The sequence below is a fragment of the Podarcis bocagei genome (genome assembly GCF_964188305.1).
Source record: "Podarcis bocagei genome assembly, chromosome: 3".
NCBI classification, from domain to species: domain Eukaryota; kingdom Metazoa; phylum Chordata; class Lepidosauria; order Squamata; family Lacertidae; genus Podarcis; species Podarcis bocagei.
Window position 1 is genome coordinate 97648195 of NC_138127.1, and position 144179 is coordinate 97792373.

At 43.6% G+C, this 144179-nt stretch overlaps 1 long non-coding RNA gene across 1 annotated transcript; it reads right to left on the bottom strand.

The window, feature by feature from the left end:
- Positions 1–33197: 33197 nt before the first annotated feature.
- LOC308584185 lies at positions 33198–85602 on the bottom strand. Its single transcript, XR_014006596.1, has 5 exons — positions 85449–85602; positions 80402–80472; positions 78527–79015; positions 38785–38925; positions 33198–33336 (listed from the first exon to the last, which is right to left on the bottom strand). It is a non-coding gene; the product is annotated as an uncharacterized lncRNA (long non-coding RNA).
- Positions 85603–144179: the final 58577 nt, after the last annotated feature.

Here is a 144179-nt window from a genome sequence, read left to right on the forward strand (position 1 = left end):
AGATTTTTAAGCAAAAACAAAGACAAAAACCCCTAGGTTTTTAAAAGCTGGGGGGACATACGGTGTGAAGCCAGTTTTCTTTATACTGAAAAACCTGATGTGATGCAACACTTCAGAAATATGATGGCTGGGTGCTGGATTTGACTGAATCCTGTAGTGAATCCAGTTGATTCAGGATGATTTGTGCTCTGGCCAGATTAGGTTGAGGAAGCTACAGAGCAGGTTGAGTCGCCTTAAATTGATTAATAGTGATTTGTGCTGATCTGTACCTCAAACAGTCTCCTATAAAGCCAGAAAGACTGTCTCCAAATTGTTGCAATTATTAATATAAGGAAAGTGCTAATAATCTGGATCTGGGATGGGCCCAATCAGCTCCAGATTGATCTAGGCCAGGGGTCAGCAAACTTTTTCAGCGGGGGGGCCGGTCCACTGTCCCTCAGACCTTGGGGGGGGACTATATTGGGGGGAATGAACAAATTCCTATGCCCCACAAATAACCCAGAGATGCATTTTAAATAAAAGAACACATTCTACTCATGTAAAAACACGATGATTCCCGGACCATCCACGGGCCAGATTTAGAAGTTGATTGGGCCAGATCCAGGCCCCAGGCCTTAGTTTGCCTACCCATGATCTAGGCTGAATCAAGTCTGATCTGGATTTACAAACTGGAACTGTAAATCAGATCAGAGGTCCATGAACAGCTCTAATAAATATAAATTATACATTCAGAAGTGTATGTGGGGAGGAATAAACCCTCACAACTTCCACTCTAAAGGAAATGACAAAGCTAACTTTGTTTTCTTTTAGTTAAACATGTGAAGAATTTCAGCAAGGTACTCTCATTTTCCTACTCATATTGAGATAGGCCAAACTTAGATCCACAAAATGTTTAGGGGTATGCGTACCCCTGCATCCCCCCAGAAAAAAAGCACTGGTTCTGCATACCTTGACACTGGAACTAATTAATGATTGATCTGAGAAATTTTGCAAGGTGAGTGTCAAGCTGTGACACCTCCATGCTCCAAACAGTGCACCTTTTGAGCCCACCCAGATCTTTCATGACCCTGACTCTGAACAACAGCCAGGAATCAAACGCAAAGAGGGAGGAACAAGCTGCATATGGAGAACCACCAACACAAGCCATAGAGATGAAGGAACCAGACTCTGGTCTCAACAGGGTCAACCAATCATTCATTGAACCTAGAGTTGAACCTAGAGAGCCAGTGTGGTGTAGTGGTTAAGAGCGGTAGTCTCGTAATCTGGGGAACTGGGTTTGCGTCTCCGCTCCTCCACATGCAGCTGCGGGGTGACCTTGGGCTAGTCACACTTCTCTGAAGTCTCTCAGCCCCACTCACCTCACAGAGTGTTTGTTGTGGGGGAGGAAGGGAAAGGAGAATGTTAGCCGCTTTGAGACTCCTTCGGGTAGTGATCATAGAATCATAGAGTTGGAAGAGACCACAAGGGCCATCGAGTCCAACCCCCTGCCAAGCAGGAAACACCATCAGTGATAAAGCGGGATATCAAATCCAAACTCTTCTTCTTCTTCTTAAGCAGGCCAATTTAAGACTATTGAACACAGAGACTCTCGAACAGGCTGTGTTGGCAGCCTGGCCACAATTTTGCACCTCCACAATGACCATTGTTCTGTGGCATTCTGGAAGAGGTGTCGGATGCAGGAGGGGTCATCACAAAAAAATGGTGAAAATTCTGTCAAGTGGCTTCTTAGTCTATGGAGGGGTAAGAAAATGCAAGAGCTCAAAGTTTTCTCAAAGGGGAAAAGGTCTTTTGAGATCTTTTAGCTTAGCTCTACATGAAATAGAGCAACCTCCATGTACACTATTCTCCCTTTGCTCTTTGGAATACTAATGTAATTGTCAAGAAGGTTTCTGTGCCACTTTAGCATGGCCTTTTAGCTCCTCTAAAATGTGACCATTCTCCCCAGGCAATGAAGTTTTGTCCTTTTGGGTATCTATGGAAATATCACACTGCTTAAATAAGTTATTCTAGAGATTCATTGAAAAAGATTTTTTTCATATATAGATTGTATGCTACTATGAGATTGTAGGACTCACAGTTATTTAACATCCAAACAGATACTGGAAAATCTTAATGAGGCAGTTTAAATACTTACGGCTTCTTGGTTATGTCCCTCTGGGACTATTTATCTGCTGATAACCATGTTTACAGCAATAAAATAGTGATTAAACATAGAGATTGCCAAGAGTTAGACTCTCATATTGACCGTTACTTTAACAATGTTGGAGAAGAAATGAAAGATACAGGAAGGGCGGGTGGAAGACAAGATAGTGAAGTGTGATGGATGGAGACTGGAGGGACTCCATCAAATCATCGGGAAAAGATTAGCATCTTAGGTGAATTACGACGAGGGTGGGCAGCTATGAAGTAAAAGCTTGGCAGCTGTGGGGGGGGGAGAGAGAGAAGGGGAGATAGGAAGAGAGGAGACATGGTGAGAACTGTATTAGTGCAAGGCTGCTTCTGTGGAATGACAACTCTAGATCATCTTCCTAAACAACACTAAATTTATCATCCACCTTTCACCAGCAGTTCCCAGGGTGGGAGTTATTGCTTTAACTGTTAGGGATAAAGGAGAGGGTCAGACATAAGAAAGTTGCTGTGCCTTCTGTCTAAACCAGTAGAAGGTAGTAGAAGGAAGTATTGTAATATACGAACATAGCTGCCCCTTTGCTCATAAATGGATAATAATAATAATAATAATTTTATTGTTTATACCCTGTCCACCTGGTTGGGTTTCCCCAGCTACTCTGGGGCGGCTTACAGCATCAAACATCAGATATTAAAAACTTCCCAATGCAGAGCTGGCTTCAGATGTCTTCTAAATGTTGTGTAGTTCTTTATCTCCTTGATATCTGATGGGAGGGAGTTCCACAGGGAGGGTGGAATAAATACTTGCCCTTTCTTCATATTTGGTGTGCCACCCCTCAATCGCTTGCTAGTTGAGGTTGTGCTACACTGGCCTTGCAACACCCAAATAAACATCCTGTTCGACTGACAATTGGAGTCTGGATCTTATTGGCCATCCAGACTAAACCAACAAAGTATTGGGTATTTAACTCCAATAACTCCCCATCACTACAGCACAGGTTTATTCGAAAGTATACCCCACAGTATTCAATGGAACTAGTCCCAGGAAGCCAGGACTGGGCTATAATTTGCCATTTTAAATAGAATCATAGAATTGTAGAGTCATATAGTCCTACCTACTGTAATGCAGGGATGCGGGTGGCACTGTGGGTTAAACCACAGAGCCTAGGACTTGCCGATCAAAAGGTCAGCTGTTCGAGTCCCCACAACGGGGTGAGCTCCCTTTGCTCGGTGCCTGCTCCTGCCAACCTAGCAGTTCGAAAGCACGTCAAAGTGCAAGTAGATAAGTAGGTACCACTCTGGCGGGAAGGTAAACGGCGTTTCCATGCACTGCTCTGGTTCGCCAGAAGCGGCTTAGTCATGCTGGCCACAAGACCCAGAAGCTGTACGCCGGCTCCCTCAGCCAGTAAAGCGAGATGAGCGCCGCAGCCCTGGAGTTGGCCACGACTGGACCTAATGGTCAGGGGTCCCTTTACCTTTACCTTACTGTAATGCAGGAATCACAGCTAAAGAAACCTTGACAGATGGCCTTCCAGCCTCCAATGAAGGATGGTCCACCGCCTTGCCTTACCTTGGACAGAAGTCCCATAGGCATCAATGGGGCTTACTTCTGAGTCAACCCAGTCAGGAATGGGCCACAAAAAAATTAAAATGTAGGCCAAAACTGCAACGTAGCAGAAATGATTCTATACTAAGTAAAGATTAATTTATTTATTTATTAACTCACTTATTCAATTAAATTTACTTTATTAATTTATATTTGAAAACTTGGGGTGGGGATGAAGAAATAAAACATTTCCAAATTAGGCAGCACAGATGTGGGGGTGGCGAATAGCAGCTGCACTTGGAATACTGAGAACAGAATTGGACGCATTCTCACAAAAAAGAAGAAGAAGAAAACGAATGAAAAACTTTCCTTTGCAGGTTTGCCTCGGAGCCAAACCAGAAAAGCAATTGACAGGTGATAATGAGAACAGCAGGTTGGTTTTCATCTGGCTACATCTTGTGCATGGAATGCTCCCCGTTCAATGAATCGACAGGCAGCTGCATCTCACAGCAACTTAGGAACACTGATGTTTCATCGCCAACTCTGGAGTATACCAAGTGAGAAGAATGCGCCCTTTTTAGTTAGTGATGGAGTCTAACACTTCCTGAAACTGGGAGGGTGGGGGGGGGGGAAGTGGTCTTAAAAAACACAAGCTAAGAAATGCTTTTGAATTCAAGACAGCTGGTCTGCTGATATGGCTCTTCATTTATCAGAGCTGAGTGCTGGCACATCAGCACCAAAAGCATGCATGCTCTTGAGACTTGAAATCATCGCTTTCCTCCTTGCAGATCTGAGAATCCTATTATCTCCCCAGGTAATGAGGCTTGCTTATGTAAAGTGTGGACAAGTAAATTCTTCAGCACTCACGACTGGAAATATATCTTGGGCCAGACAGCTGGTGTTAATTTGTCCCAATATAGGTGTGCTTTTCTTTTGAATTATGGTGCTGGAGGAGACTCTTGAGAGTCCCATGGACTGCAAGAAGATCAAACCTATCCATTCTGAAGGAAATCAGCCCTGAGTGCTCACTGGAAGGACAGATCCTGAAGCTGAGGCTCCAAGACTTTGGCCACCTCATGAGAAGAGAAGACTCCCTGGAAAAGACCCTGATGTTGGGAAAGATGAAGGGCACAAGGAGAAGGGGATACGGAGGACGAGATGGTTGGACAGTGTTCTCAAAGCTACTAACATGAATTTGACCAAACTGCGGGAGGCAGTGGAAGACAGGAGTGCCTGGCGTGCTCTGGTCCATGGGGTCACGAAGAGTCGGACACGACTAAACGACTAAACAACAACAACAAAGGTGTGCTTTTTCCTATAAAACCCATGCCACTCCACCCATCTACTTAAAAACATCAAGTCCTACATCAGAAATGGGGATTCTGCAGAGCTTTTCCTCCCCTTTCAGCTCCAGCTCTCCAGAACTCAGTTCCAGTACCTCTCAGGTGGGTGCCATTGCCATTCTAAGAGAACAAGGGAGGTGTTCATGGTGTGTTCCTGCTCCTATTTTTCTAGAAAAATAGCAGCAGGGCCATCTTAACCATATCTGGCGCCATGGTGCAAAGATCCCTCCAGCGCCGCCCCCCCTTTCCCCAGAGTTACCTACCTTTTTTAGGGAGGATGGCGCTGCCGGCAATGTGCCCAGCTTTGCAGGGCTGGAGGAGGTGGGCAGAGGCTGGAGGGCAGCTCCTCTGGCAGGGAAGAGTCGGAGGCTGGACCGCTTTGTGCCGTGGTGGCCACGGCAGGCAGAGGCTCCAGGCGCGGCACTCCTTTGGTGCAGCATGGCAGAGGCGGGCGAGGGTGGTGAGCTGATGCCAGGAAGCGCCGCGTCCAGCCTGCATCTCTTCCCTGGCGCCCTCCAGAACTTGGCGCCCTGCGCCGCTAGCATCTATGGGTAAGACGCCCCTGAATAGCAGTGGGAATCTATAACCCTCCAGATATTTGGCATAACACTAAATGGTATGCTGGCTGCAGGGGGTCCGGGAAATGCTATTATCCCCAAGGCCACCAACAAATGCCAGGGAATTACGGAACCCTGATCAGCACCTAGTTTCATGGTCACTTTGGGAAAGGCATAAAGGTTGATAAAGATAAAGGTAAAGGGGCCCCTGACCATTAGGTCCAGTCATGACCAACTCTGGGGTTGCGGCGCTCATCTTGCTTTATTGGCCAAGGGAGCCGGCGTACAGCTTCCGGGTCATGTGGCCAGCATGACTAAGCCACTTCTGGCAAACCAGAGCAGCGCACGGAAACACCGTTTACCTTCCCGCCGGAGCGGTACCTATTTATCTACATGCACTTTGACGTGCTTTCGAACTGCTAGGTGGGCAGGAGCATGGACCGAGCAACGGGAGCTCACCCTGTTGCGGGGATTCGAACCGCCAACCTTCTGATCAGCAAACCCTAGGCTCTGTGGTTTAACCCACAGCGCCAACCGTGTTCCTTCATAAAGGGTGATAGACTAAGGCTAAACCCAGTCCTCTCTCAAGCGTTATTCTACCAGCTCCGGTTGCTATAGATGTTTCTAATTCATACTCCTTGGTTGTCTGCTATTGAAATGATTATTATTTATAATAATATCAGGGTGTGGGAGCACTAGCATTTCCAAGATGTGGCCAAGGACGCCTAGTCACTGATTCCTCATATAGAACAATTCATCTTAACATCATAAAGAACGTTGCTTTTAATAGTGTGAAAGTTGTAATGCATCAAACTGCAACATTACTACAGTTGGGCTGGATTTTTTACAGCCAGCATATGCAGGGCATCTAGTCAGGCATGATAATGAGCAGAGAGTGCAAAACCTTGAGCTGATGAGTTTTAACTGGCCCGTAATTGTGTCACCTCCATATGTGTTTGCAGTCAGATATTTCCCTGAAATAGCAGCTTATCAGTGAGATATGATAGTAACACCACCACAACCATCATTAACGTTTCCAAACAGCTGCTCAACCCAAAGGCTTCCAGAGTGATGCACAACATTCCCCTAAAATGCAACCTATCAAAACATAATTAAAAACTACGGAATTGCTACTAAAGTTGCAGAATTTCAGTCGAGTGGACTCTAACCTAGAACTATGGCCATTGTTCCATCAGTGCAAGCATTTCAGCTTGCCAGATAAAACAATCCCTCTTCTCCTCTGCTTGCATTCTGTCCTGAGGGTTCTCCCGACCCACCTCCAGAACAAATTTGGAGAGAGGAGAGTGGGGGAAAGTCCTATTATGCCACAGAGCTCCATAGAGCAGGATAGGGCACAGATCTTTCAAGCACTGAAACAAGAGGCCATCATTTCTCCCTGCTAAAGCATTGAGAGCTCGGGATTTCTTCTCCTGTTGGGCCCATGAATGCAGAATCTCCTTCTCTAAAGAACTTTTAGGGTGTTATGATTAGCAGAGGGGTCCCTCTTGGTGGTTCCTGCACTCTCAGATAGTGGCAGCCCCTGAATTTGGGAAATCCCTCTTCACAAAGGTGCATTTGGCACCTTTGCTGTGTAGCTTTTGTCACATGCTGAAGTCACATGGCTTCATCTTGATTTTTGATTCTTCTCCACCTCTGTCTCTCTATACCCACTGACCATTTGGATTTTAAATTGATTTTCCTATTGTGTTGTATTTCATAACAGGTTACAGGGAACCAGGCAGAGGGCCTTCTCAGTGGTGGCACCCACCCTGTGGAACGCCTCCCTTGACATCTGTCAAGGAGATAAGTATACAACCCCTTTCAGGGGTGGGTATCCTTCTGTTAATCCAACATCCATCTATGGCCCTTTGGAACTGTTGTGACACTCTTCATAATTACATGGTATTTGAATCCATCATTCTTGCTTAGAGCTGTATGCATGAAAACATTACACTCATCATTAATGCACCCCCTTATAAATTTGGGGAGAAAATAATGCCTTTTGAACAGACTAAGTGAACTAAGCCTTCAGGATTTTTATTTAATTGTTTGTTTATATTGGAGAGGGGTGGTGTTTTAATCACAAAGGCCTGATAGAAGACAGAGAAAGAATCATGATTGCCTTGTTTGTCGTAATGAGTTGTTTTTTTAAAAAAAATAAGATCCATGACTACATTTGCATCCAAGCAAGATGTGGAAGATGGAAAGTCAATAGGGAATAATCTGAGCATCGATGACACAGGCCAAGATCCCTCAAGAGTTCCTTTGTGTATGAGCAAGAATTTCAGGGAGCTAAATGGGATTTGCTGACTCCCTTCTCCTCTTTGAACAGATGGTCAGATCAGAAACTGTCAGATCAGAAACTGCTTCAGATACGGCCCCCAGTCTCAAAATCAGCTTACCATGTGGCATGACGTCCGTGGCTAATCAAGGGCCAGAAACTCAAATCCAAAGCTCCCTTGAGGACATGGAGTTAACTGCACAGTTCTTTGGCTATTTAAAATGTAATTCTGTATACGTCTTCTAAAAATGCATACGTCTTCCATCAACTCCCATAGGCCTTACAGTCACGTATTTGGCACAGGATTGCAGTATTAAAGGTGCAAAGGGGAAAGGTATTTTAAAAATACTAATAATGTCAATACTATGAACAAAATCAGTCCTACAGAGAAGTCACTTGAGAATGTGCATCTTACAGGGTTGACCCCTCCTGCTGGGATGAGGGAGGAGGAGGAACTGTAAAATCTCTTTTTTATATAATATTTTTATTGATTTTCCCATTTTTAACATTCATATAACATCTTATTTTCTTTTACAAATTTTTAGCTCCACTGAGCTATTCGACTTCCCTCCATCCCGTCATCTGGTTTTTTTATATATAACTACCTCAAATTTCCACACATTTATGCCATCACATTTCTACATTTTTCTTAATGTTGTATAAGTCTTTAAGCCTGTTTGTAGAAAAGTTCCTTCTAATAAACGCCCCAAGATTTCACACAATCCTGCTAGTGTCTTTATGTGTTTACAGTGATTGTCTATATATTGAATAAATGTACTCCACTCTCTCTGGAATAATAATAATAATAATAATAATAATAATAATAATAATAATAATAATAAAAAATTTATTTATTTATACCCCGCCCATCTGGCTGGGTTTCCCCAGCCACTCTGGGCGGCTTCCAACAAAATATTAAAATACAATAGTACATCAAACATGAAAAGCTTCCCTAAACAGGGCTGCCTTCAGATGTCTTCTAAAAGTCTGGTAGTTGTTTTTCTCTTTGACATCTGGTGGGAGGGAGTTCCACAGGGCGGGTGCCTCTGGTACGCTTGATCGCTCTGGTTTCGGATTTTTCCCATCAGCTTTGCAAGTTCTGCATAGTCCATCATCTTCGTCTGCCATTCTTCTACTGTCGGTAATACTTGTTGTTTCCACCTTGGGGCTAATAAAGTTCCAGCTGCCGTAGTAGCAAACCTAAACAATTTCTGGCAGCTTCTGATACTTCCTCTCTTACCATACCTAATAAGAACGCTGTAAAATTTCCTTCCTCATCCCCTCTCAGCCATATGTTGAATTAGATTTTTTTTTTTTTGCCATAATTAAACATTAGCCACACCCCTAACTATTTTGGAACTGGATTCAGTTTGGGGTGGCATGCAACTGGCTTGAAGGTTGGCCTGACTGGGGCACTGCCGAGGGGCAGATACAGAGGGGCCAAACACAGCCCTGTGAACTCCAGCAAAATCCTTTTGGCAGCAGCACTGCCAGTGCACTTTTAATGCTTTATTTTCTCTCTGTCTTGCAAAGCTATGCCTTAGGGTATTTCTACTGGGGGTGGGTGGGTGGGAAATTTGTCAGTTTTTATTTTCCTTTCATTAGGATATGATGACCCTGAGAAGGGTGAATGGATCTTTATGATAGTGGCATAACCCTCGCATCAAAAGCATCTGACTGCTCGGGATTCTTTGATCTGTGCAGAAAGCGCATTCCGCAATCAGCCTCAATTTGAAAACATGATACAAATGTCTAACAACTACTGATTTTACTGCAACAACGATCACTTACATCAGCGAACTTCATTTTATGGCCTTACCCTTGACAAACATATTTATCATCTGTAGGCTTGTTTAAAAAAGAGAGTTTGGGTTATGCTCTTTGAATCAATATCCTCATTACTTTTAATTAAAAGGGAATGAAGACACATGGGAACTAATTTGAATAGCATCTCCATCTTGCATTAAAGTTTCACAAGCAGTTCACAGTGCACGCCGTAGAAGGAAACATAGGCAGTGTTTTCTAATGAGATACTAGCATGTACGTGGGTGTGCAAAAAATATAGAAAGGTGGTGTGGTTAAGAAAAGTGTTCTTAACAATGCATAATTAAAAATAGTTCTGAAGGGTTTACATGACCACAGCTTATTACATGATAACTGCATCTGTCACTTGATGGCTCGGTTGAGTTGAGGCACATATGGTGTCAGCTCAAACTCTTTGCAGAGTACATTGTGATTTAGAAGGATTTGGCAATGCTTTCCCTTGAGAAGACATTTGTTTGGTAATTTAATAATCTCAGTATTTCTTCCTTGGCATCTACTTGAAGTTCACCAAAGTATGTTTGGCGGTGCTCTCCTTTTCTCTCTCTTTAGATAAAGTTGCCATACATCTTGAATTTCCTGGACATATCCAGAATACTGCAACCGCAAGCAGTGTCCTAGCCGAAAGTGATGAAATTGAATGAATGAATCTTTATTTGCGTCAGCCATAGCAACAAAACAACAATGCGATATGCAAAGAACAGAAATAAAAAGTTGATTATATAAAACACGCTTTAGGGTCCTGAATCAGCAGTCAAATAATGGACCTTATTCTGATTGCCCCAGCTAAAAACCTTTCAACCTTTGCTGTCATCTGCTCATCTTGACCTGCCAAGAGAAAGGACACTGTGGCAGTGGTTGGGCGACCCAGAATGGACAATACAAGAGGGATGATAATCTCATTCCTCAAGTCTTTATACATAGTGCAAGCCAGAAGGGCATGCACCACTGATTCAGTACTGCCATCTCCACAGTGACATAAGCATTTTTCGTATGGAAAAATTAACTAAATGTCTGGGGAAATCTGGACATGTGGCAGTCCATGTCGTTTTTACTGATTTTCCTCAGAAATATCTCAAAAATATCCAATTTCTTTGCTAACAACTTTGGCTAAAAAAAAGCAGCTCAAAACTTTTCTGTCCAGATTTTCAGTTTTTGAAATATGGCAACCCTACTTTAGATTAATTGGTACTAACAAAAGCTGTGTACTGGATTCGGCTGAGGCCCATGCCAAATGGACCAAATTCAGAGGCAGAGGCAGATTTCTGCTCAGGAGAAGCTGAGAAATTTTGGCTGAATCACAAAATTCTAACTAAGTCCCTTAGGAAAAGAATTGTCCAGTAGCACCTTAGAGACCAACTAAGTATGTTCTGGGTATAAGCTTTCATGTGCATGCACACTTCTTCAGATACACACGAAAGCTTATACCCAGAACAAACTTAGTTGGTCTCTAAGGTGCTACTGGACAATTCTTTAATTTTTTAATTTAATTTGACTGCATCAGACCAAAACGGCTACCTACCTGAATCTAAGTCCCTTAGGAGTTCCTCACAGTCCCGTCTTAACATGGCGATGGGGAACCTGAGATCCTCCCATCATCCCTGACCATTGGCTATATTAGATGGGGTTAATGGGAATTGGGAGTCGCACAACATTTGGTGAGGCACAGGTGTTCACTCCTTCCTAAACAGCTTGGACCATTAACCAACCTATCTGTATTATGCAGAGATACCTGCCAAGGTGGTCATCTTTTTTGTACCATCTGCACCACAGAATCAGGTGGGGAAAGTTGTTTGTTGGTTTCCCTATAATTATGGAATTTTCTTCTTTAGAGACTCAGTAGATCTGGACTCTGAAAAACAGTTTGCATGATGAAGTTATCACCTGAGAAATACGTTTGCTGGCAGAATTTCTACAGACATGCTGGGCATTGCATGCCGCGATAGCTGTTGGATGTTGGGTACCAACTAGGGCTGCGCATAGCATCTCAAATCTGCCCTGTGCCCCCAATCAGTGACCCCCCCCAGATCAATCCAATTCATCTGGTGCTGCCCCCGGTGGCTACCTGCTCCCCCAAAAAAAACAATTCAGGGGTAGGGTTAAGAAAGGTTGGGCTGAAGGCAAACTGCAGCTGAATGGAGACAGTGCTGCAAATGACAGATACAGGGCATAATCGAAAACGATGCCTTATTACATCCCTGCATCCAGTTCATGAGAATCATAAAATTGTAGAATTGTAGGGTTGGAAGAAATCCCAAGAATCATCTTGTCCAACCCCTTGCAGTGCAGGAATCACAGCTAAATAATCCTTGACAGCTGGCCATCCAAACTCCATTTAAAAACCTCCAATGAAGTCCATCACTTTCTGATACTTATTGCCACACGTTCCCCTCCCCCTTTGAATGCAATCTCCCTCCTCATTAATTTATGGAGAAGAGTTGGGGTGAGATGGGAGAAATTTTCAGCACAGTTCTATTCCCTTTTCCATCCCAAGGCCAACTTCAATCTTAGTTCAGCTTCAATTAACATCAATCTTCGCTGAATTTCAATTGACTTGCCTGCCAATTCTCCTGAATTATTCCCCCCACCTCCAACACACACACACACACACACACACACTTTCTGTTAAATAGTCCTGGAAGTCATCCTAAAGCTGGATGGGGGGAGGAAGGAGTTGAAATAATGTGCTAGTCAAACTATTAGTATTGATCTCAACACTTCCTGCAGTTTAGCACCATACGACCAGCATCCTCACACGTTTTCTTTGACCGAAGAGTTGAGTGTGACAGCACTAAGTATTGCTACCTCACCTCCTCTCCCCCCTTCTTCTTCTTCCCCAACCCCATTCTGTATACAACACTAATGTTTCACTTGAAATGTTAAAAGAAGGCTCTACAACCTGAAAAAGAGGCGATGCGTGTGCTTTTGTAAACCAAGAAAATCTTTAATAAAAAAATCAAAAGAAAAAGAATGAGTACAGGGGAGGGGAAGGTATGGGAAGGTAAGAGAAACTGGTCTGTAGAGAGATGGGAAGCACCACGAAGAAGTCGAGTCACAGGCACCAAATGTCATCTAAGAAACGCAGCTTCTGTGGCAGGGCCATATTGCATAACGGAATCTTTCCTTCACGTTGCGTAGCTGTGAGGCAGCCTCTGCACAGAAGACAGTAAGCAGAAATGACAGAAAGGCCAAAACGGCGTCACAATAGGGGTAGTTCATCACAACTTGTCAAGAGAAGCATTTGTCCTTGGTCAAAGACAGCAGATGAAGACACAGACGGGCGGAGGCACTCACCCTGCGTGACCATTTTAGCTTGCTGGTTTAAAAAGGCCCAAAGTGCTAAAAACTTTTATCTTGAATTCGCTCACAGAATTTATTTACATCTTCCTTCCTTCCTTCCTTCCTTCCTTCCTTCCTTCCTTCCTTCCTTCCTTCCTTCCTTCCTTCCTTCTCTCTGTGTTTTGTAGTTTGTTTCCTCAGTTCCACATCAAAATATTTGTTTCCTCGCAATCCACTTGTCAGCTGTGAACCTTTGGCGCCTAGTTTGTGGCCAGTCAGGTGAACCCACATTATGCTTTTGGCTGAAAGTTGTTCTAAAGTGTTTTCAAAATGGATTCAATTATTGTAATCCACCCAGGGACCTTAGGATGAAGGATGCTTTAACAACAAAAACAACATGTACACCACAGCAACACAGACTGGACCTGATTTAACAGTCCTTCCTTCTCTGTAGGAAAGCGTGGGGATGATAGTTTTGTGAGGGGGCTGGGAACTGAAATTGACCCGAAAGGAATTTTTATGTATTATGTACTGAGGTCAGAACCAAATCATGTGGTTGGTGCACAGCGGCAGCAAAAAAATATTGTTAATAAATAAAGTTAGAATGAGTAACAAATGCAGGTAATGAAACAAATGGACTGTCAATGAATGGCTAAGGAAATCAATGCGATTTGTGCAAATAAATAATGAAATGAGTGTGCTCTTTAAAATAAAAATAACTAAAGGAGAAATGAAATGAAAAATATTTTATATCTCACCCCTTTTGGAAAGTTTCTGGTTCTTATCTTGCTTTAGGATCATCCCATGTTCCATCATACTTTGCCTCACTTTTCCACAATTCAAAGTGTTGGTGCTGACCTTTAAAGCCCTAAACGGCCTCGGTCCTGTACACCTGAAGGAGCGTCTCCACCCACATCATTCAGCCTGGACACTGAGGTCCAACACTGAGGGCCTTCTGGCAGTTCCCTCGTTGAAAGAAGTGAGGTTACAGGGAACCAGACAGAGGGCCTTCTCGGTAGTGGCACCCACCCTGTGGAACACCCTCCCTTCAGATGTGAAGGAAATAAGCAGCTATCCTATCTTTTTAATGTTTAACACTGTACTGTTTTTAACACTTGATTGGAAGCCGCCCAGAGTGACTGGGGAAACTCAGCCAGATGGGCGGGGTATAAATAATAAATTATTATTATTATTATTATTATTATTATTATTATTATTATTATTATTCCAATGCCCCAGCCTCCTTTGTCCATGATTAACTGTCCATGACTTTGTCCATGACTAATTTGTTTGGCTCTCTCACCTTGTTGTGTGCCATACTTTAATCATTGTCTCTGAACTTAATATGCAGGAAAGCAGTGTAGCTCTCTGGTACGGCATCTGCCTTGCATGCCAAAGGCTCCAGGTCCAATCCCTGGTATCTCCGTGTAGCGCTAGAAGATATCACTTCTCTGAAATTCTGGAAAGCCTCTGCCAGTCCGTGTAGACAGTACTGAGCTGGGTGGATCAATGGTCTGACTCAGTATATGGCAGCTTCCTATACAATGTTACCTCTGGTTACATACTTAATTCGTTCTGGAGGTCCGTTCTTAACCTGAAACTGTTCTTAACCTGAAGCACCACTTTAGCTAATGGGGCCTCCTCCTGCTGCTGCTGCACCGCCAGAGCACGATTTCTGTTCTCATCCTGAAGCAAAGTTCTTAGGTAAAGGTAAAGGGACCACTGACCATTAGGTCCAGTCATGGCCGACTCTGGGGCTGTGGCGCTCATCTCACTTTATTGGCTGAGGGAGCCGGCGTACAGCTTCCGGGTCATGTAGTCAGCATGACTAAGCCGCTCCTGGCGAACCAGAGCAGCGCACGGAAACGCCGTTTACCTTCCCGCCGGAGTGGTACCTATTTATCTACTTGCACATTGAAGTGCTTTCGAACTGCTAGGTTGGCAGGAGCAGGGACCGAGCAATGGGAGCTCACCCCGTCGTGGGGATTCGAACTGCTACCTTCTGATCAGCAAGTCCTAGGCTCTGTGGTTTAACCCACAGCGCCAAGCCGAGGTAATATTTCTGGGTTAGTGGAGTCTGTAACTTGAAGCGTATGTAGCCTGAGGTACCACTGTATCCCTAATTTTTAGACTGGAACCTGTAGGGTTCATGCTGTTTTAGGTGCTGCTGGCTGTTTGGACATTTACAGAAAGTCATTGGTTAAGAATGGAAACCACCATTTTACTAACAAGCTGCAGTTAAAGAGGGGAATGGCCAAAACATCAGAGTGAAACAATTTATCCGTCTGATTTCTGCCTCCTGACAACCTGAGCAGGTTTTAACGAACAGTTCCCAATCTCCGTTAATTTGAATAAGATTAAGAGTCTGCTTGCTCTCTTGGTAATGGCATATTGGACGTACTGTGCAATGTGCTAGCAAGATGCCTTTTTAAAAACAGCTTCATTATGCTCCCTTCAGGTAGAGGGGATGGCCAGAGGCAAAATCTTGCCCGAGATGGATCACTGGGCTGATCTGATATGGCAATTCCTGCGATTTCTGTGTTCACAACGAAGATAAGGTTTTAACCAAGCAGAAAGGTTTCACAGCTGGCTGGAACAAATCCATTTTGTTGTTATGGAAAAGGGAAGAAGGGGAAAAATACATTTTTAATCAGAGTTTACCGACATTAGTCAACCAGTTGTCTGCCTGTGTGGAGTGGTGCTGGCAGGAAGATTGTTGGCAGATCGATGGGAAGAAACAAAATTTCTTTGCATTATTGCACCGGGAAGCCATGTTGGCTGAACAGGCTGGGCACAGAAAATGGAAAACGTTCAGAACAAGAGTGGAGCCAGAGTATAATTTGTCAAGGGAAGGGTGCTGCCAGGGCAGAGACTGATGGGTCATTGGTAGCACTTGTGGAGAATTTGAAAAATTATGGGTGGAGTCAAAAGAACATGGGAAAGCGTGTTCTCCTTCATGGAGAGCACGTGTTGCATGGGGGTCGACAAGACAATCCAAAGTTGTGGTGTGGGCTAATTGATCATTGGCCACTGTTGTGATTGGGCTTCCCTTGTTGTTGGGAAGAAGTTAATGTTGCCATTCTGTAACTGACAGCCTGAAATGTTAAAACTCCCTGCACAAAGCATAGAGCTTCCTCTTTTTGCTCCTTGCATTGGATTGCCCGTCCCCCCTCCCCATAATTAGGGTTGTTCGCTTGACTTTGCTAGGCAGGGGCCTGGTAGGAATTTTGTCCATCTGGCTGATTGACTGTTGCCATTTGGGTTTTGCCTGCTGCGTAGCAAATCGTCACAACTTGTAAGGTTGCGGTTAGGCATTGGTTTATGGTTTGGTTGGTTGAGGGGCATGGATTGGCTGTGCCTGCCCCTCTAATGCTGCTGCTGCAGGGTATTCCGTTAAAGGAATACAGAGGCTCACCATTGCTTTTGTCCACCCTGTCAAGGGTCTAGGGCCACGCAAGAGCCCCTGGTTGCATTTGGAGAGGGCTGAGGGCAGGTTCCCTGCTCCGTCGCTATCCCCAAAATGTATTCCCCTTTTCTGGCTTTCACAGTCACATCCTGTGCCTAAGCAACAACTCACATTTTTTTTTGTATTTTAATAAAGTTGTGGCCAAAATTATGCCAAAAACCTTAAACAAAAATTCTGTGTGATGTGTGAGTTATTTGGGGTGGCCCTGGGGACCTCAACATACAAGAACCTGCTGCATTGGGCCAATGGCTCATCTTGTCCAGCCTGCTGTTTTTGCAGGGTCCAACTAGATGCCTGTAGGAAACCCATTGGCAGGACCTGGGCACAAGCGCACCATCCCCTTTTCAGATAACCTTTTAACTCTTGAAAGGGAGAGCTTCCTGTTTCCATTTTAACAACCTAGATTACTTATATGTTTTGTTGCTTATACTGGTTGCAAGCCACTTTGGGATGGATTAAAAAAAAAGGAAACCAGGTTAAAAATTAATCAGATTAATTTATCTGAGCAGTTCAACAATGAAGCCAATGAACCTACAGAGTCCCTTCACCTAGACCTTCCAGCAGAGGCTGAACAACCATCCATTTGGGATGTCCCAGCTTCCGACCGCCTGCTTATAAATTCCCCTTCAACATTCTGATTCTCTGTGTCCATTCATGTTACTCTTTCTTCAATTTGGGGAAGGTTTTGAGTAGCATGCAGGTCGTGGATGTCAGGTGGTTGCCTAGCAACCTCGCCCTTTGATTCGGTTTGCCAAGACCAGAAGCCACGACGCTGATGGTAAAGCAAAGTGGTAGGAAAGCTGTTGAACCACATGGGGAACAGTGGTAGTGGGAGAGATGAAGGGACATTTTGGATTGCTCTAGGTTTGTCTGAACATCTAGGATTGGCTCTGGTAAATTATGTGTATGTATAAAGTCAAAAAATGTAAATGCACAATTTCTACTTTTGCTAATTAAATGGGATCGGGGGGAAATGTGCATATACTATAAAGGATAATCAGTTGATGTGTCCCCTGTAATTTAGTGGAGGGAGATTTAATGGCTGAATGTAGCATTAGTAAAGAAAGAACACCCCGGAGAGAGCTGACTTGGGCTTTTCCTTTCATTGCACAGCTGCAATGTTTCGTCAATTTCCTTTGGATGCAGATCAAATTGTAAATTGCCACCATCATCGTCTGCTAAAGCTACTGTGCATTGCGTAGTAGAGTCACAACGAAAATAAGATGTCATTTTATAAAAGCGGACTCATGTTGGTTTGTTTTAAAAAAACTTATAACAATACAGAAAATGGTGGGCTCCTTATCTGACAGATAGTCCAGTTAAGAACAATAAGTTCACCGCTATCTGGCTTGCCTTTATTGGATATTTAATTTTTTTAAGAGAACAGAGCTGCTAACACAATATGTATTAGTAGGGTAGACATACACTGGTAAAGGTAAAGGGACCCCTGACTGTTAGGGCCAGTCACATATGACTCTGGGGTTGCAGCGCTCATCTCGCTTTATTGGCCGAGGGAGCCGGCATACAGCTTCCAGGTTATGTGGCCAGCATGACTAAGCCGCTTCTAGCGAACCAGAGCAGCACACGGAAACACCGTTTACCTTCCCGCCAAAGCAGTACCTATTTATCTACTTGCACTTGACGTGCTTTCGAACGCTAGGTTGGCAGGAGCAGGGACTGAGCAATGGGAGCTCACCCTGTCACGGGGATTCAAACTGCTGACTTTCCGATTGGCAAGCCCTAGGCTCTGTGGTTTAGAACACAGCGCCACTCATGTCCCAGACATACAGTGGTACCTCAGGTTAAGAACTTAATTCGTTCCAGAGGTCCCTTCTTAACCTGAGGCTTGCTTTCGCTAATGGGGCCTCCTGCTGCTGCTGTGCTGCTGGCACACGATTTCCGTTCTTATCCTGGGGCAAAGTTCTTAACCTGGAGCAACCAATTCCTGGTTAGCGGAGTTTGTAACCCAAAGCTTCTGTAACCCGAGGTACCACTGTACTGAACCACTCATGGATCATTCCACTTTATCCTACAATGTTTCCTCCATAATGCAATGTTGTCCGAGGGAAACTCTTGCCCTCTAGTTCAACAAAATTGGGACAATCCCTCTCCTCCCAAAAATGTCTTATGAACAATTACAGGATTTCTGCAGGAATCTAGGGGGTATGTAACAACTGGAAACAAAGCAGGATGCCTGCTCTGAAACTTTCGGGAAAGAATGAACAGTGCTGAAAGCCGTATAAACCACTCCAACGATATCATGAATGCAAAACTGAAAGGTCATTTTGAGGCACCTCCATAGGAAGGCATGGAATGAGGGAAGGAGGGAGAGGGAGGAAGAAGGATCTGGTAGGGAAGTGTCTGCTGCGTCATCCGCTCTCCTCCATGATGAGTAAGGGAGTACAGCTGTCCTAAGCCCGGAGTGATCTGGGGTCCTGTGACACTGAAGAAACCTATGAAGGTAGGCAAACTAAGGCCCGGGGGCCGGATCCAGCCCAATCGCCTTCTAAATCCAGCCCACGGACAGTCCGGAATCAGCATGTTTTTACATGAGTAGAATGTGTCCTTTTATTTAAAATGCATCTCTGGGTTATTTGTGGGGCCTGCGTGGTGTTTTTACACGAGCAGAATGTGTGTTTTTATTTAAAATGCACCTCTGGCTTATTTCACTGTAAACAAGTGGTTCTATACCATTTCTATACCAGCAGGCTCTTCTTATGTTCTTATGACATCATCAAATAATCAGCGCCAGGGGAGGGAGAGAATGAAAAAGAAAATGAAGGTCAATAAAGAGAATTCAACTCTTAAGAACCTCCAAGAGCAGACCAGTAGGTAACTCCCAACATCTAAAGGAGAATGGCAGAGTGTGAGACAATTCCTGCAAGACATTTCTGAGATAAAATAGCCACAACTTACAGCGTTGATCCACAGCAGTTGAATTTGGTTCAAGACTCAGGAGCTAGAAAATTTCCCAGCGTCGGTCTAAATGAAAGGTTTCATCAACAAAATGGTTAGGATGCCTTTTGTCCTTACACAAATAAGTCATTTTTCTTTGCAGGAAAGTGAAAATGGAAGAGACAAAGTATTAACAAGCTTAATCAAAATAAGACCACGGAGCCAAAAGGTGTGCAGAGAGCAAAAGAGACTAAAGGGAGAGCTGAAATAATAAGATGTTGTGACAGTGTTGGTGATCTTAATGGCTTAATAAGAAGAGCACAATGTAGAGGATGTGGAGATCAGAGCACATGGCAGCTGAGTGGATTACAGGAGAGGGGTGCCATGATTCAGGAACACAATATCCGGAAATCTCCTGAGCGGATCAAAAAACACCCTTCTGGGAAGATAGTTTTGCCCAAATCAATGGAACTTCCATCTAACCTATAGTGCTCAGGATCATGGCCTCAATGGGTTTAGATTTCACAGGCTAAGGGAGCTGGGCATGTTTAGCCTGGAGAAGAGGAGGTTAAGGGGTGATATGATAGCCATGTTCAAATATATAAAAGGATGTCACATAGAGGAGGGAGAAAGGTTGTTTTCTGCTGCTCCAGAGAAGCGGACACGGAGCAATGGATCCAAACTACAAGAAAGAAGATTCCACCTAAACATTAGGAAGAACTTCCTGACAGTAACAGGTAGGTAGCCGTGTTGGTCTGCCATAGTCAAAATAAAAAAATTCCTTCCAGTAGCACCTTAAAGACCTTAAGTTGGTCTTTAAGGTGCTACTGGAAGGAATTTTTTTATTCCTGACAGTAAGAGCTGTTTGACAGTGGAATTTGCTGCCAAGGAGTGTGGTGGAGTCTCCTTCTTTGGAGGTCTTTAAGCAGAGGCTTGACAACCATATGTCAGGAGTGCTCTGATAGTGTTTCCTGCTTGGCAGGGGGTTGGACTCGATGGCCCTAGTGGTCTCTTCCAACTCTATGATTCTATGAGGTGCTACATGAAAGACAGTTGTCAGCAGAGCAGAGATGCCGTCTTGCGAGGGTCACATCATATGTGTGATGTTGTGTGTGACATCAGGATGTTGGGAGGAGCCAGGGGCGGAGCCAAATGCAGCAAGTGAATGGCTTCAATGGCTAGTGGCTCCTCCTCTGCCTCCTTCTGGTACCACCACTGGCAGGAGGCTGCTTTTTCCTGGTGCTATGTCTTGAAGTACTCACCCTGGCCACCAGGGGTATTGTGTATATAGTTTTCACTCAGGTCCACGTAAGCTAGTTTAGGCGGGAAACCCTGGGTTGTTGTTACAGTGTTGACAGCCGGCTGCCTATAAAGGCAGGCTGGCTGAGCTGTTTGAGTTCAGTTCCAGATTACTATAAAGAACCACTTGGAGAAATCTCTGTGTCGTCTGCTATGTCCACCCACAACTTAATACCTTCCCCTCCACAATAGGAGAAGAAGTCACTGGAAAAGCGCCACACTTGGCTCCGTGCTTTGCCTCCACACTTTTTGGACATGGGATTGGCCCCTACCTCAAAAATATTGGAAGAGCAAGGGACTCAGCCCCCAGGAACTGGCGACCCTGCAACAGAGTGGGGGTCTCCTGGCCTGGAACAGGCAGCACAGAACACCAAGATCCAATGTGATTGCACCCTCCAAGCAGCCTATTGGCTCCTTACTTGACCTAGCTTGGCTATAGGAATAGGGAATAAATGCAATTCAGTTCACATTTACAGTGGTACCTTGGGTTATGAACAGTCCTGCTTATGAACACTTTGGGTTATGAACTCCACAAACTAGGAAGTAGGTGTCCCAGGTTGTGAACTTTACCCCGGGATATGAACACAATCTGCTTGTGGGGCCGCGGGAGGCCTATGTAGGGAATGCGTGCCTCAGGTTAATAACATTTCAGGTTAAGAACGGACTTCCGGAACGAATTACGTTTGTACCACTGTAAAGGCAGACCTGTGTAATCTGCACTTTCCAAAATGATACCTGAACTGAAACATCTCCAGCCTTGAAAATTTGAACTTCTCTGAGGTTTGCAATTCAGTTTTCACATACAGCCTGAACGACAAAATTTAGTTTCATAAATGCACATGCAAGGATCATGAAGAAGGATTAGTTAAAATTATGCACAGAAACAAATAAAGGAAAATAAAACTAAATATAAGTGTCCGACTACATTTTCAAATTAATATATTGGAAGATATTTGTACCCAAAAGGCATATGGGTATTTTGAGGTCTACTAGCAAGGTACACAAAATTTCTCTTGTCAGGTTACGAAGAAGGAGAGACTTTTACCTAGTATTTTAAGGTAGGTTTGCAAGGAGAAGATGTTAAACTATGCAAGCAGGTAGTGATCCATAAGAATGAAGAATGAACCAGGTAAAAAGTCCAGTCAAGCACAACTCCTCACACCACTGATGTTCAAAGCCTTCTAATTCATCAGCGACATGTGGATCAAAGTCTTAAGATCACCTTGAGAAGTTCAAAACATTTTTAATAAGTTCTCTTTTATAGTTGGCAGACATTCTATACAAGGAAAAAGAACAGTTGCTGAGAATATATTAACTTGGCATGAAACCAGCCTAATGCACACCAAAGATGATTCCACCCATAAATCGTTTGATTTTATGGTCACGTTAAACCAAGGATAGCTAACATGTTGCCCTCAAAATGCTGCTAGACTACAACTCCCATCACCTTTGACCATTGGCAATGTTGGCTGCGGCTGATGGGAGTTGTAGTCCAACAACATCATCAACAACATCATGACAATCCCTGCTTTAAACTCATGGAAGCCTTTTAGATGGCAAAACATCATCCATGCACAAACTAAACCTTTAACAGGAGCTTAGTGACAATTTTTATTTTTGTTCCCATTGTAAGAGGGTGATGTTATGGCGTTAATGAAGCCAATTAAATTCAGCAGAGACCAACAAGGCGGAGAGAGTGACCCAGCAAAAACAAATGCCTGTTGGGCTCCAATTCACTAGCAAAACCACACTTGCCCATCAAGAAGAGACCTGTCAGCTCAGTTTATGCTGATAAGGTCAGACAGATTTCATAGCTGGGTCTTGCTGGGTCTTGCTTTATTTTCTTTCTGTAGTCTTTGAATTGGGGAAGCTTTCAAGTCATTATATAAGCAACTGCTGCAAACAATCACTTTGAGAAGAAAGAAAGAAAGAAAGAAAGAAAGAAAGAAAGAAAGAAAGAAAGAAAGAAAGAAAGAAAATGTTGTAAACAAAAATTGCCCTTTTCCCTTATGGGGTATCCAAGAGCCCATATAGAGTCCTTACATAGGTTCCCTATTGGTAGGAGAGAATAACAGGCCAACCAGAGAATATTGAGAAGCAAAGCAGCTAGTAAGCTTGATCTTTATTGATCTGTTGCAACAGAGTGCTCCCCTCACCCTCAGGAGAGAGAAGGAACCCAGAAAAATGGCCTGCAAGGCCTTATAAAGACTTTTGAAATTGCCACCCTGTAGATCAAGACCACCCCCAGAAACATCATACATACATCACAGAAGAAGCGGTCTAAACAGAAATTTGAATGTTCTTTTTCTCCTGTCCTTGTTTATCTCCTGACTGGCAGGTTACTTGATAGGATTGCCTGGGGAGCCTGGCCAGTCTTTTGTAATGATAAATACTTAGTTCCTGGGCCAGGTCACAGGCTCACACCCTATTCAAACACAGACATACCCTTAAGACAGGATTTGTGAAGGAAAAGACAATGGGGAGGCTTTTCCATTTTCTTTTGACCTCGCAGAGAAAACATTTGGTCAGTTTGGGAATTAAGATGGTTCCAGGTCTGTCTTCCTGTGCTGATCTATGTATGTGCTTGGTTGGTACACTTATGAACATTTAACATATATCTAAGACCTCATTCTCTGTCGTCCCCTTCTCCTTGTGCCCTCCATCTTTCCCAACATCAGGGTCTTTTTCATGAGAAGAGAAGACTCCCTGGAAAAGACCCTGATGTTGGGAAAGATGGAGGGCACAAGGAGAAGGGGACGACAGAGAATGAGATGGTTGGATGGTGTTCTTGAAGCTACCAGCATGAGTTTGATCAAACTGCGGGAGGCAGTGGAGGACAGGAGTGCCTGGCGTGCTCTGGTCCATGGGGTCACGAAGAGTCGGACACGACTAAACGACTAAACAACAACAACAAGACCTCAAAATTCCTATCACAAAAGAAAGATTCATATTTGGAGGAGGTTGTTTTGTATCGCATAGGTCAAAGCTCAGGGTGCAGATTTATGGATTCTCTGTGGCCCCATGTGCAGTGAAGCTTCGAAGGGATGAGTGGGGAATAAAGGCCACGAGGTTGTGGTAAAATAAAGCCACAACTTTATTGATTGAACTAGAATAGGTTTGGCATAATCACAGGGCATGGTTCTGTTGACTGGCCAGCCAGAATGTTTGTCAATATGCTCAGTGCTTTTTTCTCTTTTTTTCTAAAAAGCTTAGGGGGACTCTCATTTTGTCTCAAGAAAATCACTATTTCATAGTTTAAATCGGGAAAAAGAAATACAGTAAATGGACAAAAGTACAAAGATTCACAAAATGTTTAGGCCTGCGCACATACCCACACCCAGAAAAAAGCACTGGATATGCTCCTAAGGAATTATTATTATATATTTATTTATACCCTGCCTTTTCCACTGAAAGGGACTCCAGGTGGCATACAGATAAAAATAAGAACAGTTGAATACAGAAGGCGTGAAACAATCGTTAAAGGCACACAGAGAGAAATATTGAAACCATACAAATAAATGCCTACAAAGAACATCAAACACAGAATTCCACTGACTCTGTACCCACATCTACTAACACCTCCAATCAACCTACGTCTGCACACATTCACCCACCCACACATCATCATGGTGGCACACCACACTGACCTGTTCATGTGTTAAGACCCGTGAGAGATGCTCTTCTCTGTTTCCTCCTAAGTCTGGATGTGTGTTTCATGGGAACACAGAACAGGGCCTTCTCAATGGCTGCACCCAGGTTTTGGAACTCATCTCCCAACCTGCTGCAGAAATGCCCTTCTAGACACTTCATTAGAGGACTTCTGCTGAGTAATCAAGACCTTCCTTTCTGCCAGGTTCGTGTCCTGACAGATTGGCTATTATTCTGCCTTGATGTATCGTATCATTTATGGTTCTTTATTTTAGGGACCTGCCATTTTTAAATTCTTTCCTTGTTAACTTTGAAATATTTATTGTGTTTTGTTCGGTAATTTTGCAGGGTTTTTTAAGTTGCCTTTGACATTAAATATGGAAGGCATTCTAGCTTTCCATATTCAATACTGTATATCTGTTTGGGTTTTGTTTTTGTTTTTTGCTATCTATCATCACCAGTAGTGATGTATGGAAGTGAAAGCTGGACCATAAAGAAGGCTGATCACCGAAGAATCGATGCTTTTGAATTATGGTGCTGGAGGAGACTCTTGAGAGTCCCGTGGACTGCAAGAAGATCAAACCTCTCCATTCTGAAGGAAATCAGCCCTGAGTGCTCATTGGAAGGACAGATCCTGAAGCTGAGGCTCCAATACTTTGGCCACCTCCATAGGCGCCGACTCCATGGGGCTTGAGGGGGCCCGAGCCCCCTCAAAAATTCGTTTGGGGGGGCTCAGCCCCCCCAATAATCTCGGGCGGCGGTGGGCGCGTCCGCGGCTTTTATAGGGCGCCCGGCGCGCACCAGCTCGATAACGGGCACCGGCGCGGCGGGGGGCGCCGGGCCGGGGGAGGGGGGCGGCCGGCCTGTCTCCTTGGCAACCCCATTGAGCAGCGCCGGCTCCCCCGGGAGGGCCATCCCCCCGCGCCGCCGATCGCCAACACCGCCGACGCTGTGGCTGCCCGAGCCCGAGCCTGAGCCTGAGCCCGACCCGCAGCCCGAGCCCGAGCCCGAGCCCGAGCCCAAGCCCGTCAGTCAGTCAGTCAGTCAGTCAGGAAGGAAGGAAGGAGAAATGAGGAGGGAGACGAGGGAGGAAAATTGCGCGCAGGGTGAAGAAAGGAGAAGGGCGAACGAGACGAGCTTCCAACCCAAAAAAGGGCTGGAAGACTGGGAGGATGCAGGATCGGGAAAGAAAGCGACGCCTTCCCCGCCCGCGACGTCGCCCGCTTGTCATTGGCAGCGCAGCGGGCGCCCAGAGGGGCTGGGCACCGGCGCAGGGCCGCTCCGCAGCCGCGGAGGACAGCTGCGCGGCTAGCAAGGTGTGCCGCGTAGACCGCGGCCCTTGTGTGGCCCGGTGGCCAGGCAAGCTCGGGCGGGGACCCCCATGCGAATCTAAGACGGGAGAAGAGGGCAGAGCAAAGGGGGTCCCTTCCCCAACCTCCGGCTCTGAGACTTCCCTGCGCCCCAGAAAAGCGAAAGGATTTTCTCTCTCTTTTTTTTATATATAAATATTTTATTAAGTTTTCAAATACAAAGTTAGAAACATACACTGAAGAAAAAAGTAAAAGAACAAGAAAAAGAAAAAAAGAAAAAGAAGAAAAGAAAACCAACCATTCAACACATTTTTTATATAACTAACTGGACTTCCTCGCATCTCCCTTACCCTGCATTCTTTATAATAAAGATATCAGCAAATTATTACCTTGTTTCGTACCTTATTTTGTACTTTTCAAATACTATACCTCTAAATTTAACATACTTTTCATCAGTTACTTATATCTTAAATTAAACATAGTATTACCTTAGATTTTGACCTTTTCTTACTTAAAATATAATTTCCTGTTTCCCAAATCTAATTGCTGAAGCTATAGTTTCCGAATCGTGTAAATTTTTAACATTCATACAACTTATATTGTTTTTGTAAATAGTCCTTAAATTTTTTCCAGTCCTCTTCCGTTGTTTCTTCTCCCAAGTCTCGGATTCTGCCAGTCATTTCAGCCAGTTCCATATAGTCCATCAATTGCGTCTGCCACTCTTCCAGTGTGGGCAAATCTTGTGTCTTCCAATATTTTGCGATAAGTATTCTTGCTGCTGTAGTTGCATACATAAAGAAAGTTCTATCCTTCTTTAACACTTTCTGGCCAACAATGCCCAAGAGGAAGGCCTCTGGTTTCTTGGGAAAGGTATACTTAAATACCTTTTTTAACTCATTATAGATCATTTCCCAGAAGGTCTTCACTTTTGGACAAGTCCACCAGAGGTGAAAGAATGTCCCTTCAGCCTCCTTACATTTTCAACATTTATTATCAGACAGGTGATATATTTTTGCAAGCTTGACTGGGGTCATGTACCACCTATAAATCATTTTCATAATATTTTCCTTCAAGGCATTACATGCCGTGAATTTCATTCCGGTGGTCCATAACCTTTCCCAGTCCTCAAACATGATGTTATACCCAATATCCTGAGCCCATTTTATCATGGCTGATTTGACTGTCTCATCCTGAGTGATTTTCTCTTCAACCTGCCCTCCATCCTCTTGCAGAAAACTCTTTGCCTGCCCTGCCCGTATCTCGTTTTTGCTTTTTAATTCCACACACGCACCCTTCGGACTTCGTGGCAATCGGGCGCGCGGGTGCGTTTCCTAAGAGAGTGAGGACCCCTGCCTCCTCCCCACCTGCTCCCTCGCCAGCCAGCCAGCCGCGCGCCCTAGCCGGAGAGCCCTGGCCGTCCCCGTCGCGCAATCGGCTGGATCTCCCTTCAGCAGGCCGTGCTCACAACTCGGCCCAGGGACCCCCAGCAGCGGATCTCCGGCTCAGCTGAAGAATCCGGCAACAAGCCCCCTCCTCCCCAATCGCTCCGCCGAAATACGCTCCAAAACCCCCCAGATAGGCCGCCGGCCGCCAAGTCTAGTGGCGCCCTGAGCGAGGGTCTCTCCCCAACACCGCCACCTCGAACTGCGTTCTCCCGGCTACCCGAGCGAACCAGCGGCAGGACCCCGATATGGGCCCCCTCAATATTTTTTATAAGTCGGCGCCCCTGGCCACCTCATGAGAAGAGAAGACTCCCTGGAAAAGACCCTGATGTTGGGAAAGATGGAGGGCACAAGGAGAAGGGGACGACAGAGGACGAGATAGTTGGACAGTGTTCGCGAAGCTACCAGCATGAGTTTGGCCAAACTACGGGAGGCAGTGGAAGACAGAAGTGCCTGGCGTGCTCTGGTCCATGGGGTCACGAAGAGTCGGACACGACTAAACGACAACAACATCTATCAACTATCAACTATCTATCTATCATCTATCATCTATCATCTATCTATCTATCTATCTATCTATCTATCTATCATCTATCATCTATCTATCTATCATCTATCTATCTATCTATCTATCTATCTATCTATCTATCTATCTATCATCTATCTATCTATCTATCATCTATCTATCTATCTATCTATCTATCTATCATCTATCTATCTATCTATCTATCTATCTATCTAATCTATCTATCTCAGGGGTTGGCAAGGCTTACCGGACATGGGGCGAATCACTCTTGCAGAGATCCTCCGTGGGCCAGACTGGCGCAGCGCGATGCCGGAAACCGTGTCTGCGCATGTCTGCGGTGCCGGAAATCACTTCTGCACAGGCCCAGATGCCAAAAATCTCTCCTGTGCGGAAGCGATTTTTGGCGTCTGGGCATTCACAGAAACTATTTCCGGCACTGTGAACATGCACAGATGCGATTTCCGGTGTCTGGCCATGTGCAGAAGCCATTTCCAGAGCCACAGAAGAGAATCCCTGCGCAGCGCTGAGCCAGTTTAGCACAGAGCGCGGGGACTCACCGAGCGGGTGACTCGGTTCAGGGGCAGCTCATGGGCTGGTTAAGCAACCCTCATGGGCCACTTCTGGCCCATGGGCCTTAGGTTGCTGACCTCTGATCTATACCATGTGCAGATGTGTGCATGTGGTTTCATCTGTGATCTTGCTATTCTGATAGTATTCCATTGATTTTACTCTATTTATCTCTCTCAAACTATTTTATGCATCTTTTGTGGCTTTGTTTCTTTGTTTAATATTTGTGTGCTGGCTCTTGTTGCTATTTTGTGTTGTCTTCCAGCAGAGAATGAAGCTCGCTAATACGTGCATTAATAAGAACGAAAGAAAGATTTAATTTATGGTGCACATTTGCACACTGGCTCAGAGCTGTCTCCTTTCAATCTCTGGCTACCAATCTATAGAAGCCGAATGCACATGCCGAAAATGCATGGCAGCAATCAATAGTGAGAAATCAAGTAATATATTCAGGAGGCTGCCAATGCTTTCTGTAGTGCTGTTCTCCCTACTGAAGAGGCAGAGAGAGAGAGTCGAGGCTTTCACCTATTTGAAACTGCAGGATGATGAACAAGGCTTTGATTCAGTGTTTGGATTGGTTTCAGTCTGCGGAATCCATCGGCCTTTTTCTTGAGCTGACACTTCAGGTCCATGCTCTAGAAGGAGTGGCTCAACTTCCCAATCAATGGCAAAATAAAGATATGATGCGATGAACTCTTTGTAAATATATATATATTGAAAAATGGGAGGTCATAAATCTGGGAAGGATATTGCAGATATTAATACTGTGCAGTTTAAAGTGACTGGATGCATTGTCCAGACCCATAACAAATATTATTCAAATTTTACTAGTAGAACTCTTCAGAAACAAAACAGAATACAGTAAACGATACATCCAAAACATCCATGGAATGTCTTGTGCGGTTCAGCACAGGCTCAGCATCTTAGAAAATATGAAATAATCCAAACAGACCTAGAAGCAAAGGCCTCTCATTCTTTAACAGCATCAATTGCCTTTGAGCTGTTTTCCTAAAGAGCTTCAGTTACATCTTCTGTTCCTTACGGCCTTCAGAGAAAGACTAACAGCCACCACCCTTGCAAAGATGGCGAATTTTCAGCTCTGTAGCTTTGTCCCATGATCAAAGATTCACTCTCAGCAAAGAGCAGAAAACAATCAACGGGTAATCATTAACCCACTTAGGAGCTTAGGGTCCCTGAGAAAATTACTGTGGAAAAAACCCCAATGTTAGCAATACACATTTAGCCATTTTCCATTTTAAACATTCATTAATACACAAGCGTTTTCCATTTCTGTGCCAGTTAGATCAATTATACTTAGCAGACCCTGCCACTTTTGTGTTCTGTATCATGCCTAGTATTCTGTTGCTGCTGCATCAATGGGTTGAATCCAAATGTAGGGGGGGGCACTTGTGTCTAAAAAGAGAAATCATAGAATTGTAGAGTTGGAAAGCACCCAAGGTTCATCTAGTCCAACAGTGCAGGTATCTCAGCTAAAACATCCATGACAGATGGCCATCCAACCTCTGCTTAAAAACCTCCAAGGAAGGAGAGTCCACCACCTGTCGTGGGAGTATGTTCCACTGTCAGAATCTCCTTTCTTGTAACTTGAAGCCATTGGTTTGAGTCCGACCCTCCAGAGCAGGAGAAAACAAGCTTGCTTCATCTTCCATGTGACACTGTGTCTAAAAAGAGGACACTGATTTGCATAAGATTTGCATATGCTAATTTTAAGTATAGGTGTCAGTTCGGTGCAGTGGTACCTCGGGTTACAAATGCTTCGGGTTACAGACGCTTCAGGTTACAGACTCTGCTAACCCAGAAATAGTACCTCGGGTTAAGAAATTTACCTCAGCATGAGAACAGAAATCACGCAGCAGAAGCAGGAGGCCCCATTATCTAAAGTGGTACCTCAGGTGGGGTACTAAATTGGGGGACGCGGGTGGCGCTGTGGGTTAAACCACAGAGCCTAGGACTTGCCGATCAGAAGGTCGGCAGTTCGAATCCCATTGCTCAGTCCCTGCTCCTGCCAACCTAGCAGTTCGAAAGCACGTCAAAGTGCAAGTAGATAAATAGGTACTGCTCCAGCGGGAAGGCAAACGGTGTTTCTGTGTGCTGCTCTGGTTCACCAGAAGCGGCTTAGTCATCCTGGCCACATGACCCGGAAGCTGTACGCCGGCTCCCTCGGCCAGTAAAGCGAGATGAGTGCCACAACCCCAGAGTCGGCCACGACTGGACCTAATGGTCAAGGGTCCCTTTACCTTTACCTTTATGCATGGAAACGTGTGTTTTCTTGTCTGTGCATTTGGGTTGTGTAGCCTGATAGGAGGAATTGTGATGCAAAGGTGGTGGATAAAAAACGGCTTTTTGAAAACGTGGGCAAATCACAGTGGATCTCAGTGTGATAAGGAAAGCCACTGAGAGAGAAAGGTGCAAAGAAGAACTACAGTATGCGAGAGAAAGTGAGATTCAGCAGTAGAGTAAATACTGAGAGAAGAGGGAAAGGTGATTGCATTTTAATCTACTTTATTTTGCTCTGCTGGGGAATATATGGGTTTTCTGTAACTTTTCCTTGTAATATACTTCTGCTTAAAATGCCATATTATTTCCTTCTTAGTATTTCCCCCCACTTTTTCATACACCTGTGAGTTCTCAGCTTATTGTAAACACCCTCAAACCTGGAAGACATAACCTGTACTACCCTACCTTGAGAGGCGTCAGGGAGACCATAGGGAAGCATTTAGGCTGATTAATAAAGGCAGGCAAGTAAAAATATCCCCCATTCTTTATCTGGTGGCAGTAAGATCTTTAAGTGGGAAAGGGGGGGGTGTTGAAGTCAGAGGGGTACACTCTGTTGTGGCTTGATTTCCCTTCCCCGGATAGTACCAGACCCCCAGCTGGATGGGTGGCCATCCCATAGGACCCTCGGGGTGACCATGCCTGATTTATGGAATGCCTTCTTTAGTGAGGGGCATCTTCCTCCCTCAATATTAGCATTCGGGAGGCATTCTAAAAATACCTGTTTACCCAGGGATTTGATGGCTGAAATCTGTGGCTCGTGTTAACCTTGAAATTATTAGCTGTGTGGGTGATGTGACTGTTTTTAAATGTGTTTAATGCTTTATTGGAGGTGAGAGCTGGACCATTAAGAAGGCTAAAGAAGGCTGATCACCGAAGAATTGATGCTTTTGAAATATGGTGCTGGAGGAGACTCTTGAGAGTCCCATGGACTGCAAGAAGATCAAACCTATCCATTCTGAAGGAAATCAGCCCTGAGTACTCACTGGAAGGACAGATCCTGAAGCTGAGGCTCCAGTACTTTGGCCACCTTATGAGAAGAGAAGACTCCTTGGAAAAGACCCTGATGTTGGGAAAGATGGAGGGCACAAGGAGAAGGGGACGACAGAGGACGAGGTGGTTGGACAGTGTTCTTGAAGCTACCAGCATGAGTTTGACCAAACTGCGGGAGGCAGTGGAAGACAGGAGTGCCTGGCGTGCTCTAGTCCATGGGGTCACGAAGAGTCGGACACGACTAAACAACTAAACAACAACAGCAACAAAATGCTTTATTTCTTTATTTTTTAATTGCATTCTTCTGTTATTTGCTGCCCTGGGATATGAATTATTATCATCACCACCCTTAACAAAAGTGTGCAGGGAAATGAGCTTGTTTGCCCTTAGGAGTATGTGTAATTAGGAATACAACCATTTCAAGATGTTTTATGTCCATCATTGTCAGAATAAAAAGAAATCCCATCTGAACCATTAGCCAACCACCCATGCCCCCCCCACAAAAAAATGTTTTTCTTATCTGCACAGACACTGTTCAATGTTTTATCTTTTTCTAGGATGGTAAGGATAAGATGTGATACATTTTTCATTTTATTCCAAATGGCCAGTTTTCCACCCAGTTCTCCAGCTTATAACACCCAAAGCCCTGTTATCCGCTACTTTTTCCTTAAGAGTGCTTAATGATATGGATCACCATGTTTAAAAACTCTCTTCTGAGCTGATGTTGAAACATTCCAATTAGCCCTGCAATGGAAGGGCTTGTTACAGCAGGTCAAAATTTCTGGTGGCATTATTTCCCCATGGGAAATGCTGAGAGTAGATCGTGGCATTTTCTGGTTTTTTGAATTAAAGCAAGGGGAGAACTAGAGAAACAGGGAGGCCCGTGAGCTTCAGAAATGTGTGTGCATGTTTTGGATTTCTCTCTCTCTCTCCTGTTCAGAAATGCTGAAGCAATTATAAGTTGAGCCAAACTCCCTTCCAAAGTTGAGCTTGGCTCATAATCAGTTCCTTAAAAGAGCCATGCAATTACTGCTCTAGCATAGGTGTTTTGCTTAGGAAAACAGGAAGCTGCCATAGATTGACTCATGGCATTGGTCTACCTAGCTCAGTGTTAGGTAGAGGTTCTCCATGGTTTCAGAGCCTCCAAGTCCTACTTGGATATGCAAGGGTTTGAACCTGGATCCTTTGCCATTGACGGGCTCTCCTTTACTCACACCAGCTGAAATAGGAGGATGAAGGGAAAGGGAAGTGGCTGATCCCAGACACACCTCTTTAGATGGATGATTAATACAAGGAGATGAGAGAAACTTGTAGGAGAGAGAGAGACAGACGCTCTTCTTCCTTTCTCTTCCTAGAAGCCAGGGTCATTCAATGAGACTGAAGAGTGGGAGAGTCAGGAAATATCCGTCCAATAGTGCATCATTTTATGATGAAATTAATGTTAAGTATATTTGGTTTAATTGACAAGGAAATGAAAATTTGTGTGTATTAATGAAGGTTTAAAATGAGAAATGGCTAAATGTCTATTGCTAACACTGGAGCTTTTCCACAGTAGTTTTTATAACAGACTTTGAGCGCATAATAATAATAATAATAATAATAATAATAATAATAATAATAATAATAATTTATTATTTATACCCAGCCCATCTGGCTGAGTTTCCCCAGCTACTCTGGGTGGCTCCCAATCGAGTGTTAAAAACAATACAGCATTAAATATTAAAAACTTCCCTAAACTTAATGGGTTAATGAATAAATGCTGATTATTTTCTACTCTGTGCTGGGGGTGAATCTTTGATCATGTGGTGAAGGTATTGAGTTGCAAATCTCCAAAGTATCATTTAGTCCTTTGTCTCCCATATTCCATGGAGTAAGGATGTAAATGAAGTTCTCCTGAAGGAAGAGTAAACAGCCTAAGCCCAATGGAAGCTGAAATGCAGGCTTTGGAGAGAGAGAGAGAGAGAGAGAGAGAGAGAGAGAGAGAGAGAGAGAGAGAGAGAGAGACCTTTGGTTTTAGGTCTGTTTGGATTTTCTAAGATGCTAAGGCTGTGCTGGACAGCACAAGACATTGTATGGATATTTTGGCTGTATCTTTGATGCTTATGTTTTGCTTTGAAGAGTTATGCCAGCCAAAGTTTGAATAATATTTTTATGGGCCTGGTCTGACTCCAAAAGGAGTCTGTTCTTATGCTTCCAGTCACTTCAAACTGCACAATATTAATATCTGCAACAATTGATACCTTTCTGCAACATGCAGTGATGGCTAACAACTTGGACAGCTTTAAAGGGGGGTTAAATAAATTCCTGGAAGAGCAGGATATCAGTGGCTAGCTTTTGCTATATATTATGCCCAGCATATATATATATATATATATATATATATATATATATATATATATATATATATATATATAGACAAGGTTGGTGGTTTGAATCCCTGCGACGGGGTGAGCTCCTGTTGCTCGGTCCCTGCTCCTGCCAACCTAGCAGTTCGAAAGCATGTCAAAGTGCAAGTAGATAAATAGGTACCGCTCCGGTGGGAAGGTAAGCGGCGTTTCCGTGCGCTGCTCTGGTTTGCCAGAAGCGGCTTAGTCATGCTGGCCACATGACCTGGAAGCTGTACGCCGGCTCCCTCGGCCAATAAAGCGAGATGAGCGCCGCAACCCCAGAGTCGGTCACGACTGGACCTAATGGTCAGGGGTCCCTTTACCTTTACCTTTATGCCCAGCTTCAGAGGCAGTATGTCTCTGAGCACCAGACACTGGGAAATATGAGCAAAGAGTGCTATTGCTCTCAAGTTCTGCTTGCAGGCGTCCTGGTGACATTTGGCTGGTCACTGTAAGAACAGAATACCAGAATAGATGGGCCTTTGGTCTGATCCAAACATTGGTTTGAGAACATCATTGGGGATCAACCAATGGAATTTTTCGGAAGTTCAAAGCAGATAAAAAGAAGTACTTATTAATGTGCAATTAAGTAATTAGGTTCACCACCATAATATGTGGTGATGGACTCCAATTTATTTATCTTTTGAAAGTACAGCTATACCTCAGAAGTCAAACAGAATCCGTTCCGGAAGTCTGTTCAACTTCCAAAACATTTGACTTCTAAAGCACAGCTTCTGATTGGCTGCAGGAAGCGCCTGCAGCCAATTGGAAGCCCCGTCAGACGTTTGGCTTCCAAAAGCATGTCTGAAAACTGAAACAACCACTTCCGGTTTTCAATCGTTCAGGAGCTAGAACGTTTGACTCTCAAGGCATTTGGGAGCCGAGGTACGACTGTACTGGACAAATTCATATGGTAGTAGAAGATAGTCATAGCAGCAAAATGAATCTTCTATGAGCAGAGATAGCTCATGTCCAAGTCCCATAGGAAGGCTCTTGTCTCTAGGCGTAAGATCCAAAATTTAAAAATAAGGATTTCACCACTGTTAGCTCTAACAATTTCATAGGTTCCCATTTCCTCCTGTTGCCATTTGGGAAATCCAGCCAATTAGGACACAAGAATTAGCATACACTCCTAGCTGTATCATAGTTATGTGTTTTGAGCATGCCCAGAGTTGTTTCCTTGAAGGCCACACCACCTCACCAGGATAATCCAAACGCTGTGTTTCCTACCTTGAGGAACTTTTTTGTTTTGTTTAGTATTTGTTTGGTGACCTAGAGAGAGCATGCAAGCAAACAAGCAATGGTTGACTAAGTGTGTGTCTTTCTATAATAATACTTAACTTTTTTTCTTTGCTTAATAATTTTATAATAATAATAATAATAAATTTTATTTATATCCCGCCCTCCCCAGCCGAAGCCGGGCTCAGGGCGGCTAACAACAATAAAACAGTACAAAAGTACAACATAAACAACATTCTAAAATCATTCATTATAAAAATTAATTACAACTATTTTTGTCAACTGGATAGAAAGGAGAAATGGTGGATTGCTTGTGATGCATTGAGACAAGCTATGCATTAACCATTTACCTATTAAAAGCTACATAATCGACTGGATAGGGGAGGGCAGATTTATTTGAGCTCCATGCAGTACCAGAGTATTTTCCAGAACATTTCCTGAAAAGGAGGGTTGGGTGTTGGTGTATGCATACATAGAGATCTGCTTCCAATATTTCATGCTTTCCATATAGAGAAATTAGTGTTTTGGATGGTAAAGTTTAACTGATATTTTAGGGAGGAAAACAGCATTCAACTAGAAACAAATGTTTCTCACATTTTAAAAGTTTTTGTGTGTTTGATTACTTTTTTGGCAGTGGAAGTTTAGCTGTAAACAATACATAAATTGAAAAATATATGTCTTGTGTTATGGCTTAATTTTTAAATAAGACATATGGAGTTAATATCGTCTGAAAATCATAATTGGGCCTTCTTACATAGAAGCTCTCCCCCTATCTGTAAATGTGCAGATAATAAATTGTTATTATTATTATTATTAAGGCAATGGTGACATTCTGCTGATTATGACACAATTTCATAAATAAGCGCTGTACAAGTTGTATTGCAAGGAAAACAGCAAGGTTAAAAATTGCATCCCTACCAAGTCAAAATTTTAACAGCTTCCACCATCCAAAATCTGGGGAAATTTTGGATAAGAGCATGGGGGTGGGGGGGAGAGAATCCTTAAATGAACACTTTCCAAATGTTTACTTTTCCTGCAGAGATATTTTCACTCTTTTGCCTTCTCCTTCAACTCTCTAGAGTTTCGAATAAACCTCTTTTTAAAAGTTTTATCTCCAAGTAAAATAGCTTACCCTACAGAACCTAGGATCTCCGAGCATTGATCATTTTTCAAACTGTTCTTTGACATTTCATATATTCCAGGGAGAAATCTGTGTTGCACCAGCAAAAAATCTGGTGTAATTCAACTTGACCTTTCCAGGAGATACACAACATTTAACATTAGCTAAGGCGCACCTATGATTTTTAATTAATTTGAAGCCTCCCTCCTTCCAATGTTCTTGTCTCTCCCTAGTCCCTTGATACAGAAAAGCTGTCAAGTTGGAGGGCGGGGGAGAATCAGATTAATGGATTAATTTGGGAAATGCAAAGCAAGTTGAGTGATAACATAATACTCAATCATCAGCCACTTCCTTTCTCCTTCTTTTTCCTCACAAGGGTGGACAGGCTTCCGGGCAATTATCTGAGCCAACAAAAAATTGCCATGTGCATTTGCTAGATTTGGAGGATCCATTCCGTTTTGTTTTTTTATTAATTTCAAAACATCTCAGTGCAATACTTAGACATGAAAATGGACCTCGATCACTTAAGACTATTCTCATACTCAATGAGGTATGCCTCTCTCAGAATGGTTGATATCAACCTCAACTGTCCCCAGGAAAAACAAAATAAAAAAATTCCTTCCAGTAGCACCTTAGAGACCAACTAAGTTTGTTATTGGTATGAGCTTTCGTGTGCATGCACACTTCTAAGTATCTGAAGAAGTGTACATGCACACGAAAGCTCATATCAATAACAAACTTGACATCTTTCCGCAGGGCCTGCAAGACAGACCTGTTCCACCAAGCCTTTGGCCAAGGCGCAGTCTGACCCCCTTCCTTCTGTAATCCTCATAGCATTCTAGCCCAATGATTGCCATTAATTTGACTCTGAATTGATTTTAGAATGAATTGATTTTAGAATGTATTCCAATTAATTGATTGTGATTTTATGTAAACTGTGTTATTTTTATTGTTGTTTGCCGCTCTGAGCCCGGTTTCAGCTGGGGAGGGTGGGATATAAATAAAATATTATTATTATTATTGGTATTATTATTATTAGTTGGTCTCTAAGGTGGCGCTGTGAGTTAAACCACAGAGCCTAGGACTTGCCAATCAGAAGGTCGACAGTTTGAATCCCCGTGACGGGGTGAGCTCCCGTTGCTTGGTCCCTGCTCCTGCCAACCTAGCAGTTTGAAAGCACATCAAAGTGCAAGTAGATAAATAGGTACTGCTCCGGCGGGAAGGTAAACGGCGTTTCCATGCGCTGCTCTGGTTCGCCAGAAGCAGTTTGTCATGCTGGCCACATGACCCGGAAGCTGTATGCTGGTTCCCTCTTCCAATAAAGCGAGATGAGCGCCGCAACCCCAGAGTTGGCCACAACTGGACCTAATGGTCAGGGCTCCCTTTACCTTTAAGGTGCTACTGGAAGGAATTTTTTTATTTTGTTTCAATTGCGGCAGACCAACATGGCTACCTAACTGTAACTGTCCGCAGGAAGACATCTTGACATAAGAAAGACAGTAATGTAAGAAAAGTCCTGAAAGACCACACCAATGGCCCATCTATTCCAGCACGTTGTTCTCACAGTGGCCAAACAGATGCCCATCGAATGCCTGAGAGCAGGACCTGAGCACAACTGAACTTGTGATTCCCAGGAACTGGGATTCATAGGCCTGCTGCCTCCAAGTGTGGTGGGAGAACATTATGGCTTGTAGCGTTTGTTAGCCTTATCCTCCATGAAACTGCAATCTTGGCTTGATTTAATAAATTAATTTAATAAAAAGGTAAAGGTAAAGGGACCACTGACCATTAGGTCCAGTCGTGGCCGACTCTGGGGTTGAGGCACTCATCTCGCTTTATTGGCCAAGGGAGCTGGCGTACAGCTTCCGGGTCATGTCGCCGTTTACCTTCCTGCTGGAGCGGTACCTATTGATCTACTTGTACTTTGACGTACTTTCGAACTGCTAGGTTCGCAGGAGCTGGGTCTGAGCAACGGGAGCTCACCCCGTCGCAGGGATTTGAACCGCCGACCTTCTGATCAGCAAGTCCTAGGATCTGTGGTTTAACCCACAGAGCCACCCGCGTCCCCCAATTAATTTAATACCTCGTTCCATTTCTAGCACAATTTTCCCCTAAGGAGCTCAAGATGGCTGAAGGAGCCCCTCCCTCTTTTATTTTCAGAGCAACCCGATGAGGTAGGTTGGGCTGAGAGACTGTGACTAGGCCAAGGTCATCTAATGAGCTTCATGGATTAGCGAATTAGAACCCCTGTCTCCCAGTCCCAGGCCGTGTCCAACACTATACTACACTGCTAACAGTTATGCTATTAGGCATCTGAATTGGCTGAGGAGCCAACTAGCAGCTTCTTCCTGCTTCCTTTTGTCCATGGAAGCTCAAATGGCTTCAAGGCAGCCTTCATTCCTAGCAGGGTACCACTGCAGAGTATTTTTCCCATCTCTTATAATAATCTAGCTTTGTGGGATAACATGGTTATTTGAAATGACCAGGTGTTGCAAGCAAGGACCATCAATGGGGTTGGTTAATGGCATTGCCCCTCTATCAACCAATGGATGGTTGACTGGTGGATAATCCCATCCACTTGTCAAAGTTGGCTTGGGGGTGGGAGTTAAAGACCTAGTCTGCTGGGCCAAAAAGATCCCTCACCCTGATCTGCATTGAATATCTCTCCATGGTTTCAGGCAGAGGACTTCTCCAGTTCTCCTTGGAGTTGCTGGTGATCAAAGCTGGGGTCTTCTGTACATAAAGCAGATGCTCTACCATCAAGCTACAGGCCTTCCCTGAAACCTGGTGAGGGGGGAAGAAAATCAAGTTTCAATCATTCAAATTTTGTAGCTCGTATTTTGTCTCATCTCCAGCTTTCCTGACCTCAGACAGATGTGCTGCTGATGCTGTGGCAACACCTTCAAGAATTTTAGCTGTGAAATATCTGCAGGAAGAAGTGAAGTCACCTGCAGGCTAAATGCACACCATGTGAAAACAGCAGCTAAAATTTCATATGGTTGTGATTTTAACATATTAATCAAGATCCTCGTTTGATCTAAAAGCAAAGAGACCTACACAACCTGACACTCCTACCTGATTTTTCTCCCCCCATTCCTTGGAAGATAGGGGGAGGAAACAGGATGCTGAGTGATCCTCCTGTGGGTCACCCTCTAACAAACAGCCTTTTCTGCTGTAAATGACTGGCCCCTTTCCTGATCAGTAAAGACTTATACTTTGATGTATCATAGTATTTTAATATTCTTTTGGAAGCCGCCCAGAGTGGCTGGGGAAACCCAGCCAGATGGGCGGGGTATAAATAATAAATTATTATTATTATTATTATTATTATTATTATTATTATTATTATTATTACTTTTTCCAGAGTCCTTTTTTGGGAGGGGGTGACAACAGAGGCTATTTGCACCCCCTGATTCTTCCATTTTGCATATTTAAATGGTGATTTTGTTATTTGATTATTTGGAATGACTGCTTTATTGCTGTTTTGTGTGTGTGTGTTGTTGTTTTTTTAAAAAAATCCTATTGCTATTCTAATACATTGTTTACCACTCACGGGGGTTCTGAAGACAAAAAGGCTGTACTGATAAAAGATTTAATAATCCTAATAAAATAACATGGGCAAGTAGTTTGCATCCAGCTTGGTGGCTCTCGTGTCATACAGACCTGATGCAATGTTCAAAAAATAATAGTTGGTGATCTGCCAAGATCTATAAAGCTGCTTGAAGAGGCTAAAAAGAATAGTTAAATTTATGGGCTGACTTTCCCTCTCTCTCTCTCTTTTAAAAGGGTTTTTGCATTGTCTCTTTCCTAAATCCAGCAAATGCAGATGGGTAAAAAAATAAAAAAAATAAATGTCAGAGCAGGTTATAAATAAAGAACCAGTGTTGGGACAGCTGATAAAATATGAATACTATTCCAAAGAGCTTAATGTGTCAGCTCCTCGTAATAGAAAAGGGGATGAAGTGCGTATGTGCTCCTGCTGCTTAACAGTAGGTTTGAAAGAGGCTGTCGCAGTAGCACAAGTGGAAAATTTCCCCCTGTCTTTTGGCAGGTTTCCAAGGCGTCGATTCAACTTATGAAAAATGTGATGTTTCATTTGATTCCAAATTGCACGGATTGCATCCTGCGCATGGGATTTCCGTTAGGCAGAAACGCAAGGTGGCTTGGATGGCTTCAAAAGAGGACTAGACAAACCCCTGGAGGAGAAGGCTACCAGCTGTCAAGGCATCAGGGAATCCGATCCCACCCACCCCACCCCCCGGCGGTAGGCTGCCAGGAATAGATGAGACAAGGAAAGTTCTTACCCATGTCTTTTATTCTATATTCACAGAGAGAGGCTTAGAAATGCAGTCTCTTGGAGTAATGGTGTTGCTACGAGTACATTTCCACCCCACCCCCTTTTCTCCCACTTCCTCATTCATCAAGAGCACCACCCGACTTACAGTGGCCGCTTAGGGCCATTTGTCTCTGGGCCCTTTGCTCTCCTACTTTCAATGCTTGCCGGGTTCTGGGAGATGGTGGGTCTGGAATGCTTTCTACTGATAATGTGTCAGCCAGCTGCTCCAGCTCTGCCTCCTCCTCCTCCTCCTGCTCTCCCATTATTTCCTAACTTTGCCCTTCATCATAGCTGTCAACTTTTCCCTTTTCTTGTGAGGAATCCTATTCGGAATAAATAAGGGAATGTCCCTTAAAAAAAGGGGAAAGTTGATAGCTATGCCCTTCATCTGCCTCTGAGTTGTGACCTCCTGCAAACCACTGTTGCAAATCTATACTGTCTTCCTCCTCTCTGGAAGGTTCAGGCTTGGGAGGCAGTCTCCGCCACTCCTTCTCGGTCCAGTCCCTGACACTAGTACTGTCTGCCTCTAAGGTTGCAGGCAATAATGTGTCTGAATATCACTTTCTGGAAGCAGGGGCGAACAAAGGCATGACACCCGGGGCAGGGTGTCGCTACATAGGGCACATGTGCAGCGTCGCTGCGTACAACACATTGAGGGGTTGCTTGGATGAATCAGGCCACCTTTCCATTGTCTTGGGACATCACATTCTGCTCTGAGTGGAGATGGCAAGGGCCGAACCTGAAACTTTCCGTACGCAACACATGGTGGTACAGCCCATAGTAGTACAGCCCTGCCTTGAGTTCATGGGCCTCCAGTGTGAAATATAGCTTCATAAGCAAAGACAGAAATTGGGATGCACTCTGCAGCTGATAATCAGGCCAATTTCCACCTCCAAGAGAATTGGTGTATTAAATTTACTTTCAAGGACTGACATTGGGGTCACATTAGCATTTGCACTCCGGTCATTGTAACATTTCCAGACCATTAACATTATTCCAGTACTCTATTGTTGGGAATTAAACATTTATGAGATATTTAGCAAGAGTCTGTCTGAAAGGAGGAGAGGCCAGGAGGTACCGCGAGGTACAATTGTAATACTTATACTTGGATCTAAGGAAGATATCATTCATGAAACATTCTCTTTTGCCATGGAAATGTGTGTGCGGAAGCTATACAAGATCAAGGTGTTAACATCCTTGTTGTGAAATTTGACCAGTCTAATGCAGGGATTCTAAATTGGCATTGAAATTACAAGTGGATGTGGTGGTCCCTCCTCTAGCTAGTGAAGATGTTTGAGGCCTTGGGGGCTTGGTATGGCCCAATGTCTTCGTAAAATAAAACCCAAAGTGAATCCGCAGGGTTATAAAAATGCATTAAGAGCACTGCTGGATCTGAACAAAGGCCCGTCTAGTCTATGTCCCAGGAACTCATAAGAAAGACATGGATACAATGGTACTCTCCCTCTCCCAGCAACATGTTTTCAGAGGAATGCTGTCTTTGAACCTGAAAGAAGTAGCTGTTGATAGCTGTATCCCCATGAGTGTATCCATTTTAAGGCCATCCAAGTTTGCGGCCATCACTACATCCTGTCATATTGAGTTCCATAGATTACTATGTGCTTCCTTTTGTATGTCTTGAATTTTCCAACATTCACCTTGATTGGATAACCCTGGGCTCTACTTACAAGAAAGGGAGACAATTTTACACACCTCTATCATTTCCTTTTCCCAGTAGTGATGTATGGAAGTGAGAACTGGACCATAAAGAAGGCTGATGGCCAAAGAATTGATGCTTTTGAATTATGGTGCTGGAGGAGACTCTTCAAAGTCCCATGGACCCCAAGAAGATCAAACCTATCCATTCTTAAGGAAATCAGCCCTGAATGCTCACTAGAAGGACAGATCCTGAAGCTGAGGCTCCAACTTTGGCCACCTCATGAGAAGAGAAGACTCCCTGGAAAAGACCCTGATGTTGGGAAAGATGGAGGGCACAAGAAGAAGGGGACGACAGAGGACAAGATGGTTGGACAGTGTTCTCGAAGCTACCAGCATGAGTTTGACCAAACTGTGGGAGGCAGTGGAAGACAGGAGTGCCTGGCGTGCTCTGGTCCATGGGGTCACGAAGAGTCGGACACGACTAAACAACTAAACAACAACAACATCATTTCCTAGCTTACACACATTTTTTAAATTAAAACAATTGTTGGAGAAGGTGCCAGATTAGGGGAGGAAGTCTCTATTTGCTGGAATAGGACCAAGAGGCAACACTAGGACATGTCTGAATAAGAAGTGGTCAACCTAATTCAGCTTCCTGTAAACTGGAAGTAGAAAACTAAAACACCATCTGGAGCAAAAGTATGACACATGCACAGCTTTGATTCAAAGCTTACCACTTTGTAGCAGCCAATGATCTTTTATTGAAATGATTTCCACGCCATGACTAAGGAACCAACAAGTTGGGAGATGGGAAACCTTGTGGTTTTGTGGGCGATGATTTTAGTATTGCAATGGCATATGGTGGAGAGGTGCCCCTAGGAAAGCAAGCTATAAAACATCTTCTTAGTGGTAAAATATTATCTGGTTTTAGAATAGCCCTGCCCTCCCAAGCTAGCTATAGGGCCCTTGTGGATAGGATGGGCTGTAAAGCACTTCCTGACTGAGCCTTCTTCTTTTCTTATTTTGCGATCACTCATAGCCGAGTAAGATTGTCTTTCATGAACATGGATTTAATAGTGAGTCCGTAAGTGACTGTGGAGGCCAACTCTGGATCCACATGTCCTTCCACAGTGGAGACATAGGTTTCCGGGCAGGAGTTGATCATGGTGAGGGTTTGCCAAGCGTGCCTTCCTCTTAGCATGTTTCTCCCTTTCGTCCTGAGTTTGAGCATCTTCAAAGCCCATAACACCTTTGGTAAAGGCTGTTCTCCAATTGGAGCACTCGCAGGCCAGTGTTTCCCAATTGTCAGTGTTTATACTATTTTTTTTATTTGCCTTTAGAGAGTCTTTAAACCTCTTTTGTTGACCACCAGCATTATGCTTTCCATTTTCAAGTTTGGAATAGAATCGTTGCTTTGGAAGACAATAATCAGGCAATGAAGAACCATTGCTTCGGCACTGGTGATCTTTGCTTCTTCCAGTACACTGGCATTAGTTCGCCTGTCTTCTCAAGTGATGCATAAAAAATTTCAGAGACGCCATTGATGGAATCTTTCAAGGTCTTCCTGACTCTAGAGTTTGTCCCTTGGTCTGGTTTTTCTCCCCACCACTTTGAAGAATGAGTGTACCTCAGTAACAGAACATCTGCCTTGCATGCAGGAGGTCCCAGGTTGCATCTCCAAGTAGGGCTATGAGAGTCCCCTGCCTAGGACCCTGGGGCTCTGCTGACAGTCAATGTAGATAGATCTGAACTAGTAGACCAGGGGTCGCCAAACTAAGGTCCTCGGGCCAGATCAGGCCCAATTGCCTTCAGGATCTGGCCTGCGGACTGTCCGTGGATCGGCATGGGGATTCTGTTCATTCAGGCTGCACCATTTTTTCCCCTGTGCCATTCTATTTCCCCCCCCCTCCCTCACACACACCGTGGTGGCGCCTCCTCCCTCCCTCCTGGTTTCTCCCAGCCCTGCCTAGAGGAGGAAGGGGGCTGGGCTGAGCTGGCTGGGCGCCATTTTAAGCTGCCCCTTTCCGGAGCCAGCCCTTTCGCGCTGCTCATCTTCCCTCCTCCACCGTCGCCCTGGTGCTCCTGTGGGCCAGAGAGTGGAGTGGACGAGCTCGCTCTGCCTACCCACCAGAAGCAGCAGCAGTGGTGTTGGCAGCGGCAGCAGCCCCAGAGAAGGTAAGCGCTCGGGCTGGGGCTGGGGGATGGGGAGGAGGACTACTTGCCCCCCTCGCCTCTTCTTCCAGCTCCCCCCCCCCCCGATGCGGCTTCTCCAGCCTGCCACAAGGTCTGAGGGACAGTGGAGCGGCCCACAGTTAAACAAATTGGCCGATCCCTGCAGTAGACAGTACAGTGGTACCTTGGGTTAAGTACTTAATTTGTTCCGGAGGTCCATTCTTAACCTAAAACTGTTCTTAACCTGAAGCACCACTTTAGCTAATGGGGCCTCCTGCTGCCGCCGCGCCACCGGAGCCCAATTTCTGTTCTTATCCTGAAGCAAAGTTCTTAACCTGAAGCACTATTTCTGGGTTAGCGGAGTGTGTAACCTGAAGCGTATGTAGCCTGAAGCATATGTAACCTGAGGTACCACTGTACTGAACTAGTGAGGTGGCCGGACTATAAGGTCACTTCCTATGTTGCAAAAACTACAGGTGGAAACTTGTTCCAAACTTTTCATCCATATAGGGGTGCAACAATTTTATTTACTGTTTTTCCCTTGTAGTGCTGCATTGCTACACACTATAATAGAATTATGTAGCACTTTGACCTGTTGAGCTTGAGCTTGAAGCCTTTCCTTGCTTCCTTCCAACCCCTATCAGCCATTCTGTCACACGATCTGGATAAAGATATCTGCTTCTTGACCAAGTTCTTGATCCGTGTCCGAAAGCATTCACTTAACTCAGAGCTCTGCTTCCCCTGAGGGTCAAAGTTCAAGTTTTCTTCTGTGTGAACCAGCAGGAAGTATCTCAAATCAAGCCAGAGACTCAGATCAACTGGGCTTATGGAAGGAATTGTGTTGGCTATTTTACACAGTGGGAAGATAAATGAACTACCCATCCAAGCTAAGATCACTTGGAACCTGCCGTGAGTGTACTTTTTAAGGCTTCCTTGAAGTGCAGAGCTCTGACACATGAGGAGAAATTTGATAGCTCCAGTAATAACCAGGTCTATGACAATCTCCTGCACAATTGAGGCTCCCCACAGTAAGAAGGGGAAATTAATCAGGAGTCGTTTATCTTACAGAGATACGGAGCCTAAGGGACTACAACAATTGTTGGACCCCGACTCCCATCATCCATGTTCAGAGACTGCAGAGATGAGATAGGCCAAATATTCAAGAACTCTAATACGCACTTGTTTGAAGTCTGCCTCAAAGTTGCATGCCACCTTGGCAATATTCAGTAAGAATTGTGCATGAATAATGTGATTTCTGTCCATTTCAGTGTGAACGGTCATGATCTGCACCTCCTGGATTAAAGTGTGGATTAGGAATTAGAATTTGTCAGTTTCAACTCCCTTGGCTTCTGGTTTTCTAATATTAAATTTAGTTTTCCACCTTTCTGCAGAAATTTGCATTTTTAAAAAATAAAAATAAAGCAGAGGCTCACATTGGACAGTCATCTCTTGTGGCTGCTTTAGCTCTCTATTATCCTAGGTATCCTCCCAATTAAGAATTTTTATTCTCTCAGTTCCCCGTTTTTCCAGTCTTAAATTCAGTTCTCTACATTTTGCAGCAATTAGTGATTTTTTAAAAATAAAAATCCTCATGAAAATTCTCCAGTGTTTTAGTGCAAATCTATTCTAATACACACATTTTTGTACGCAGTTTTCACTAATGTACATATTTTTGCAAGCAGTTTCTTTTGTATGTTTTTTTCACTAGTATATTCATTTTTTTGCCTGATAAATTCAATTTTATAAGCATTGCTTGGTTGGGTTAACTGCATTTGGAAGGATGGCTGAGTTTTAGTTCCCATATTGTTTCAGAAATTGCAAATTATTTAATGCAATCTGAATTGAATTTCTCCTTCACCCCTAACTGGAACAGAAATATCCTTTAGAAGTCACACTTCTCTTAATTTTATAGTGGCGTTCTCAGCTCCAAAAATGTGTTTGAAATATATATTTCAGGACAAAGTATATTTAGAAACATGTTCATTGAGATAATGTGTGTGTGTGTGTGTGTGTGTGTGTGTGTGTGTGTGTGTGATGAGATATGTATTTAAATTAAATAAAATTTAAATGCAAAATTTCATATGCATTTTTCTAATGTCATATTAATGCAGAAAAGGGACAGAACAGATTTATGAATCAACACATCTGAAATAAACAAGGAGCAGATGCACAATGACTATATTAGATGTCTTGCCTGTATAATATATGTCAGTAGATTAAAGCTTCTACTGATCTGTACATTTTATTTTGAATGATTTTACAAATTTGGATGTAATTGTTTTTCTTGTAACTCACCTTGTGGTTGTTTATGATGAAGATATATATGTTTATGATGACGATATATATGGCAGCTTTTGATTTTCACCCAAGTTGCAACCATGTTGTCTTGAGTTTTTCCCTTATAGCGTACAGAGGGAGAAAAAGAAATCATTTGAAATAGTTAATCCAGTGCATCTCCTTACAAACTGGTGCTAGCATGCAACTTGCTTTGCCCAGGGCAAACTGTCTTGCTTTGTAATAAGCAAGGAGTCTGGGCAGAGGGAAGAGAATGACTGAAAGAGCCTATAATTTCCTTTTTCTTGTCCTTGGAGGCATTGATCTCCACTGAAGAATGGTTCTGTCTTATGCATCAGATACCTCAATTAGAACAGCATCACGCCTGCCTAGGAGCAACATTTCATTTGGTCTGAATTAGGGCTGTGTCAATGTTCACCCATTTTTGATGTTCAAGGGGAAAGTGCTGCTTTTGAGGCAACTGATTTCCAGGGAGGGGGTGGCCGTAATGTTGAGAGATGTAGGAGGGTTTTTTTTTAGCCTATTAATTACTGTTGTTTTCTCTCTGCTGCAGCTGCTTTGGTATCATTGATGTTCTTCAGAGTTCAAGAGACCCAGCCAATCAGGGATTGCATAATGTCTGGGATGATGTCACAATGCCAGTCATATCTGGTTTCATGAGAACATCACTGGGAGCAAGTGGTACCCATGAAGGGAAAGGGTGATGCAGCCTGAACTAGTCACATAGGTGATCTCAAGCAATCACAACATAATACATGGGATGTCAATACACTTGTAGTCTGTAAGATACGACAACATGCCGGTGTCATTGAAAGAAGGCAAGGCAGCCTTCAGAAAGTATAGACAGATCTCATTCTCAATGGGCAAACACATTTGCCCCTTTAAAATGCAATCTCTGAAAAGTACCAGAAAAGGGAGTGTATTTTTTATGCTACTGAAAATGTTAGTGGAAAGCAATTTACTTTTAGTTCATCCCTACTCAGAAGGCAAGATATGTCCTAAGTATGGTTGGCATTTCCTTCAAGATTAGCATAACCCTAATTTAAATTATCCTTGACCCTCTATAGGGGTTTCTGTTGTTGTTGTTGTTAATCATGTCATGTTTGCTGGAAGGAGGGTGTGGGAAATTGCAATCAAACATAATTATGCATGAGTGCTAGTTAGTGCATGATGGGGTTAAGACAAGTGAGCTGCGTTCCTAGACTTGGGAGAGGAAGTGAAACCTTCTATTTTCTTTCCCCACTCTGTGCCATGTAACTGACCAAGAAAGACATGACTAAGCAAGCACCAAGCTCACAGCATGTGTCTGAAGCTATTTTTCTGTATTCTCTACCCAGTAATATTCTGCCTGTGTTCTCCTTGATACTGCTTGGATAAATGCTTGAATCTGACCTTTGGAACGTTTTGTAAGTAAAGCATTTTAAAATTACTTAACAGTGTGCGGTCTGTTCATTTCAAGAGGGGTAGCAAGAAAGTAGCACTGTTTGTAAGCGGACTAAATGGAATAAAACAATCTAAGAACCTATATTCATAATATTATACTACTGCTTGACTTGTGAGTTTAAACTCTGCTCTGTTTGGTTGCAGAGTGAGTTTAGCCCTCTTTTTAGAATCCAGGCACCCAGCCAATTCTTCACTGGATTTGGTTTTACATGTGTTGGTTTTAACCTCTGATTTTGTAAAGTACATTATGTAAATCACCTTGAGGCCATTTGTATAAGGCAACCAATAAGGCTAATAAATTAGTAGTAATAGTGTTTACTATATCACTTAACAACTGTAACAACTTCCGTAGAATTTCCCTGCTGAGCACTGTGGGGAAAGCCTTTGCCCGCTTAAGTCTCGACAGATTACAGCCACTCGCTGACAGGGTCAACATGGTTTTAGAGCTCAGAGGTCAACAGTTGACATGATTTTCTCACTGTGTCAGCTGCAGGAGAAATGCCAAGGGCAGAGACGTGAGCAACTTACACCCTCCAGGAGCAATGCCTCAATGTCTTTTACATGCACTATGTCAGGAAGATTTTGGGCAGGACAGCATTTCAAACAAAGATGTGCTCTCCCAAGCCCCCATTCCCAGCATGCTCGCACTCCTGTCTCAGCGACATCTACGCTGACTTGGTCATGTCCACAGAACGGAAGATGGCAGAATCAACAAGGATGTCTTCAGGCACCAGGACCATTGGTAGACCAACTCTGTGTTACAAAGATGTCTTAAAATGTGAAATGAAGGCAGGCAACATTGACCCTGCTGTATGGGAATTATTATTATTATTATTATTATTATTATTATTATTATTATTATTATTATTATTAATTTATTTATATCCCGCCCTTCCCAGCCGAAGCCAGGCTCAGAGCAGCTAACAACAGTAAAATAATACAGCATTCTAAAACCAATTCATTATAAAATCAGTTTAAATCAAATTAATGGCAACCATTGGGCTAGAGTTCTGTGAAGAATTGCCAAAGGAGGGGGTCAGGCTGTGCCTTGGCCAAAGGCCTGGTGGAACAGCTCTGTCTTGCAGGCCCTGCGGAAAGATGTCAAGTCCCGCAGGGCCCTAGTCTCTTGTGACAGAGTGTTCCACCAGATCGGGGCCACGGCCAAAAAAGCCCTGGCTCTGGTTGATGCCAGCCTAACCTCCCTGTGGCCCAGGACCTCCAAGATGTTTTAAGACTGTAAGGTCCTCCATGGGACATACCAGGAGAGGCGGTCCCGTAGGTATGAGGGTCCTAGGCCTTATGCAGACGACCGCAGCACCTGGAGACAAACAGACAGGTTGTGCACCAACAGCAGTATCCAGAAAAAGAATGACCGCTGGGAAGAGGGTAGAAAGGAGAGATGTTGTGGTGCATCTATATCAGCACAACAGGATGCCTTCATCTGCCCCAGCTGCAACAAAACAGCTCTCTACAGCCATGGCAGGCATTGTAGCTCACCAACTGTTTGACTTCACCCCCAAAGGTTCTCTCTTCCATTGCCTCCCAAGACAGATGGAAGCCAGCCATATCGCTTACTACATAAAACGTCTCAAAGTGTAAACAACAACACACAAATGCAAAGATTGCAGACAATGTCAAAATAATGCAACATTATTTACTTATTTTCTAAAGGTGCTCATCCTGCAATACCATTAAAGGGCGGGTCCTGCCCCACCTTATTATACAGCCTAGGACCCTCATACCTACAGGACCGCTTCTCCTGGTATGTCCCACGGAGGACCTTACGGTCTTCAAATAAAAACATATTGGAGATCCAGGGCCACAGGGAGGTTAGGCTGACCCAGTGGCGTAGCGTGGGTTGTCAGCACCCGGGGCAAGGCAAGTAATTTGCGTCCCCTAACCCGTGGATTTGCACCCCCTAACCCGTGGATTTGCGCCCCCTAACTCTAACCCCCAGATGTTTGCGCCCCCTAACTCTAACCCCCGGTGCGGCCAGCCCCCCCTGCACCCCCCCACGCTACGCCACTGGGCTGACCTCAACCAGAGCCAGGGCTTTTTCAGGCGTGGCCCCGATCTGGTGGAATGCTCTGTCACAGGAGACTAGGGCCCTGCGGGACTTGACATCTTTCTGCAGGGCCTGCAAGACAGAGCTGTTCCACCAGGCCTTTGGCCAAGGCACAGTCTGACAGTCCTTTGCTAATCCTTATAGAACTCTAGCCCAATGGTTGCCATTAATTTGATTCTGAACTGATTTTAGAATGTATTTCAATTAATTGACTGTGATTTTATGTAAACTGTGCTATTTTTACTGTTGTTAGCCGCTCTGAGCCCGGCTTTGGCTTGGGAGGGCAGGATATAAATAAAATTTTACTATTATTATTAATTAAAAAGATGAACACCAAAGTAGGCAAGGGTATATCATCCCAACAATATACATACATACAATTTTCTTTCTTTACCAACAAACTAGAACAATGATTGTAAAGTGAAATTTCACTCCATACCTATTCTGACCTATGAAACAATTACCAAAATGAAGGGGAGGGTGTATTCCTAAGCAGAGAGGACTGGAAACTCCCTGCTTCTATAACATAGTTGTTGTTTTTAATTTGAGTATATAGTACTTTTATTTCTGGTAGGTTTTGTCTTCTTGGAACAATGGTTCCCTCGTTTATCCTATAAGCTTGCACGGCTTCCCCAAGAAACGGCAACTAAACTTTCACCTGCTAAGTCTGTACTGAACAATGTCTCCTGGTTTTTTCTGCTCAGAACACGAGATTAGACACAAGAAATGATGAGGCACAGAGGGGGAAGGAGTGAATCACAGGTAGGAAGGCAGGGGGTAATAACATGATAGGCAGCCACACAGCAAAAAAAAAGGGGGGGGGAGGACTTCAACATAATAGCCGAGGGAGAGCTGAACATGACTCAGCTAAAGTGAGCTGAAGTTCAGATGGGCAGGCTTATTCTGAGACAAGGAAACAGAACTTTCACAGCAGGGCTTGATGGAAACACTCTCTAGCCAAGGCACTTGAAATGTGAGTCAGGACTTCCCATAGAGACAAGGTCAGCTCATTTTTGACCCTCATTATACCAAATTCATATATAACCACACCACTCAGGCAAACTATGAATCAGCTTGTTGAATGACAAGCCATAGGGTCAATGCACTCCGGCTAGAACTGAATGTACAGTTTCAGGAGAGAGGGTGGCAGTCATGGTTCTCAGCACCGAGGCAGCTGTGAATCTTCATTCTTCTGCGGCACTTGAAAACGACTCCTGCTCCCCCCACACACACACACCTCACAAAAAAAGCACAAGATGACAGAGATCTTGAAATAATATCGCTGTATTTTCCTTTTCCATACAATGGCTCTCACAGATTTGCTTCTCATCACTTCACAGCTCGGCTCCCATTCTTGGAGGAAAGGGATTAAGAAGCTTGATCCAGGGTAGATAACCACAATGGGGCGACTGATACAATTTTGCAATGGGGGATGCTTGAGGAATTTTGATGTTTGCCAAGTCCCATATGGCTCTGATCTGCACCTCTCATATTAATGTGAGCAGTGGAATGAGCCTAGCTACTGGAATTCATACTTTTTCACATAGTTCACAGCAGTATAAATTGAGTGCCATTTGCTAGACTCCAATTACCATCAGCCCCAGCCAATATGGCCAATGATCGGGTGGTGGGAGGTTCTTGTTGTTTTCTTCTATATACAGTGGTACATTGGGTTACAGATGCTTCAGGTTACAGACGCTTCAGGTTACAGACTCTGCTAACCCAGAAATAGTACCTCGGGTTAAGAACTTTGCTTCAGGATGAAAACAGAAATTGCATGTACCACTCTGAGGAGACAGTCTGCAGGCAGATAGGGTCTCAGCCTGTGTACCAGAAGGGGCTGGTAGACACCTGCCCTGGACACAGAATTGACTTGCGCCTCCATAGACATCTGTGAGTCCAAAATGACTCCTAGGCTCTGCACCTGGTCCTTCAGGGGCACTGTTACCCCATTCAGGACCAGGGAAACAACAACAACAACTGTTGCATCTTTTTCCACATCTGTAACGTGCTGATTTCCCCTGCCAAGGCAAGAGCAAGAGGCTGCTTGTGCACGTTGACTATTGTTCCACAGTTTTGCCTGATTTTGCCGGATAGAAAAATGCTGGGAAAATTTGTCCCAAATTCACGTTGCACTCGAATGGTTTTTGCTAATGAGACACTACTGGGGAAGGCGTGGAGAGAAAAACCCATCCTTTTCATACCTTGCATGAACAGGCAGAACTACTTAATGCACCGCGGAGCCAGAGAAGCGTTTAAAATAACAGCACCTGTCATCTGGCTGGGATGACTGTACAATTTAGCAAAACTCTCTCACTACTATCCAGGCAAGGTTTACAAAGTCCATCCAACCCTCTGCCATTCCCGCCCCCTCCCTTTAGATTATTCTGGAAATGTTGCACCTGCTGAAGCCCTTAAGGAGACAAAGGAATCTTTAAAAAGATTGTAGTGAAAAATGTCTAAGTGAATGGAGATTTTGTGTGTGTGTGTGTGTGTGTGTGAATTGCAGGGAAATATCACAGCTAAAGTTTCATCCCTGTATAAATGATTCATATAAGCATGAACAATGTGTGTTAAATCACTTTTGCCTGCTGTGTGGATAATGTTCAATGGGATGGGGCAACTCCTCTATGAGGAAAGGTTACAAGATCTAGGCTTTTTTAGAAGAAAAAAGAGGAGCAAGAGGAAACATGATACAGGTGTATGAAATTAGGCATGGTGCCGAGAAATTGGACAAAGATAGGTTTTTCTCCCTCTCTCATTACTAGAACTTCATGGACATGAATCTGACTGCTGACAGACCAAACAAAGTTCTTCTTTGTGAAGTGCAGAGTTAAACAATGGAATTTGCTCCCACAGCTAGCTGCCGACTTGGAAGGTTTTAAAACAGGATTAGACAAATTAGTGGAGGAAAAGGCTATTGGAATCAGAGGTTTGGTAATGCTGTGCCATGGATTTCCACCAGAGTGCTGGACTGGAGATTCACTCTTTTTGGCCATAGGTACAGCTAGCCAGAGCAGGGTGGACATAGCACTTTGGTAGGGAAAGTTGAGAACTTGAGTTCCTGGCGTTCTGCTGGATAGGAGGATAGCCTCTGAGCTGTGTGTGCAAAATTTGCCCTGAGGAAACCCATCTACAACAGCCAGAGAAAGAAGTCTCTGAACTTAGATAGAAAGACAGTGGTTAGTGTATTTTGAGAATGCACAGATGAGCAAGACCTGGGAAGCTGAAGCTGAGAACGAGTAGTGAGGGAACTCTCTCCTTGGGTCTCCATTTGGATTGATCTTCCGAAGAGAGAAGATCCGGAACGGATCCCGGATGCAAAAGGAGGTACGACTGTAACTACGACTGTGCCTCTGTGAAGAGTCCGATAGCTGCTATGAGCACTCTGTGTATGCTCTTTAACTATGCTGTTTATGAGCAACTTTATTTTCCTCAAGTAAAAGTTTTATTCTGTTTATGAAGAAGACTCTGCTTTGATTCATTTACCTCTGCGCAACAATTAGGTCCATAAATTACCATCTAGCATATATCCAACACAAAAAAACAGCGGCAATTTGTTGTTGACGAAGGACAGCTGGACATATAAAAGGCCTCATTCAGTAGCTTAGGGCCTCATCAGACCTAAATCTGGCCCTGCCCTGAATTCCAGTTGCTGGGAATCAAAAGTGGGTAGAATTCTGCTGCGCTCAGACCCTGCTTTCAGGGTTCCCACAGGCATCTTGTTGGCCACAATGAGAGAAGGATGCTGGACTTGATGGGCCATTGGCCTAATCCAGCACTCGTCTTATGCCCTTATCTGTTGCCCAGTTTATAGATGTTCATGGATTCATGGGATCATAGAATTGTGGAGGTGGAAGGGACTCCGAGGGTCATGTAGTCCAAGGAAGGAATCTCAACAGAAAGCATCCATAGCAGATGACTCTCCAAACTCACATAAGGTTTTTTTCCTTGCATTTTAGTAATTAGTGAACTTTTTTGGCCCCGCTGAAGTTTGGCCATAGTGTGCTGCTCTGCCAGGAAGAAAATCTTCCATCAGTAATTTCCTGATGCCATTCCATATGAATTTTCAGGGCTCTTCCGTGCATATATTTCTCATTGCCTCTGATTATTATTCTTTAGATAATAGAACTTTATAGAGAAGGATAGTGAAATTTCCTGACACCGCTTCTCGAGTATTCTGCTGAGGTAGAAAGTAAAATTACAGTCTTCTCTTTCTTTGCCAAAGACATTCAAATTTCTTCTCTTTTTTATTTTTTATTTTTTTAACACAAATCCTCCCCTCCCTCCATTTTTGGAAACATGCCATCATTTCAAGTGCTTCTGGTATCCAGTGAGAAAATGATACCATTATATGACAAAAGTGAGTAGTAATTTGCAATGCTGGAGACTGAGGGCTGATTGGTAGGTTGAATTTAGAGGTGTGCAAATTGGAGAGCTTTTCATGAATCAGTATGCAAAGATAAAAAGCACAAGTTCTTTTTTTAAAAGAAGCAGTAATTAAAAATGCCAGCTATAAACAAAGCAAATCCACAAACAGTAAAAAAACAAAAACAAAATAACAACGTTAAGAAATTCACATACATCTAGAGGTGCCAGATTTCAAAAAGCAAAATTCCTGACACCCACAAAGTTGTCGAGCTGTTTTTGGGAACAAACCCAAATTGTTGAGCTATTTGGGGGGGGGGGGCTAACCCTAAAATAGTGGTTTTAAGCTTTCTGAGCTGCTTCCACTACTCTTCTCATCGCCTTGCCATACACTTCGGTTTTCCCTGACATTTTGCGGATTCAGCAAAGTCCCCCCCCCACGCCATTTTTACACCTGACAACCAGGACATACCGGGAATTTTCCTGCAATATGGCAAGCCTATATACACCATGAGGAAGAAAGATGGGGAAGGATTCAGCTAACTATGTCCACTAGCAGAAGACCAAACAAGGACATCTGTTAGCACAATATTGTGTTCATTCTGCAACCTTGGAAATTCATGGGGGGGGGGGGGAAACCCAGAACAAGACATGGATATTAGGAGGCCTGTATTACCCTCACAGAGCTACAATTCCCAGAGTGGAAATCCCTCTTTTTTCTTTCTTTTTCTTTATTATTATTTTTTCTTTTTCTTTTATTTTGACAAAGCAAGCAATCACTCATCCCGGAGGGCTCTAGAAATTGTAGCTCTATGGGAAGAAAGTGGGGTCTCCTAATAACTCTCTCAGCACACTTAACATGCTACAGTTCCCATAATTCTTTGAGGGAAGCCATGACTGCTGAGGCTCCAATACTTTGGCCACCTCATGAGAAGAGAAGATTCCTTGGAAAAGACCCTGATGTTGGGAAAGATGGAGGGCACAAGGAGAAGGGGGCGACAGAGGACGACATGGTTGGACAGTGTTCTCAAAGCTACAAACATGAGTCTGACCAAACTGCGGGAGGCAGTGGAAGACAGGAGTGCCTGGCGTGCTCTGGTCCATGGGGTCACGAAGAGTCGGACATGACTAAATGACTAAACAACAACAACATGACTGCTTGAAGTAGTATTGTCATGCTTTGAATGGGTGACTGACTCCAGCTACGAAAGCTGAGACTGCTGAAGAGACTCTTGGGCTGTGAAATTTTGATGGGTTATTTTGCTGCTGTTACTGATATTAATTTTCTGTCTCTTCATTTTCAGAGCTTATGGTTTTGTTTTGTTTTGTTTTAAACTTTTATATGTAATTATTGTTTATTGCTACTTTTGTAATCATGCAAATCCTTTCTTGTTGTAAGCCTCCTTGAACGTGATTTAAAATACGGAAAGGTGGCATCCAAATAAAATGGTGATGATAATGAAATGTATGGTGCAAATGTGGTCCATTCCAGGTATTCTGGGACATTGTGGGGAATTTAAAATGGCAGCCAGTTATTGATGCCACTCATTGGGAGCCCAACGATGTACAGCGGTACCTCGGGTTAAGTACTTAATTCGTTCTGGAGGTCTGTTCTTAACCTGAAACTGTTCTTAACCTGAAGCACCACTTTAGCTAATGGGGCCTCCCGCTGCCGCTGCGCCGCCACCACACGATTTCTGTTCTCATCCTGAAGCAAAGTTCTTAACCCAAGGTACTATTTCTGGGTTAGTGGAGTCTGTAACCTGAAGCGTATGTAACCCGAGGTACCACTGCACAAGTGGAGTTTGTCCTCACTTGCAGCTTCAACCGCATCAGAGCCCAGTTCCAAGGATAAGGGATGGGATCGATGGAGTTTCCTATTCTGGTCAGCCCATGAGCTGTGTTTCTGCACTGAATTGCAGCCACTTTATAATGATCCAATTATTAGAGTCCCCAAATTCTCTCAGAATTCAGAGAGCCCTGAAGCTCTCCGCATAATAATATTTGTATTTGTCTAATCATTCCTTTTAATTTGGAAGTTCATAAATTAATATACAATGGCTGTGTTATGATTTCGGCAAGACGTTCTGCCGCAAGTGGTGTGTCTTTCCATCCAGTATGCTGGTGCAGGCCATCTTAATGAAGCAATTAAATTAATTAAGGTGATGAATGCACTGGGTCCACATTTCTTTTCATCTGTAATCAGCAGGTCAGTTAGCTTGCAAGGAACAGACATGACAATTTTTGCATTTTGAAAAGTCGAAATTAGTGTCGGATCTCTGAGGGCAAACTAAACAGGAACTTATTAAGGGAAGGTTTCGAGAAACTCATTAACTGGGGGTGGGTAGACTACTAGAGGAGAGAACAAAGTGCAAAAAATAAGATTGCCAACTTCAAATACATTGCATCTTTGTAATTAAAGTACTGCTAATTGCCTGCTGGAGAACCATACAATCAATGCACTTGTAGCTGAGCAAGTACTTCCAATGAGCATGTGAAAATAAGAGTTCATATTCAGAACTGTGTATCTGTATTCATTGGCCAGGGCTCAACGATGAATGCAAGATCCTCAAGATACAGTGAATCCTCTGTGAGGATGAACCAAAATGTCACAGAGATGTCAGAAAGCTTTCACACTTCCAAGACCCTTCATCAGACTAGACATTATGCAAACCAGAGGGAGTGGGGAGATATACAGTTGGCTTGGTGCTGGTGCCATAAAACCGAGATGGGTAACCCTCAGCCCTCCCAGCAAAATTTTCTGCCCACTCCAAGGCCCCACCAGACACAGTAGCAAAAATTAAGAGGGCATTGAACAGGGTGGGCAGAGATGTTTAAACACAGATAGCCAAGCACAGTGTTCTGATGGGAATAATTATAATTATAACCCCGCCCCCATCTCCCTCATAAGTTGGTACCTCTGAACAGGGCAATAGCCTTTATTCTCAGGGGCCCGGAGTGCCTTCCATCAGCTTCGGCTGGTGGACCAGCTATGCCCCTATCTGGACAGGGATAGCCAAACTACCGTTGTCTATGCTCTGGTAACCTCAAGGCTGGATTAGTTCAATGCGCTATACAAAGGGCTGCCTCTGAAGACTGTTCAGAAACTTCAGCTGGTGCAGAATTCAGAGGCCAGGTTGCTCACCGGAGCAAGAACGTTTGAGCTTATTACACCGATCCTGGTCCGACGTCACTGGCTACCAATTAGTTTCTGGGCCCAATTCAAATAATAATAATAATAATAATAATAATAATAATAATAATAATAATTTATTTATACCCCGCCCATCTGGCTGAGTTTCCCCAGCCACTCTGGGCGGCTTCCAATCAAGTGTTAAAAACAATACAGCATTAAATATTAAAAACTTCCCTAAACAGGGCTGCCTTCTGATGTCTTTTAAAGATAGGATAGCTGCTTATTTTCTTCACATCTGAAGGGAGGGCGTTCCACAGGGCCACTACTGAGAAGGCCGTCTGCCTCGTTCCCTGTTAACCTCAGTTCTCGCAATGAGGGAGAAATCCTTCTTCTCAATGGTGGAAAACTGCAATTTGACAGACATTTGGCGCCTCAGACATCCGCTAGACAAACAATTCACCTTTCATTCCGAACCTAACCAGTCGATGTCACGGATAGATCAGGTATGGGTCTCGAGTGAATTATGCCCAAGAGTAAAATTAATAGAAATAAGACCGAAAGTAATCTCGGACCACAGTCCGATAGAGCTAGAAATGGAAAGCTTGGAGACAAGAACCTTCAGATGGAGACTAAAAGATTATCTCTTGGACGATCAGAAAATTGTTGAAAATGCACAAAAGAAGTTGACAGATTACTTTGCGGACAATTGCGACAAAGGAACAAAGGCTAATGTAGTATGGGACGCAAGTAAGGCAGTAATAAGAGGATATTTTATCCAACAGAATGCAATTAAAAATAAGAATAGAGAGAAAGGTAAAGAAGAAATTCTAAAGCAGATAATGGTAAATGAACAAAAATTATCTCAGAAACCTAACTGTCAGAAAGCAAAAGAAAGTATCAAAATTTTACAAGCCCAATTTGCCACAATAATAAACAGAGAGGTGGAGTGGAACATCAAAAAACTAAGACAAAAGAATTTTGAATTTTCAAATAAATCAGGCAAATGGCTTGCTTGGCAAATTAAAAAAAGAAAAGAACAGGGTATAATAAATAGAATAACAGTGGGGAGTGAAGAAATAACCGACCCAAAAGGAATTAGGAGGGAGTTTCTGGACTACTATAGAAGTCTGTATAAAAACAAAGAGAGAAACAACTTAAGGAGAATAGAGAGATTTTTGAAGGAAAAAAGGGTGCAGAAAATTTCAACAGAGGAAAAACAACGATTGAACACGCCAATTGAAAATGAGGAGATAGAGGAAGTAATTAAAGATTTAAAGAGGGGAAAGGCTCCAGGCCCTGATGGATTCACTGCAGGCTGTTATAAAGAGATGAAACCCATTTTGGTGAAACCTCTGAAAGAGACTATGAATAATATTTTAAGGAAAGGAGAAATCCCAGAGACCTGGAAAGAGGCATACATCACGTTCATTCCCAAACAAGATGCGGACCCAACTCAAGTTAAAAACTACAGGCCGATCTCACTGCTAAATACAGACTATAAAATATTTGCAAGAATCCTTGCAAGAAGGATGAAGACTCTACTATCAGAAATTATCCATAAGGACCAGGCGGGATTCCTTCCAGGCCGGCAGATGAGAGATAATACAAGAAACATAATCAACATGTTAGAATACCTATCCGTTAGGATTGATAAACAAGTTATAATGATGTTCGTGGACGCTGAGAAGGCTTTCGACAACGTGACATGGGACTTTATGTTGAAAAATTTGGAACATATGGATGTGGGTAAAGATTTAAAGCAATTTACACAGAGCAGAAAGCCAAACTAATTATAAATAATATTGTGACAGAAGAGATAAAGATACAGAAAGGAACAAGACAGGGTTGTCCACTCTCCCCGCTATTATTTATAACAGTATTGGAAGTGCTCCTGAATTCAATAAGGCAAAATGGGAAAATAAAAGGAGTGATAATTGGACAAAATGTATATAAGATCAAAGCTTTTTGCAGATGATCTAGTAATAATGACGGAAGAACCAACAACGGCAACAGAAGAAATTCTAAAGGAAATAGACCAATTTGGAGAGGTTGCAGGTTTCAAACTAAATAAGATGAAAACGAAAATGATAGGTAAAAATGTGGATCAAAAGATAATAGAAGCAATTCAACATCAATCGCAGATAGAGGTGGTCAAAAAAGTGAAATACCTCGGTATTTGGTTAACACCTAAAAATATAGATTTATTTAAAAATAACTACGAGCCGATGTGGAGGAAAATAAGAAAGGACCTGGAAGTATGGGGAGGGTTGAAATTGTCATTCTGGGGAAGGATCAATACAATTAAGATGAATGTACTACCAAGGTTGATGTTCCTATTCCAGACCATCCCTATAATTAAGGGGAGCCGAATCTTTAAAGAGTGGCAAAGAGTGCTTTCAAGATACATCTGGCAGGGCAAAAAACCTAGAATTCAGTTCAAATTATTAACAGATATAAAGGAAAGGGGAGGCTTTGCCCTGCCAGACTTGAAACTATATTATGAGGCATCATGTCTTTGCTGGGTAAAAGATTGGGTAAAGTTGGTGAATAAGGAGCTGCTCGATTTGGAGGGCTTCGACAATAGATTCGGCTGGCATGCCTATTTATGGCAGAACAAAAGGAAAGTACATAAGGGATTTGAAAACCACATTTTTAGAGGGCCACTAATTGAAATATGGGAAAAGTACAAAAATTTGCTAGAATCTAAAACACCACATTGGCTATCACCTCTTGAAGTAATGAGTGTGAAGACTATTAATATGAGAAGTAATTGGGCTACATATAGTCAACTACTAATTAAGGAAGATGGGAAATGGAAACTAAAACCATACGAGCAAGTTAAGGAGCATGTATATGATTGGCTACATCATTTTCAGGTTAATGAGATGTTTAGAAAAGATATCAAAGAAAGTGGCTATGCAGACAAAGATTCCAAATTTCAGATGGAGATTATAAACAACGAAGTGAAAATAATATCTAAAATGTATAGGATGCTGTTAGACTGGAATTTAGGGGATGAGGAAGTCAAATCGGTAATGATTCGCTGGGCTAGGGACGTAGGTCATAGTATACAATTCGAGGACTGGGAGAAACTTTGGAAGGATGGGCTAAACTTTACGGCGTGCATAACGATAAAGGAAAATGTCATGAAGATGTTCTACAGGTGGTATTTAACACCTGTGAAATTATCGAAAATGTATAAGGTGGATAATAAGTGCTGGAAATGCAAGGACAAAGAGGGATCCTTTTACCACATGTGGTGGTAGTGTGGAAAAGTGAAACAGTTTTGGGGAAAAATATACATTGAACTAAAGAAGATCCTAAAATATACGTTCATAAAGAAACCAGAAATTTTCTATTAGGGATATTAGGGCACGAGATAAAAAAGATGGATCGTAGATTAGTATACTATGCAGTCACAGCAGCAAGGGTAATATTAGCCCAGAAGTGGAAACAGCAGGAAATACCAACGGTGGAGGAGTGGAGATCAAAGTTGCTGGACTACGCGGAGCTGGATAAATTGACAGGAAAAGTCAGGTATATAAGAGACCAAAAATTCATCAAGGATTGGGGAAAGTATGTAGACTATCTGGAACACATTAGTGAGGGACAAACAACGCTAATGGGATTCAGAGACGCACTGTGAAAGATTAAGAGTTATTGTGCAAAGAAAATAGGAGACAGAGAAATGTATAATGACAATATAAGCTAGGAAATGCGTAACTTTAATTATTACTACGAATGATTGATGGACAAGCTGAAGGAAGTCTTGAAAGGGATGGTTATGTAAATTGTTGATGTAAAAACTACAATTTTATGTATTCTCTTTTTTTCTTTTCTTCGCTATTATTTTCTTTGTGCGCTATTTTCTTTCGTTTATTTGTGTGCTAGCTTGCTTTTATTTTCTTATGGAACAAATCAATAAAAAAAATGGAAGAAAAAAAAAAGCCTTAAATGGCTCAGAACCACAATACCTCAAGGACTGCCACTTTCCATATGAATCTACCTGGACCCTGAGGTCATCTTCTGAGGCCCTCCTTCGTATGCTTCCTCCTCAAGAGGTCTGGAGGGTGGCAAAACGAGAACGGGGTCTTCTCTGCAGTGGCTCCCCATCTGTGGAATGCTCTCCCCAGGGAAGTTCACCTGGTGCCTTCATTATATACCTTTAGGTGCCAGGCAAAAACATTCCTTTTTAACCAGGCCTTTGGTTGATCTATACATTCTATGCCCTTTTAAAATGTGTTTTCAGGGGTGTCGGCTATTGGGTTTTTGTTTTTATTTTTACTATGCATTTGTGGTTTTATATCTTGATTTCATTCTGTGAACCGCCCTGGGAGCTATTTTAATGTATAGCTATTTTAATGTATAGCAAACTGACAAACAACTTTTCAAAATATGAAGTAGAAAAAGAAGCCGCAGAGGAGACACTGTCTATTTCCTTCCTAATTAGCTATCATATTCTCAGAATGACAGCCAAGAGGGGCAATCTAACCCAATGAAGGCTAGTTACCAAAATGAAAAATAATCCTCCTAGGGTGCTATAAAATTTCTACTCTACGCCACAGTCACTAACTTACTGAAAGCCACATGCGCTTGGCATTTTCCATGTCTCAGCTTCTCCCCAGAACACTGGTCTTGTGCAGGCTTGAGCCAGAAATGGAGAAAACCTTGTTTTCTGTTCCTTTTCATGTGTGTTGGAAATAGCTTCCTGTTCACTGCTATTTTCAGTAGTTTTGTGCCAGCTGGCCCAGCTCATGCAGATGAGTGTGCCTTGCTTCAAACACAGAGATTTGGTTCAGTTGGCATTCAAGGAGAACCAACATAATTTGCACTTCCCCAAGCAACATGCAAACGGAAACACAGCCAACCCTCTTGATTTTACAATACAGTTTTCCAGCAAAGTAATCCATGCCCCCTCACAAAAAAGATCTTTATTTTTTTTAATGGGGACTAAATTATAAGACTAATAATTGCAAATGGATGTGGGCATGTAGAGAACTGAACTTCACACTGGGAAAAGGAGAAACCGGAAGGACTCAGCTACACAGGTCAATTTATAACGTTAAAAATGTGTTATAAAAATGTGGCAGCAGATGGCACTGTATAGCAGAATCCAAAAATGATTTATTTTATTTATTCATTCATCTTATACACCACCCTACACCCAGAGGTCTCAGGGCAGTTCACAACAAGACCATAACGTATAAAATCAAACCAAAAGCAGTAACCCAATACCCCCCCCCCCACAAGCCATATTCTAAAAGGGTGTTGGATGTCAATAAGATCTACCAAAGGCCTGGTTAAAAAGGAATGTTTTTGACTGGTGCCTAAAGGTGTGTAATGAAGGCACCAGGCGAACTTCCCTGGGGAGAGCATTCCACAGGCAGGGAGCCACTGCAGAGAAGGCCCCGTTCTCGTGTTGCCACCCTCCGGACCTCTTGAGGAGGAGGCACACGAAGGAGGGCCTCAGAAATCAATGGGAGCTTCCCCCACCCCCATAATGGTTTTTTCCCCCATAGCATTTTTTGTATCTGTTATATCTGTTAACTAATACAGAATGACCGCTCCCCGCTTAAAACGGGGGGCGCCCTTTGCGTGGACGCGCGCAGCCCTGGATCTGGAGCGGCCCCATCAGCATAGGCTTGGCTTTGCCTTCCCTCAGGTGGGATACCTGGAGGTCCCCGCCTACCTCAGTCAGTTGTCCAATCCCACCTGGGGGAAGCGTTGCCAAGGAGACCAGGCCAGGTAGGGGGAGGGATTACCTGCCCACACAATAGAGGGAGGATCTTACCTAGGAATCACCCTTGGCTCCCACCCTATCCACCCTCAGTTAATGTCTTCCTTTACAGGTTAACTTTTCTTCATAGGTTTTGCAGGTTAACTTTTCTTCACGGGTATGTGGGCGCTGCTACAATAAGGTCGCAGTTAAAGGGCCGGAAAGGAATTTCCCTGCATTGGCAGGTTTCGCCTTTCCCGTAGCAAAACGTCACAACTTTGGCGGTATCAGGCCTTGGGCAGAATCCTTTAGTCCATCTTCCTCTTTGCGGCGGTGATACCAGGGTTCCCCGTTAAAGGGGTTTCTGAAGGGAGGCTTTGACCGTACGCCGAAAGGTCGTCAGTGCTCTCCCCTGCGGTGGCAGCGTAATGGGGGTGGCTATCTCTGCTTGAACATATGTTCTCCAGAGCCGGCCCATCCCCCCTCACACACACACTGGATAACCCTGAAGCTCCCTAGGTCCCCGGCTGGGGACTGGGGAGGGAGAACGCCCAATGCCTGATCCAAGGTCTACCCACATTTGAAATTTAATAAAGTTGTGGCCAATTTAATCCCATAGCACGTTGTCTTGAGTCGTTATTACACATGACCGGGGGGGGGGGACCGCTCGGGATCTGGGGACTCCGCCTGTCCACGCAAATGCTCACTGCTACAGTTGTGTGGTCCCAGCCTATTTCAGAACTTGAAATGGTGTTTCTGAGCATTCACTGAACTCTAATTTAGATTGCACAGTGCAACACACAGTGTTTTGGAAGTGCCACGGTGGAGCACAGAGCTTCAAATCTCATGAACTAGAAAATGTGCATCATTACCTGACATTGGAAACTTCAACTGGTCCAAAATGCAGCTGTGGTTGCCTTTAGAACTATTATAACCCCTTTTTCTAAAACAGCTGAATTGGGCGCCAATTTAATTTCAGGGCCCAATTAAATGTGCTCATCATTTCTCGATAAAGACATTATGTCTTTTTTATAATGTACGGGAGTAATAAGGTACAAGATGATGTAAACCTTGTGTCTGTGTTTACTTGGAGTCCTGTGATGTTAATTTATCATGTTCAGTATGAAAATTTGTTCCTGTATTTTTAGTTCTAGATCTCCCTTTCTACTTTTAATTTTGTTTGCTTTATTTGGCATCCGTTAATATACTTTATTATGTTAGAAATATATATATGCCAATAAGAGTTTTTAAAGGTGCTCATGTTACTGTTTAAAGTCCTGGAGAAATCTTTGCCTATAAGGCAGATGCTCTAACCACTGAACTTTAGCCCTTCACTCAAGGCTCAGTTTCTAGGTCATGTAAGGTGTACCACTAGATCATATGGAATATTTCACAACATCTCCTTCGAGGTGACAGCCAGGGGTGGGGGGTGGGGACAGAGCAGTCTCTTAGCTAACCTTACCTTGGGTTATAATATACAGTGGTACCTTGGTTTATGGGGGACGCGGGTGGCGCTGTGGGTTAAACCACAGAGCCTAGGACTTGCCAATCAGAAGGTCGGCGGTTTGAATCCCCGCGACGGGGTGAGCTCCCGTTGCTCGGTCCCTGCTCCTGCCAACCTAGCAGTTTGAAAGCACGTCAAAGTGCAAGTAGATAAATAGGTACCACTCCGGCGGGAAGGTAAACGGCATTTCCATGCGCTGATCTGGTTTGCCAGAAGCGGCTTAGTCATGCTGGCCACATGACCCGGAAGCTGTACGCCGGCACCCTCGGCCAATAAAGCGAGATGAGTGCCGCAACCCCAGAGTCGGTCACGACTGGACTGGTCAGGGGTCCCTTTACCTTACCTACCTTGGTTTATGAACTTAATCTGTTCTGGAAGTCCATTCTTAAACCAAAGCCTTCTTAAACCAAGGCGTGCTTTCCCATAGCAGTGGGGGACTCAATTTACAAATGGAACACACTCCACAGAAAGCGGAACATGTTCTGCTTCCAAGGCAAAGTTCACAAACCAAAACACCTACTTCCAGGTTTGCAGCGTTCTTAATCCAAGTTGTTCTTAAACTAAGCTGTTCTTAAACCAAGGTATCACTGAATACACATCACTTCACACATCCATCCATCTCCCAAAGTGAGTTACAATAGCAGAAGACCTAAGAAATTCAATATATCAATAAAAAAATAGACTCCTCAAAGTCTGAGTCCAAAACAAATGTCATCAAAAACACCATAAAATATATACCATGCAGGATAAACTCCATCAAAAACCCAGACAGACACCAATTGCCTAGGTATAACCTGACTAAAGTTAAAAGATGTGTTGCTTGATGTGAGCTGTTTTATTTCTCCCGCAAAAGAGCCTTCAGATAAAAATAATAATTGCAGAGGTCCAGAAAGAAAAGTTGACACACACACACACACATATTCTTGCACCTGTCAGGAGACTGCAAATCATAAGCTCCAGGCACCCATCTTTGTAAACAAATGGTGCTGGGATAAATATTGTCAGATCTGTCTTGTAATCTGAAGGAAAGGAAAGCAACCATCCAAAGGGAAATCATAGTGGGGTGAAAATCTGTCGAAGTCAGGCTTTTTTGTGGTGGTGGAATTTTGCCTTTCACTGGAAACCAAGGAGCTTTGTTAAAAACCTCCCTTCCGCTCCATTCCCAGGTGAACCACAAGGTAGAATTAATCACAGCCCCGCAGATAGCAGAACCATTCAGCCTAATAAATGCGCTCTGTTAAAGGGGGAGGGGGAGGGGGAGAGAAAAAAAACAGGAAGTTGGAAAGATGGTAAACCTAAAGGAGAAAATGCATGCAAGAACTGGGCACAATTTGCAGCCATCTGTCTGGAGGTAACAAGACAGCAGATGATGAGCTGAATATGAGTCAGCATTATGCTCTCATTGCAAAAGAATGCCAACGCCATGCTGGGCTCCATTAATGGGATCTTATTATGAGTTAGCCATGGGAGGTCATTTGGCCTTCCTGCCAGAGACGTTAGTGAGAACTTTTTTTTCTTGGAGAATAGCATTCAGCTCTGGTAAAGGCGTCTCAAGAAGCACAGTATATATTTGATATGGAAACCTTTACTCCAACAATAGTCATGTGCATTTATTTATTTATTTATTTATTTATACCCCACCCATCTGGCTGGGTCGCCCCAGTCACTCTGGGTGGCCTCCAACAATTCTGAAAGGCCAAAACCCCACCATCTTGATTCAAAATGGCATCCAAACATAGACCAAAAAGCCTGCTCCTTGATCTCAGGAACAATTACTCAAAATTTGGTTGAAATTAACGCAGATTTGAAAGGTTCTGTCTGCCATCGTGATTCAAAACAGTTTCCAATTGCATCCAAATACAGATGAAAATTTGCTCCTTGATCCCAGGAGCCATCATCAAAAGTAATAATAATAATAATAATTTATTATTTGTACCCCGCCCATCTGGCTGGGTTCCCCCAGCCACTCTGGGCGGCTTCCAACAAAGATTAAAAATACATTAAAACATCAGTCATTAAAAACGTCCCTAAACAGGGCTGCCTTCATATGTCTTCTAAACGTCATATAGTTGTTTTCCTCTTTGACATTGATGGGAGGGTGTTCCACAGGGCGGGTGCCACTACCAAGAAGCCCCTCAACCTGGTTCCCTGTAACTTGGCTTCTCGCAGTGAGGGAACCGCCAGAAGGCCCTCGGCGCTGGACCTCAGTGTCCAGGCACAATGATGGGGGTGGAGACGCTCCTTCAGATATACTGGACTGAGGCCATTTAGGGCTTTAAAGGTCAGCACCAACACTTTGAATTGTGCTCGGAAACATACTGGGATGAAAATTGTTCATCTAGAGCATGGATTCTACTACTGAGCCATGGTCCTTCTGTGTGGTCATTGTTATGCAGTAGGCAGCCCTCCCTAGAAACTTTCTCTAGGCACCAAACTATCACACTCCTTTGTTCTGCTAAACTAGAAAAGGCCACAGCTCAGTGGTAGAGTATCTGATTTGCAAGCAGAAATGCCTAGATACAATTCTTCATGTCTCCCTGGAGAACCACTGATAGCCAGTGTAGAAAATATTGAATGAGGTGGACCAATGGTATAAGCTCCTTCTAGTTATCTCTCGCTTGGATTACTGCAATGCGCTCTATGTGGGGCTACTTTTGAAGGTGACCCAGAAACTACAACTAATCCAGAATGCGGCAGCTAGACTGGTGACTGGGAGCGGCTGCCGAGATCACATAACACCAGTCTTGAAAGACCTACATTGGCTCCCAGCACGTTTCCGAGCACAATTCAAAGTGTTGGTGCTGACCTTTAAAACCCTAAACGGCCTCGGTCCAGTATATCTGAAGGAGCGTCTCCACCCCCATCGTTCTGCCCGGACACTGAGGTCCAGCGCCAAGGGCCTTCTGGCGGTTCCCTCACTGCGAGAAGCCAAGTTACAGGGAACCAGGCAGAGGGCCTTCTCGGTAGTGGCACCCGCCCTGAGGAACGCCCTCCCACCAGATGTCAAAGAGAAAAATAACTACCAGAGTTTTAGAAGACATCTGAAGGCAGCCCTGTTCAGGGAAGCTTTTAATGTTTAACAGACCACTGTATTTTAATACTTTGTTGGAAGCCGCCCTGGGTGGCTGGGGAGACCCATCCAGATGGGCAGGGTATAAATAATAAATTATTGTTGTTATTATTATTACTATTATTATTATTAAGCTGCCTTTATAAAGCACAAAACATGGATCCAGCACCTCAAACTCACGGGCATCGTTGCATTGTACAGTAGTACCTCGGGTTACATACGCTTCAAGTTACATACGTTTCAGGTTACAGACTCCACTAACCCAGAAATAGTACCTTGGGTTAAGAACTTTGCTTCAGGATGAGAACAGAAATTGCGCGGTGGTGGCATGGCGGCAGCAGGAGGCCCCATCAGCTAAAGTGGTACCTCAGGTTAAGAACAGTTTCAGGTTAAGAACAGACCTCCAGAACGAATTAAGTTCTTAACCTGAGGTACATTGTTGGGCTCCCAATGAGTGGCATCAATAACTGGCTGCCATTTTAAATTCCCCACAATGTCCCCGAATAGCTAGAATGGACCACATTTGCGGACCTCCGGAACAAATTAAGTACTTAACCCGAGGTACCACTGTATCTACCACACTGCATGCACAGCAGGAAGTATACTGCAGTCCCTGAGATGCTATGTGGCAATGAGCTTGCGGTGCAAGGAAGCCCCAGGGGATGTTAATTAACTAGTGAGCACCGGGATGTGCAATGGCATTCCAATTATTGCAATCTCTCCTAGAGAGAAATATGAAATGGAACGCGGATTCTAATGCAAATGCCTCTGCCTCACACTGTGAGGGGCTGTTAGCTGATCTCTTCTGGGCCAGAGATGCACACAGATGCAGCAAATTACAAAGCTGAGGTTTACTTTGTATTTAATCAATCGCTATGAGAGAGAACATTTTAATCACTTCAGAACTCACTAGAATCATGTTCCATTTCAGTCAATTTCATAGAGAATGTGAGAGAGGCATTCATTTCCAACACGCCTTTTAGGCAGCAAATCACAAAGCCAAAGCGCTGAGGTTTTTACTTTTCATTTAATCCCCCAAACTTTTTAATCACTTCACTTTGCTTAGTCGTATTGTATTTTACAGCTGCATCGCCAACTGCGGATAGGCAACCAATCACAAGGTTGGGCTGACAACATTGTGAAACTTCCTGATTAGCTGCGCTGCCGCCAATGCTCTACAGTAACTGAGCCACTGGAATCCTCAAGCTGTTACATCATATTTGTGTAATATGTGTGCCTAAGGCTTCATCCTCAGCGCTCATCCCACAACCCACGGATATAGCTTGGAAATGCAAAATGGCCTTGTAGTTCCTGTCGTTGGAAGCTCAGGGGTGCCTAGTGGCTAGCAGTGCCTTTTTACCAGTTGGTTCTCCAACTATGAGCCCTTTGGGGTCAGACATGACTTGGCCACTGTACTCCATGTTCTGGTGATTTCCAGACTTGATTACTACAATGTGTTCTATGTGGGGCCAGCGGTGGAGCCTGTATTCTGCTCTGGTCAGACCTCACCTGGAGTACTGTGTCCAGTTCTGGGCACCACAGTTCAAGAAGGACACTGACAAACTGGAATGTGTCCAGAGGAGGGCAACCAAAATGGTCAAAGGCCTGGAAACGATGCCTTATGAGGAACGGCTAAGGGAGCTGGGCATGTTTAGCCTGGAGAAGAGGAGGTTAAGGGGTGATATGATAGCCATGTTCCAATATATAAAAGGATGTCACATAGAGGAGGGAGAAAGGTTGTTTTCTGCTGCTCCAGAGAAGCGGACATGGAGCAATGGATCCAAACTACAAGAAAGAAGATTCCACCTAAACATTAGGAAGAACTTCCTGACAGTAAGAGCTGTTCGACAGTGGAATTTGCTGCCAAGGAGTGTGGTGGAGTCTCCTACTTTGGAGGTCTTTAAGCAGAGGCTTGACAGCCATATGTCAGGAGTGCTCTGATGGTGTTTCCTGCTTGGCAGGGGGTTGGACTCGATGGCCCTTGTGGCCTCTTCCAACTCTATGATTCTATGATTCTAAGCCAATCAGGCACCTGGGGCGGTGCGTGTGCCCTGTGCTGGTCCCATGGGTTACCTGAGAGGTGAGGTCCAAGTCTGTTCCATGGTCGAAGGTGCAATGTGGAGGCAGTCCGTAGTAGCTGAAGCTGGGTGCAGGGCAGGGAGTCGGGTGAAGTCAGGAACAGGCTTGCAAGCAGGGAGCCAGGGCGGGTCAGGAACTCAGGCAGGAAAGCAGGGCAGGGTTCAGGCAGGAATTAGCAACCAACAATATTGCACCCGCAACCTGGGACTGGGGCTGGCTGGCTTTTACCTGCCCCAAGGCATGGGGCGGCCCCGATCCTCTGGTGACTCGCCTCTCCTGCCCTGGAGGCGAGCAGTCCTCCTGCAGGAACTTAGTTCCCTCCGCCTCTCTGCCCTGAGCCTCTGCAGCTCAGGAGAGGCTGGAGGGTTACCGGACCCAGAGGCAACATTAGCTTCCTCTGACAGGGCTGAGAGTGGAGCACCTGCAGGCAATGGGTCCTCCATCACCTCAGGAGCCAGAGCAGACTCAGCTGGTGCCTGCACCTGAGGATCCAGCACAGGTGAGGACCCTTCAGGCTCAAGCCCCAGCCCCAACTCAGCTGGTTCTGGAGGCGGGGAATCCTGTGCAGGCTGGGATCCCTCAGGTTCAGCATCCGAGTCTGAATCCCAGGCAATCACATGCCCAGAGGAGGGGCCAGCCACCTGCGGGGCAGGGCAAGCGGGGGTAGGACGCTCTATTGGGCCTCTGAGGAGTCTGCCTGCCTCCTCCCTCTCAGCCGCCCTACAGCTGAGGGGGAGGTGGTGGACAGACAATCTGGGGCAGCGTGGAACCTGTGGGTGCCCAAGCTACCACGTCACTCCCAGGAGAAACGTGTGGCTTGGGCACACTGCAGGCCCCATGGTGAGTGCCACCCAACATTTTGTCACCCCCCTCAGTAGTGACACCCAGAGTGGACACCCCCCCTACTGCACCCCCCTTCCTCCTCCCCTGTGTGGCACTACCCTTGAAAATGACACAGAAACTTCAGTTGGTCCAAACTCCAGCAGCCATTTTACTGGCTGAGGTTCCATTTAGATCTGATATAACCCCTGTTTTAAAACAGCAACACACATTGCCAGTTTGTTTCTGGGCCTCATTGAAGGTGCTCACATTGGTGTTTAAAGCCCAAATGACTCAGACCCCAAATATGTGAAATGTCACCTTCTTCACAACACACCCTCTTGGGTAATGAGATTGGTAGAAGAAGGCCCTCTTGGTAGTTACTCCACCCTCAGAGGTTTGGGGCATGACAACCTGGAAGAGGGCATTCATTGTGGCAGCCCCTAGGCTGTGGAATGGCCTCTGCAAAGATATGTGTCTGGAACCTTCATTATATAGCTTTCAGAGAAGGCTGAAGACATTCCTCTTTACCCTGGTTTTTGACAATTGATGTGTATGTTTTTAGGACCCGCCTTATTTTAAATTGCTTATTATATTATTATCATTATCATTATCATTATCATTATCATTATCATTATCATTATCATTATTTACTTATATCCCGCTCATCTGGCCAGGCCTCCCCAACCACTCTGGGTGGCTTCCAACAGGATATTAAAAACACAACAAAACATCAAACATTAAAAACTTTCCTAAACAGGGCTGCCTTCAGATGTCTTCTAAAAGTCAGATAGTTATTTATTTCCTTGACATCTGGTGGGAGGGCATTCCACAGGGTGGACACCACTACAAAGAAGGCCATCTGCCTGGTTCCCTGTAACCTCACTTCTCTCAGTGAGGGAACCGCCAGAAGGCCCTCAGAGCTGGACCTCAGTGTCTGGGCTGAACGATGGGAGTAGAGATACTCCTTCAGCTATAGGGCAGTGTATAAATTGAATGAAGAAGAAGAAGAAGAAGAAGAAGAAGAAGGAAGAAAGAAGATAAGAATAAGAATATATTGCGGTCTAATGCTGTAATCCATCCTGGAACCTTAAGGTGAAGGGCAGAAAATAAATAAATAAATAAATAAATAAATAAATAAATAAATAAATAAAAGCTGTGTTCCAACATGTTCCATTACCTAGAGTCACCAACCTCCCCTACTTACTGCCAGGGACCAGCTGGACACTGAGAAGTGGTGGGTCAACTGATGAGTGGGCACCAGAAGAAGCAGGGTTGGAGAATGACTTGGAATAAGGGATCAGTGAATTGGAGGAGTCTGTAACAGCCAAGAGACTGAGAGGAAGAGGGACTCAGATGGACCCCCTGCCAGTTTGGGCATCTTACAGAGCACTCTGGATTGAGGCAGATTCTGTTTCAAAGTGCTGAACCCATGTTCAATCTGAATCTTGTGTTTGGTGCACACCGCTAATTTTGCAGCTCCGCACAAACCCATACGTACAGGCCTATTTCCATTTCTTCTGTAAAATAAGCCAAAGTGCACGGATTGGTCTAGGAGACTCAGCCGATCACACATTGCATAAGCCTCCAATGATTCCTACAATCTCCTTCCTCGTCCCTTAGAGTGACTATAGTCACCAAGAGTAGAATAGCACATTCATTTCCTTTGTGGAATTTGTATCTGTCTATCATTGTATTTCCCGGGCAGAGTTATTCATAGTGCAGATACACTCCCTACAAATATGCCCTAGAATAATTTTCTTTTCTGATTCCCAGCTGATTAGCAAAGTTCACTGCACATTATTTATCTTCTTCTGCCTACTCAGCATACATCATCCTCTGTCACTCATCTTCAGTTGCTCATTTCTGTTCAATTATCATCACCTGAAATGGCTCATCTCGTTTACCTCCCATGCATTCCATAGTCATCACCTGACATCATTTTTCAATACGGGATTCAGACAGCCATTTCCTTTCCCAATTATGACTGATGGCAATTAACTGGAATTAGAATATTCATGCCAGCCTACCCAGGGAATTTGCCACCCGATGCTGATCACAGCGATCATTACCGCTAATAGGAGCCCTGTTCATATGCTCACCTAGGTCCTTCTCCTTAAACCTCAGACCTTCAATGGACAGATGAAGGCCTGGTCATCTAAGAATTAGGTCCTCTGGGTTGGAAGAAACATAGACCCTATTGGGACAGAGCTTCTCCGAGATTCGACATCCAACATAAAGGACTACCAACAAAACCGGCAGAGAGGGACTGAGAGAGATTTGACGGCCTCGGACGTGAGAGCTCCAGGCTGATCATTGATAGACTGATAGATATTTTTTGGGGATCGAAACTGGGAAAGGGGGGGTGTGAGTTTTGGGTATCCAAAGGGTGTATAATTATATGCTGTTTCTTGTTATTTTGTTTTGCAATTAATATAAAAATTGGGAAATTCGTGGAAGGGAATTTGGGTCGACCTTAGAAAAGGGTGTAAATGATGAGTATTGTGGTTTAACTGAGGTTTATAAGTTAAATTTGGTTAATTAAGATGAATTAAGTAAAATACTAAATAAGGTAAAAGTTGGGGATAAGAACTTGCTGAGTTAACTATTGGAATTGGGATGCAAGAAGGGGAGGTGTGGGGAAGTCAGGGAAAGTGGTTAAGAAATTAAGGATTTAAAATTATATTTGTTATTTGTGTTGTGTTTGTCTGTGGTTGTTTATGTCTTTGTGTTTGTCTTAAAAATATGTGAAAACTTTAATAAAAAAATTTATTAAAAAAAAGAATTAGGTCGTCTGAAAAGGTCCTCAGCACATGATGGCTATTGAAATAGTAGACTTGAACATCTGGTTCTGAATGGTTCCATATAAAACAGATTGATATGGAGGATGCACCCCACCACCAGGTATTTGGAATTCATACACTTCCAAAATGACATTTGAAATTAATCTGCTTTCAAACTGGACTCAGTCTGAGTAAGTGGAACATCACATCCCCAATGGTGTCATTGGGCTACAGACTTGAAAAGCATCACCTTCAACAGCAGATGCATCCGAAGTGGATCACCAGGTGGGATGGAGCCACTACACTATCTTCTTGGAATGTGGGTTGTTGTAGCTTACAGGAAGGGGCAAGCCAGCAGGGATGTCAGCGCAGTGCAAAGCTACCAATGGAGCCAATCCAGAGCTTCTGCTGGTGCGTTTGCACCATGGAGACCTCCTCACAAATTAATACCGATGTCTAGGACTAAAAATGCTAAAGGCAGACTCAAACTTGACGTTAAAATATTATTTCAAATCACCATAACAAGAGAATAGAATGAATCACAATAGCAGGTCTCATTTCTCCCCAGTTCAAAACAAATCAGCAAATTTTAAATCCAGATTTCCTACCAGAATTGAAGGGGAGCAAAACCAACAGTATGTCTGAATTAGAGAACTGTTCCCCTCCGCTCTTCATCAGTGGTGGCTTATTGGCCAAAAGAGAATGCTGTTGTATAGCCAATCTCCTTTTAAATATCACCAGACTCTGTAGTAGTTGGTGCTGCATATCAGCAAGATATCCTTTTCCTTAAAAGAGATTTAAATGTAATAGGGCTGCAGGGAGGGAACAGATTAAATTGCTTCATGGGTCACTTCTGGCCTACAGGCTGCCTGTTGCAGGAAGATGGACCAGTTGATGTCATTGATCTTCTCCTCTTTATCATCATCAGGAATGTTCCTGGCTTGAAGACATAGCTGGATGAATTTTATACTCATTGATCTAAGCCAGCCTATTTTCTAATTTGAACATAGTCAGGAAATAATTGAATGACAATTAATCACTGCAGCTTTTGGAAAACTGCTTTTTTTTTTCCAGCTGCTGCACAGGGAAAAAAAAATAAGGTTCCATAACTCATTTCTGCCAAAACAAAAAATAAAAATGGAATATGCAGCCGATTGGTTTTAATAACAAGAAGTTAATGAAAACAGTGATTTGTATTTTAAAAAACATTAATCAATTACAAAAAGGCGTGTATTTTAAACCAAATCCTTTCCATTCTGTGCACAGTTTGTGAAGGTCTTCAACCCTAGGAAGTGAAGACTGACTATGAATGAAATAATAGACCCATAATAGATGAATCCCGGGGGACATCTAGTCCAACCGCCTGCAATGCAGGAATCTCAGCTAAAGCATCCATGACAGATGGCCACCCAACCTCTGCTTAAAATCTTCCAGGGAAGGAGAGTCCACAACCTCCTGAACGTGACTGTTCCAACATCAAACAGCTCCTAGTTCTTCCTGATGTTGAGTCGGAATCATTGGAGAGGAAGAAAGAGCACAGAAACTTCTGCTGTCTTGCATGGAGTCGGATGTAGCTTGCTGTACAAACCTAAGAGTCACGTCCGTTGCACCACCTGGGCTTTCAAATGGCCCCTCGACTGTGACAGCCTGTTCCCAGCAAAGTGGTGAGCAGAGAATGATACCTGCAGTCTGCAGGTGATACCTGAAGTCTGCACAGCCCTAGGAACGAATCACATTATCTCAGCGTTTAGGGGGTCCTAAGAATTCCGATCAGGGAGAAGAGGCGGTGGAAGAGGACTGGAAGAAATTTAAAGACTACTTGCAGAAATACTGTAAAATTAATGAATGTTAAAGGGATGTTGGATTGAAAATAAGCGGTATTGGTAAAAAGATTAACAAGAATATGTGAATTCGGATTGATAATGGTTTAAAATATATAGTTATAATAGGTTAAGATATTGAGTAAAGATAAATGATAGAGGGTAAGGATTTGCTGAATTAACTATGTGAACTGGAATACAAAAAAGGGGGTTAGAGGAGGTCAGGAAACAAGTAAATGAAATATAAGACATGAAAATATTGATTTCTTTTTAATTTTTTCTTACTTTTTATATGTTTTGTTTTTTGTATTTTTTATCTCTTTTTCTTTCATTATTGTTATTCTTTTTTTAATTTCTTATTTTTAATTTTGTAACCTTTTATTGTCTGTAAAATTTCAATAAATATCATTAAAAAAAATTAAAGAATTCCTGGGCAACACCGGGTACAGAATGTAATGCTTACTTTGTTTTAGATAAGTGGTGATAAGCTCTTTCTTACACATGTGCATCGATGAATGGGCACAAATTATTATATATACAAAAGCTACCCAATTTGATGGGTCTGGTTCGCCATGCTGCATCTTCTTTGGCCTTCCCCAACCTCCAGATGTTGTTAGACTACAACCCCACCCCACCCCCAATCTGTGATCACAGAATGTGCATATGCATTGTCTTGGAAAAGGCTGAAACACCTTATTTTCTGTGCATGGAAACAGCCAATCAACCAATCAAGAGGCTTGGAATATTCCTTATGAAAAGACCCTTGGCGCAAAGGCTTCTGATGAGACCCAAGTAGCTGTTCGCTCCTTTATAAGAGAAGATCATTTGAACAATGTCTGTCTCTCTGACTTTGCTGCTGTACCAGTTCATAATGGGTCAGGAGGTGGCTTGTTCTAGACTGTGACCTTGCTCTAAAGCAGCCTTTCTCAACCTGTGGGTCCCCAGATGTTGTTGAACTACAAATCCCATCATCCCAGCAAGCAAGGCCAGAGCTCAGGGATGATGGGAGTTGTAGTCCAACAACATCTGGGGACCCACAGGTTGAGAACCGCTGCATCTAAAGGGTTTAGTTTCATCTGGCTGAGCCTTACGTTGCATCCAAATATTTATATTTTTTGCCATGCTACAATAACAAAAACGTATGGTTTCAGACAGATACTGTACATAAGAAACCCCCATGGGTTTTAGAGCTCTCTGCGATTTGAACGGTTCGTCACCCCAACGGCCAAGTTAAAAGCAAGGGCCGTAGTTGTGGAAATATGAAAATGCTCCACTTAGACCAGCACAAGCACATTGATAGAGATTTAGTGCGGCTAATCATAATGGTGCTCAGGCATATGGAGGTGTTGGGGAAGAAGTCGTTTTATCAAAGTGACAGCTTGATGGTGCATAGATACGGCTCTGTTATGACTCCCATGTCATGTTTGCTCAGTTTAATCAGGCAGGCAGCATTCTTGTTATCATCCACCTTTTGGGGCGGAACAAGCTGTGCATTGGGGGCAATCTGAATTTAGTCTCACATGTTCATGTTACATTGCTGGTGACAAGCTTCTCAAAGGCAGAGTTAGCACTGGTCAAAGACTGATATGGAAGTCAATCCCCATTACCACCAGCACCCACCCACTTTCCTGGCCTTTGCTCTTGTCGGCTTTTTAATACATCAGTGGTAGTCAGAAGGTAGATCAGAATTAACTGGTAGATCTAGGGGTGAAAACTCACCCGCCAGCAAATTAGAGGAGGCAGATTGCGGGGAGACACTTCACAACATTTGCCATTTACTCCTCTGGAATAGGAGGGCATTGGCAGAAAGTACAGCATTGCACTTGGAGCTATGAGCTCTTTTCAGGTGGTCAGCCTGATCATGTGTTAAGAGCCAAGGGGTGCATGTGCGGGCTTCACCCACAATGTCCCCTGCATCACCTGAGCTGAACAACTTCAGAAGCCTCTGCACAATAGTAAAGGTAAAGGGACCCCTAACCATTAGGTCCAGTCATGGCCGACTCTGGGGTTGCAGCGCTCATCTCGCTTTATTGGCTGAGGGAGCTGGCGTACAGCTTCTGGGTCATGTGGCCAGCATGACTAAGCCGCTTCTGGAGAACCTTCCCGCCGGAGTGGTACCTATTTATCTACTTGCACTTTGACGTGCTTTCGAACTGCTTGGTTGGCAGGAGCAGGGGGGACCAAGCAATGGGAGCTCACCCCTTCGCGGGGATTCGAACCACCGACCTTCTGATCAGCAAGTCCTAGGCTCTGTGGTTTAACTCACAGCACCACCCACACAATAGGAACCCTGAAAATGAAGAACTTCCAGTGGCAAGAAGACATCAAAGGCCATTTAGCTGAACGTTTCAGCCTTTTTCACCCAGGTCCAAAGAGGCAAAAGCAGGTCCTGTGATGTCAAGTGACTGACAAGTGACAATCTCCACCCATTTGTAGAACCTGACCCATGTGGGTGATTGGGATCCTGCTCACTGGCTATATGAAGTTCCCCTCACCTGCACTAAATGCATAAAGATCAGAGTGAAGTAGGGAGTGTGGGGCCAGCACATGAAAACCATGCCTCAAGCGCATATTGGGTTTGTTGAATGCTTGAGATGATGACAGCAAATCTGCCCCCTGAGCGACTTTGAGCATATGCAGTGGTACCTTGGGTTAAGAACTTAATTAGTTCCGGAGGTCCGTTCTTAACCTGAAACTGTACTTAACCTGAAGCACCACTTTAGCTAATGGGGCCTCCCGCTGCTGCCGCACCGCAGGAGCACAATTTCTGTTCTCATCCTGAAGCAAAGTTCTTAACCCAAGGTACTATTTCTGGGTTAGCAGAGTCTGTAACCTGAAGCGTCTGTAACCCGAGGTACCACTGTATATCAAAATAGAAAGGAATGTGACAAAGCAGCATTGCTTTATCCCCACACCCCCGAAAAGAGCATGATCAGATTAGAGGGAGACCAGATGCACATTGCTCCTCCTTTGCACCACGGCACCGAAGGGTCCCCACTAATTGCTTCACAGCGGGCCTTTGCAAAAAGACGCCGAAAATTGAGCTGTGTAATCTGGAAGTCCTCTATCAACTCTGATCAGTACAGCAGGAATTCAGCTTTCATTCAATTACTGCGCACTTACTCAATAGGAGCTTTGCCTGAAGAAAGATGGGAAGTTTTGGCCATGAATTCCTGCATTATCAACTTCAAGGTGCACCTCGCTCGAAGCTTTTCTCCTGCCTCCTGTCCAAGTCATCCCTGAATGCCTTCCACATCACAAAGAAAAGGGTGCCAAACGGCAATGTAGCTAGTACAATTAATAGACCTTTGCTCTTACTCTCCCAGACACCCCCTGCTTTACTGGGGCTTTAAAAAAATTTAATTGGGATCCCCACACAGTAAAACCAATATATCAGTTCCACTGTCTTCTGTACAATAGCTCAGGGTTTGCAGAGACAAAGCAGAAGGGGTGCATGGCCATTCAGAATGATGTGATTGCACCATGGAGGCGTTGAGCAAGTCTGAAGGGGCAATCATAGGCAGGGAAGATGTGAGATTTGTTTGGACTCAACTCAGAATAGGATTTGCTCCTCTCTGTCTGCAGCTACCCCGGTCTTCCTGCCAGTCTCTCCTGCAAAAAGAAAAAAAAAGGGAGGGGAGAGCCTTGCATTGGAGCTGGTCATGGACATGACATGAGAAGACATGTAAGCACTTTCCACAGCTGGAAATGGTCCTTGAAAAATGTCATATCTTATCAGGGATCATGACACTTGCATGGCTGGAAACAGCTTTCCTTAACCATCTTGCTTTGTTTCTCTCAAGCTGGAATGCAACAGATGTCCATTGTGCTGTAAGCTCAACACAATCTCCTCACCATTAAGCTGGAGTGCTCCTTAATTGTCTACAATGCTTCTCCTACCCTCTCTTCTCAGGTATACACACACACACACACACACACACACACACACTCCCTTTATGAGTAAGTCATGCCAGATGAATCTCATTTTTTAACAGTTACAAGCTTGGTAGATCATAGGAATGCTTTGAATGTAGTGTATCTTGATCTGGATTTGTAGCTGGTGGACTGAGCAAGGCCCCAAAGTGCTTACTAATGATTACTCATCATCCTGGGGGAAAGTGACAAGTAGGGTGTCACAGGGTTCTGTTGTTGTTAATGTCTTTATAAATGACTTGGATAAAAGTATTGAGGGGATATCAAATTTGCAGATAACACCAAATTAGGAGGGTTAGCTAACGTGGCTGAAGACAGAATCAGGATTCAAGATTACCTTAACAGATTGGAGAATTGGCCAAAACTAACAAAACAGATTTCAGTGGGGACAAATGTAAGGTTCTACACTTCGACAGGAAGAAATAGCTGCACAAATATAAGATGGGAAACAACCAGATTGCCAGTAGTACATGTGAAAAGGATCTAGGGGTCTTAGCAAGTCTGCTGTCCCGTTCAAGGGAAGTCATAGCACCTCTCCATTCTGCCTTGGCCAGACTACACCTGGAATACTGTGTCCAGTTCTGGGCAACACAATTTATCAAGGATATTGATAAACTGGAATGTGTGAAGAGGAGTGCAACCAAGATGATTAAGGGTCTGGAAACCAAGCCTTATGAGGAATGTTTGAAGGAGTTGGGTATGTTTAGTCTGGTAAAGAGGAAACTGAGAGGAGTTATGATAGCCATCTTCAAATATCTTAAGGGCTGTCACATGGAGGATGGAGCAAGCTTGTTTTCTTTTTCTCCAGAGGGTAGGATCCAAAGCAATGTCTTCAAGCTATAAGAAAGGAGATTCCAACCAAACATCAGGAAGATGGCCCTCTGCAATTCAATGATTCTATGAAATGCATTTGCTTATAAACATACAAAGCCACTTTGCTAAATCATCGGCTTTGCTGTTTTGACAGAACTGTGAAGAATGCTTGAAAGGGAAAAGATACATTCTAGTGAGTTAATTTTTTCAATACATAATTGATGTTGATAGACTGAAGTTCCAGAAACACACCTGCTTTGTTTATTCCGTTCTGTTGAGCCTCCCTTTTCGAAACTTGCTCTGTGGCTGTTCCACCTAAGAGGCTAATAAGCACATGAAGCATTAAATGAAAAACGGGAACCTGAAGCAGAGGAAAGATATTTCCAGAGTTTGCATAAGTTTCTGTTGCTAGGGAAACAATTTATTCATCTCTGAAGAGCACGGGGTGTCTTGAACATCTGCCTCATTTGCAAGCCTGGTTTTGTAGCATATAGGTGGCATCGATGCAACCAGAAACACAATGCAAACAAATTAATTTCTCCTTTATTCAAAGAAATACGTGCCTTTTCTTATGCACAGTGATCCTCTTATCTGGAGAGAGAAAACTTCCTTAGCTGTGAAGTCCTGACTTTTGCATGCACAAAAAGCACAAATCCATGATCTTGATAAAACATCATCATTATGAGTCCCGTGTGGTTCTCCCAAAGAAGGAAGATATTATCTCCTGTGCCCTGGCCTCAGTCCAAGTTGGGTAATTGCATTCTGCCTAATGTACCTAGAATCCCCTGCTGCTTTGATAGGATAAGGAAGCCGCTTCTCCTCCCTGTTTAGAAGTGTTGAGTAGCTTAGCTCATAGAGTAATAATGACTGTTGTGTTGCGCCCAAAAGCCCCAAACAAATGGCATCGTCTCACCCTAGAGCCAACAGTACAAATTAATGTGCTGTTTGATTGCTGTCAGTTGCCTAAACTGCTGAAGTGCAACTTAAAAAAAACCAGCATTTTAATATGTAGTGTATAGTAATCATCTTTGGAAATTAGCATCTGATCTTAAATATCCAAAATAATAAATCATGCACTCCCCCTCCCCCGAAGCTGGTTTTTGAGTCCATTCGCTTGTATGGTAAGGCCATCTCAGTGACATTTGAAATCTGTCTGAAATCCTGGAGAGGTGCAGTCAGTCAGCTTGGAAAGTAGAGTTTCGTATGAGTTCATGACAGCTAGCTAGAATCATCACTTCTTCTAGAAAGGCCAGGTGAATGGAGAAATGATATAATAATAATAATAATAATAATAATAATAATAATAATAATAATAATAATAATAATAATTTTTATTTATACCCCGCCCTCCCCGGCCAGAGCCGGGCTTAGGGTGGCTAACACCAGTAAAATTGCAATAAAAACAATTAAAATACAGGTTAAAACATTATTAAAATACAGGTTAAAATACAATTTAAAATGTACCCTCATTTTAATACAGTGGTACCCCGCAAGACGAACGCCTCGCGAGACGAAAAACTCGCAAAACGAAAGGTTTTTTCATTTTCGAGTTGCCTCGCAAGACGAATTTCCCTATGGGCTTGCTTCGCAAAACGAAGCTTGCCCCGGGGACAGCGGGTCTTCTCTTTTGAAGCAAGGGGCGGCGGGGAGATCGCTTCTCCCCACCGCCCCTTGCTTCAAAAGAGGTCCGGGGGCAGCGGAAGTGCTTCCCGCTGCCCCCGGACCTCTTTTGAAGCAAGCGGCTGCGCTTCTCCCCGCAACCGCTTGCTTCAAAAGAGGTCCCGGACCACTTTTGAAGCAAGCGGCTGCGGGGAGATCGCTTATCTCCGCAGCCGCTTGCTTCAAAAGAGGTCCCGGACCTCTTTTGAAGCAAGCGGCTGTGGGGAGATCGCTTCTCCCGGTGCTCCGAAGCCGGGCGGGGGGGCAGGAACACCTGCCCCAGCCGCCGGGCTCCGGAGCGCTGCTGCGAAGCCGGGCGGGGGGGCGGGAACACCTGCCCCAGCCGCCGGGCTCCGGAGCGCTGCTGCGAAGCCGGGCGGGGGGGTGGGAACACCTGCCCCAGCCACCCCGCTTCGGAACGCTGCTCCGAAGTGGGACGGGGGGCGGGAACACCTGCCCCAGCCACCCTGCTTCGGAACGCTGCTCCGAAGCGGGACGGGGGGCGGGAACACCTGCCCCAGCCGCCGGGCTCCAGAGCGCTGCTGCGAAGCCGGGTGGGGGGGGCGGGAACACCTGCCCCAGCCACCCCGCTTCGGAACGCTGCTCCGAAGCGGGGCGGGGGGCGGGAACACCTTCTGAAGGCGGGCGGGGGGCGAAAGTCTTTGTCCCCCCTGCCTGCCTTCCCAGGGGCTTTTAAATCGCCCCGGACAGCGGAGAAGTCCTCCGCTGTCCCAGGGTTTTTTAAAATGCTGGGGGTGGGAAGAAAAGCCCTTGTCCCCCCCCCCAGCCTTCAGAAGAGGTCCGGGGACAGACTGTCCCCGGACCTGGTCTGAAGGCGGTTTCCCTAGGAACGCATTAATTGATTTTCAATGCATTCCTATGGGAAACCGTGCATCGCAAGACGAAAAAACCGCAAGACGAAGAGACTTGCGGAACGAATTAATTTCGTCTTGCGAGGCACCACTGTAGTAGCCCATAGATCAAAACCATAAGGGGAGAGAAAACATAAGGGTCAGACTGAGTCCAAAACAAAGGCCAGGCAGAACAGCTCTGTCTTGCAGGCCCTGCGGAAAGATGTCAAATCGCTCAGGGCCCTGGTCTCTTGTGACAGGGCATTCCACCAAGCCGGGGCCAGTACTGAAAAGGCCCTGGCCCTAGTTGAGACCGATCTAACCACCTTGTGACATGGGACCTCCAAAATGTTGTCGTTTGTGGACCTTAAGGCCCACCAGGAGAGGCGGTCCCGTAGGTACGAGGGTCCTAGGCCGCATAGGGCTTTAAAGGTCAAAACCAACACATTAAACCTGACCCTGTACTCCACCGGGAGCCAGTGCAGTTGGTATGAGGGGTCATGTGCCCTTTAAAGATAAGGACAACTTGGTCCCCATGTTAGCCACAAGACACTGGCTCAGCACGGGAGGACTTCCGGTCGGTGCCAGCGCTTAATGGCGGTCCTACCTCCGAGCTCCGGAGAAGGACTGCTTCGCAAGTTCGGGTCTTACCCGCTACGGCAAGCGGGGGACCCCTAAAATCCCAGGCGCTGAAGCCTGAGAACAAGGAGACTCGGTGGGCACCTTCGCGCCCCCCGGTACCGTGAAAGAGCCTTTTTAAAGGCTACGGATCGACATCGGGAGTGAGCGCGGTGCTGAGAGTCGCTACCCAGCCTGCGAAGTGAAGCCGCGTCGCCATAAGCGGAGAGCGCCGATTCCTTCCTGAAAAGAAATTCGGACTGATTCCCCGTGAGTAAGAACTGAAAAATAACTGGGACTTTTCTTTTAATCTTAAAAATTGGGCTAAAAACGGGGGAGATCTAAACAAAGGAAGTCTGCCTCCCCCCGACCGCATGAAAGTGAAAGCAACGGAGCTCTAAACCTGCATCCGTTTAAATTCGTCCTTTGATCAGCTAAACCGGACATTTAAACCTTTGATCTCCCCTCTAGCAAGCAGGGCAGAGGGGAGGCGAATCTGAACATTAACTGCATGACTTATTTGAAGGAAAAAACCTCTGCTATCTTATCTACTTGAAAGTCTGAAACGGTCTGCCTTCTTAGTACACTGAGTTGACTTTTCCCTGTGAAGTGACACCTTGATACAAAGTAATAATGCTTTTGGTTGGCATGCATATCTTTGGTATGATAAGGTTAACAGTATCTTTAAAAATCACATTGTTAGAAAAGCATTATTTAATGTCTGGATAAGATACAAAGACTTATTGGAAAATAAAACCCCTAGATGGGTGTCACCAGTGGAGGCTAAAGCAGTGAAGAAACTCAATATGGAGGTCGGATGGCCGAAGTATTGGGAAATTTTAGAACAGGATGGAGACAAGGTTAAACTACAAAGTCAGGAGAAATTGAAGCACAAAGTAGAAAATTGGTTTCAATATCGTCAAATAATGGAAATTTTTAAACAGGATAGGAAAATCGGTTTCCAAGTGGAGAAATCAAAACTAGAGACCGAATTGTTAGAACCCAATACTAAGAATTTATCTAGAATGTATAACTTGCTGTTGAAATGGAACACACAGGATGAAACAGTTAAATCTGCTATGATTAAGTGGGCGCAGGATGTTGGACACAACATTATGTCAGATGACTGGGAATGGTTATGGAACACCGGTATCAAATTTACGGCATGTAATGCCTTAAAGGAAAACATTATGAAAATGGTATACAGGTGGTACATGACCCCAGTCAAGCTGGCAAAAATCTACCATTTGCCCGATAATAAATGTTGGAAATGTAAAGAGACTGAAGGCACTTTTTACCACCTTTGGTGGACATGCCCGAAGATAAAGGTCTTCTGGGAAATGATCTATAATGAAATGAAAAAGGTACTTAAATGTACATTTTCTAAAAAACCAGAGGCCTTTCTCTTGGGCATTGTCGGCCAATTGGTGACAAAGAAAGATAGAAATTTCTTTATGTATGCCACAACAGCAGCAAGAATACTCATCGCAAAGTATTGGAAGACACAAGATTTACCTACTCTGGAAGAATGGCAGATGAAAGTGATGGACTATATGACACTGGCTGAGATGACAGGCAGAATCCGTGACCAACGCAAAGAGATGGTGGAAGAAGAATGGAAAAAATTTAAGAGCTATCTTAAGGACTACTACAAACTTAACGAATGTTAAAATGTTGTGGTTGCTAGAAGTAACAGGGTACAGGGATACAAGGCTAGATAATAAAGGAGGACTAAGATGACAGAGATTAGAAAGTAACAATTGGAAGTTGCTAGTTCAAATATGGACACTGGGATGCAGAGAGGGGGGGTATGGGGAAGTCCAAGAAAAGAGGTTTATGAAAATATCTTTGAAAGTATTTTGTATGTTTGTTTTGTTTTGTGTTTGTTTGTTTTTCTTAAAAATGCTGTAAAACCAATAAAAATTTATTAAAAAAAAAAAAAGACACTGGCTCAGCACGGGAAGATCTTAGCCACCACACCCTTTGCAATCCACCACTTGTTATGACTGCTCCCCTGACCTTGCCAGACATAGACAAGGTCATGGGAAGGTGACCCTAAGCCCAAGTGGTCAAGTGTCGCCAGCACTCCCAGATCAAAGATCAAGCCCACCTACGACAAGCAGGAATCTCAGTGCAGATCTTGCTGTTGACACCAGTGCTGTACCTCTCACCTGTCAGAAGTTCGACCCTTTGCCTGCCCAGGAAGGGAAGACGATTCTCTGGCAACATATGGGATGATAAGACGTTGTCCATTTCTTCTTTTTTTCCCTCATCCTTTAAATAAAACCTGTTAAAACTTTGGTGGTTTCCATAGTCTAGCTGAATTCTAAGAACTATTGCTTTAGGCTTCCAGAACCTTTGGCAGAACACCCAGCCAACACGATCAATGGGCATGTGATGATGGGAGTAGTAGTTTAATAACGCACCAGGTTGTGGGAAGCAGTGATGCTCCTATTGTTTCCCTACGTGGGAAATAAATGAAAAGGAGGAGAATGCTGTTTGGGGGGAGGGTGAGCTTGTAGAACATCACCTTGCCAACAAAGGTCCGTATAGTTAAAGCTATGGTTTTCCCAGTAGTGATGTATGGAAGTGAGAGCTGGACCATTAAGAAGGCTGATCGCCAAAGAATTGATGCTTTTGAATTATGGTGCTGGAGGAGACTTTTGAGAGTCCCATGGACTGCAAGAAGATCAAACCTATCCATTCTTAAGGAAATCAGCCCTGAGTGCTCACTGGAAGGACAGGTCGTGAAGCTGAAGCTCCAATACTTTGGCTACCTCGTGAGAAGAGAAGACTCCCTGGAAAAGACCCTGATGTTGGGAAAGATGGAGGGCACAAGGAGAAAGGGACGACAGAGGACGAGATGGTTGGACAGTGTTCTCAAAGCTACCAGCATGAGTTTGACCAAACTGTGGGAGGCAGTGGAAGACAGGAGTGCCTGGCGTGCTTTGGTCCATGGGGTCACGAAGAGTCGGACACGACTAAACGACTAAACAAAGAGCTTGTAGAAATCACTGGTGATGATGCTGGGAATGGGCAGCTGGGGGACAGGCATGCCCCTCTGACTCAGATTTTTGTCCCAGTTGGGGAAAAACATTAGGGACGATGTCCATCTCTTCTTTGAGGCAAACCAGCGGCCATGGACCATTTCCCTACTCAAACCTGGCAGTCCGCCAGCATCTCTAATTGAGATATATATGCACATTGACACACACAATATATGCATATGCACTTGTCATTTTGTTTAGCACCGTTCTTGACATAACTGAACTTTCCCTTTATATCTCAATTTTCAATGTGGAGAACTCATCTGACATCACTAACATCCGGGGGGTGGGGCAGGGTAGGAGGGAAGAGATGGTAAATGAAGCCAAACTTGTAGGATTCGAATTCTCCCAAGCAGGAAGCGAGAAAGAAATCTTATATCCGTACCAAAGCACTATCCCATAATACTGAATTGCTAGGCAGAGCTACAACATAATGGAAATGAATGTGATTGATAGCAGGTGTCAGTCACAGAGGGGTAATTTTTATAGTGAAATAGATACCTCATAAAACTTTGACATAGGCTGACCCTTCACATGAAAAAAGTAAGAGAAATTGAAGATAAAGATGAAACAGTAATAAAACTGGGAGTTATATTTGGACCGTCCCCAGGGATGTGGGAACACAAGCCACAGGGCATTTTCAGCTTAGTATAGACTCTGCAGTGGAAAGGCAATAATCATGTATGGTTAAGATAAGACAGCAAGAACAATTCTGCTAAGTCACACATATTGTACAGGTATCTCTTAGATGTGTATTTGACCGCGCTTAGAACAGAGGTGGTGAGTATAGGCCCCTTCAGATGTTCCAGACTACAAAATGTATCAGACCTGGCCAGCATGACTAATGGTCAGAGATGATGGGTGTTTGTAGATCTCAAGCTCTGGAGGAAACCATCAGATCTACTCTGACTTTGGAACATATGTAAATGATCATATCCTTCATTTATGTCCCACCGTTAAAGATGGAACCAGTCTTTGCGATTAGTGGGTCAGGTGGCAAGAGTTGAGGTGTGCCTTTAAAAATAAAAGTTTCAGTACCCCCAAGAAATGTGCATTTTGAACATAGAATCATACAGCTAGGACCCCAAGGTTCATCTAGGTATATAATACTTCTTGAAATACATACAGTAGTACCTCTGGTTAAGAACTTAATTTGTTCTGGAGGTCTGTTCTTAACCTGAAACTGTTCTTAACCTGAAGCACCACTTTAGCTAATGGGGCCTCCTGCTGCCTCCCCACCGCTGCGGTGCAATTTCTGTTCTCATCCAGAAGCAAAGTTCTTAACCCGAGGTACTATTTCTGGGTTAGCAGAGTCTGTAACCTGAAGCGTCTGTAACCTGAAGCGTCTTTAACTTGAGATACCACTGCATTTAAATGCTATTTTTGCAAAGCATTTTTAATGCACACTCATTAAGGAAATGGGACAGAATGGACTAAACACTATTAAAAATATGTAATTTAGCACCTGGCCTGCTTTATATAAAATGAAAGTGTCTCTGTGTGCTCCCCATTCACTATAATGGGGAATCTTAAAATGGCTAAAACCTTTTCCCCATTTTGGCCCAAGAGGATGAAATGCACAGGAATGGAAGCCCCTCTAAAGTGGATTAAGCCTGCCAAATTGCAAATGAAATGAAAGGAAGGCCAGGGACCTTTTTATGGGGGAAGTAAACAGGGTTCACTTTTCTCCATAATCCCCTATTGGGCAGGAAGTGTGGGGTGTGGTTGCCTCTTTCATTTTTGGGAGGTGATGTGGGGTTTGCCTCTTGCTCTTTCTTACTGAGCTAGTGTGCAACCTAGCTTGTACAGTGGTACCTCAAGTTACATACGCTTCAGGTAACATATGCTTCAAGTTACAGACTCCACTAACCCAAAAATAGTACCTCGGGTTAAGAACTTTGCTTCAGGATGAGGACAGAAATCGTGCTCCGGCGGTGCGGCGGCAGCGGGAGGCCCCATTAGCTAAAGTGGTGCTTCAGGTTAAGAACAGTTTCAGGTTAAGAACGGACCTCCGGAATGAATTAAGTACTTAACCCGAGGTACCACGGTATATGTTTACAAACTTTGCCGCTTCACTCTGGCCTTAATTTCCAGTGCCCTCTGATAGACCACACAAGCCTTCGATAAATAATTCTAGAACACCGCCTGTGGCATTCTGAAGAGCTCTGTTTTTATTTGTTTTTGTTAATGGAGAGCAATGTAGGATTGTGTTTTTGCTTCTTCGGCTTAAATGAAACTTTCAGCTTTCTTATTTATTTATTTATTTATTTTAAAAAAATCATCCGCTGCTGTGTTTACCAGCTACAGCAGCAGCAAACAATCCAGATCCCTTCAGTTCTCCACGGGCAACAATTTAGACAGCCTTACTTTGGGCAAAACCTGTGGACCTAGGGAAACGTCCAGCTATTCTGCACAGAAGAACAGAGTAACAGAACCCTTTGTGTTTGCCTGTGGGGGCTGTGTTCTGACTCAAGGGAGGGTTATTAACATTATGCTACAACTTGGGGGGGGGTGCTGAGGTCCTGAATCACCCCAAATTTGCCTTGCCTTTTGGTCACCGCACAGAGCCTACTAAATCATGGAAAGATTATATAAGAGAAGACACAAAACTACAAAATGTTCTTCATCCAGCCATTTTCTACATGCGGATGATTATTGCTGCTTCCCAACTCACTAGAATGTGCTAATCTTCATTTCATTACAAAGATGTGAGGATGCTGCATAGGAATTCAGCACAGAGTGAACGGAGCGATTCGGATAATTGGGGTGTGGATAGCTGGAGTTCTTTTGTGTTAGTTAATGGTTAACATAACTTAAGAGGTGATTAAACAAAGCCACTGTAAGAGTAGCTCAGGGGACTCAATCGTCTAATTGCCTTTCTACCGGCATATGCCAATCTTTTATAATAAGCATAGCAATGATTCATAACAATAAGAAACAGTTCCCTCGGTGTTCGCTATTTTATTATATAGATGCCAATTATGTTGGCTGGGGCAATCATCTATTATACCAGTGGCTCAATTGATTGCCATGCTACAGAGGGTTATGCTTTCATATATCATACTCAGTAGGGCTAGTAAAGTACTTGGATTGCTTTCATTTCTTAGAGGCACTACAGCTGTGCTTGACCTTATTTGGAGACTTCTCTGGTTTCCAAGGAAGGCAAACTCCCAACCCCCACCCCCATTGCCTGTGCTATAGCTAACAAAAGAAATTATTCATTTTATAGATCCCAAATCACAGCCTTTGTGAAGGGGAGACAGCTGAGAATGTTCCTAGGAGAACTGGAGAGTCTTTCATTGGGGCAGCAGAAGTGGGGTGGGTGGCTTTGGGGTTGGGGGAGATAGCGCAATCATAGAGGCAATCGGTGGAAACAGCCAGCTCCAAATCTTTTTATATATATATATTTATTAGTTGTTTTTTTAACATATCATTTTCAACAGTAATCAAACATATTTTTACATCTTATTCAAATTTTTGACTTCCATCAATCCTGTCTGAAAATTTTCCAATCTAATCTCTCAGTATGCATTTCTTATCTTCCCTATTACATTTCAAACTCATAACCAATATCTCTATCTTTTTCTACTTTGTAACACTTCGTATATTTCTCCTTACAAAACTTCTTGTAGTCCTACTAGCGTAATTTGTTGGTTACAATTGCTCTTCAAAGAATTCATATACTTCTCCCAATCTCCTGTAAATCTCTGGTCCCCCAGGTTTCGAATCCTTCCTGTCATTTTGTCCAATTCTGCATAGTCCATTAATTTCATCTGCCATTCTTCTTTTGTCAGAATTTCTTCTTATTTCCATTTCTGGGCTAACAATACTCTTACTGCAGTTGTTGCATATAAAAACAAGTTAACATCTTGCCTATTAATGTCCTGACCTATAATACCATGTAAAAATGCTTCTGGTTTTTTTTTTTAAAAAATGTATATTTCAACATTTTTCATCTCATTATATATCATTTCCCAGAAGTTCTTTACTTTTTTACATTCCCACCACATATGATAAAATGTTCCTTCTTTTTCTTTACATTTCCAACATTTATTATTTGTCTTATACATTTTAGCTAATTTCACTGGTGTAATATACCAACTATCCATCATTTCCATCATATTCTCTTTCAAAGCATTACAGGCTGTAAATTTTATCCTTTCATTCCATAACCTTTCCCATTCTTCAAGCTGTGTATTATATCCAAAGTCTTTTGCCCAATGTATCATTACCGATTTCACTTCCTCATCTTTCAAATGCTATTCCAACAGCATTTTATACATTTATACAGTTTAGACATTTTAGACATTGTTTTACATTCATTGTTTAATATTTCTATTTCAAATCTTGATAAACACCGGGCAAAATGCAGGAATGTATCATTCACATCTTGAAGGTAATTACAGGCCAATCAGCCTCTGTTTCCCGTTCAGGGTTAAATAGCACATTGTCAAACTTCTAGAAAATTTTAGGATGCTTTGCCGCTAGAAAACCTTTCGCAGAAGTTATCTCTCACTTGAAGAATTGGGCCGTGACTAGGTCCCAGATCAACTGAAATTATATCTTTATTTAATCTGATTACATTTCTATTTAACCTACCATCCATTGTGGAACCCAAGGCAGGTTATAGTGTACGTAGTTGCCGGTAGTTACCCATCCAAACGTGGACCAGACCCAGATCTGTTTAACTCCACAAGCTGGTGGCTGAATGTTTCTTTACACCATGTTCTGGTACCTGTGAGCTAAGTCCGTTGATTCCAATGGGTCTGCTTTGGGAAATGTATATATAGATATATAGATATAACCTTCATATAGTTCTGCACCTACCATGAGTAAGGTCAGTTGACTGGGTCACCTGACACTTCTGTGAATGGGTGAATATTCTGTGAATACTCATTTGAACGAATTACATATCCATCAGGCTGAAGCCATGGGAGAGATCAGGGCCTTTCTATCAGCTCTGCTGGGAGATCAGTTCCATCAGGCTCCTCCTCCCATTAACTGGCATGTGGCCATATTAGAGGGAGAGATGAAAAACAGTCATTTTATTGTCTTTGCTAGCAGGCAAGCTCTATTTGGCTTGTCATCTCCCAGAACTGTTCCGTAGCGGCTGCAACTTTAAGAATGGGGGTCTGAGGTTACTTAATTTCCTTTTTCCTTCACATCCCTTTTTTGTGCCATATCTTATAACTTTTTCTGCATCCTTTTTGGCTAATCCTTCTAGATATGAATGTTGTTGTTGTTGTTTAGTCGTATAGTTGTGTCCGACTCTTCATGACCCCATGGACCAGAGCACGCCAGGCACTCCTGTCTTCCACTGTCTCCCGCAGTTTGGTCAAGCTCATGCTGGTAGGTTCGAGAACACTGTCCAACCATCTCATCCTCTCTCGTCCCCTTCTCCTTGTGCCCTCCATCTTTCCCAACATCAGGGTCTTTTCCAGGGAGTCTTCTCTTCTCATGAGGTAGCCAAAGTATTGGAGCCTCAGTTTCAGGATCTGTCCTTCCAGTGAGCACTCAGGGCTGATTTCCTTCAGAATGGATAGGTTTGATCTTCTTGCAGTCCACGGGACTCTCAGGAGTCTCCTCCAGCACCATAATTCAAAAGCATCCATTCTTCGTTGATCAGCCTTCTTTATGGTCCAGCTCTCACTTCCATACATCACTACTGGGAAAACCATAGCTTTAACTATACGGACCTTTGTTGGCAAGGTGATTTCTCTGCTTTTTAAGATGCTGTCTAGGTTTGTCATTGCTTTTGTCCCAATAACAATAGTTGGTTGCAACCAACCCCTTCATTGGCAAGCATCTCCCTGTCCACAGGAGCACAGCACGCTGCTTTATACTGAGTCAGACCACTGATCCATTTTGCTCAGTATTACCTACACAAACTGGCAGCAGCTGCCCATGGTTTCAGACCAAGTTTTCCCCCAGCCCTACCTAGAGAGACCACGGATTGAAGCTACGACCTTCTGCATGTAAAGGAGATGCTCTACCATTTTGTTAAAGATCATGACTATCACATCGCTGAGCACACATGATTCCTGGGGGGGGGGGGACGCAGACACTTTCAAAATTCAAAGTAGAACTGTAAAAGAAATTAGAAATAAGGCTTCAGGCCTCAATGTGATTCCTCAAAATTTATTTCCCCCAAAATACTTTATCTGAACACTTACTTTGGAACAAAGCTTTCCTGTTCGGCTCCCCCCCCCTTTCATATCCCTCATGGTTATGAAAAACGAGAGGACCATCATTGCAAATGAAGTACAGACTGATGTGTTTATTTCCATTCATTTGTTTATCACTCTGCCTCAGCCTTTGCTTATCTGCGTAGAGGAAATCCCTAAGCGTGGTCAGAAAAACTCAAGAATCACAGAGCTCCTCGCCATGCTTTGTGCACCCAAGTGCTCAAGGATTTCATATTTCACTGAGCCCTTAAAAACCAGCCTTTGTGAGGTTTTGCCCAGCTCTTTTTTGAGCTGTCCTGACTGTCCAGGACTTCTGTGAAAAGCAGAGGAATACTGTGGATTTTCATATAACTACCTTAACTACCAAATTAAATATATATATTATATTTATATATTATATAATAGAGAATATATATTCTCTATTGGATATGCCAGACATGACATGGGAATGGGAACTACTTACAATGGAAATTTGAATCAAAGGTCAGAGAATATTGGGGAAGGGCTAAGAGACAGTATGCAACACAATGGTACCCTGTACACCACTTTTTAATTTAGCCATTTTGCTGTATATGATGCGTGCTGTGCAATTGGATTCACTGACTGTTTCCATTTGCCAGTTTCCTACTGATAGATGCCTTGTGGATTTTTGTTGGGATTAAAGGGAAGGATAGAAACATTTCTTAAACAAAAATAAAGAAAGAAATGTAACGCTGGAGAACCTGTATATTGCTGATGACATCTACTTATGAGAAAAGACTCCCATGTCAGGGATCATTAAACTCATTTCTCGGATTGCATCTGTGGCAGGAAATGATAGTGAGAGTTTCAAATCCCCATCACTGCCAATGTTCCAAATAGCAAGCTAATCTCAGTGTAACCAGATTAGGATGCCTCTAAATAGCACTTGTTGGTAAGCACAGGTGGAGACACAGGTGACCAGCACCCTCCACACTTGTGCAACTGGTATCCAGAAGCATATAGCCTCAGAAGGCAGAGGTAGAACACAGCCATAGTGGACAGTAGCCTTGGGTAGCCTTCTCCCCTCCACAAATTTGTGTAATCCTCTGGGGAAACTCAGCCAGATGGGCGGGGTATAAATTATTATTATTATTATTATTATTATTATTATTATTATTATTATTATTATTATTATTATTATTATTATATTTTCAAGCCATCCAAGTTAATGGCCATCACTACCTCTTATGGATAGGGACACGGGTGGCGCAGTGGTCTAAACCACTGAGCCTTGGGCTTGCCAATCGGAAGTTTGGCGGTTCGAATCCCCGCAATAGGGAGCTCCCATTGTTCGGTCCCAGCTCCAGCCAACCTAGCAGTTCGAAAGCACGTCAAAGTGCAAGTAGATAAATAAGTACCACTCCGGTGGGAAGGTAAACAGTGCTTCCGTGTGCTGCTCTGGTTTCTCCAGAAGTGGCTTAGTCAAGCTGGCCATATAACCCGGAAAAACTGTCTGTGGACGAACGTCGGCCCCCTCGGCCAGTAAAGTGAGATGAGTGCCGCAATCCCGGAGTCATTCGCGACTGACTTAACTGTCAGGGGTCCCTTAGTTTTACCTTTACCTCTTACGGAAGGCCTCTGGCCCCTCCTGATTTTTAAAAAATGAATTTTTGAGGCTCCCTTTTCCCTTTCCCTTCCCTTCCTTCCTTTTTCTTGATTTTAAGTGGGTTGCTTTACATGATGTTGCCTGCTTTTTTCTCCTCATTTTATTTCTTGGGGGGAGGGCTGTGTCAATGTTCTACCTGAGGTTTTTTGTTGTTGTTTTTAGAGGAGAGTTTGAACATTGTCAGTATTTTGCTGTGTCTGACAGCTCTCTGGATTTCCAAATATGTCCCAGGTCGAAAAGGTTTGGATATTTCTGTTTGATGGAGTTTCCAGCCTAAGTCATTCATGGAGCTGTCCAATGTACTACTGAAGCCTTGGTTTGGCTAGCTTCAGTGCTTCAGAGGCCTTCACTCAGAATAGTTGGGGCTGAAATGCTATGATCAATGTAGGCAACAGTTAGGGCTGAAGTTAACTATTGCATCTGCAAAACCTGATCAGGTTTATGGTTTGAGTGTTTCCTCTAGACACCAGATCTCATATTCACCAGGGAGACAGAACCACCGAGAGCAACAAGAGATGCTCTCCAGTCTTTTGCCCTTAGCTGTACTAGGGCTACAAACCACATCTCGATTATCCAGGCAGGATAATGATGTCAACAATGAGCAGGTTTTCCTTCTCAGTTATCCTATTAAACCAGCACATTGTTGACATCATGAAGTTGGGAGAAAATGAATCAAATGTCAGGAAGCAGTGTGGACAAAATTAAATTGATCCTTGGCCACCTTGATAATTATTTCTCTGAATCAATGTGGGGCCAAACAAACAAACAAGATAGCTAGATGCATAAATCTGTGCGCGCGCACACACACACCAGTTTTAGAAAGATGTGGATTTTGTATATCAGCAAAATCACCAGAGGCTGTCATTGAACTGCATTTCTTTCATGGCTTTGAAAAACATAATGCAAGGGGAAATGGGAAATGGGAGAAAAATAAGGCATGGGATTGAGACAGAAAATCAAATAGGTTACCTCCAGACAGAGAGGGGATTAGGGAACCACACCAGTGATATATGTGTAGCTTACAGAACTAGAGGAGAATTGGGTGACAACCACCCAGAAATAGATCTGTTCTGTATGAAGCCACCTTAGGGCATCATTGGAACATTTCAATGATTTTAATCAAGGCTTGGTCTGCCTATGTACAGATAGGGTGATAAAACTGGGGATCAGTGACAGCTCCAGAATTTGGGGGCCTTTGGGTAAAGCACTCACTGTGCGTCCCATTGATCTGGAGGAGGCAGATGATTTGAGTTTCTACCTGTTCCTTACTTCAATGAAGCTGTTTCTTTATTCCTCTTCAAGCTAATAAGGAATGCAGCTTATTTCTTGGTGTGTGTGTGTGTGTGTGTGTGTGTGTGTGTGTGTGTGTGTGTACCCATACTCTAAAAGGTATTGTTAATATCCTAACACACATAAAGCATCACTTTCTTAAATTTCCACAATGTACTCCTTATTTTGTGTGGCCACAGTGGCACATGCCTTATCTACATCCCCATTTGGATTATTGTAACATGCTCTATATGGGCCTGCCTTTGAAAAGTACTCAGAAACTTCAGCTGGCTCAGGGAGCTGCAGATTGTTGACTGGGGCTGGTTATATGGAGCATACAATTCCCTTGATAACAAAAACTGCACTGGCTACCAGTTTGTTTCTGGGCATTGTTCAAAGTGCTGGTTATGACCTAGAATGCCCTTTACAGCTTAGATACAGGATATCTAAAATACGATTCATATGAACCTGCCTGGGGTATAATATCTTTCGAGGAGACCCATCTCTTGATCTTGCCACCCTCACAGACATGCTTTGTAAGGACATGGAAGAGGGTCTTCTTGGTGGCTGCTCCCAGACTTTGGAATTCCCTTCCTAGAAAATTAGACTGGGGGTAGAGGGGAGAGAGAGAGTTTAAATTCTATTAATGTTTAATTTTAATTATGGTTTTTTTCCTGTGGTTTTTTTTTTTTTAGCTGTTTCTGTTTTATCTGTAAGCCACCTCACTCATTTAAAAGAAGTGGGGATCACAAAATGGCAGCCATGGGTTTGGAAATGGCCAAGGCACAATGTGGAAACTGGTGAATCCACAGATGGATGGGCTCTGGCTCAAAGTCCTCTTCCTCATTTCCAATGGGCTCTTCCTCCTATTAGGTGTCCTCTTCCATAACTCCTGTACTTCACGGTTTGGTCGTTGTCGTCCCCCATAAGGCTCCCCTGTTCTTGTTTAAAAGTTCTTATCTTATGAGTCTTTCATATGAACAAGGATTCCAAGACCTCCTTAATTTGATGCACAAGTTTACTTAGTGATTACAAGACTAACAGAACCGTACATACGTACAGCCCATGATGTATATACAATAGCAGGAACGTTCAGGTCATGGACAGGGCAGGAATTCCCATGCAATTGTCACCTGCAATATCCACAGGGATGAGTCCTAAGCATGAAGGGTTTTTTTAGTGTGTTTATATAATATATAATAATAATTTATTATTTGTACCCCGCCCATCTGGCTGGGTTTTCCCAGCCACTCTGGGTGGCTTCCACAAAGACCAAAAATACACTAATATGTCATACATTAAAAACTTCCCTGAACAGGGCTGCCTTAAGATGTCTTCTGAATGTCAGGTAGTTATCTCTTTGACATCTAATGGGAGGGCGTTCCACAGGGCGGGCGCCACTACCGAGAAGGCCCTCTGCCTGGTTCCCTGTAGCTTTGCTTCTCGCAGTGAGGGAACCGCCAGAAGGCCCTCGGCACTGGACCTCAGTGTCCGGGCACAATGATGGGGGTGGAGACGCTCCTTCAGGTATACTGGACCGAGGCCGTTTAGGCCATTTACTTCAACATGCTGAATCCTCGCTGGGATCAGGAGCCTTATCAAGGTCCCTTATCATGGAAAGATAGCTACAGTAAGCATTAAACAGAAACCACCTTCAAACCTTGGCACTGGTGCACAAAGGTGCAAACAGGAGTCCACATGCCTCAGATTCTTTTTTTTTTAATAAATATTTATTAGATTTTCACAAATTATAAAAACACACACAATACACATTACAAACATAAACACACAAAACAAACACGTATAATTTCAAATCCTTTTTTTTCTTAAACCTTATTTCACCGACTTCCCCGTACCTCCCCTTTCTGCATCCCAATTCCCAAATTTGTTTCAGCAAATCCTCTCCCTTAATTTTATCTAATTTTTCCTTATTGTTTTCTTTTACTTAGTCTTTTACAGCCATAATACCCTATTTTTTATAACCACAACATTTTAGCACTCGTTAATTTTACAATATTTCTTAAGATAAATTTTAAATTTCATCCAATCTTCTTCCGCTGTCTCTTTCCCCTGGTCTCGGATTCTGCCAGTCATTTCAGCCAGTCCCATGTAGTCTATCACCTTCATCTGCCATTCTTCCAGAGTGGGTAGGTCTTGTGTCTTCCAATACTTTGCGATGAGTATTCTTGCTGCTGTTGTAGCATACATAAAAAATGTTCTATCTTTCTTTGACACCAATTGGCCGACAATGCCCGAGAGAAAGGCTTCTGGTTTCTTAGGGAAAGTACATTTAAGTACCTTTTTCATTTCATTATATATCATTTCCCAGAAGACCTTAATCTTTGGGCACGTCCACCAAAGGTGAAATAATGTACCTTCAGTTTCTTTACATTTCCAACACTTATTATCAGACAAATGGTAGATCTTTGCTAGCTTGACTGGGGTCATGTACCACCTATATATCATTTTCATAATATTCTCTCTTAAGGCATTACATGCCATAAATTTTATGCCGGTGGTCCACAACTGTTCCCAGTCAGCAAACATAATGTTATGACCAATGTCTTGTGCCCATTTTATCATAGCTGATTTCACTGTTTCATCTTGTGTATTCCATTTCAGCAACAAGTTATACATTCTTGACAGATTCTTAGTATTGGGTTCTAGTAGTTCTGTTTCTAATTTTGATTTCTCCACCTGGAAGCCAATTTTCCTGTCCACATGCCTCAGATTCTTGATGGCAGAGGTGCACTCCTGCCCCCACCCACCATTTAAGGTGAAAGCATAGACATGCCAAGGGATGCTGTTTGCTTTAGCAAAAGAACATCTTGATGCTTCCCAGGTTTCTCTATGTGATCAGTTGTGCTTGCCTCTAGACTAGCAAGCCTGTCTGTGACATCATGGCTGTTGAGTCCAAGGAAACAAAAGGCAGTATGACACATCAAGTTGGCTAACACCCCAGAGGACAGGATCACACTTCAAAACGACCTTGACAGATTAGAAAACTGGGCCAAAACAAACAAGATGAATTTTAACAGGGAGAAATGTAAAGTATTGCACTTGGGCAAAAAAAATGAGAGGCACAAATACAAGATGGGTGACACCTGGCTTGAGAGCAGTACATGTGAAAAGGATCTAGGAGTCTTGGTTGACCACAAACTTGACATGAGCCAACAGTGTGACGCGGCAGCTAAAAAAGCCAATGCAATTCTGGGCCTCATCAATAGGAGTATAGCATCTAGATCAAGGGAAGTAATAGTGCCACTGTATTCTGCTCTGGTCAGACCTCACCTGGAGTACTGTGTCCAGTTCTGGGCACCACAATTCAAGAAGGACACTGACAAACTGGAAAATGTCCAGAGGAGGGCAACCAAAATGGTCAAAGGCCTGGAAACGATGCCTTATGAGGAACGGCTAAGGGAGCTGGGCATGTTTAGCCTGGAGAAGAGGAGGTTAAGGGGTGATATGATAGCCATGTTCAAATATATAAAAGGATGTCACATAGAGGAGGGAGAAAGGTTGTTTTCTGCTGCTCCAGAGAAGCGGACACGGAGCAATGGATCCAAACTACAAGAAAGAAGATTCCACCTAAACATTAGGAAGAACTTCCTGACAGTAAGAGCTGTTCGACAGTGGAATTTGCTGCCAAGGAGTGTGGTGGAGTCTCCTACTTTGGAGGTCTTTAAGCAGAGGCTTGACAACCATATGTCAGGAGTGCTCTGATGGTGTTTCCTGCTTGGCAGGGGGTTGGACTCGATGGCCCTTGTGGTCTCTTCCAACTCTATGATTCTATGATTCTATGATTCTATGATCAAGTTGCATCACAAACAAGGCAACAAGAGAACTTCCTGGTACTATTCTAAAGGAAGTCTAAAGGAAGAAGACAAGACATTATATTTATATACAACAGTAGCCGCAAGGCTATTGATTGCGAAAAATTGGAAAAGTGGTATTATACCAACAAAAATAGAGTGGCTTGCCAAATTATTGGAGTACTACAATATATCCAAAACAATGGGAGAAATTGGAATGATCTCAAAAGAGAAGAAAGACAGGGACTGGAAGGTGTTTAAAGGATACTTGCAAAACCATATTGAAAAATCAGAACTCCTATTAGAACTCCTATTAGAATAAACAAGTTCCATTTTAAATACTGAAATACTAAATAAGATGGATAACAATGTATAATAGAAAAAGAAGCATGAAAGTAGGTTAAAGGTTTGTGAAAGAAAGTAATAGAAGTGGAAAGAAATTGCAATTGAGTAGATTGGAAGTCTAACACAAAGGGTGAGGGGTGGTGGATGGTGATGGGAAAAGGAATTATCTGTGGGATTGAGTGTAGGTATGTTTGAACATTTTTAAGGATTGCATAAAATGTATGCTTGTATATTTGCAATATGTGTGTATTAAAGCTGAATTATTTTAACACACAAAAAAAAGACAAGGCAACAAGAGAAGAGGACCAATGACATTTGATACCCAGCAGCATTGAGACATCAGAGCCCCACATAGATATTACAAGGAAAAGGAGGTCAGAGGGCAAGGTAGAGGGATTCAAGACTGTTTAGAGGATGGTTCACTGATCAGCCTGTTGCACTGAAAAGCGCTAAACTAGGATAGCTATCTAGAGAGTGGATGTAATTCTTAGGTCAAGTGATCAACAGTTCAGTTTGATCTAATTGGGAGGGCTTGGCTGGAAAAGCAACTAGAATATTTGATTTTTAAAATATTTTTTTAAAAAAGAAACCCTATATTTTAACAAGCTCAGGCAGCCAATTAGTAATGTACTTTGGACTACGGAAACATGCCTCTGCATGCAGAAAAATGACTGGAATATCTTTTAAAGTCAATTTTGCATAGATTAACAATCTGCATACCAGTTAAGATGAAAGGCTCCAGATCCAACAGGTTACATCTTGCACTCCAGTCACAAACACATCTACATAGATACAAGTTGTACTGATTTAATGGGGGGAACTGGAAGCCTAGATATGCAGACTGTTTATTAAGGAAGGTATTCAATGGTTTCTCCCATTCTGCCTCTTTATTGTCCTTCTGGTTTGCTCTGGTTTGTTTTCCACTCCTCTGAACTTGCAGTTTAGCTATGAGAATTTCCACATTGCAGACCATTCATAAAAACTAATTCCCAAAACATGTTGCTGCTGCTGTTGTTGGCTACCATTTACAGAGTGGGTTGTCAATCAATCCCTCTTCCTGGGTAATTCTGCAGATGGTAGTTCTGTGAGGGGAATAGGATTCTCCTCGCAACTCCCAGCACCCTTAAGAAACTGCAGCTCCCAGAATTATCTGGGGAAAGCCAGTACTGCTTAGAGTGGTACCATAGCATTTTATATGGATGGTGTGACTGCTGCATGCGGTTAGATATTGGTCCACGGCTAGTATACGTATGATGATGGGGGAGAACCACCATATTAAAAGGTTTACAAGATACAAGAAAATGTGCCCAACCTGAGATGATACTTTTCACAAGGAGCTTGGTGGGGTGGTCTGATTTAGTGCTTCAGTTAGATTAGCGGTAGTGGCGCCCCGCCCTGTGGAAAGCCCTCCCATCAGATGTCAAGGAAATAAGCAACTATCTGACTTTTAGAAGACATCTGAAGGCAGCCCTGTACTGGGAGGTTTTTTTAAAGTTTGATGTTTCATTGTGTTTTTAATATTCTGTTGGGAGTCGCCCAGAGTGGCTGGGGAAACCCAGCCAGATGGGCAGGGAATGAATGAATGAATGAATGAATGAATGAATGAATGAATAAACAAACAAACAAACAAACAAACAAAGGCGATGATGATGATGATGATGATGATGATGATGATGATGATGATGATCACCATCATCATTATCATCTAGATTATTTTTATATTTTAAAAAAAATCACTGCATTTAATACACACACACACAAATGATTTGTGTAGATATCCCCACCAAATGAAATGCATGGAGCTGGAACAGGACAAGCTTGACCCCGGTCCCAAATGGAACTGGGACCCGCCTGGAATGTGGTTTTCAGCCCAGGCTATTCCTAGGCAATAATTGTGCATTTATGCCATCAAGATCAGCCTAAAGCTTCCTCACAGCCCCTTTTCTTTCTTGAGAGCTAAAAAAAGAAACCCCGAAACTCTATAGCCCACTCCTGAAATTTCAAACAAGATCAATCACCTGCAATCTCCAAATAACTAATTTGTTTTTGACTGAAAAGGAGAACTGGCTGTATGTGACTAAATTAAAATGCAGTCCTGGAGATTAAATTTCAAGTTCAATCAAATTTACATATATTTAAATATAATCCAATTTAGCTATTATATACTCGCAATTATTTTCTTCTCTTTAAGTTGTAATTGCTGTGTGATGGACCCCCTTTTAATTTGCTTTTAAAAATAGCTGCATTGTGAGGCATTTAACACCATCCTTCTTTGTCATTGGAAACCTGCCATGCGGCATTTACCCAGCTCCGACCTCTCAATGAGAAGGAGGAGACTGCAACAGTCTACAAGAAACAACTACTTTTCAATGGGAATACTTAAGGATTCTCTATTATCTACTGACTTCCTACAAAATAAGGCAGACGGTCTAGACATGGGTGGGAACACAGGCGAACTAATGCCAGTGTACTGGAAGAAGCAAAAATCACCAGTATTGAAGCAATGATTCCTCAACATCAACTTTTTTGGACTGGTCATGTTGCTTGGATGCCTGATTATCGTCTTCCAAAGCAACTACTCTACTCCGAACTTCAAAATGGAAAGCATAAAGCTGGTGGTCAACAAAAGAGGTTTAAAGACTGTCTCAAGGCAAATCTTAAAAAATGTAGTATAAACACCAACAACTGGGAACACACTTGATTCTGAGCACTCCAATTGGAGAACATCCTTTACCAAAGGTGTCATGGGCTTTGAAGACACTCAAACTCAGGATGCAAGGGAGAAACTTGCTAAGAGGAAGGCATGCTTGGCAAATCCACACCGTGATCAACCCCCGCCTGGAAACCTATGTCCCCACTGTGGAAGAATGTGTGGATCCAGAATTGGCCTCCACAGGCACTTATGGACTCATTGTTAAAACCGTGTTTATGGAAGAGAATCTTACTCAGCTACGAGTGATCGCCAAAGAAAAAGAAGGCACTTCCTGTCATCCTTCAGTGCTGTTGGACTACAACTCCCATAGTCTCAATCGCTATGCTCAATGGTCAGGGATGATGGGAGAAGTAGTTCAAAAACATCCCGAAAGCCACAGGTTCCCCACCCAGTGGTAGCTGGTGCCCATTGGTAGGCCTGCCAAGAGATAGGTAGAAGGGATTGGATTTTGGAGCTGTCTAAGGCCAGCAAGGGGACATGGGTGGCGCTGTGGGTTAAACCACAGAGCCTAGGACTTGCCGATCATAAGGTCGGCGGTTCGAATCCCCACGACAGGGTGAGCTCCTGTTGCTCTGTCCCAGCTCCTGCCAACCTAGCAGTTCGAAAGCACGCCAGTGCAAGTAGATAAATAGGTACCACTGTGGCAGGAAGGTAAATGGTATTTCCATGCGCTCTGGTTTCTGTCAGTGTCTCGTTGCACCAAAAGCAGTTTAGCCATGCTAGCCACATGATCCAGAAAGCTGTCTGTGGACAAACACTGGCTCCCTCGACCTGAAAGTGAGATGAGTGGCACAACCCCATAGTCACCTTTGACTGGACGTAACTGTCCAGGGGTCCTTTACCTTTACCTTTTACCTTACTGGGTTGCTTACTATCAACCCCTGCTCTATAAACCCCACATCTGGATGCAGCCTCAAGTCACAAAGGCTTCCATTTAGTTATCATGGCTAATAGCCAACATATTTACTGATTCTCTTCCCTTCTCTCTTTGCCTACGTTGGTCTAATTACAAAATTAGTTATGCATGCATTAGTCTGCATCAAAGCTGTCTGTTTCCAGAGAGGAAAAATGTGAATAAAGGATGGCGGCAAAGACCAAATATTGAAAATCTGAACCCAAGACAACAATTAGTCATTTGCTTCCCTATCGAAAACACCAAAACAATTAGGCAAGGTCTGATATCAAGGCAACATTTCCTGACAACACAATCAGTGTTTCATTAGGGTTGCCTACCCCTATTAAAGCTTCACATGAGATAATGAATGTGACTAAGAGTGTCATTTTCTTAGTATTAATATTCTCATTAATATTTTTCAGCTACAAAGGGATGAAGTGGTTCATATGGAGTTCAAAATGAATGTGGTTTGATTTTGCAGGGGGGAAAGTGTATCTATCTTTGAGTGTTGCCATTTAGCACATCAGTTTGACATGAATTAAACATTAACTCATGATAAAATCATCAAAATGCAGAAACAAAGGCCTGGCTGCGGGATCAAAGGCACCTTTCAGTTGCTAAAGTAACCAAGGATGGAGCTAATACAGTCGCCACACCGTCTCATGAGATGGCTACACAGAAGAGAGATGTGAAATCCGTCTCTTCATTTCTCCAGTTATTTCCAGCTTCCCCACAAAGGCATCACAAGTTCTGGCCAGCGATGTGGGAAAGCAGATATATGGCTTTCACAATACAGCTCCAAATCATTCCTCTGAGATTCAGGCGGATGACTTGGGCACTTTGGAAGGGCCCTTGCGCAAACATGTGTGTGTGAAATGGTAGATGCCTGACTGGAAAGCTCAAAGCCTGTTGCTGCTACATGGGAGATGGATTGAAGAAAAGGAAATACAAATTGGCCCTGCCCCATAGCTTGACCGATTGCATCCAGGAGTGGCTGGGAGCTAGGTAGAATCATGGTTCTAAAAAAGTGTAGGCTCGCACACACTGGCCAGTTTCCATTTTGACTTGAAATGTTCATTTGGGGCTTCCCAGATGTACATAAAAGCAAGAAGCAAAAAGGAGGAGCGCTGGCCTGCAACGACACCCACCTTAGAGGTGCTGGAACTGCTCTCCGACTCACTCTGGCTAAAAAAGAAATCCACTATTTGCTTTACTATTTTATGTTTTTTAAAAAATATATATTGCAAACTGCTCAGTATCCTTGGATGAAGGGAGGTATAGAAATTTAATAAACAAAATAAATAAAAAGCACTCCTTTTTTGTTAGCTTGCTAATGTGAATTTCAATGTTACATTATGAAAAGTGTTTGATATGTTTGAACAGAAGCTGCTCACTAGGCGGAATAGAATCACTTTGCTAGCTTTCCCTGCAGGACAAGTGAGTTGCTGCTGTTTATCAAGAGGGAGATGGATGAGGCAGCAGAGTTGCATTCCTATTGCTGCGTTTTTTATATATATTCCCCCAATAATAACCAGAATATAACAATACCAATTAGTCCCCAATTAGTACAGTTATACAGTTATTCAAATGCCAGCCACCTTCCAGTTAATACATTTTAGTATTAATTTATTAATTGTTAATTAATAAATTATTTCCCCCCGCATGATGTATTAGATGCATTTCCGATCTAATGTCACTGTGTTTCATAATCTTATTAATTTCAGCTACATTTCCATTATCTTCTGCTCCTTTCTGTCTCCCTCCTGGTAAGCAAGAGTGACCCAGCTGCTCTGATGCTAGCATGGTTGCTCCAACCCACTAAGAGACCTGCTTTTGTATTTGACTGTGCTTTTGTTGTACCTGTGCAAGAGGTAAGGTAAAGGACCCCTGGATGGTTAAGTCCAGTCAAAGGTGACTATGGCGTTGTAGCGCTCATTTCGCTTTTCAGGCCGAGAGAGCCAGCGTTTGTCCACAGACAGCTTTCCAGGTCATGTGGCCAGCATGACTAAGCCGCTTCTGGCACAACAGGACACCGTGATGAGTGCCAGAGTGCACAGAAATGCTGTCTACCTTCCTGATGCACCCGTACCTATTTATCTACTTGCACTGGTATGCTTTCGAACTGCTTGGTTGGCAGAAGCTGGGACAGAGCAACGGGAGTTCACCACCGTCACATGGATTTGAACCGCCGACCTTCCTATCGGCAAGCCCAAGAGGCTCAGTGGTTTAGACCACAGCGCCACACGCTCCCTTGTATACCTATGTACTAATCTGCTTACTCTTCTGATCAGCCTCTTGGAGCATTATTGGGAAAGCAGCATATAAATGAACAGGATGGAGGATCCTGGACAGAATGTGGGTGGGTGGCCTAATTATTTTCACTACACCCCCCCCCAAAAAAAACCCCACTCTTAAATTCAGCTAGTTTGAAAGGCTATTATGTGGTGGAGATACCTTTCCTGGCATACATATCCTAAGCCACAAATGATGTTCAGAACAGTATTTCTTCCCCAAGAGATCATGCGCTTGTAGTTAGCAAACCACAACCCCCACAATCCCCTGGATATAAATGGTATTGTGCACAAAAGTAAAAGCAATGGAGCTGGTTGGTTTGGGAAAGTCTGGCAGGGAAGGAACAGGGAAAAAATAATAATTGGGTTTTCAAGGATGGTGTTGTTTTTTTAATGCTTAAAAATAAAAGCCCTTGCATTTGACAGGAGCACTCAAAAAGCCCAATTAATTTTGGAAGGGAGCAAAATGGGAATCATGCATCCCTATCTCAGGAAAAGTAACTGCAGAGCAGCTACCTCCAGATAATTAGCCAGCAAGCACAGCTCCATGTCACACTCTCAGTATCCAAAAGATATAAGAAACACAGACAGTGGCTTCATATTGATTGAGACCATGGGCTCATCTAGCTCAATATTGTCTATGGTGGCTGGCAGTGTCTCATAGAATCATAGAATCATAGAGTTGGAAGAGACCACAAGGGCCATCGAGTTCCACCCCCTGCCAAGCAGGAAACACCATCAGAGCACTCCTGACATATGGTTGTCAAGCCTCTGCTTAAAGACCTCCAAAGAAGGAGACTCCACCACACTCCTTGGCAGCAAATTCCACTGTCGAACAGCTCTTACTGTCAGGAAGTTCTTCCTAATGTTTAGGTGGAATCTTCTTTCTTGTCTCAGCAGAGTGCAGACCAGGGTCGCTCCCAGCTATACCTGGGAGGCTATGTTCTATCACTGCATTATAGCTCTTCTCCAACATTCCTCTATATCAAGGATAGGAAATCTGTGGGGCTTCAGATGTTGCTGGACTACTGCTCCAATCATCCCTGACCATGGACCATGTTTGTTGGAACTGATGGGAGCTGAAGTTCAACAACACTATGAAGGCCATCGGGCAGCAGAATGTTGCTCTGTCTTGTGCTACTACTTCTTGTAGGGTGATACCCAGTGACATCATAAATTTCCTGCTTAGGTCCATTGATTTAAATGAGATTGCATATTGAATAACCCCCATGGTTGTGAATGGACCAGTAGATAAAGAGTTGATTAAAACTAAGTAATTTCTTACCCAACAGTAACCACAGAAATGTAAAGTAACATCTGTAGATGGCCTCAGAGAATTGTTTAATTAGAGTGTCGATAATTAAAAGTGAAGCATATAGTGTTTAAACTTGATTACACTCAAGTCAATATGTGTTATGTTATTTAACCAATATGTTATTTCCCCAACTTAAAATATAGTGATATAAAGTCATTCTGCTTTGTTACATCAAGCTCCAGTTTCAACATAAAGTTAAACTCAAGTTTAGCTTTTACCACACAGATGTGCTTCATTATAAGAACAAGTGAAATGTATTGTTTTGTGATGGTCACACCACTACCTGATAGAATTTGGCCTGGTAGTAGCAATTCACACCTCGAAGGTGGCGAACCCATTTAGATAGTCCTTGCACAGAGACTGATGGGAAGTGATGTGTTCCTGGATGCTCTGGGGGATTTCCCACAAGAAAGCTGATGATCCTTTCGAAGTCCTGGTCTCATTATGGAATGGCAAGATGAAGGTGGCAGTTGACACAATCACTGCCAAGTGTCCTGTCTGGCACTGTGGAGCTCAAGTGGTCTTCTGGGAAGCTTCAGGCTATGAAGCAAGCCAAATGAACACTGCCGAGCAAGAGGCTGCAAGTCTTGTACAGAAGCCAACCAAACATTGGTTTAGGCCTACCATGAATGTGTGATCTCCACAATCAGAACCATCAGGGCATAACTGGTGTCCCATGGTAAACACAAGGTTGTTGGGACTGGCTGGCTCTCTCTCATTTTGTGTCAGCCACATTCCCATAACAGCTATTTTGTGATGGGTGCCACTGGTCCAAAAAAATTTTGTGATGGGTGCCCACTGGTCCAAAAAAAGTTAGCAACTCCTGATATAGAAGATTGAGGTTGGAGTTCCAGACATAGAAGGTGCCCACCTCTGCCCAAGCCATGAGCGTCTTTGGTGCATACATCCAAAAAAGGGTTGGGAGGAGCTTAGCACACGCCACCTTTTGTGGCGAAAGATCATTGGGGTTAAAGGGCTGCTTATTTGGCACGTCCATGTGGGGGGTCCTGCGCTGTTAGCTCACCACAGGCCCCTCCAAGAGGTGGTTCCTCAAGGCTAAAGTCATGTTTGGCACTCAAGGGTACAACGGAGGTCATTTCCCTCAGATTGCTCCTGCTCCCTCTTCTACAAAGGTCACATTTCCTGGGTGTGCATGCTAATGTGTGTGGGTCCTTCCAATCAAATCATTGCCCCCAAACCCAGTGTAGCACCAATTGCCCAGGAGGTGGCTGTGAAACTGGTCCCTCCATTCTTGCTGCTAAACCTTAAAAGAGTAGCACTCTGAGATGAGAAACAGGATTTCCACTCCACTCCTACAATATCTAAAGGGCATCTTTGTCTCCTCTAGTTTCAGTCTTCAGAGTGCAGGATTTCAGCCTCTCGCTCTTCTTTCTCCCACTTCATAGAATCATAGAATCATAGAGTTGGAAGAGACCACAAGGGCCATCGAGTCCAACCCCCTGCCAAGCAGGAAACACCATCAGAGCACTCCTGACATATGGTTGTCAAGCCAGGTAAGACACTTTTCCTCTTGCTGGTTTTTTTTTGGGGGGGTGAGCTCCCATGCCAGAAATTTCAAGCAGCATTGATGATTTATACTTTCCCCCCCTCCCAACCCCCAGAATATCTTGGGGGAAGAAATATGAGAGATTAATTCCAGTCTAGCTCCTCTGTGCTGTACTCCAAGTTGGAACTTTACAGCCATAAGACACCATGGTGTTTAATCAAACCAGCCGTTCTCCATATTACTCATTTGGATAGCTCGATGCAGATATAATTTCAGGAACCTTCCAAGATGAGTTTAACACAACAGCAACATGCAATGCATTTTCCTAGTGACATTGTGTGTCTTTAACCACTGCATGCTGACGATGATTGCTTCCCTCATCCCCCCCCCCTCATTTTTTTATTTTTTTTTTGCAAATAAATGTTATGGGGTGGGGAAATTTTTCAAGCCAAGCACTACATTACCACCTGGGCAACTTTCTGGCTGGCCACATGCCAGTGCTGAGTGGGGCCAGAGACAAAGTCTTTCCCCCTGCCTTTCATAAAAGATCCACAAGGTGGATGACATTACAAACATTTTAAGATGCAATAGAAGCACAAAATACAATTGGCAGAATAAAAAGCTGCCGATTGAAATTGCAAAAAAAAGGAAAGCCAACGAAAATTGGTGGTTTATTTATTTAAGCAATTTATATGCTGTTTGACTACAATAGTCTCTAAGCAGATCACAAAGATACCCCCCCCCCAAAAAAAAACCAACTAAAACTATAAAATCTAATTAAAACCAGTTAAAACAGCTGCTGGAATAAAATCAGTATTCAGTAGAGAGGGGACCTCTCTGAAAATTTGTTCAGTTGAACCACCCCACCCCACCCCATTTGAGATCTGTCAGGAGTTAAGAGAGCGTCGAAGGACAAGTGTAATTTCTTTGGCAGACAAAGATAATTTCTTTTAGGAGAGAAGTTCACAACTTTTGTCAGGAGGCCATTTTGTTAATAAGTACTTGCATCACATGACCTTTCCTGCTGTAATCCTGCCTGTCGTTCTCTCTGTGTGTTCACTCAACTCTTGTATTTCCCTCCTAGATTCTCTCTCTCTCTCTCTCTCTCTCTCTCTCTCTCACACACACACACACAGTATCTGTTTTCCTCAGGTAGATTTGCACTTCTTTCCGCCCATTTTTAAGGTTATGATAGTCGTAAATCAAATATAGATGAGCTGTCTAACAGGTGGCAAAAGAATTGAAGGGGTGAGATAGCTGCAGACGAGTGAAACTATTTATGGCCAATAGCTGTTAAAATGGCAAAGGAAGTGAAAATGGAAACAGAGCATGTAGTCTCATCTGTGAAGTGTACAGAACCCCAGAGTTAACAGCAACTTTTTCCTGCCTCAGATGTGTGGTTCCTGAAGCAGTTTATCTACCCACCCCCCTTGTTGCCCTACTAAATTTTAATCAAGGTGTGGAAATGTGCCCACACTTTCATTCTCAAGAGCAGGGGGAAAGTTTTCTATATTCATGACAGATAGAAGCTGTGTACTGCCATTTTAGTCTTGTACAGTGGTGCCTCGCAAGACAAAATTAATCCATTCCGCGAGTCTCTTCATCTTGCGTTTTTTTCGTCTTGCAAAGCACGGCTATTAGCGGCTTAGCGGCTATTAGCGGCTTAGCGGCTATTAACGGCTTAGCGGCTTTAAGAAAAAGGAAACAAACTCGCAAGAACTCGCAAGACATTTCATCTTGCGAAGCAAGCCCATAGGGAAATTCGTCTTGCGGAACGACTCAAAAAACGGAAAACTCTTTCGTCTTGCGCATTTTTCGTCTTGCGAGGCATTCGTCTTGCGAGGCATTCGTCTTGCGAGGTACCACTGTATATAATTTTTTGGCCAGCCACAGAGATAGATTTGATAGCAATATAGACTTTGTGTGTTGAGGTCCCCAAGCCACCCCTCAAAATAAATTCACAATTCACACATAATTTTGTTTAAGGTTTTTGGCATAATTTTTGGCCACAACTTTATTAAAATACATAATCTGTGAGTGGTTGCTTAGGCATTGGTTAAGACTATCTGTCCCCCCACCTGGGACAGAACTGACTTTCCGAACTCCCTCAGAAGCCAGTGAAGGGAAAGCAATATTGGGGATCAGTTGAGCTGGGTGACAGGCCCTCACCGCTCACCCAACCTGTTCCCCAGGGCTTGCCAGCCCTGGTCCCATTTCAGGGATTGGATGAAATCGTGGCAAGCCCCAGGATTCCTTTAACAGAATTCCCTTCCACACCACCATTGGAGGGGCAGGCCCAGCCTGTCCTTACCCCTCCTCCACCAATTTTTATAACCAATGCCTAACCACAACCTTACAAGTTGTGACGAATTGCTAAGTAGTAGGCAAAAACCAAATGGCACCAGCCAATCAGCCAAATGGACAAAATTCCTACTAGGCCCCTGCCCCAACGGCAGATGACCCCATGACAGGCATAGCAAGGTCAACCGGAACTCAGGGCAGGTGGGCGGGTGATCTGATGCACTCAGCGAAAGAGAAAGCAAAAGCTGAGTGCCCCAATATTTAAAGCCTTTGGTCCCACCCACCACATTGCAACATGCAATTTGCCCCAGCAACCCGGTCATCCAATTGTTGCCCCAGGCCAACTCACTTTTACCTGCCTGGCAACAGAGGGTTGGCTTGGAAGACCCCACTACAACACGTGCTCTCATTTCAGGGAGAACACGCTTTATGCCTTTGGACCTCTGACTGGAGACTAAACTGTCCTCCCCCAACACTACTGATGCTATTCATCCTTCATCTTTGATCATCTTTTTTTATTAGTGTGGGGATCACAGGAGAGGACCTTTTCAGTGGTAGCTCCTCTGTTGTAGAATGTCCTCCCCAGAGAGACTTACCAGGTGCCCATTTTGCTACCTTTCCCATGCCAAGTAAAGCAGTGTTATCACCCCAGGCTTTTCAATTAAGATTTTATTTTTATTTTAGCACATTTAGGGCATTTCAGAGACCAGATGATTTTGTAGAACTCCATCACCATCTGAGAAATTTTGGGACAGTTCTACTAAAATAATAGCGAACGCAGTTAAGGTTTGCATAAGCCCAGGAAAAAAGAACTTTAGGGGGGAAAGCCTGGAAGGAGTGGGAAGAAACCCAAAAAATGTGGATTTCTGGGTGACTTTTTGGTGTTGTGTTGTTGTTTAGTCATTTAGTCGTGTCTGACTCTTCATGACCCCATGGACCAGAGCACGCCAGGTACTCCTGTCTTCCACAGCCTCCTGCAGTTTGGTCAAACTCATGCTGGTAGCTTCGAGAACACTGTCTAACCATCTCGTCCTCTGTTGTCCCCTTCTCCTTGTGCCCTCCATCTTTCCCAACATCAGGGTCTTTTCCAGGGAGTCTTCTCTTCTCATGAGCTGGCCAAAGTATTGGAGCCTCAGCTTCACGATCTGTCCTTCCAGTGAGCACTCAGGGCTGATTTCCTTCAGAATGGATTGGTTTGATCTTCTTGCAGTCCATGGGACTCTCAAGAGTCTCCTCCAGCACCATAATTCAAAATTTGTACATGGAGTTTTCTTGGCAGGGATACTGGAGTGGCTTGCCGGTTCCTGCTCCAGGTGGATCACATTTGGTCGAAACTCTCCACTATGACCTGTCCATCTTGGGTGGCCCTGCACGTCATAGCTCATAGCTTCTCTGAGTTATTCAAGCCCCTTCGCCACAGCAAGGCAGTGATCAGAGTATTCAGGAGCAGGGCATGGCTGGCTGAAACCGTAAACAGGAGCACTCACATTACAACACTTGGTTGGAGCAGGTGACACTTGCAACCTCTCGTAATATCTGTTCCTCAGCATTTATTCCCATTAGCGTAGCTTTCATATATGAACCTTTTACGTCTTATTGATCTCATGCTCACACATCAAATATTTATGGGGACGGAGAGACAGGCCAGGACACCACAAGGTCAGAGCACCTTGCATTGAGTTTGACACTCTGCATTGATTTTATTATTAGTATCTTGATTATTATTTAATGTGGAGCATGGGTATTGTTGGGTCTTTAGCTTGTCTGTGCAAAGAGAAAACAGAGAAGAAATCATGGCTGGTTTTGACATATGCTGAAGCCCTTTCCTCATGTATTCTCAGAATTCATGGAGGGAGGAGAGCCCCATTTTCAACACTGGCTCCTTTCCTAAGCTTCACACATTGAACAGAAAGGTCCAAAGGCAGAATCTTCAAATGTGTGAGAGCATGTTTAGAACTCTGCATGTGTAGTTTGGAATGCCATCCAGGCAAAATTCCAGATCTTATGGAAGAGACACAGCACATTCAACTGAATTGTCAGGGAACTGACATCGGAGCAGAGTGGAGAGGCTAGGCTCCCAGATTCTGCAGGAGAGGGAACTAGTAAGGGGAGAGAGAGAACGTCCTCTGGGGAAAGAAGTCCAGGTGACACCAGGAAGAAGGGAGAGGCAGAGAGCACCTCGGAGGGGAGGCTCCAAGACTCTTCCAATGAAGTCAGTGAGGAGAGTGGAGGACCGCCGCTTGGAACGCCCACTCTGCGCAGAAGGCTTCCACGCAGAGAGGCGAGGAGGAGGTTGTCCGTTAAGGAATTCTTATGCTGGAGGAAATTTAGGAAACACCCACTGACGGATTCTACCAGCGACTGAGGCAGCCGCGCAAAAGGGCTGCTCAGCCAGGGAAAGACGCAACCACCCCCAAGCAGTTGCAACAGCTGGAGGTTTACACACAAGCAACCCCAATTCCCATGATATGAATGCACAAAGATTTCCCCTTCAGAGCTTCCTGCTCAGCAAGCAAAGTCCTGAGGCTATGACTAACAGGAGGTAAAGATGATGGGAGAAAAATTAACATGGCCTTTCCCTTTCCTATCTACATTCTCATGACACCTCTGGTTAGAGATTCAGTTATGTGGAGGAACTAAGGCTGTGTACATGAAGCATTTTATTCCAGTATCAATGGAGACCAAATACAATGGTACCTTGGGTTACATACGCTTCAGATTACATACGCTTCAGGTTACAGACTCTGCTAACCCAGAAATAGTACCTCGGGTTAAGAACTTTGCTTCAGGATGAGAACAGAAATCGTGCTCCGGCGGCGCAGCAGCAGCAGGAAGCCCCATTAGCTAAAGTGGCGCTTCAGGTTAAGAACAGTTTCAGGTTAAGAACAGACCTCCGGAACGAATTAAGTACTTAACCTGAGGTACCACTGTACCTGATTTTTCTACAAAGTCAACACACAATAGGGATCCATGGCACATATTTGCCACTGAAAAATGCTTCTTGAGTAACTGAAAGCCCATTGCAGATTGATTCCGCATGAATTCACAATGTTGGCATTTTCTTCTCCTGACTCCAGTTGATGGAACAACACCACCTCAAACCCAACAATGGAATTGAACCACCTCAAAGCCATCAATGGAACTGCACCACTTCAAACCTGTCAGTGGAACCACAACACTTTGAAGCAATGATACCACACTAGCTTAAATCTTACTTGATTTTGGATCACAGCCATTTTGCCTCTTCAAAATGCAACAAAACAAAACCCAGGATATTTTTATTACAGCTTTATCGTTGTAATTTGCAACAAAGGTGGGGGGGGAGGAATGATCTTCAGTTTTGCTCCATCATGTAGTTTTGCTCCATCATGTTTCTGTGCCACTTAAGTTATGCTTCATCCAACACAACATTATATGCGGTGATAAGATACAAATCAACCAAATACGGGAAAAGGCTTGGGGCAAATTGTTCCTCCTTGTTAGCATATCCATCATGTTGGTGTTATTTTGAAAGCTAATTACTGTTGTGAACCATAAGCAATAAGGAAGCATCAACCTGAGCAGCAAATTAACCTCTCTTCCCACCATATGTTCTTCGTACCCAAAACAAAGGTAATATTTGCTCCTCCTCCTGCATGGGATCATTAAACTACCAGAGGAACAACTATCTAATTGCTGAAGACAACTTTGAAAAATGACATCACAGCATTAAGAAAGAAGGAAAGAGAGAAAGAGAGAGAGAAAGAAAGAAAGAAAGAAAGAAAGAAAGAAAGAAAGAAAGAAAGAAAGAAAGAAAGAAAGAAAGAAAAGCCTAGTGATAAACTACCAGGAGGAAGACAGCCCTTAGCTTAATAAAAGCCATTGGACTGATTGCCTAATTCTTTGGGGAAGGAGAAGGGATCAATGAATATAACTCATCACTGTTCACCACAATCTTTCATTTCAGCATTGAACTGTATATGCTGGATTCAGCTGCTTTACAGCTCAAAGAGAACAGAAGCAGGTCCCTGAAAAGCCAGAGGAACAAGACAACTAGGAATGAATGAATGAATGAATGAACACTTTTACTTATATGCCACTTTTCCACAATGAGTTGTGCCCAAAGCGGCTTACAGGAAACATTCAAAACATCAGAATATAAATATATGAATCACAGAGCATGTCAGTGAATTCAGAAATAATCTCAACAATTTAACATACACAGAATGAATCGAATTGAGTGTGTGTGTGTGTGTGTGTGTGTGTGTGTGTGTGTGTGTTTAAGTACGTAAATTCAAAGTAATCTGGCTTAAGTACAGTTCAGATACAAGGAGTTCTCTTACCAGGCTAGATAATATACAGCTGACTCCCATATCCTTATTCCAGAGGAGGATGGCAACCACAAAAAGCAAATGTTGGGGAGATTTCTTAAGGGATGACCTGGCTTCTTATACCCCAGTCCAGGTTCTGTATTTGTCAATGTAATATGATATCTATGAGAAGCAGGGTGTTTAGTATAACAGTCAGTACCTTCAACTGAGCTTTCCAAACTTTTCATGTTGGTGACACACTTTTTAGATGTGCATCATTTCGTGACACAATAATTCAGTTTTACTAGCAAGCCGGAGGTTAAACTAACCCCTTTCCAGCCCTGGGATGAACACTGTGAGCATTAGTGAGACACACCTACACACTGCAGCCAACACACTAACGTCTCACAACACACAGTATATTGTCAGTATACAGACACGGGTGGTGCTGTGGGTTAAACCACAGAGCCTAGACTTGCTGATCAGAAGGTTGGCTTTTCAAATCCCTGCGACAGGGTGAGCTCCCATTGTTCGGTCCCTGCTCCTGCCAAACTAGCAGTTTGAAAGCACATCAAAGTGCAAGTAGATAAATAGGTCTTGCTCCGGCGGGAAGGTAAACGGCGTTTCCGTGCGCTGCTCTGGTTCCCCAGAAGCGGCTTAGTCATGCTGGCCACATGACCCGGAAGCTGTACGCCGGCTCCCTCGGCCAATAAAGCGAGATGAGTGCCGCAACTCCAGAGTTGGCTGCAACTGGACCTAATGGTCAGGGGTCCCTTTACCTTTACTGACCTACAGTATAGATCTGCTAGAATTAATTTTAAATGTGCTGTTCTTGATGCTGTTTTTCCCCCCTCTCTTTATATAACGTGTGTGTGTGTGTCACACCTCCAGGACGCATGCCACGCCCCCGTCTGCTCTCCGCCCCCCCCTTGCCAGAGCATGAAGTTCCGCCACTGTGTGTGTGTGTGTATGCAAATGTTGTAACTGTTTTGTTTTTATATGTACATTTTTTTGACATATTTTAATATTGCAAATTGTTTTGGGAAGCTTTTAGGGTGCTTTTTATGTTGTGAACTGCCCTGAGATCTATGGGTATAGGGCACTATACAAATTTAATAAATACATAATAATAAATAAATAAATAAATAATAGGGACCTATTCCTACACACACACACACACACACACACACACACACACACACACCTAGCCGTAGCATTTTAGCCAGCGTTCAGTACCTGCCATTGTTTCCATCAAAAAACCAAATCAAGTTGCTACACATGGCACCCTGCTCCCTTACTTTCTCTTGGAAAGTTGGCAAGTTCCCTCTAACTCAACGCAATGAAGTGTCCATTGTTTTCACTCCGATAAATGAATTTAATAAGGGTCCCAGCAAGACTCTGCAAACATGGTTGACTTGTCACACCTCCATCACCCTAGGCGACATTTCCTTATTGATCTGTTTATTGCTTCCGCTGAGAGAACATTGTCAATCCACCTCTGTCAGAGCCCCAGCCCTCGCAGAAGGGAGCAGACACCGTTATTACCATTTAGGTGAGAAATGAGGCTCGCATTTCATTCAGCATTCTGGGCAAAGTCACATATTTATTTCTTCCAAAAGCACAGATATTTAAGGGCAAGTGAACATCTAGCCTCACTGTCAGGAAAAATCAATTGCCTTTGGTGGGAATGTCTTCGGAAAACACAAGGTTGTGGGTATCAGTCTCCAGTGCTTTTGCTTCATTGGTGTGAAATTAATCCTTTAGAAGCCCCACACATGCTCTTTGGAGGCAGGTGATGAAGAGGACCTTGCCATTGGTCCAAATGGGCATTGGACTCCTGAGAAGAACCTAGATGTCCAGATTCTAGGATCAACTTGCAGTCAACTTCAAATAATTTTCATCCCAGTTGTGGCACATAAATCAAGGCTGACCTGGCATGATCTAAAATGAGAACGCAAACCTTCCAAGCTTGAGTGGAACCAACTAGATTCTGGTAAGTCTGTTTTTTGGTCCAGTTCGATTTCACCAGCTTAGATGGCCTGGAGACAACTGGGGAGGATCAGCAGAGAGAGGTGACTGCTGTAGAATCTGATCAGGCTCATCAGGAAACCAAAAGGGAACCAGTTGTGGTGGCGACAGGAAAAAAACCAGGGTGAAATATACTCCGAGTCAAGAGTGGATTTCATGCTCTTTATTCAGCTCATAGTGGCGAGGAGGAATGGAATTTCCCCCAGAATGTCTGCCTTATATACATTATTTACACAATGGGCCCCACGTGATTGGCTAATTCCGGGATTCTCCTGTAGGCCAATCAGGTTGCGGATTCCCTTCCACCTGGAGCTGGATTGGGTGGCTCCTGTGGACCAATCAGACTGCTGCATTCTGGATCCTATTGTTCTAGGACCAATCAGACTGCTGAATTCTGGATCCTATTGTTCTAGGACCAATCAGACTGCTGCATTCTGGATCCTATTGTTCTAGGACCAATCAGACTGCTGTATTTTGGATCCTATTGTTCTAGGACCAATCAGACTGCTGCATTCTGGATCCAGTTCAACTCAGGGTTTGGGGATCTTTTAACTGTTCTATCTCCACAATCAGGACCAGCAGGACAGAGCTGATTTTCCATGGTAAGCATGAGAAATTCTATGGGAGAGAAGCAGCAAAGACTCTCAGAGCCCAACCCTTTCAGCAGGGAGATGGCACTCTCTAAGTTTGTGTTGTGCCCCACCCAACCCTACGGCAGCCATCTCATGCTATGCCATGGGCCCAAGGCAGCCGCTTTGTGACTGGAGCCCACAACACCTTTTCAGATTTCAAATTACACCACAGGGTGGTATTAGGGTTAGAGCGTTGGGCTAGGGACCCAGGAGACCGGTGTTCAAGTCCCCCATGAGCTATGGATATGACCTTGGACCAGCCTTATCTACCTCACGTGTTTGTTGTAAGGATAAAATGCTGCAGAGAAGGAGAAGTATCTACACCACCTTGAGCTCCTTGGAGGAGAGGTGAGATATAAATGTAATAAATAATTACATTAAATTGAATTATACTTGCCCACTGATCCAAAAGGGTTGGTAACCCCATCTTGGGTCATGGCTATGTGAGAAACCTAGACCAACAAAGGAGAGAGGGCAGACCCTCGCCATAGCTTGGCACCCAGGCTGTACAGCTTCAGATGGGCTCACATGGATACCAGGATGTGATCCTCTTTGTACACCTACAAAAATGAGATTGGACCAGCAAATACCTGTATATGCAGCTCTTTGGGTAATGATGATGATGATGATGATGATGATGATAGTAATAATAAAAAATTATTTCTACCCCGCCCATCTGGCTGGGTCCCCCCCAGCCACTCTGGGCGGCTTCCAACAAAACACTAAAATACAATAACCTATTAAACATTAAAAGCTTCCCTAAACAGGACTGCCTTTAGATGTCTTCTAAAAGTTTGGTAGTTATTTTTCTCTTTGACATCTGGTGGGAGGGTCTTCCACAGGGTGGGTGCCACTACCGAGAAGGCCCTCTGCCTGGTTCCCTGTAACTTGGCTTCTCGCAGCGAGGGAACCACCAGAAGGCCCTCGATGCTGGACCCCAGTGTCCTGGCAGAACGATGGAGGTGGAGACACTCCTTCAGGTATATTGGACCGAGGCCGTTTAGGGCTTTAAAGGTCAGCACCAACACTTTGAATTGTGCTCAGAAACGTACTGGGAGCCAGTGTAGGTCTTTCAAGACCGGTGTTATATGGTCTCGGCAGCTGCTCCCAGTCACCAGTCTAGGTGCCACATTCTGGATTGATTGTAGTTTCTGGGTCACCTTCATGGTAGCCCCACATAGAGCACATTGCAGTAGTCCAAGCAAGAGATAGCCATAGCAGGGTCATGGACCTCAAAGGGTGTTTTTGTTGTTGTTGTTTTTGCTAAATTCCCCTTCCCCTTCGATTCTAGTGGCACTTTATATGAAGCTTCAACTCTGCCACTGACTTCTGCATGACATAATGACCCAGCAGATCACAGTGCAACAAAAAAGACGGAAACAATCTTGGACGTGGGTAAAGCCAAGCCACTATGTAACACCAAATCAGGTTTCTATCATTGGTTTCTCCCTATGGTCTAAAGCAGAGTTAGCCAACATACAGATGCCCTTACAGGTGTCTTTAGACTACAGTTCCCATCATCCCTAGCCAGCATGAACAGTGATCAGGAATGATGGGATTTGTAGTTCAGCAGCATCTGGCAGGCACAACATTGGTTGTCGCTGATCTAAAGGGTTACAGTGTTTGCTGATATAAACATGCAGGGGGTTTGGAAGCTGCAGAAAAGATGGTGGTGTGAATGTCTATTTTTATTCTGTGCCATCTCCTTCCTTTCTAATCATGATGGACTAGAATTTCCCCTCTGCTTTTATGCTGGGAGTATATAACATACACACCCTTCCTGTCTCCTGGGTGCTCTTTTCTGTTTGTGATAAAACATGATAAATGGTTTCTCTCCACCTAACCTTGAATCTCAGAGTCCTTTAAAAACTTCCACACAAAAAATGCCAGTCTTGCTGTGCTTGAAATAAGTGTAAACTACAAATCTTGCTTAAATGGAGGCATGATGAACCAAAACTCCAAGCTTCTATCTGTCTGTCTATTCCTCAAGAATTTTGATACATTGAAATTGATTCATTTTGCACCAGGACAAAAATAAATAAAACCTGTATCTGTTTTTAATGCAAAGAGGGTTTTTCCCCATTATTATTATTTTATGGAAATACTGTAAGTTAGGATGTGTTGACGGCATGCTTATCCTTGATGAATGACATGATTCATGTGCCGCTGAAGACATGCCTGAGTCATGAATCAATTTCCCCTGCAATCATATTGATAGTTGGTTGGATATTTTATTGAGCGGACCTTTTCCCATGGTTTGTCTTTTTTCTTTTAGAAAAACGGGCAGGTTCCACCAGATAAAAAGGAAAAGGGACCCCTGATCATTATGTCCAGTCGTGATCGACTCTGGGGTTGCAGCGCTCATCTCGCTTTATTGGCCGAGGGAGCCGGCGTACAGCTTCCGGGTCATGTGGCCAGCATGACTAAGCCGCTTCTGGCGAACCAGAGCAGCGCATGGAAATGCCATTTACCTTCCCACTGGAGCAGTACCTATTTATCTACTTGCATTTTGACGTGCTTTCGAACTGCTAGGTGGGTAGGAGCAGGGACCGAGCAACGGGAGCTCACCCCGTCGCGGGGATTCGAACCGCCAACCTTCTGATTGGCAAATCCTAGGCTCTGTGGTTTAACCCACAGTGACACCTGCGTCCCATCAGATAGCACAATATTAAAAACATCCAACCCCCACCCCACAAGTGCCTTCACTTCAGGCAGCACAAAGGACTAACTAATTATTCTGGAGGGAAGAGAAATTGACTCCAGCCATATTTTTAGAATCCTGGGTCAGTTTTATGAATGAAAAAAAATGCAATTGGTTCAAGAAGAAATAGAAGTTGTCGTACAACCCTCTCTGCAGGTGTGAGGCATGCCAGACAGGACTGATATGAAAAACAGAATACATATTTTGTGTATCTGGAGCCGTCTAAATATGCTATCAGGTCTGGTTTTGTAACAGAAACTGCACTGGATTCTCTGATGGATGATCCTGGGTGACAGAGACAGAGACTGTTACACTTCCTGGATCTTCCAGTAAGTTTTGAGAGTATATCAGCCACAGTATCGCTCTGTATAGACAATCCAGGCTGAGAATTGGGGGCACAACACTCTTGTGGTTTGGTCTCAGTTCCTACCCAGAAGGTGGTGCTGAGGGACTACAGTCATACCTTGGAAGTTGAACGGAATCCACTCCGGAAGTCTGTTTGACTTCCTAAATGTTCAGAAACCAAAGCACGGCTTCTGATTGGCTGCAGGAAGCTCCTGCAGCCAATCAGAAGCCACAGAATCCCTGTCAGATGTTCGGGTTCCAAAGAACATTTGCAAACCAGAACACTCACTTCCGGGTTTGTGGTGTTCAGGAGCCAAAACGTCCGAGTACCAAGGCGTTTGGGATCCAAGTTACGACTGTACTGATTGGTCTTGTGGGACTTGTGTTAAATATCTACACCATCAACAACTGCTGCCTGATGAAACCACCAAAGTTAAGCACCTAGGAACAGTTCACCCAGATAGGGCCTATGCTGTCACCAATGGCTGCGAGAGCAAATGTTTAAAAGCCGTTTAAATGAATAAGGCAGGTGACTCCCATATTTTAGGCTAACTTTCCCTTATTTGTTCAAGTGATGTTAAAAAGAAATTTGCTGCTCTCTGGGAAATGATCTATAATGAACTTTCCAAAAAAATATATCAAAAAACCCAGAGTCCTTTCTGTTGGGGATAATTCAAAGTGAAATTCCCAGATTTCAAAAAAAGGTTATTTATGAAAGCAACTACTGCAGCCCATGTTTTGTTAGCCCCAAAATGGAAAACGAGCGAGGTCCCGACTAAAGAAGAATGGCAACTTAAGCTGACAGAATATGTGCAGCTTGCGGACCTAACATACAGAATAAGAAAACAAGAAGAACATATGTTTAAAGAAGATTGGAAAACGTTTATTAAATATACGGGAAATAATTGTGTACAGCTGAAAACGCTGGCAGCATTAAGATAAATTCAACAGTGTAAACAAGTTTTGATGGATGCAATTAATAGAATACTGAATGGTACAGTTTTTGTAAAATATGCAGGGATTTACGATATGTAAAATGAACCATGGAAAGAGAAAAGGGAAGTCATTTATATCTTAAGGATGTAAAATGAGTATTTTAAATTGTAAAACAAATTTAGGGCAGGCACTCTCTGGGTGACCCTTGCCCATAGCCCCTTCTTTAAGCAAGGAACCCTGTCTCAGAATCAGGCGTGGAGTGCTTGTTCCATTCCTTTGTAGGAGGGAAGCCTGCCAGGCCATATAAGAACATTATAATTGCCTAATAATAATAATAATAATAATAATAATAATAATAATAATAATAATAATTTATTTATACCCCACCCATCTTTCGGGGTTTCCCCAGCCACTCTGAGTGGCTTTCAACAGAGCATTAAAAGCAGAATAAAGCTTCAAACATTAAAAATTTCCCTAAACAGGGCTGCCTTCAGGTGTCTTCAGATGTAGATCTGAAGGCGTTGCAGATCAGGCCAATGACTCCTCTAGTCCTGTTCTTAAAGGGGCCAAGAAGACGCCTTTGGGAAACCAAGGAGCAAAATGTGAGCATAAGAGAACCCCCTCTGTGGTTTCCAGCAACTGATATTTGGAACCATGACTGCCTCCAACTGTGGAGACAGAGCACATCCACCATGGCAAGTAGCTATTGATGGCCTTCTCCTCCATGAATCTGTCCAGTCCTCTTCAAAAGCCATCCACGTCGGTGGCCATCACTGCCTCCTGGGAGAGAGAGTTCCATAGTTCCATGGTTTCAGTTGGTGACTGTAAGCAATGGATGGGTGAGTGCAGCTGGCAGCAGGATAGGCAGTGGTCCCTGTTGCTCAATCAGGTATAGTGGTGACCATCCCATCAGTGAGCCAGCCAGGCATAAACACACACAGAGCACTGCAACATGGCTCCCTCTCTCTCCAGCATCAGACAGCAAGGAGAAAAAGAACAAAGGACAATAGTCCCACTTCACGGAACACAGTAACACAAACATCCTGTCTTCATCACTTCCCACTCTGTGGAGTCAAAACATATCACGTCATGTGAAAGACAACCATCCTATGACTACAATCATGGATCAGGAATTCTAACATCCTCCCCCAATTCATGATCTGTGTTGCAGTCATCAGTGTAACTGCAACAACCATACAGATGTCATACACACAGCATACCCCTGTATCACCCGTTCCACCCTTGGAACTACCTACCTGCAACTGGATTGGCCTTGGGCCTCACCATCTTACACTTCTGACTAGTCTTGGCGTCATAACCCTTCTGACTATCAGGAAGTCTCACACCAGGCTTTGTTGGGACCCAAACCCTAGCCACGTTCCTCTCTGAGGAATCAGTTTTGGCACACACAGCCTCTGGACGTGGTCCAGCTTCCTTCTCCAAGAAAACAGCCTTTGGGCGTGGTTTCCCGTCCCTTGAGGACAAACCCTGTACCCCTTTCAAGACTCCGGGTTTCAAGACCTGTGTTGAGCCACTAACCATAGCTAAATCTGCAACACGGCCCCGTGGAGTTTGCAACAGTGGTCTCTACTGTGGAATCAGCACCTGCCTGGTGGTGCAATCAGCCTGATTATGCTATGAACTGCTTAAATAGAATGTTCATCTTACACTCTTTGCTTTATTTAGTGACATTTTCCTCCAGCGAGGGAATATTCTTTAGACCCCTGTCCCTGCCTGTCAGGTGGTTAGACTCTTATTTGGCGTTTTGAAGCAGAAACCAGAGGTCTGGCTGACATCTCGTTTTCTATTTGGAGGGGCTTTTTTCTTCCTGTATGAAAGGGCTTTCAGCTGGGTGATGTGGTTTAGGCCGGCCTACACACCTCAGCGAGAACTAGACCAAACAGTAAATAAGTAAATTATAAAAATGGCATGCTTTGCGTGCCACATTTCACTCCTGAGGCATGACCTCATTACTCACAGATTGCCTTGGACTCTGATGTCCAGATGGCACTCGTTCCTCTGACATGGGGGTGGATGCATCTCGCACAGATGTCCAGGAGGATTGCAAGACCGAGGGGGTGGAGGAGCAATTGTCCTTTTCCCCTTCTTTTTCTTTTCGGCAGGGAAGGATACTTAAAATGGAAAGCTCCACGTTTGATTTAGGGCTGCAGTCTTCTGCAAAGCTGGGGTGGACAGCACAGCAACGGTCAGTGCTTTGAGCAGAGAAGCTGTCTCAAAACAAAATGCCCAGACGCATTAGTTAGCCAAATGCAAGCAACCCCCTGTCCCGCTGTGTTGGCGCCATCTCTTTTGGAAGGAGGAGAAGGGTTCTTGAGCAAGTTGTCCTTAATAACAGAAGAAGATCCCAGATTTCCTTAAGAATGGATAGGTTTGATCTTCTTGCGGTCCATAGGAGTCTCCTCCAGCACCATAATTGTCAGGAAAAAGCAGCAATGCAAGAGCGAGCTGCAGGTGTCTGGAAAGCAAAACAGGATGTTGATGTTTGGGACTGTACCATGGGAACAAAGGGGCAGTCTATTCACTGTTCTGAGCACTGGATATTAGCTCAGAGTGTCATCTGACCTGTACTGGAAGTACAGGGGTGGAGTTTACCTCTCTCTACTGCTGGGGACTGGAGAGTGCAGACGTGTTTCTCTGTACTGCTGGAATGACAGAAATAAAGCCATGTAAATAGATTTCTGTCTATCTCTTTTCCCCTCCCTGAGGGAAGCAGGGAGGAGGGAGGAGAGGTGTGTCCCTCTCACGCTGATAGGGATCGCCGATAGAGACCTTGCCTGTATCCTGCCGGGAGACGCAGACGGGGAGGTCAACAGGATCTCAAGCCTAGTGCCTGGACAATGGCTAGTTACCTCTGACCAAGGCTAAAGATCCGACAATAATTTGATGCTTTTGAATTATGGTGCTGGAGGAGACTCTTGAGAGTCCCATGGACTGCAAGAAGATCAAACCTATCCATTCTTAAGGAAATCAGCCCTGAGTGCTCACTGGAAGGACAGATCCTGAAGCTGAGGCTCCAGTACTTTGGCCACCTCATGAGAAGAGAAGACTCCCTGGAAAAGACCCTGATATTGGGAAAGACTGAAGGCACAAGGAGAAGGGGACAACAGAGGACGAGATGGTGGGACAGTGTTCTCGAAGCTACCAGCATGAGTTTGACCAAACTGCGGGAGGCAGTGGAAGACAGGAGTGCCTGGCATGCTCTGGTCCATGGGGTCACGAAGAGTCAGACACGACTAAATGACTAAATAACAACAACAACATCCCAGCTGGACCACATTAGGCAGGCCAAGAGAGGGGTCTTGTTAGGCAGCCCAGGATCTCCATATTCACTGTCTAGTCGTGTGCTCCAGAGGCACACTCTATTGACTCTTGAGATAGACAGATGCCACCACCCAAATGTAAGTCACTGAACCCCCCCCCCCCGAGTACGGCTGTACTGCTAAATGGATTGGCTCCATCCATGTCACATGGCATTTGGGCATTGTCATGAGTTAGGCTCCTGATCGGGGAGTTGGCTGAGTTTCCAAGGATGCTGGGCCCATGTAGGGCAGGCCCTATAATTGGCCAGAGTGAAGCAGGTGCCTCAGGAGGCAAATGCTGGTAAGCTGGAAGTGTCAGTGAAGTGTTGGATGACAAAACTGGACGGGCTATGCAGTCTATCCTTGTGCCTTCTAAACTAGAGTACTGTGCTCAAGAGGACGCTGTCCAATCACCAGTGCTGAAAAATATCTTCAACAGCCAGTCCGATCAACTTCCACATGCTAAATGAAAGGTAACAAATATCTGGGCCAGCCCTGGAAGTATGTCTGCCATTTTGTGGGGGGTGGGGTGGGTCAATGTTAGGATATTTCCGTTCCACCTTAAAAGGGAGCAGGCTTTGTGAGTCACAGAGTCTGTGTATTTCCTGTTCACAGGAAGTTTATGTTTTGTCTTTGCTTTCATTTCTCTCTCTGTGCCTGAACACTGAAGCAGGCAGTCATGTTTTTTCTTTGTTCTGACCAACGCTGAATAAACTTGTAAATAATGCTCTCCTGCGTGCATCTTTCGCTGTGCATTATCTGCTGATAGAGCGTGCATCAGCTCTGGAATGTGGCAAGCTATTTCTGGAGCTCGTGTCGCTAATTGCTGATACTGCGTGTCTACGGGAGATTGATGGACGTCCGGAGGCAACGTGGAGTCTTGATGGATGATGTCTCCCTGGCAGTATCCCAACAGTCAAGACAGTGTGTGTTTTCTCTTAGAGGACCCCACCCACCTTGACAGTAGCAGAGTCCTTTCTGAGGGTACATTTGACATTTTCCAAACCCCAGTCTTTCCTGGGAATCCTTGATCCTTTTCCCATCACCACTGTGTGACTCTTATTGTACCCACCCCAAAATAGTAAAGTTTCAACTGAAACTAGCATTCTGGAATTTGGTGGCTTTGTCCCCGCAGAAGCGACACGTCTGGTAGAAAATAAAAGAGACATTTTCTTTAAAACCAAAATGTAAGAAAATCTGAAAGGTGTCCTGCATGAAAACCACATCATTCAATCTGGTAAGCTTAATCCATTCTCGAAGGTCTTCTGTGCCTGCAAATTCCATCCACTTCTGTGAAAAGGAAAATCTATATAATCCTTCGCTATAGGAAATGGGGAAAGGGAACAGCTTCTTAACATATCTAATTCAGCACCAAATAACAAGATGTACAGGGAAAGCACACAGCTCTGAAACAGACTGAGATGTTTCCAAAGCTATAGATACAGGTTGAACCATGTGGCCAGTGCTCAGCTCTAATATATATGCATACTGACCATGCAATTCATTTAATGCCTATCAACAAGCAGCTATTCTGCATGTTCACTTGCATCGTTTGGGAGCTCTACACATGGACCACACTGTATATAAAGTCGTCCAATGATGATGTTCATCTGTGCACACTCTCCATTATGTCTGGTGAAAGGATACAATGGTCAAGTTTTATACATAGTCTTGATTCTACTCATGTTCACACACACACACACACACAATAGTATATAACATAGTGTATGAGACTAGTTGTAATTCACAAGTGAAATCGACAGCCATTTCAATAGAAAGTCCCCTAGCATCGTGTACAAAGAGTTATGGAAAGGGGGGGGGGAATAATTTGAGTTGATCAGAAAGGGATGGATTTATTTATTTATTTATCCATCCATCCCATCTGCATTTCAAGAGAGAGAAAGGGAGATTTTCCATTAGGATTTTCCCCACTGATAGGGGGAAATTGGCAGTTCATGGATGGAAAACATTCATTCTGCCTGACATTATGTATCATATAAATGCAAAAAAAGTGGCTTTGAGTATCACTTTAACTGGGAGCAGATACTGTTAATGTCAGCAATATATGTGCAGTTTAATAAGATATTTTTCTGCGGCGAAAGTATAGTTTTTGAAGGATTTACTATTTCAGAAGGAAATAGACCCGTGATTTTCACTTATATCTTGAATCCCCGATAACGTGCAATGGGCGAGCAAATTCTACATACAAAGCTTTCTGTCATGGAAAACCTTTCATAATCATTTTTTTCAATATACTGGTACTGCAACTGAAAGAATTCAGAACAGTGTGCTTCTCTCTGGAGCTCTGCTTTTTAAACTCATAGGTTTCACAGACATTGTAATATATATATATTCTCATTTCAGCAAAGAAATGTTCAGGCATATGCGTGCACATTTCTGATGCTCTGATTCCTTAAAAAAACAACCTTTTGAAGTTATGCTACACACTGATTTTAATGATCATTTAAATTGACACATCGCTACAATGGGGGATATCCAATATTGTTCATAGAGCAGACCCAATTGAAACCAACGGACTTAAGTAACTCAATACTTGAAACAGTGCCTGAACCGAAGCACAGCTGCCCTTGGGAATTTGCACTTCTCCAAATTCTGTAATTTAGTTCTTTGACAAAAAGAAAGTGTAGAACGATGCAAGTACTAGCCGAAGTGGTGTATAAAAATGCATATGTTGGTGAAAATAACATTCAGAAATGCATTCGGTCAGGAGAAATTGCTTGCAAAAATATTCGCAATCAGGAGAAAGGCGTGCTAAGAGACTGCTGGAATTTCAGGAGACTGTGGATATTTAAGTTATAATTAGAAAAATCTTAATAATTATTCATAAAGGAAAACAGTTTATAAGAAATAAATAAGGAGGCAGGATACCGGATAAAGGAAGTCTCTTATTTGGTTGTTTGTATTGTTGTATGTTATGCTCGTTGTATGTTAAGTTCACGTTTAATGAGGATGGACTTGTGTTTTGGGGGGTGGGGGTTTATGTTATGTTGTAAATAAAATTCCAATTAAAAATTAGGAATTTCAGGGGAGCTTTGTTTGTTTTTTTTAAGTCTCAAAGTCATGGGGATGTGTGGCAAACTCAACTTGACCGGGGAAAGGAGAAACTGATAAAAACTGAAATTGTTAGATTCATACAGAGAGAGAGAATCATTCATGCAGTCATATAAACATAAATATTGCTTCTTCTTTTAAAAAGCATATGGAGCCTCAGGAGAAGGGAGCAAATATGTTGATATGGAAAGCTGTGGCAAACTGAGCATGCTCCAATCCCACAATCAATTTGAGAAATTTCTCCTGGTTCAACTGGCGTTTAGGAGGAGCAGAGCAGAGAGCGAAAGCTCAGAACAGTAAAGAAACGGACAGGGGGAGGTTTGCTCATCCCTCAGACCCGCAGAGTCTTTCTTCTCCTGTCAGTATCCATATATGGAATTAGTCACAAAGCATTTCACACTCCAGACATCCTCCACCGATGGAGCCTCTTTTCATGTTTCCAGCCGGCTCTGGAAATTGATCCCTGCCCACTCACTACCTGCCCAGCTATTTAATGGAATCCGCTCATCTCTCAGACCAACTGGGTCTTTCATCTCCTGCCAGCATCTCTGACGACAGAACAAAGACCCGACTCCCTGTCTCTTTAAGGACATTGTACCTCCTAAAGACTCTCCATCCATGAGAGCAAAGCGAACAATGCAGGTAGAGGCCACAGGTTTTGCTGAATACACCTGAGGATGTGTTAGCTCAGGCTGAAAAGGATGACAGGGAGGTCTTCCTTAGTTCACAGCTCTCTTTCCCTGATTCCCATGAATGGCGTTTGCTAAACCCCTCCTGTAAGGTAAAGGTAAAGGGACCCCTGACCATTAGGTCCAGTTGTGACCGACTCTGGGGTTGCGGCGCTCATCTCGCTTTATTGGCTGAGGGAGCCGGTGTACAGTCTGAGTCATGTGGCCAGCATGACTAAGCCACTTCTGGTGAACCAGACCAGCACACAGAAATGCCGTTTACCTTCCCGCCAGAGCGGTACCTATTTATCTACTTGCACTTTGACGTGCTTTCGAACTGCTAGGTTGGCAGGAGAAGGACCGAGCAACGGGAGCTCACCCCGTCGCGGGGATTCGAACTACCGACCTTCTGATTGGCAAGTCCTAGGCTCTGTGGTTTAATCCACAGCACCACCCACATCCCTTTTAACCCCTCCTGTACTGGACAGCAAACCCACCACAGCATTTGTTGAATAGGGGGCTTCCCCCATCACAAATCTGCCATTGCCCTCCTAACACACATTAGAAATTGGCATGTTTCTTGTATGTCAGGTGCCGGGTACCTTTGACCCTCCAAACACTGCTGAACTATAACTCCCATCGGCCCCAGAAAGCATGACCAAATGTCAGGGATGATGAGACTTGTAGCTTCCCAACCCAATACCCCAAAGACTCTTGTTGACATTTTACCGTTTAATGTATGTGTTTGTATTCTTTACAAATTATTTTTATTAAGTTTTCACATTACATTGGTACCTCAGGTTAAGTACTTAATTCGTTCCGGAGGTCCGTACTTAACCTGAAACTGTTCTTAACCTGAAGCACCACTTTAGCTAATCGGGCCTCCTGCTGCCGTCGCACCGCCGGAGCCCAATTTCTGCTCTTATCCTGAAACAAAGTTCTTAACCTGAAGCACTATTTCTGGGTTAGCGGAGTCTGTAACCTGAAGCATATGTAACCTGAAGCATATGTAACCTGAGGTACCACTGTATAAGAAAAGGGATAACATATAAAGAGGAAAAAAGAAGAAACTTCAATAATATACAGCATCATTGCAGGCAGGAAAATAAAATTATTACAATACATCCTTGTGTAAACAATTAAACTGTCAAACTTAAATGTCCATGTCCATGTGCAGGCTTCACAGAGGAATAGAAAGAACTATAATAACATTACTTTCTGTGGTCTCTTTTCCCAGTTTGTCTTAATAAATGTGAAGGTATATTCAGTCAGGTGTGTGATTATATATATATATATATCTCATACACCTGGCTGAGTATATTTTCACAGACTGCGCAGCTGCCTGACCATGTGCTTCCTCATTTGTAAATGAATTAAAATTATACCATGTTGAAACAAAAACATTTAAAAAACACAAATATAAAGTATTCAAAAAGAAAAAGAACAACATCTGGAAGGCCAAAGGAGACCCCTGGTCCCTCTCACAGAGCTACAATTCCCAGAGTGACTTGCAAAGAGAGAGTAATGGGTAAACTAGTCTGAGAATTGCAGCTTGGGGTGGAGAAAAGAGAATAGACCATCAACAAACTACATCTCCCAGAATTCTTGCCATGGCCTTGGATCAACTCGCAGCAAGCAGCAAGCCGTCTTAAAATACACGCGTCCAAAAGATAACAATAATTATTTCTCCTCTCTTTTTTTGTCCTTCTCTGAAACCTTTTACGGCACGATTTCCAGTCCTCTCCGCGGTCCACTCGCCGAGACACAATTAATAATTCACCATCGCGCTATGAATAATGAAAGCTTTGCCTCGACTATTTGTCATGTCATCCAGCCCGGACCGCTTCTGATCGACAGTCTTGTTTGTTGTACACAAACGCAACTGGCGCTGCTCCATAGGAAAACAAGCTTCCTGTCCATCAATCCCTGGGTGGCGGGTTCTTCCTGCTGCAGTTTCTTCACGCAGATTCGCACTAGGAAAGCATAAGGCGCATTTTGTGCCCATTCCCTTAAGCTCAGGCTGGCTGGTAGAGATCAAAGGTTGCATTGCTCGTGCGATGTTAAATGCACAACAAGCTGCTGAAAAGGAGGCAGAGAGGGCATTAAGTGATCACCTGCCATGATCACAGTTTCTAACATTTCCCGTCTTCTCTATAACATTGCATTTTGGCACACTAAGCAAAGTCTCCCACTCCTATCAGAGAAACTCTCTATACAGTGGTACCTCGGGTTAATTCGTTCAGGAGGTCCGTTTTTAACCTGAAGCTGTTCTTAACCTAAAGCACCACTTTGGCTAATGGAGCCTCCTGCTGCTGCCGCGCCGCTGGAGCACAATTTCTGTTCTCATCCTGAAGCAAAGTTCTTAACCCGAGGTACTATTTCTGGGTTAGCGGAGTCTGTAACCTGAAGCGTATGAGGTACCACTGTATATTCATGGCTTCAGAGTCTGGTCTGGGTGCAGACCCTCCAAGTGTCCCTATTTTCCAGGGACGACCCTGATTTAGAGAAGCTGTCTCCATTTCTGATTTGATCCTGGAATGTCCAGCTTTTCTTTAGGATGTCCCTATTTTCATTGGAGAAATGTTGGAGGGTGTGGAGTTATCCGACCCTTGAGCCATCTGAAGGCAATCCTTCAGTATAGGGAATTTTTTAAAAAAATATATTTAATGTTTTAGTGTGTGTGTGTGTGTGTGTGTGTGTGTGTGTGTGTGTGTATGCTGGAAGCTTGCTTGGTCTCTAAGGTGCTACTGGAAGGAATTTTTTTATTTTGTTATGAGTAGTATGTGTCCTTTTATTTAAAATGCATCTCTGGGTTATTTGTGGGGCATGTGAATTCATTCCTTCTTTTTTTTTCAAATTATAGTCTGCCCCCCTCCCCCAAGGTCTGAGGGACAGTGGACTGGCCCCCTGCTGAAAAAGTTTGCTGACCCCTGGACCCAGCCAATAAAGAATCACAGAGTGAACATAATGGAATCTCAAGTTTCTGTGCGATCCTGGCCAATCAGAAATCGCAAACTGAACATGATGAACTCACAGTGCTACAGATATGAGAGTATCACTGAAGGCATGTGCTACCAAACAGAGACAGAAAGGAAGCCGGAATAATACAAACAAATAGGCAAAGATTTCTCAAGGAACGTCACAAAGCTGTTTTTAAAAGCAGGTGGTTTTTGACACTGTCAAAAAACATTCATGAAAAACTGTTTCAACTCATCCCTAGTTCTAATTATACAAAATGCTTCTTTTTATCACCATATGGACTTGACAAGTGTATAGAAGTTAATTTCAAAAACTAGATAAGGAGACGTTTGCTGCTGGGTGTATGTGTGTGTTTGTGTGTCTGCTTTAATTACAAGCAATAAAAAGACCACAGGAGCTTTTTTTCCTCTTCAAACAAGGTGCAGCAACATGTAACAGTGAGGTTCCATTGCACTGTATCACCAGCAAGCTATGTAAATAAAACTTGTGTCTTAGAATCTTGTGAGTTAGAATTTAAGGACACAACCCGATGTTTTAGAGAGAAAATTGGTGAATCACTGGCCCATAGGCCAGGTCTGGAACCTCAAGCATTTTTGTTTGGCTCCCTAGACACCAACACCTGGATATAACAGTAACCTCCCTACTCCCTTGTAATTTTGAGCAACTGGAATTGAAAAGCATATTGCCTTTGACAACAGCATGCTAACGACTGAAGATCATAACAGTAATCTTTAGTCACAGGACTAAACTAAGCAGAGGTTAAGCAGAGTCTGTTAAGTCTGTTAAGCAGAGGTTGGGTAGCCATCTGTCATGTATGATCAAGTTGAGATTCCTGCACTGCAGGGGGTTAGAGTGGATTTCCCCCCCCCCCAGGATCCCTTCCAACGCTACAGTTCTGTGAGACCACACCTGGAATACTGTGCCCAGTTCTGGGCACCACAATTTAAGAAGGATCTTGCCAAGCTGGAATGAGTGCAGAGCAGGGCAACGAAGGCAATCAAGGGTCTGGAAACATTTTTGAATTGTTGATCCAAAGCCTTCCGTATTGTTAAAACAGGCAATCCCTTTATAAAATCTGTGAAGAGGGCCCTGCGTAATAAGTACAGGAACACAGAGCAGAGATATAAAGCTTGATAATGCACTGTCCAATTATCTTTTGATATGCAAAGGAAAAGCAAGGTTTTTGCAAATTTCACTGTTTGCCATTGCTGCAGTGGTGACACAACTTCCCAAGGTGGACATGTAACCTTTCTCAAAACCTGAGGTTAACAGGCTGGGCGAGGAGAGCGCGCTGCAGTTGCTAACATCTTCTGGGAGCTGTAGTTTGTTAAGGGTGCTGAGAGTTGTCAGGAGACCCCAACCTCCTTCACAGAACTACAGTTCCCAGAGTGGTATAACAATTGACCCCTCTTCCCAGGGAACTCTATGAGGCAAACAGCGGCCTTCTTACAACTCTCAGCACCCTTAACAAACAAACTTCAGCTCCCAGGATTCTGTGGAGTAAGCCATGGTTGTTTAAAGTGGCATGATGATGCTTAAAACATATACAGTGGTACCTCGGGTTAAGTACTTAATTCGTTCTGGAGGTCCGTTCTTAACCTGAAACTGTTCTTAACCTGAAGCACCCCTTTAGCTAATGGGGCCTTCCACTGCCGCCGCACCACCGCTGCGTGATTTCTGTTCTCATCCTGAAGCAAAGTTCTTAACCCAAGGTACTATTTCTGGGTTAGCAAAGTCTGTTTACCTGAAGCGTATGTAACCCGAGGTACCACTGTAGTCTGAATGTGGCCTGTGTCTACATAAAACCTCCATTGGGAAATAACAAGGCTGGACCCCTCATCCTCCATGCCTTCTCCCTAGCCTGTTGCTGCCATCCCTGCTTATCAGTCATGCCCAGTTAAGGCTTCAACTGCCTCTTATTTATCAAGGCCCCAACAATATTCCAGTGAAGGAAAAAAGGAGGAGAAATCAACCCCAGTTCTCAACCCCTGAATATTATTATTATTATTATTATTATTATTATTATTATCATCATCATCATCATCATTTTGTTTCTGATATCCTTTCCAATCGTATTTCAGCCTCACACACAAAAAATGGCATTTGCCTCAAAGTGGCTTATTTGAATTTTCATAAAATAAAATAAATGAAAATGAGTAATCCATAATGATGATAATTTGACTTATGGTATATGCTTTCTAGTTCAGTTGGGTTTCCTGTATTGATTTTTGAGCTGCAGAATTAATGAATTATTATTATTTTTCATGCAGCAGGCCCCCTTTGGGAATTTCAAGCTCTCGGAATATTATTGAATTAAGGTTGTTGGAGACAAACACAACACATTTCCTCCTTGACTGCTAGTCAGAATTCCAGCTGAGCCTTACTTCTGTTTACGATGTTCAGATTTTTAAAAATAAAATAAAATCACATAAATATATTGAGAGCATGATTCAGCAGCTTGATAATTTTTTTATTAATTAAACATTTCATGAATATGCATCCTTATCTATATACAGTCTCCAGAATTTTCATCTGAGATCATCATCACCGTCCTGGCCCAGTTGTTTGGAGGAAATGTGACCATTGAGAAAAACAAACCATGATTGGCAGTGGAGAGGGGGTGTTGCTTTTAACATTTATTGCTTTGTGTTAGCTTTATTCTCCATGGATTTCTCCTATCTTCCTTAAAGCAATAAAAGTTGGAAGTCATAGTTCCATAGTTTAACTATGGGCTGAGCAAAGAAGTATTTTATTTCAATAGTCCTGAATCTTCCAACATTCAGCTACACTGGATGTTCACAAATTCATGTGTGAGGGGAGAAGGAGGAAAACTATTCTCTGTCCCCTTTCTCCATGCCATGAATAATACAAATAATTAGGTGGTTGTTTTGGTTGTGGTTGTGGTGGTTGTTGTTGTTGTTTATATGCCATCCATCTGAATGGGTTGCCCTAGCCACTCTGGGCAGCTCCCAACAAAAAATAATAAAAATACAACACATTGCATTGCAGTGCAGTGCATTGCACAGTGCATTGCAGTCTTCCAAGCAGGAGATAACCAGAGCATGTACCACCCTGGTGAGACAATGTCCAGGCAGGTAGGGTCTCAGCTGGCGTTCCAGATGGAGCTGATAGACAGCTGCCCTGGACAAAGAACCGACCTGTGCCTCCATGGACAGCTGTGAGTCCAAAATAACTCCCAGACTGCGCACCTGGTCCTTTATAATTGAAATATACTCAGAGTCGAGAGTGGATTTCATGCTCTTTATTCAGCTCATAGTGGTGAGGAGAAATGGAAGTTCCCCCAGAATGTCTGCTTTATAAACATTAATTACACAATGGGCCCCATGTGATTGGCTAATTCCGGGATTCACCTGTAGGCCAATCAGGTTGCGGATTCCCTTCCACCTGGAGCTGGATTGGGTGGCTCCTGTGGACCAATCAGACTGCTGCATTCTGGATCCTATTGTTCTAGGACCAATCAGATTGCTGCATTTTGGATCCTATTCAACTCAGTACATAACAATAATTTTATAAACTTCCTCCATGTCGCTGACCTTTTCTCTAAGCTAAAAAGTTATCCCACACTTTCCACTGCATTTCCATAGTGCTTTTCTTCTCTGGGGGAAGCCATTCTGTTGTGCAACGCCTTCCAACCAGCTATCATTCTGCAACCCGCAACTGCCGGGATGCGATAGAATCCCATCCAAAAAATGCCAACTTTTTCCTTTAAACTTCCCTTGGAACAAAATCAGTTGCTTTCCAATTTGCTGGGGAGAAAATATTTCATTAGGAATTTGTACACTAGTTGAACTATTTTCTAATTCGATCATGGCTGAAACAGCATGTCTCTTTGGTTAATTCACTGTCTCTTCTCCAGTCTGTCATGATTAGATGTCATTCGAACCTAGGGTTTTACTCTTTTCACCGATGTCAAAGAAGAGGAAGAAGTCTGAATATAGGTCATTATTTTGTCTCTGGGTGAAAAGCTTGATTTGACACTTGTTTTGACTAACCTCCGCACTCTAATGCTTTGGGGCAGTAATAACTTGCATTAATAGCCTCTTTCCGCCGAAGTGGAGTTAAGTCCATTTATAACTACCATGATTAAATTGCTTGTCATAGCTTGGAACAGTGGAGTAGGTTGTTGTTGTGCTGAAAACATGAGGTGAATATAATTTCCACTTACTTAGCTGGGAAGGCAATTTGCATGGGTGATTAGAAATTATGATGGATGTCCACATTTCATAGGAAAGATTATGGTGGCATGTACATAGACTTGGGTTTAGAAACAGTTCCATCCCTGAGGTGCATCCAGAGAGGACCCAGAATCCATTCGGTGTCCCTCTTTGAAACAAACAAAGAACTGACCAAAGCGATAACTGCCAGAAAGCAAATTTCCAACAACTGGCTTCATTCATACAGGCCTGGGCCAGCAATGGGCTTTGAATGATGAAAGAGCATTGCGGGCATCCCTTTGATATGCGAATTAGAGACCCAAGCCATATATTTTTTTTTATTTTAACAATGTTTCATTATTTCACTTTTAATAGCCTTTAACTTTTTAGACTTTTTAGACTTTTTAGTGGGGAAGGTTTGGTTTCTGTGTGAGGTTCCTTTGGGCCATAAACAAGAGATCCTTTCTAAACTTGAATGTGCCACAAATGGCCCTCTAGGATGTTATTTTGAGTTAGCACCAGAGGGTAAAATCAGCTATTCCTGAAGATTCCTGGGAGATGGGAGACACAAGGGAAGTAAGACAAAGGAAGGAATGTCAACAGCCTGACCGAAGGCCTAGTTGCCAGGGGAATGGTGATACAATTTCAGACATTTCAGACCAGTTGTTCTGGGACACCACAAGGAAGCTGATATCAGTATGAAGCCATGCGTATTTAACATCCCCTGACCTTTCTTGATGTATGTAGAGGGATGTTTATGTTTTAAGAATGGTTAGATGTTTTACGACTCTTTGTGTGCTTTGCCTATAATACCCTTGTTCCAATTCTCCTTGTGGCAGATTTCTTCTCAGGTAGAACCCAACCATGTTAGGTTGAGCTCCTCCCTATTGCAACAGCTACAATAAATCCTGGGTCCCTCCTGTATATGGGAATTTCCTTGGTTCTGTGGTATATTTAAAAGGTGTTCCCTCACCTGGGTAACGAACAAAGTGGAGCAGAAGTAAATTCTCACCACACCTTCATTCCACCACAGAGGGTGAGATCCAACTGGTGCAATTGTACTTACAGAAGAGTTTTTGATCTAGTGAAGGTATCTGCTACTGGAAATGCAAAGGAGGTGATTTTGCCAGCTCCCCTTTTTCTCTCGCAACCCCCACCATCCTCACCTTAGAATTCTCTATGCGGTCCACAGAGACAACGTTAAAGATAATAAAACAGTGAAAACTTCATGATAAAAAAGAGGAATTCAGAAATAACAGGTCTGTGCTTTCATCAGCAATGTCACACAGGCAACAGCAAAGTTCATGGGATCTATCATTCCACATTATCTCAGAACCAGTGAGGGCAAGTGAGATGGAGAGCAAGGGCAAGTAGGACAGAACAGATGAGTCAACAGACTTTCAAAAAGGAGAGGCACTTCTGAAAACATTCGTGAAAAAGCTATAATATTGGTTTACTCACTCACATAGTAACTCCCATGAATAGAGCAAAAGAGCAATCTAAGGGCAGAAATTGGGTTGTGACGTAAAAGACTGGCTGGGATAATAATAGCTTTGAAGACAGCCATGAAAACCTTATTATTAAAAATCCTATATTTTAAATCACCATAATATTTCCCTCTCCTTAGCCACAGCTCTAGATCAATAGCCTCTTAGAATATACACCCCATGAAATGCTTTGTACAGGAGTCATAACAGTCTTCATATGCAATGTAACAAAAGGTTTCCAAAACCACTTTTAAACAGCCGAGATTGAATGTTAGAGCTGGGGTCAGTTCAGTTGCTCTCAGCTTTGCAAACGGGTAAATATGAAATGAATGGTTGTTTTTAATATATAAAAAAGCCCCTGTATCCTATCACTGTTGCCGGCACTCCAGAATAACTGGATTCATTGCTGGAGATTTAGGTAAAGACTTTGGGTAGGGGTGTATACCAGATTTCAAACAAATAAATCAAAGGCACTGGCCGAGGTTTAACAAAGGCGACCTGGAAATAATCCAGACATTTCAGACGATTTCTGAACACCCATTCAACTATTTCAGTAGGTCTGTGTTGTAGTCAGAGAGCCTAGAAATCCTTTGGAATAAGCTCCAGAATGCAGAATAAGATTGATAGAGGGTCATAGAGTAGCAGGGGCATCAAGAGTGGCAGGACGAGAATGCCCTGGTAGAGGACACTAGTGGCTACTGGGAGGCAGGAGACCTCAGAAGACCTCAGCAATCCCATGGAACACTGGGAGGAGCTGCTGGACAATAGGCCAGCAGGAGAGCCACAAGTCATCATACAATACCTGGAGGTCACACAGCCCTCCAACACAGTGGGAGCTAGGACCCTGGAGGAACAGGACATCCCTGCTGTCTCTGAGGGCCAAGGGCTTTGTAAGAAGGGGAGCTGGGGCATTCATGGTTGCCACAACTTCCCAGAGTGGATGCTTGCTTGATGTGAGAGTAGTGGGGAAGAGGACCATGGAGGCCGGAGATCGACAGAGGCGCAATGGCTGATGGGTGGCGAAGGCAGGAGGAACTCACAGGGTATCAACCTTGCTGGTGCCTTGAGGACATCAAGGCAGAGGTCTACAGCACAGCTAGCTGGTGAACTGGACTCACCAGCCCAGTGTAGGACTGGGATCTCTCCAGAGTCAGAACGGATGTGGCACGCTTGCCTCAGCACTGAACACCAACCAGAACATAGATGTAGAGTTTAATGTTGAGTTTTCTTCCCTTCATCAAGCAAAGATCAGACTCCTATACTTGTGGGTCCCTCCCAAACCTGTAATCCTGTCTCTGTTAGGTTAGAAGCTATAAAAGGAAACTGGCTGAACCAGCCAAACCAGTTCCTTTGTTAAGGCAATGGGCTTAGCTAGCCAGTTAAGTACTTCCATTTACAAGTCTGAAGAATGAACTCTGTTGTCATAGAGAGAAATGGGTGTGTCTTTTCCTACCATACCGGGCTGGTTGCTACGTCATGGATACATACATCATGAGACCTGCGGGTATAGGCGATATATTCATTCAATAAATAATAATGATAATAATTATTTGTATTCCACTTTTCCGTAGTTAAAGCCATGCTCAAGGCGGCTTACAACCTAAAAAATACATAATTACAAATGTAACAAAAGCTGTCATAAACGCATCAAAAAGGACACAACCAAATTGAACAATCTCCACATAAATTATAATAAAGATGCATAATATTGATCTTGAAATATACTCAGAGTCGAATGTGGATTTCATGTTCTTTATTCAGCTCATAGTAGTGAGGAATGAAAATTCCCCCAAAATATCTGCTTTATATACATTATTTAGACAATGGGCGGCACGTGATTGGCTAATTCTGGGATTCTCCTGTAGGCCAATCGGGTTGCAGATTCACTTCCACCTGGAGCTGGATTGGGTGGCTCCCGCAGACCAATCATACTGCTGCATTGTTCTAGGACCAATCCGACTGCTGCATTCTGAATCCTATTGTTCTAGGACCAATCCGACTGCTGCATTTTGGATCCTATTCAACTCAGTACATAACAAATATCAAGAACAGCAACAAAAACCCAAAGCAATACCCCACCCCAAAGTTGCCACAGCTTCTGTAGCTGGAGTTAGTCAGGGCCCCACCTTCTCATACCAGTTAGAAAAAAGGCCTGCAAGGCATGGAGCAGGTCTTGCAGGACTCACAGCCAAGATGGTCGTCCTAGCATGGAGAATAGGTCAGAAGGTCAAGGGGAGTTTCCAATGGGCATCAGTTTGAGGATCGTGAGAGCAGAGTGCTGCTTAACTAGGTGGGGCTTATGCAGCAGACCATGATTTTTAGTGGTCTTATCAGAAAAATATTGATTGGTTGGCCACCTTATTAATCTCAGATAGCCACCCACTCTCTCTCATTGAAGCCTTTCACAAATAATTACACTGCAATCTCTGCTCAGAAATCCTCACTTTCTTAGCTGCAGGTCAAAAGCAGGCATTTTAAAAGAACGTATTTGCTTGGACCCAAAAAGTTTAACATTCCTCCCAATGCATTGTCCCTCCAGCTATTAATTTCTTGTCTGAAAGGTTTTCGGTGGGATTGAAAGCTTCTGTCATTAAGTGTGAGGCCATTACTCTGACCTCTATTTTGTCTTGGTTAACCTTATATTCTGAACAATAGCCCTTGCTCAAGGCAACCTCTTATTTTCCAAGTTTCTCAAGATTGGGATTTTAGCAGGACTTGGGAAGTGTCAAGGCTATTTTTCAGCACTCGAGACTCTATTCAATAAAACATTATCTCCAGGATTTCTATTTTCCCTTCTTTCTGCATTCAGTTGCTTAGTTGATGCCCCAAAATGTATATTATTTAGTGTAATGGTTTCCTCTGGGCTGACCAGGGCAGGCCTTACTTTTTCCTGTAATAAGAGAGGCAGCATTATATTGGGATGACTATATATTCAGACACAGAATCATAACTGAGGAGTGTTATGATAAAAGAGGAAGGGCTTTTACAGTGGTGGCCCCATAGCTTCGGAATGCATTCAAATAGGGCAAGGAAATTCAGGCCAGAGGTGAAATGTGGCTCTCCAGACCTCTCCATCTCACAGTTGGGACTCTTCCACACCAGCCCACATGGTTTTCCATGCCCTATATAATTCCTACAACAACCTTGTGGTGTAGGTTAGGCTGAGACAGAGTGAGAAGCCCAAGGTCACCCAGGCTGTTGAGAAACCCAAGGTCACCCACAATATGGCTGTTGATTTGAACTTGGGTCTCCCAGGTCGCTATCCAAGATTTTAACTGCTACATCACATTGATTCTGAAGGCTGTGCAGCCCAGATTTATACTCCAAATGTAAAAACCAAGCAAGGAAACAAAGTGGAAAGTGCAAAAAAGAATCTTAAAAAAAAATCACAGAAATGGACTCCCATATTTGCCACCAATGACTGGGGTGGTGAATTTTCATGTTTACTGGATGTTGCTTCTGTAAATGGTGGTGTTGCTCTAAACTCTGTTTAGCGGTTATACTTTTTTCATTGTGTATTTTCATATTTCAGGGCAGGGGTAGACAATGCGGTACCCTCCAGATCCTGTTGCACTACAACAGTGTGACGCGGCAGCTAAAAAAGCCAATGCAATTCTGGGCTGCATCAATAGGAGTATAGCATCTAGATCAAGGGAAGTACAGTAATAGTGCCACTGTATTCTGCTCTGGTCAGACCTCACCTGGAGTACTGTGTCCAGTTCTGGGCACCACAGTTCAAGAAGGACACTGACAAACTGGAACGTGTCCAGAGGAGGGCAACCAAAATGGTCAAAGGCCTGGAAACGATGCCTTATGAGGAACGGCTAAGGGAGCTGGGCATGTTTAGCCTGGAGAAGAGGAGGTTAAGGGGTGATATGATAGCCATGTTTAAATATATAAAAGGATGTCACATAGAGGAGGGAGAAAGGTTGTTTTCTGCTGCTCCAGAGAAGCGGACACGGAGCAATGGATCCAAACTACAAGAAAGAAGATTCCACCTAAACATTAGGAAGAACTTCCTGACAGTAAGAGCTGTTCGACAGTGGAATTTGCTGCCAAGGAGTGTGGTGGAGTCTCCTCCTTTGGAGGTCTTTAAGCAGAGGCTTGACAACCATATGTCAGGAGTGCTCTGATGGTGTTTCCTGCTTGGCAGGGGGTTGGACTCGATGGCCCTTGTGGTCTCTTCCAACTCTAGGATTCTATGATTCTATGATTCTATAAACATCCTCATCCGCCCAGCATTGATCATGCAGGCTGGGGTTGGTGATATTTGTAGTACAACATGCCAAAAGCACCTTGTTGACTACCTGTGTTTTAGGAACACAGGAACCTGCCAATAAACTGTGGATCTGTGGCTATCTAGCCACAGCCATCTAGCTTGGTACTGCTTGTATAACTGACTAATAATAATATTTATTTATTTATACCCCGCCCATCTGGCTGAGTTTCCCCAGCCACTCTGGGCGGCTCCCAACAAAGTATTTAAAACACAGCAGAACATCAACCACTAAAAACTTCCCCAAACAGGGCTGCCTTCAGATGTCTTCTAAAAGACAGATAGTTGTTTATTTCAACTGACTCTCCAGGCAGGACTCTTTCCTAGCAGCCTGTCTAGAGATGTTGGTGACTCCTTTAGATACAGGGCAAGTGTCCTACCACTCAGCTACATCCAAGGAGGCCAAAGAACAGGATCAGAAATTGCCCATGTTGGCTTATTTGTTCCCTACCCAGAACAGAAATCAATGCAGTGAATATGGTGGATATTGCTGTTGCTTTGCGTTCAAACAATATGTAATAATAGATTGTGTTCTCCCTCCCCTTTGCATTCAAATGAATGGAGTGGAATGACGGAATGACAATAGAATAGAATAGAATAGAATAGAATAGAATAGAATAGAATAGAATAGAATAATAATAATAATAATAATAATAATAATAATAATAATAATAATAATAATAATAATAATTTTATTATTTAAACTCCGCCCATCTGGCTGGGTTTCCCCAGCCACTCTGGGCGGCTTCCAACTGAATATTAAAAACAATACAGCACCAGACATTAAAAACTTCCCCAAACAGGGCCACCTTCAGTTGTCTTTTAAAGTCAAATAGTTCTTTATTGCCTTGACATCTGCTGGGAGGGCATTCCACAGGGCAGGCGCCACTACCAAGAAGGCCCTCTGCCTGGTTCCCTGTAACCTCACTTCTCGCAGGGAGGGAACCGCCAGAAGGCCCTCGGCACTGGATCTCAGTGTCCGGGCTGGATGATGGGGTGGAGACGCTCCTTCAGGTATACAGGACCGAGACCGTTTAGGGCTTCAAAGGTCAGCACCAACACTTTGAACTGTGCTCGGAAACGTACTGTAATGTATGTAATGAATTATGTAATCATCTATGTAAATTTCTCACATGTGGTTAGTGAGATGAATGAAGTAGCTTTTGCCAGAAGGTGAACTGCATCGGAAGAGAAACAGCTTCATGTGATGAACACAGAGCAGAACAGAAAATGATGCCATTCTCCTATGGTGAATATCCACCTCTCTCAATTTCATAGTAAATAAGGGTAAAAATGATTAAGTGCAAATAACATAATAATAAATTATAGTGAGCAGTTTACTGCTCCATTTCTTCAGCCTAACCCAAGCTCTCCAGTGACTGCCTGAAACGATGAACTTGAGCTGTGCAAACTCAGCATATTTTTCCAGGAATGCATCTCAGTAAATTCAATGGGACTTGCTCCTTAGTAAGTGTGATTAGGATTGAAGTCTTAAGTTGGATCCTTGCATTCCCTTGACTGTGTGTGCAGTGAAACAAAATTTGGCCATAAGGTGATTTGGAAACGTACGGAATGAAAGTCACTGCGTTAGTCCAAGATTATCTTAAAGCACAGCACTAATACCAAGAAATACCTAAATATCACTGTCTTTTGTTAGGCTTGATCTGGATTTGCGTGGCGAGTTCCCGCCCCCTCCCAGGAAGAAATAAAGACACAGGACACCAAGAATTTAGGTTAATGGGCGAAATATGGCCACCTCATGAGAAGAAAAGACTCCCTGGAAAAGACCCTGATGTTGGGAAAGATGGAGGGCACAAGGAGAAGGGGACGTCAGAGGGTGAGATGGTTGGACAGTGTTCTTGAAGCTACCAGCATGAGTTTGACCAAACTGCAGGAGGCAGTGGAAGACAGGAGTGCCTGGCGTGCTCTGGTCCATGGGGTCACGAAGAGTCGGACACGACTAAACGACTAAACAACAACAATACCACTCTAATATTTCTTAGAACGTTTTCCCTCTCCCACCAAAAGGAGCAGATGGAGAGAATTGCAGAACAGACCTTGGTCTGCTTCTTTGACAATTCTCTTTCCATCTTCTATGGCAATCACTCGTAGCCGAGTAAGATTGTCTTCCATAAACATGGTTTTAACAATCAGTTTGTAGGTGACTGTGGAGGCCAATTTTCCATGAGCCTACACAGAGACACACTCACACACACACACACACACACACACACACACACACACACATTTTTGTTTCTGAGAAGAGATTGGCATTGCATCCTTCCTTCCAAAAATTTCCTTCAAGGGCTCTTCTGTTATGCAGTAGAGTGGCAGCACTATCATAAATGCAAACAAGGAATGGGTGGATCAAGGACTGTGTACACAGGCTGAAGCCATGAAGCCTCTTCTCCCACAAACAAGTACTCTTGGGATCACAGCTTTTCAAAGCCACAAGCCTGGCTTCTCTATAGTCAACAGTGTCTGGAAACTCAAACTGATGCTCTCAAAACTTAAAATGGCATGTTAGACAATGTACTCGGCCCAACCTCATGTTTCTGCAGTATTGCTGGAAAAATCAATTCAAATAGAAATGAATTATTATTGCATACCCTCCAACATTTCTCTGATGAAAACAGGGATGGCCCTTCCATCATCATCATTATCATCATCATCTTCATCATTCCCCA